The 122,546-nt window shown below is 28.8% G+C and overlaps 10 protein-coding genes across 13 annotated transcripts; 1 reads left to right on the top strand and 9 right to left on the bottom strand.

Moving 5' to 3' along the window:
* Nucleotides 1-1,807: 1,807 nt before the first annotated feature.
* Nucleotides 1,808-9,544, top strand: LOC105359261 (myb-like protein X). Its single transcript, XM_011495804.1, has 5 exons — nucleotides 1,808-2,155; nucleotides 6,833-7,103; nucleotides 7,956-8,236; nucleotides 8,651-8,906; nucleotides 8,992-9,544. The coding sequence occupies exons 1-5, from the start codon at nucleotides 1,964-1,966 to the stop codon at nucleotides 9,051-9,053; spliced, it is 1,062 nt and encodes a 353-aa protein (XP_011494106.1). The 5' UTR covers nucleotides 1,808-1,963; the 3' UTR covers nucleotides 9,054-9,544.
* A 7,309-nt stretch (nucleotides 9,545-16,853) lies between these two features.
* On the bottom strand, nucleotides 16,854-18,684 carry LOC105359260 (uncharacterized). 2 transcript variants are annotated; one of them, XM_011495803.1, is made up of 4 exons: nucleotides 18,650-18,684; nucleotides 18,329-18,512; nucleotides 17,583-17,804; nucleotides 16,854-17,300 (listed from the first exon to the last, which is right to left on the bottom strand). In XM_011495803.1, the coding sequence occupies exons 2-4, from the start codon at nucleotides 18,476-18,478 to the stop codon at nucleotides 16,929-16,931; spliced, it is 744 nt and encodes a 247-aa protein (XP_011494105.1). In that variant the 5' UTR covers nucleotides 18,479-18,512; nucleotides 18,650-18,684; the 3' UTR covers nucleotides 16,854-16,928. The 2 variants fall into 2 exon arrangements, with proteins under 2 accessions (XP_011494105.1, XP_011494104.1); XM_011495802.1 differs by lacking the exon at nucleotides 18,650-18,684 and having other exon boundaries at nucleotides 18,329-18,607.
* A 219-nt stretch (nucleotides 18,685-18,903) lies between these two features.
* LOC105359492 (uncharacterized) lies at nucleotides 18,904-34,251 on the bottom strand. Its single transcript, XM_011496105.1, has 13 exons — nucleotides 34,063-34,251; nucleotides 32,384-32,453; nucleotides 32,021-32,240; nucleotides 24,911-25,109; nucleotides 24,256-24,479; nucleotides 23,705-23,994; nucleotides 22,850-23,119; nucleotides 20,484-20,832; nucleotides 20,278-20,357; nucleotides 19,894-20,001; nucleotides 19,682-19,783; nucleotides 19,354-19,600; nucleotides 18,904-18,975 (listed from the first exon to the last, which is right to left on the bottom strand). Exons 1-13 carry the CDS (start codon nucleotides 34,121-34,123, stop codon nucleotides 18,904-18,906), a joined length of 2,292 nt encoding a protein of 763 aa, XP_011494407.1. The 5' UTR covers nucleotides 34,124-34,251.
* Nucleotides 34,252-37,154: 2,903 nt separating this feature from the next.
* LOC105359491 (probable cytochrome P450 6a14) lies at nucleotides 37,155-43,971 on the bottom strand. Its single transcript, XM_011496104.1, has 8 exons — nucleotides 43,742-43,971; nucleotides 43,053-43,304; nucleotides 42,713-42,874; nucleotides 39,295-39,664; nucleotides 38,843-39,189; nucleotides 38,422-38,655; nucleotides 37,815-38,066; nucleotides 37,155-37,415 (listed from the first exon to the last, which is right to left on the bottom strand). Exons 1-8 carry the CDS (start codon nucleotides 43,947-43,949, stop codon nucleotides 37,234-37,236), a joined length of 2,007 nt encoding a protein of 668 aa, XP_011494406.1. The 5' UTR covers nucleotides 43,950-43,971; the 3' UTR covers nucleotides 37,155-37,233.
* Nucleotides 43,972-46,508: 2,537 nt separating this feature from the next.
* On the bottom strand, nucleotides 46,509-47,237 carry LOC105359489 (cytochrome P450 6A1-like). Its single transcript, XM_011496103.1, has 2 exons — nucleotides 47,048-47,237; nucleotides 46,509-46,882 (listed from the first exon to the last, which is right to left on the bottom strand). Exons 1-2 carry the CDS (start codon nucleotides 47,235-47,237, stop codon nucleotides 46,509-46,511), a joined length of 564 nt encoding a protein of 187 aa, XP_011494405.1.
* Nucleotides 47,238-49,400: 2,163 nt separating this feature from the next.
* LOC105359488 (cytochrome P450 6A1-like) lies at nucleotides 49,401-52,033 on the bottom strand (the record flags this gene model as incomplete). The annotated part of the gene is given in 7 exon segments (XM_011496102.1): nucleotides 49,401-49,552; nucleotides 49,730-49,981; nucleotides 50,185-50,400; nucleotides 50,684-51,003; nucleotides 51,254-51,473; nucleotides 51,476-51,598; nucleotides 51,765-52,033. Coding segments are annotated over 7 exon segments (1,473 nt in total), but the record flags the coding sequence as incomplete, so codon positions are not given.
* Nucleotides 52,034-53,929: 1,896 nt separating this feature from the next.
* On the bottom strand, nucleotides 53,930-58,585 carry LOC105359487 (cytochrome P450 6a8-like). Its single transcript, XM_011496101.1, has 7 exons — nucleotides 58,396-58,585; nucleotides 57,861-58,230; nucleotides 56,621-56,967; nucleotides 56,306-56,539; nucleotides 55,848-56,102; nucleotides 55,549-55,702; nucleotides 53,930-54,317 (listed from the first exon to the last, which is right to left on the bottom strand). The coding sequence occupies exons 1-7, from the start codon at nucleotides 58,583-58,585 to the stop codon at nucleotides 53,930-53,932; spliced, it is 1,938 nt and encodes a 645-aa protein (XP_011494403.1).
* A 4,688-nt stretch (nucleotides 58,586-63,273) lies between these two features.
* On the bottom strand, nucleotides 63,274-69,834 carry LOC105359486 (cytochrome P450 6a8-like). The gene is made up of 11 exons (XM_011496100.1): nucleotides 69,772-69,834; nucleotides 69,236-69,605; nucleotides 68,639-68,985; nucleotides 68,324-68,557; nucleotides 67,866-68,120; nucleotides 67,555-67,688; nucleotides 65,414-65,571; nucleotides 64,962-65,308; nucleotides 64,541-64,774; nucleotides 63,934-64,185; nucleotides 63,274-63,534 (listed from the first exon to the last, which is right to left on the bottom strand). The coding sequence occupies exons 1-11, from the start codon at nucleotides 69,788-69,790 to the stop codon at nucleotides 63,353-63,355; spliced, it is 2,532 nt and encodes an 843-aa protein (XP_011494402.1). The 5' UTR covers nucleotides 69,791-69,834; the 3' UTR covers nucleotides 63,274-63,352.
* Nucleotides 69,835-74,788: 4,954 nt separating this feature from the next.
* On the bottom strand, nucleotides 74,789-104,473 carry mtg (mind the gap). 3 transcript variants are annotated; one of them, XM_011495800.1, is made up of 8 exons: nucleotides 104,223-104,473; nucleotides 90,758-90,892; nucleotides 81,513-81,625; nucleotides 77,696-78,208; nucleotides 76,972-77,238; nucleotides 76,402-76,715; nucleotides 75,525-75,708; nucleotides 74,789-75,232 (listed from the first exon to the last, which is right to left on the bottom strand). In XM_011495800.1, exons 1-8 carry the CDS (start codon nucleotides 104,260-104,262, stop codon nucleotides 74,975-74,977), a joined length of 1,824 nt encoding a protein of 607 aa, XP_011494102.1. In that variant the 5' UTR covers nucleotides 104,263-104,473; the 3' UTR covers nucleotides 74,789-74,974. The 3 variants fall into 3 exon arrangements, with proteins under 3 accessions (XP_011494102.1, XP_011494101.1, XP_011494103.1); XM_011495799.1 differs by having other exon boundaries at nucleotides 74,790-75,232; nucleotides 77,696-78,256; XM_011495801.1 differs by lacking the exon at nucleotides 90,758-90,892 and having other exon boundaries at nucleotides 74,799-75,232; nucleotides 77,696-78,256.
* A 3,472-nt stretch (nucleotides 104,474-107,945) lies between these two features.
* LOC105359485 (putative uncharacterized protein DDB_G0286901) lies at nucleotides 107,946-116,662 on the bottom strand. Its single transcript, XM_011496099.1, has 7 exons — nucleotides 116,618-116,662; nucleotides 116,404-116,460; nucleotides 112,684-112,757; nucleotides 111,093-111,716; nucleotides 110,857-111,015; nucleotides 108,809-110,767; nucleotides 107,946-108,326 (listed from the first exon to the last, which is right to left on the bottom strand). The coding sequence occupies exons 2-7, from the start codon at nucleotides 116,414-116,416 to the stop codon at nucleotides 108,309-108,311; spliced, it is 2,847 nt and encodes a 948-aa protein (XP_011494401.1). The 5' UTR covers nucleotides 116,417-116,460; nucleotides 116,618-116,662; the 3' UTR covers nucleotides 107,946-108,308.
* Nucleotides 116,663-122,546: the final 5,884 nt, after the last annotated feature.

Raw genomic sequence — 122,546 nt, 5'->3', positions numbered from 1 at the left:
TTCGCGCAGAAAATTAAGGCAAGGTCATTTTTTATTTTTTTTTTATTTTTTTTTTTTTTTTTTTTTTTTTGTCGAATAATGTATTTTTTATGCACTGCTCTTTTATTAGACATGGAATATTATTTTATGTCATCGCAATTAAGGGCGCTTTTATATGTTTTCGAATTTATGAGTTTTTCATGTCAATCAACTTGAGCGAATAGCATATCGCAAAGTTTATTAATAAGCATTTCCTGCTTTTCATTGTCGTATTTGGGCAAAGTAATGTTAATAAATAAACATTGACATATATATATGGTAAATCAATGTATGCGCACAATATGTTGCAAGAAATGTGTAAAATGTATTTTCCTAAGGATTCAATAGCAAATGAATTATTGGGTTAGTTGTTACATAATATAATATAGATTATAGCTTTAATAGCTTCGATGCTCATAGTAACATAATATCAATATTAATTAGTTCTTATAATGAAATATCATTCGATAGAAATTCAAATTGCTTCTCATATTTAAATAAATGTACATAATTATTTTGAATGTTTTATCAAGCAAGTAAAGCTATTAGCTAAATTTTTCATTAAATTCACATTAATGCTAGATCGTTGTGTATTCGTTTGGATAAGTGAATAGATTTCCCAACAACGAAGGTGAAAGTGCTAATGTAACATTATAGCATCGATGAAAAAGATATTTTTTGTTCTTTTTTTTCTTAGCAAAAGACACTAATCGTAGCAATGGCATTATAAAATTTCAATTTTCCGAATCTTGTTTAATTAGTTAGTCGAATTATATTATGCACTACTCGTGTATATGATTAAAAATTCTTGGGTAATAATAATAAAAGGGTGGTAGGGATGTAGCGCGCCGGAATCGCGGTAATCGAGGCTTTTTCCCCCAAATGGCAATTCCCTGTTTTATTAACGAACTATTCGATCGTCATCGCCTAAAACATCACCTCATTGCCTTGAATTATTGACGGAAGTTGGAAATTTGTTATCAAGCATGAAAATACGTTACTCGCATTTGCACTAAATCCAACGGCACAAGGCAGGAGCGTTTACCCGCGAAGAAACAGAACTTTGATGATATTTTATAAAGCAAGCGAGCGAGTGGCCCCGAACGAAGAAATTCCCTTTTTCAACTGATCGGATATCATCGGTATCAGCGGCGGTCGTAACAATAATTTAACGGTGTCTGGCTCTGTCTCGGGGACTTTGTTCGCGGAAAGTGTCCGCGCAATGCCATTCGAATGTTCAATCGCGCGAGCCGCTTGCGGTTGGATTGTTCACGCTTGCGCTCATTTGGCGCTTCATGCGGGCGTTAGAAGAGCGGCGTTGAGAAAGAGAGGGACGGAGGTTAATAATGCCGCGTGCGAGGGAGAAGGGAGTCATCGTGACTCTCCAACAACCCATTACCAGGTTGTGTACGATGCGCATGCATCGACACGTAAGCAAGCGCGCGCGCGCGCGCGCGAGAGAGAGAGAGAGAGAGATAATCCGATATTCGGATATCGGGTGAAGCGAGTATCGCGCGCAGCCAAGGACGGATAGGCCGCGCGCGACTGCCGTTGTTGTGTGTAGCTTCGGCCAGGCCGTGTATGTAATGTAAATATAGAGTCGGCGGAAGAGGTCGCGGAACAGTCCGGTCTACGACCGTCGCTGGCGCTATCTGCCTTGATAACTAGTCCGGTCCTCGTCGAGGACTCGGCAGTTCGTCTTCGTCGGTTGGCGCGTTATTGCGCGCCGCGAGCCTCCTGCTGTGTGTGCGAGTGCGTGGATTCGTACAAGGCCAATTGCCGCCGCCGCCACCGCCACCGCTGCCGTCACCGCCCTACCTCGTCTGAACGGCCCGCCCCCACCCGCCCGCACCAGTGAGAGGAACAGCACTCGCGCCCCTCCTGGAGGAGCTCGTTGGTCCGTATCGCCGTGAGGAAGAGTTGCGCAGCCAAGGGAGACGCGACGATGGACTTGAACGCGCTGCTCCAACACACCCAATACGCGGTGCCGGTGGGCATCGTCCTCGTCTGTGCCTTACTCGTCTTCGCGTTCGGATTCAAGAAGGCCGAGCAGCCGCCCTTTGCCCACCTTTCGGGGCCCCTCTCGGATGCCGAGCGCAAGACCCAGACGAAGAGGCGCTCCAAGACCAAGGAGAAGGTCAGTCGACGGCGGCCAAATGAACCATATCTCGCGATGGCATCCTCGTCACCCTTATCCTCCCGGGCCCTTTGCCGTTTCGCGCTCTATCTCTCTCTCTCTCTCTCTCTCTCTCTCTCTCTCTCTCTCCGTCCTTGTCTTTGCCGCGCGCGCGCTGCATCGATCGATAGGTAGGGTACGGCCGAGCAGGTTAGGACGTACCCCTGAGCAACGATAATCGAGAAATCAACTTGCCGTTGCCTTAGAATTTTCGCGCTCTTTTATTTCTCTTAACGTGTTTTCTTGTCTTTTATGCACGTTGTCACGAAAGTTATTGGCATTTGTCCTCTTTCAATGATGCCCCAATCTCGCTCATAGAGAGCCACCAGCTATTGGAGGTTATAATGTTATGCTCCTTCCATATGCGACAGTTAAGCGCCGTTATGTCGACGGTTTTATTTTAGGCCACTGACCATGCTTTATCGTTTTTTGGACGCCTATGATTTTAATGGCTATGTTAATTGGTAGGTGTGACTAAGTCGGGCATTTAGAGGGGCGGAGGTGGGAAGAGAAGAGGTGGATACGTTTCTGCCATATGTCCGACTTCTCGCTGGTCGAGAATTTTAACTGCCGACGAGAAATAGTGGGACATTGACTTTACCAGCATTGCCTATTCGATTTCACTTTCGTATCGTCGCCTCAACTTTTTCTTAAATAAAGCATTCATCCTTCATATTTTGATTAGCATGTTTATCTCGCGCACTCGTGCGTTTGCAAGTCACTCCATCTGCATTACTCCGTTCGACACTTGTGATTTATTGCGAAATTTCATTTAATTTTGCGATTTACAGCTATTCCCCTTACTTTCGATGAACACATCGATGTCCAGTGCATACATGCATACATACAATATATAGTCGAGCGAGTAAAAAAAAAAAATATACGAGAAATTATCCCTACAAGGCGCAAGAGAATACAGAATGGACAGAGGAGAAACCTGTTTTTCTCTTTTCACGAGTAGCTAACGCACGACTGCATTCTTTTAAGTCCCCGTTATTTCTTTCTCTTTTTCTCTTCTTTTTAACATCATTATCGTCATCGTCATCATCGTCATCATCATCATTATTATCGTTGTATGCAGTTATATTATTATGCATTTACTTAAATTTTAAATTCCAGAAGTGTAAACCAAGCGTTCTTCTTTAAGCGTTAATTCCATATTAAGTTGTTACACTTTATGAAACAATTGTCTATCAAGGAATGTCAATGTCTTCTCTATCGTAATACCCAACGACTAGAATATCATTTACCTAAGCACCAAGCACTACTCTAAGCACTCGATTATATTTGACTTATTATTCATACTTATTATTAATTTCCCGTTCACATAATTTTCCACCTAAGGTATACGATAATTCGGAAATATATCTCACGTAAAATATAATGTACGCAATCGTGCCATATGGCGTGTATCAAATCGCTGATATCGCCACGCACGCACGCCCAAATTCGTTGTGCTGTTTCTATTATTTTTCTCATTCCTTATGCTTCATTGCATTCTCTCCCCCCCCCCCCCTGTGGATATTCTCGGGCTGTTATTCAGGCTGGAACGCATGTGCATTGAGGTTCAACTTAGGTCGCGACCTTAATCCTTATGATGCAATTTATCGCCAATGCGCCAATCTTGTTTTTATGACAATTATAATTTATTTTGTGTTGTGTAGGGATATGATGCAAAATAAATGTGATTTGATAGTTTTAAGTATGCTGAAGGAATGTCAATGCCTTTACACAGGATCTCATACTATTATTAATAATATTTTGATTTACTAGTAATAAATATAATAATTTTTGATTATTTATTTGATTATTGTGATTTATTAATGAACTTTTGTCATATGTATATATATATATATATATACATATTTCAACAAAATTCACAAAAAACTGCTTCGTTAAATTCAACGCGAACGGTACGATATTGTTGATAGTAAATAAATATTCATTAATTCAATTAAGCTTTTCTAGTCAACAGTCTTTAATTCTTCAAGATGAGAGTTTCAATTAAATTTCTAATGATTTAAAAAGGCCCTAGTACTTTTCTTAACTGATCGTTTGAATTAAAAATGGAAATTAATCAAATATTTACGTAGTTAGTTGCCAAACTTTCAATTAAAAGCATACAATTTTAATAAATTTAATTTAAATAACTATTAGTTGCTTAAGATAAAGGATATATAAAGGCTTGATTTAATTACAATTAATATTTTTAAGTCAAGGTCTAAATTATGTGGGTCACTTCATTTATTAATGAAAGCGATATATATTTCATGTTGTAAATATAAACGTGAATGTACAACTAAATTGTCTAAAAATATTCTACACAATTAAAAATGCATTGTTTTTTTCTTCAATTTATTTTTAATCAATGTATTCATTCAATTAATTCAAAATCAATGTATTAATAAGAAAATTATAATAGAAATGTCTTGTATTATATTCTTAATACACAACGCAATGGAAAGTTTATTTAGTTGATAAAATGTTCTTAAGCAATAAGTCTAATATTTCATTAGTTAAGATTTAATTAATTTTCTATTGTGTGTATTCTTGATATATCCGTCATTCTCGCGGATTGTATGTTAAGCATTGCATATGTTGTATTACTTATACATATAATTTACACCGAAGTATTTTAAAATTTTGATCTAATCTTATTCGAGGTATTCATTTTTTTCTTTTCTTAAGACAATTGATTTGGAAGTAAAGGCTTTATTTTTATACACTTCCAGCAGAGGACATGTACTTACTGTTGAAAATTATTATGTACTCAGTTTAATCTTTATATATATTATTAAAAAACATGTAATAGCCATTAAAAACACATTTAGAATTTGGTCTTAATTGTGATGTAAAGTCATAAAAACTGATGCCTAGAAATGATAAAAATGACTTTCAATAGATATATATTGAAAATAATTACTAGTTGTAGAAATTTTTTGTAGAAATTTTTGTTGTTAAAGAAATTTAAAAAAAATTAAAAAAAAAAAACAAAAATACATTGAATTGTCTAGTTAATACGTTACAAATAATTTTTTCTCTATTTCACTTAAATAATTAATCAGTCGATAAATTTGTAATGTAATTGTAATAGTTTTTCACATAATGAAAACAAATATATTTAATTAACGAGTATGTATGTATAATGTATGTATAATGAAGCAAGAAATTATTAATTTGCCGGAAAAATTTACAAGCAATTTTTTTTTATTTCACTTACTACATAATTAATATTAGAATGTATTACTGCTTGTGATATCAATTAATTTGTATAATATCGATCTGTTAATTAATGCAATCTCGTGAAATGTAATTGAATCAATATTGATAATTTTTTTAATTAAAAACTATTTTCAATTAATAAGAATTTAAAAGCGTAAAGCGTATGATTCACCAATTATAAGTCAATATTAATTATTAATCATTTGCTCGAAGTATGATTACCCATACAATTATATAATATATCATTACTGACTAAATTTATAAATGTTAAATTTTTTATGATTAATAATTCAAATTAAAAATTATGAAATCATTATTTTGTATGCTATTTTTGTTTTAATTACCAAAACGAAAATTTTTTTTTGTCACGAATTTTCAAAATTATATTTTTGAAATATAATTTATAAAACAAATTTAACAACAGTATTGGTCTTTTTTTTATTGTTTAATAATGTAATATATTCAATTAAACATATTTTGTTTATAATATTGTTTAAAATTTTCTTTCATATTTAAAGTAATTATAATGAAAGCTCTTTTTGAAACTCAAATTAAATATAATTAAAACTAATTGTTTAAATATGTGTTAAAAGACAAAGTTAAGCTTATATGAGACGATTTTAGATAGACTTCTTTAAGATTTTTGGCAAACAAATATTATTTTATTCACCTGTAATACGAACGTCACCTAAGCCGCTATGCTACAGCTATCAATAAAATATTTAAATAGTATAAATATTTGTGCCAAATCTAAATAAATTGATTTACCTGTAGCCTTTAAGCAGTGAATAATTGTACAAAATTTCGACTAAATTTATGAAGGTCTTTTATTAATATCATTACAAGAAATATTGTTAGTACATCAATCATTTTTAAATTAAATTTTGTATTATTTATGTATGAAAATTTAGTTTTTCCATTATTATTCATTATAATTATAATTATTTAAAAATTAAATTTGTTATTACAATTTTATATTACATATTATAAACTATTAATTTTTTAAATTTGTTCTTTTATAAATTATATTAGATATTAATAAAAATATTAATCAAAACTGCATTAAAACATAAAATGAACAAATAGTTTTCAAAACAAATTGAAATAAATAAAATCCCTGCATTCTATTCAATATTTTTCAAATATATATTCTATTTAAAATAACAGCTACAATTCTGGCACAATTATTAATTATATTTTATAGAAACGAAATATTCAGTTAAAAACGAACTTAATGCCATATGACAAAATATTGACGATGAAATTATTTTAACGTTTGTACATAAATTATTACAGTTATCGTTAGTTTTCGCTCTTAAGAATGACGCCAATTGCTTTTGGCTTTTCAGTTTAATGAAATATGGAACGCTTCCAAAATTCGATTATATTTAATCGGACTATTTTTGATAATTTTAGCGGTCAGCTAATGGCCAAGTAACGTCTGAAAAAGCAAGTCCTTCCAAAAAATCGGCCTCGGTCAAGTCGGAATCAACTAAAAAGTTGAATAAATCCGAGGAAGTCAATGGCAAATTGAAGGAGCGTAAGCAGGATGACAATAAAACGACGACCAATAAGAAGGACAAAGCTCAGGATGTTAAATCCGGCAAAGAGAATAAAGCGGAACAAGCAAAAAATAAGAAGAATTTGAAGAATTTGTTGCAGGAGAAGCCGCTTGATTACGACGAAGGTATTATCATTTGTTTAAATATGAATTTTGAAATAATTATACTTTTCCGATGTATCCACGCTATTTATTAATATGAGCATTCCAATTACGCTTTTCCTATAAAGGAAGATTTAAAATGTAATGTTTAAAATTTGTGTATAAGAAGCACTTAACTTTATAATTGTACACGTTTTCATATTAAATATAGTATAGTGTAAATATTATAAGTAAATATTAATATATAGTAAATTTTACTGAAATTAAAATATTCGACAAAATTACATAAAAGAAAATTATTTGAATTAAAATTTTTATTTTATTATTTTGCGTAATTTATAGCAAAACAAAACGCTGACTTATTTATTAAAATTCTAAATTTTACTAAGAATTTTTAAATTGATTCAATTTTTATTTTTAAAAATAAAAAACTTATACAATGGAATTCCAATAATTTAAACTGAAAAATTTTATAACCACTTACTTACGAAACGATATGTTACTAAGATATTTAATTGTATAAAGAGATTTGCTTTACTGGTGGTGTCGTGTATGTCTTTCTGTTTATCTGTATCGCTTTACACTTTTATTTGAGATAAAAGTTTTTGTGTTTCATTATTATTGGAGGAATATGACTGCAATTCAGAGCATTCGAGTGTATTAAGATAATATTAAAATATCCCAATAATATTTCTAGCTGATAAAGCTTTAATTTTTATATTAAATTGTAAATCCATGTAAAATAAAATATAATGTATATCCGTGAATTAGGAATGAAACCGCTTAAGTTATTATTTAAATGAAAACGGAAGTTCACATACAATTTATATTATAATATAAATGGGTTTCCCTTCAACGAGATTTTGCAATATTTAGGTGACTGGGAGCAAGCATATTCACGAAAGGATAAATTAAAGAAAAAGAGAGAAGAAGAGACACCATCGAAGAAAATAAAGAAATCGAAAAAAGCTGATTTAATTAATGACGCTGTCAATGAAAAGGAGCAGGAAAAGCCTGAAATCAAAGATAAAATTACAAAAGAGACTGAAAATAAGGAATTAAAGGAGAAGGACAATAAGGATGTGATTTTAACTCCAATTTTAACTGAGAAATCGGTGAAGGAGAAAGAAATTGAAAAAATCGAAGAAAAGCCTGTTGTTACGGTAATATAATTTAATTAGAAATATTTTTAAATGTTTCTATATTCTTATTTTTATCTGTAAACGTCCAACTGTGTAATATATTTTATCAGTAAATGTTTTTCTTATATTTTTTATCTAAATTTCAAAGGCGCTCATAAGTAAATCTTTCTTAACAAATATTCCGAGGATAATTTCATTCATATATTAACTATTGAAATATATCATTTTTATTTCGGATAGATTAATTATAAATTTATTTAAACTAGAAATATATCTTTTTTCAATAAACGAAAGTTTTTTTTTTTAAACAATTAATCTAATAATTTGAGCCAAGTTTCACGTAAAGAATTGATTAAAGAAGATTTTCTAAATAAAATTGTTATACTCGTGCCTGCAAAGAAATATACAAATAGCTTTAAATGTATTTAGCAATCTCCCAAAGTCGAGAAAGTTGAAAAAGAGGAGAAAAAGTCCGGTAAAGGTAAGAAGTCTAAGAAGAATGTTGATGCTGATAATCCTAAGCCGATTGCGGAATCATTACCTAAGGAAGATAAAAACTCCACCGTCGACAATTTAGCTGACAAAAAGAGTAATGAAGTTATAGCTAAAGCTGACCCGATCGAATCCGTAGAAGTCGATCAAAGAGAAGAAAAGAGTGGCGTCGCTTCATTCGATGAACTCGGAGGTAGAATATTGTGCATATAATAGTTTGGAATAAAAATGACTTTTTATCAAATTTCGTGATATGATATAATTTGTTATTTATATAGATGTTTGGAAGGAAGCTAAACCTCCAAAGAAGAGCAAAAAAAAGTCTCGAAAGGATAACTGAGGAGAATTTTGTCGTTAAAGGGAAGAAGACAAGTTCCTTGCACTTGGGGATATTGAGCGGGAAGTCTGCCTCGTGCTCTCTTCTGTACACGAAAGAAGAAAAAGTTCTAAAATAAACGGAAATCAAGTCACAGAAGTTGAACCTCGATGGAACACTGCCTTACTGAATTTTTTGCTGATAAGAGGCATATTATTATAAGTTTAAAGAAGCAAAGTTAACGTTATCCAAACGTAGATGTAATGGTTTCATCTCAAACCTCAAAGTTTTTCGTTGACGATTTGATCGTTGCGCAAAATGCATGACGTACATTTTAAAATAAAATTTATTAACGATCAGTCTTTGGTGAAGATGTAGAGGAATGGGAATTTACGCTTATAAAAATATTAACTTAGGTGACAGTACAAAATATGCTTATTATATTTCTCGTGCATCAGGAACAAATTAAAAGGGAAAATCGATATTTTATTAGAGCATTAGAGATGTTAAACAATGAGTCTCATATATATATATATATATATATATATATATATATATATATATATATCTTAGGAGTTTTTCTCACAAAGTGTATCGAATAAATTCAAATTTTTTATTCCAATGCTTTATGTTGGTGTTCGTTGTACTGTCCAATCAAAAGTATCAAAATTGGATCAAAGCTTTAAAATTCATCATATCACTTTAGACCCGCATTTTCAAAATTTAAGAAAAGAAAACATTTTGTTTGTAAGAAAATGATTTTCTATAATTATTTCAGTCACCATTATAAAAAGATTTCTAAGTGTTAACATCTATCAGATTAACTATTGTATCATATTTGACTTCTAGTTCTCCTAAAGTGCAGTAATTAATTACAAATTGGCAAATTTTATGTTATCAATACATATTATTGTATCTTTGTTATCATTAATACTGTACCCGGGCTAACAACTTAGTATGATAATAATGTGGATGGATGTGTGTGTGTGTGTTATAAGGATGTGCTTGAATTTCATTGTGGAATTCAGCCGGAATTTCACTTTATCACTGGAGCTATGTGGTTTATGCTAACATGGAATATATCGATTTATAAAGTCTATGAAAATCGAACAGGAAAACATTTTATTTTAATTATTATTATTATTATTATTATTATTTTTTATTTTTTTTTTTAAATGGTATATATATTTCAAGAAAAAACATTAAAAGTCACAACATTATTAGTCCATTAAATCTTGTCGGTACAATTTATTTCTAGTTTTTTCATTATTTATTATTAAGGTTAGAAACTGCGATTAAAAAGTGATGCTATGATTATTATCATTGAAATTCTTTTATATAATATATTACTAAATTCAGGGATCCAAACGTACTATTTGTTTAAATCACTTGCATACTTAGAAAATATCAGTGCTTTATTTTGCTTTATTAATTAAAAAGTGTTACTGTATAGATGTAATTAAAAAACTTTAGCTGTTCAACAGAATTACTATAACTTAGCGTTAAATAAAAAAAAAAAAAAAAAAAAAAAAAAAAAAAATCTGCATGAAAATTTTTATAATATCCGGGTACAAAAATACCCATTAAACTAATTCCAACATACATTAGAAAGAACAATTATATCAAATAACGCTAAAAAAATGATCCACAATTACATTCAGTTTCATAGTTATAAAAATGCCAAGGATTAATAGAAATAAATATACTTACGTATTATAGTTACTTTTATACTTTAGCAAATACATTTATATATCATTTGATATGTGATGTATGTATGCAAATAGCCAATGTATTTTCTTTGAAATAAAATAGCACTGTTCGATTGTACTTAAAGTCGAGAAGAAAAAAATGAATAAAATACAAAAAAGGTGATAGCATTAATGAGTCACAGCAAGAAGTAGACAATTAATATTGTCACAGGGACTGTATGTAACAATTATCTTGAGTGAAGCATATTTTTGTATAAGCCATTCATATTCGTCTATGCAAATTATTTTATTGTAAAGGCAACAGTAATTGTAATTCGAGTTTTTTGCATAAAGAAAAGCAGAGAGAAAAAAAAAGATAAATTACTCAATTATAAGGGTAATACATTATATTGTACATTTTTATGGGAACTTTATATTTTGAATAGTTGCATAACAATTGTATATAACAAATGAAATGTGTATTGCACCTTGGGCAGTTCTATTTTATTGGAAATGGATATATGCATGTTTATGCATTTAATCTTCAATTGTCCAATGTGCACGTATTACGGCATGTAAAATACAAACAAAAAACATAAGAATGCAAGAAATTGTTGCTTTGCTAAACATATTACAATAAATGTAAATATGTACATTAAAGCAAAAATACATCCATTAAGGATGACAAGTATGGAAGATGTTGATTTTCACATTTTTTAAGCGCTTTACCAAGCTTTCAGGTTCTTCTATTAACTTATAACATATGAAAATCCTAGTTTAATAATTTTCTAATGTGTAAAATTAACGGAAACTATAAGATACTGCCATTTTTAGTGTTCACCGTTAAGTACTTTATGCGATAAAATATTCGCAAATGAGTGATTTTAGCTGCTTTGAATAAAGATGGCAAAACATTTTAAATGAAAAATAAAATAAAGCATAAAGTAATAATATATTGAAAATAGCCAAATGTTTTTAAAGAAATATATGTTTATCAAATGAAATGTTTAAATTGAAAATAAAAATTATCTTGATAATATTTTTTTATTTTCTATAGTATTTGATACGTTGTTCAAATTTATCACACACAGTGTTTTGTTATAAACTGTCTCGTTAAGAATGTTAAATTATTGTACATGTAGATTTCAAAATAAAAATAATTGAAATATTTATTTATTTATATAAAATTTCATCGGAAAGTCAAATACTTGCCATCCTTAACGGAAGATTTTATGAAACTATGGTAGCTGTCTAATGAGACTGACATTCCATTTCTCTTTATATATATATATATATATTTTTTATATATAGAAAAGAGAAAAATTGATATTTATAAAGATAAAAATCATTGGTCTCCCATAGTTTTCATTATACATGTATTTTTCAAATTTATTCTGATTATATTTGAAATTATTTATAAATCGTTTTAATCATTAACGTAACGTCATCATAAACTTGGAATGGCGAATAGAAGTTACGAAAATAAAACTATAAAATGTTGCTATTGTTTAAGTATGAGCAAACACCATTTGTGTACTAGTGTTGTATCTTATTAAAGCCATTATTGTACAAATATTGTTAAAATTATTGATAGGAATATTATTATTTGGTATTGAATTCATTTTATTTATTAATTTTGTTGAATTTTTCGTTTATATTATTGAAAAGATTTATCACTACAAAATACTCCCTAAAGCAGCTAATAAATAGTTAGTTTCTCTTTATTCTCTAGTTTGATAGGAACGGCATTTTAGCTTGTAATAATATCACGTTGGTTAAGTAGATTAAGCTATATTACACAATATAAATTCTTTGACTTAAGAACGTTCAATAAGTAAACGACAAATAATCCTGTCAACAGTTTTATCAATATTGCAACAATTTAATCGACAAAGTTTTCAATAGTATCGTTCAATACTTTATTTTTGTACGGAAAGTTAAAATGTGAAACTTAGAAATTTGTTAAACATTGTTAATACAGGTCGAAAGCTATTTGTACCATTAACGATATGAATAAGTCTGATTGTGGTAAAGTTATATTACTGTTGCATCATTGTCAAGGTCATGTTTGCGACATTTTTCACCAGGCCGATCGAATTTTTTCGATCGCCACGATGTTTTATCTATTATTGTGGCTCTTGGTGTTATTATACATAAATTACATAAACGAAAATAATCTTGGTATATGTTAATATTTCTATATGATGCGTGTATGTCCTATAATAGATTCACCCAGTTTTGTGATTATCCAATTGGATTTATTCGGCTTGCAGAGTTCAATAATACAAAGATAAAAATAACTCTCGTTAGGGTATTTAATTAATTATCTTACCATCAGTTAAGTATCGCCTGATTTTACACCCTAGGCTCTATTGCATTTTATTGTTGTTGTTGTTGTTGTTGTTGTTGTTGTTGTTGTAATTGTATAAAACTATTTTGCATCGTGATTTGTTGGTAATATCGACTGTCTAGAGTTCATGATACAATGCAGACAAATTGTTTTTGATTAGAGGCAAAAGTTGGCCTGATATTTGGAAATCGGAGTCGGAGCTATTAATCCATTTGTTGAAGGGACCGCTAGTTTTCGCTGTAAATCAGAAGCTCCGTATGAAACAATTGGCTAATGACACATTGGGAGCTTCCCAATTGCAATATTGGCATGTATAGATGTGGAGATAGTCGACAGTTGAACACTAATCACGTATCAATGAATCATTGTCTGGTAGAAAGTGAAGTATGTCAATACAGTCGTTTTTTAATCGAATAATGAATTTCCTTCAACCATCTCCTACGCTTCCGATATGGAATTCATTTTGCTGAAAGTACGAGCAATCGTTTGGTCATTGGACTTGGCAAAGTTATGTCTGACAAGGATCGAAACCGCTCCAGTGCTTTACATTTGACATTGAGCCTAACAAATTTGGTCTGACTTCAATACTTTTACGTTCCATATTACTACTTATTAACTTATCTTTTAAGTTTAATCGTCATATTCATGTTTGTGCGCGTGTGCATGCCTATGTGCATTCGTTTGCCGTGTACTCCACAAAGTTTTCAGACGCTACAGTTCTCTATTATAATTTTCAAGTACTTATTAATGGATGCTGGGATTATTGTCGTATCATCTAAAACCAAATTAATAAGTGATTCATCAGCGTTAAATTTTTGCATTGGTCATTCGAATTGGTCATTCGAATGATGGTCTTAATTACAAGGGAATTAGTAATCCCATTATTCAATAGGGAAGGAGCATTTTCTTTTCTAATTGTTGATTATTATCATCAAAATCGGTTTACATCCTCTCACAGAGGGGAGGAAAAGTCGAGAAGTCCAGATTATACGAACATACACATCAATTATGATTGATAGACATGTAGTATATGCACACTTGCGTTATGTCTTTAGAGACTCGCTTTATAATCTTTAATGTGTATATTTAAAAAGCTTAAATTCAATTGCTGGGAAGCTATTAAATGCATGAGGTTAGGTAGAAAAATAATAGAACTGTTGACATCGATGATGATTAGGGCAAACACGCTCTATTGTCCCGTGAGAAAAATCGTGAAAAACTTTGATTGTGATGATTTTGAATGCGAATTTCAGGGTTAGGTAATCATGAAAATAGATGTGGAGAAAGCGATTAATAAAGATTATATTTTTCCAGCATTTTAACAATGTTTTTACATTTTTTTTTTTTTACCAATTTCATTCAAATGTTTTTATTACGAATTACAAAGAAATGCTATTAACAATGTGAGCATGAATAATTTAGGCTGCAATTATAAGCTCATTAATTTACTACATTTTCAAATTGGTGTTAGAATTATTCATGTATCGTGTCATACATTACGTATATTTAATTAAGCTATGTAATAATATTGCTATTTATAGTCGTTGCTTTCATTTTTACTACAAGTCGACATCTTGATATTACAATAAACTTGCTGAAGTATCGAAGAGAATTTCGAATTTCGGGTGTCAAAGCTAAATTTTATGATCGATGCATGAATCAAATCAATTTATTATAATTCCCAATAACATTAGCGTCTATAGACTTAATTCTACAAAAATGAATGGACATTAAGGGACGTATTTGACTTTTTTTCTTCTTCAATTAAATATAATGATTTTCTAAAATATAAGACAATTCTATTTATTTAAAAATCAAAAAATTAGTAATTTAAAAATACTTTAAATTATCATCGGTGTTTTCGTTCTGAATGTATTTAGTACAAAAGCAATTGATATTAAAAGTAAAATATGAATTGTCAAATCGGTTAGAGATTTGATTATAATATTTTATAAAGTCGACAAAGCGAAACAATTTTTCTGTAAGCATATGTTTGTATCGTAAACTTTCGTAGATCGTTTTTTTTTTGTTTTTTTTTTTGTTTTGTAAAAGGAAGTAAAATTAACAATTATTGAAGAAGGATTTTCCATTTTCCATTTCCCATTAGAGTTAAATATATATTTAAAAACGAACTTATACCTGTAAAAACATAACGATTTAATATCTTTAATATTCATCGTTTTCCTAATTTCATTTGTAATCAGATTCTTCGCAATTAAATGTTTTAATGTAATATTTTTTGTATAATACTATTTGTTATTTATTTGAAATGTCTTCAAATTATTCGACATATAAAATTATCGAGCATCGCAAAACAAATAGATTTCCATTTTTTTTTATTTATTATTATTTTTCTTTTTGAAATTTACTAATGATTTGTAATTATAGTTCCAAGCGAGTCGAATTTTATTAATTTTTTTAAACTCATCAGTTTAAATGGATTTAAGTATATAATCATTTTTATTATAATTTTGTTATCTTCAAGGTAACTAGCATTTTTATATAATCAATAAACGTACGAAAATTACGAATTTTTTGATAGTTACTTTTATTTATAAGCTACGGCAGATCTTTTTGAAAATAATGTTCAACATGTAAAACATTAAAGCATTATATATGTATTGCATATCAAATAATATTTAGGTCTTTTTTGTTCTAGCATATGCATTTTATGGAAATTTTATTTGAATTCTTAACATTGCATTTTTAATCTTACTTAAAACGACAAATAAACATAAATAACATTTCATAAAATTTTAATATTCTAATCTATATTATGTTTATTATGCGTAGAAAATAAATTAATAGAGTAATTAATTCGTATGCTGTTGTATTACTCGACGGATACAGGGAGAAAGGTAATCTAGGAATTTAAATCATTCTTTGTTTCTATTTATACAGGCATTTTTTTAGATAAGAGATAACAATAGCACCAAATTACTTTCAAAACATATTCAACGCTCAATTAAAATTACACAACGCGAATTCGATGAATCGAGCTAGGTAAAAACGATCACAGCTAATCCTATATTAATATACGAGTACTTTGAGCTTGACCTTAAGTTTTGTAAGAAATAGTTGCTATAATCCAGCTCTTATTTTACTAATTCTTAGCATGCTACACTCAGCATTATTTAACCGTTTATTTCGTAACAAAACGCTCATCTTTAAATTTTCGCGATAAAATGTGGCGGCGTCCAATTGCGTCGAATATTTTGAATATTAGATGCCTTGTTCGTTTGGCCCCTATCGACCAACTGATCGCGCAAAAGTTGCTTGGAAATTGGATTTGCGTTTATGCTTGAAATAATCGGCTAAGAGCTTGAGAAAAAACAAAGGAAAGAAAGCAAAGAGCAAGAATAAAAGACCCGATATTCTAGATTTTGGAGGAAGCCGGCCGGGCGCTCCTCTTCTTCGTAGGATTCTTGGTGCATTTTCTGCGGAACTTGCGCTGATTATTCGTTTCCTCGACTTTGTCCTCGTTATCCTCTTTTCTCGCGGTGGCATTGCCGGTCTTGACCTTGCGCGTCACCACTTTCGTGCTCCTCACGCTTTTGTCCCCCGTCGTGCGCTTTTGCTTCTTCTTATCGGACGCGTGACCTGTGTGAAAAGCCAGCAAAGACAATTTCAACGAGCGGTCTCGTACGACATGGAAATTTTTTTCGAATAACGTAGTGAAATACCGAGGACTGAATAAATATTGAAATATCTACGTCTCGTCTTGTTTTTGTTTGTTTGTTTGTTTGTTTGTTTGTTTTTTAAATACAGCCTGATATTTACGTTGCTCCGACATTAATACTATTCTAATGTAAGGACACAATTTCGCGTTGAATTAGATGAATGTAAAATCTTCTCGACATTTCAAGGAGCAATCGTTGCAGCCCAAGCGAGAGCTCGAGCTGATAATAAACGACTCGGGGTACGATACGTCTTCGATCGAGGTCCATTGTCCTCACCAGGTTTCGCCTTCCCGGAGTCGATGCCCGCGATTATGGCCGCTGCGTTGGCGCTCAGTCTGACCTTGGCTTCGCTAGGCTTGACGGTGACGCGTATGTAGGAGTCATAGAGGATGTCGCCGCAGGACTCCCCGTTGCAAAATTCCTCCCCGCAGTCGCCGCATATTTGGACGCTACTCTCGATTATACCCGCGCGGTTCTTCGCCCGGCGTATCGGATTCACGAAGTTGCGTTGCTCGAACTCCCGTGTCTTCAGCTGCAGCTTGCCCATTTCCACCTGGGGGCGGGTTACAAGGCTATTTTTATTACGTGTGCGATTTTTGTAAGAGCCTGTGTATAGAGAGAAGGGAGGATTGGAGAGCTGGAGCAAGCACAGCGATTTCGCTTGGCGAATTGATGGTGGTGAGTCAGTGTGCAGGGGTTCTTTGTCGGTTGTGCAGTGCTAATGCCCCGTTAAAAACGTCTCGGGGAAGGTGGAGGACATTGAGGAGACGTGGACAGAGACCAAACGCGATGTCATAGGCGTGACCCTTCGTCATGTAGGTTTCGCGCGACTCACCAGTCGAGAAAACATTTCCTCGTCTTGTCGGAGCTTCGGTCGCAAAGAAGTCAGCATTCTCCAATCAATGGCGACCTGCTGCAGCTCTTGAATGTTCAGCATTCGCATATCCGGTGGAATTGGATTCCCGTAATTCCACTCCTTTCTAAGCGCGCGAAGCTCCTTTTTCGTTGTCTTCCATGTAAAATTTTTATCTCGCACCTTAATATCATCTCGCTTTAACTTGAATAACATAATCACTTGTAAATACATTGGACACGTAAAATATTATAATTATTATCATTATCATTTATATTATTATTATTGTTATTATTTGGAGAAAACTTTGAGAGAGAACAATTGATGCGACTTTTCTTTTACGAGATTTACTTTTAAGATTTAAGTCTCCAGATTTAAGTAATCCACTCCACAATATGATATATTAAAATAAAGCAATAAAGTAACAATGCAAATAATAATAATAAAGTTTTGATTAGACGTTATAAATTAGCGTTTACGAGCAAAGTGTTCCGAATGAAAAATTTGATATTTGGAGAGTCATCGTATCGTAGGAACATCAAATCTTGCAATCCGTAATTCGAGGAGCGCGTTTTAAGTTCGAGGCTCGATAAGCCGTTAATAGGGGCATTGCTTTTAAATTTAAAGGATCATTACTACTCGGCAACTCGGCGGTCGTTCGTACGTTCATTCGTTCATTCCTTCAGTCTAAGTAAGTTGTCGCGCGTAATACCACTATCACTACCTACTTTCTCGGGCTTGATTTTGAATTCGGGGCAGCACTCCATGAGTCGACGGAACTCTTCCTGCGAGTCGCACGTGGCCTTGCTCAAATCCGGAATGAGGTTCGAGTCCTTCTTATCGTCTTTGAGAAGATCGTCGAGCTGAAATCCTGCCATCCTTTACTCGCGTCTTCTCGGCTCCTCTGCAATGCTGAAAATAACGGCGCGAGAATACACTAACCGCTAGGCGCAGTCAAACCTTGGTCTTTGGCGTTTCATCCCGCATTCGCGACATTTGCGTATTGCACCGTTACCCCCCCCCTCTCGTCTACGTTACAATTGACTTACACAGCTATGTGCGCTTGCGTAGCGTCGTGAGTGATTATGTATATACACGTGTGTATAGGCGAGCAAAATTAAAGATTTGTAATTGTTTTTACGTGTTGGGCATAGATTATGGAATGCTTAAAGCAGCATGAGGAAATGGATTCTTTATTTTTGTAGTTCGAAAATTTTTTAGTCGTTTTTTGTTTTGTTTTTTGCCCTATTGTTTTGTTTGTTTTAGATCAACGCCGATTGCATTCGTTTATCACATGTGACTATCAGTAGAGTTCGGTTATCGGTGAAATCGGGCACTCCTGAAGATCCCATTCTCTCTTCTTTATTATTAGACCCTGAAAAGAACATTAGATAGCATTATATTATAGTAACAGTTTATGGTGCGGTGCATTTAATATTACAATGGCTATTTTTATTGCCTTTTGTTTTGTTTTGTTTTGTTTTATTTATCGTTTTGATCGTTTCATTCGACGAGGAGGAAACACAATTGTCGTGCATTAGGCTCTCCTCTAAGTCTTATTATTAATGTTATCGCATTCGATAACTCGTAGTGTGCAACGGCATAAAGTCAAAAAACAAATTGCGATAATGATAATGTGAGGAAACTTATTTCAAGACGTGTAACGACGTTCGCTACGTTTCGCCCGTCGCAGCGCTATTACAGCCCCACACGATTACATTAGAAATTTCGTATAACCACTCCCAACACTCACGTTCCTCAACGACGTAAGGTGAGATAAAATATCTCCGTTGCACCAAATATCCTCACTTTCGCCATTCTCCCCAATGTGGATTCGTCCATTTTTGTCAGTGTGCAGCGGCACCAACGAGCTCAGGCTCTCCATCGACAGATTAGCATCGTAATTGTCGATCTTGACCTTGTGCCTCACGGAATTTCGCAACTTTGCCTTCCCGATGTTATATTTGCGCCTGTTGGGAGACGGCGATCTTCGAAAATCACTGGAATGGACAAGAGGACGTTAACGAAGACAGGGAATGCGGTATTGTTGTTCAAAGGCCGCATGCATTAGGTTTGCATACCTAGAACCTTCATCGCTCGTCTCTGCCAGCCTTCTTCTCATCCTCATTCGCCTCTGGTAATGCGGATCTTTCTCGCTTTGGGTGCGATATCGGGTACCTGGACTAAACGGTTCTCTTATCACTACAAAAATATCACGTAGCCCGGCTCTTAATGGCCGCGTGTGCGCTTCAAAGTAGCCCCCGGGGCCTTTTAAAAGCATTTTTTACATTACCGATTAGCGTTCCATCGCGGCCGGGACTCGAGGCTCATGCGCACCTGGGACTTGTTGCGTAACAGCGTCTTTATCGTAGATTCGTCACTCGGCCCCGTACTCATCGATCTGCGAATCAAATAAAAAAACAATCGGAACAATATTCAATTTCAAACGGATTTGAAATTCGACTCTTCCCCCTACTCCCTGCCCCGGCTAATTTACTTTCAACTTTCGTCATGTGTACTTCCTAGACGCTATCGATCGACTGGTTAATCAATATTTAAGAACCTACAGCAGCCCTGATTGCCTTATCGATAAGATAAGGATATACAATATTATACTTATCAACAACCTAACACACTCATCCACTCACTCAGGCTATCATTAAGTATGTTCACTCACTTTTCAACCTCCTTGCGTGTGATATTGCTAGCATCTTTGCGCTCCTTTCCCTCCTTCGCTCGAACCTTCTCCGCAAAATCCTTAAAGAAGGGAGAAAAACACGAAGCACTTCATTATTTGGAATATCCTAATGTTAACATCTAGAAGCCTTATGTAATAATTCCATGGATATGCAAATAATCCTCGTCCCCGTAAGTTAGACTGACCGTGACATTCTCATCCTCGCAGTCGGTCTGTGTGCTGCAGTCGCGGCCACTCGGTATCCTGTACTTGCTCGGGGTGAGGAGTCGGTTGCCCACGAGGAGGGGCGAGGTCCTCCGGGTCGCTTGCAGGATCAAGGAACTTCCGAGACCGTCGAGGAGAGCACCGAGGTCGCCACTGCCAAGGTCCGCCTCGAGCCTCGTGCGCGGCGAGGGTCTCACCACGAGGTTGACCAGCCTCAGGGGTGACTTCCCATCCAGCAGCTCCGGGTCTTCTATGCGCCCGCTCAGGACGATGGCCACGTCTTGGCTTACTGGCAGTTGCAAAGCTTCACCCGGTTCTCGACAGCTCTCGCTGCGTTTTTTCATTAATTTTATTTTCGCGCTTGGAAACTCCCTCGCGACCCTCACTGCTTTATTACCCCAACGCAGTTGGAAATTATGAGGTTTTTAGGCGCAGGCGAAGCTCGGGCCGATGGCGAGGGTAGGTATAACAGGCTTTTCTTTATGAAAAATAGGGTCGGTGCGACATTAATGGATATTGACGTGAAGTGGTCATTTTCATGCGATGAAAATGAGTAATTTTCAATTGTGCAAAGCAGATTGTCATTTTTCAGCGCGTCTCAGAAAATTTATCATATATGCATTCTCATTCGAACGTATTGATTCATTTGCAATTAATATTCAATCCTTTACTTTTTAAAAGCAAAGACATTGAACATTGTTATGAAAATTTACAGCTTTCCCAGAATTTAGATACGACATTCAGCAAACGAAGGCCGAAAGATATCATAATTGAAAGTAATTTGATGTACATTGGTCCTGACTTGAGATCGTGAATGAAGAAAAGTGAAAATTGCTTCAGAAAATATGTAAGATGTAAAAGATAGAATTTTGATGAAGCGACGATATCCTCGAACTTTGAATCAAGGATATTTAATGTATAGGACAATTGAGCAGCCCAAACAACTAAATTACAATTAATATTTAAAAAATTGACGCATTTATAATAAATTTTCTTGTCCTGATAATACAACGATCGCTGCAAGTTTTTCAATTAATAATAAACATTACATGCACACATATGAGGTAATGATGCACATGAATTTACAAAATAATGAGTGTAAGATAGTGTAATAATGAGCTCATAAGGCAAGTGAATATCATTCGATAATTTTAAAAGAATGAAATATAAAATTCTTCTTGTTCATGCAAAAGAGATGCGGCTAGTATAGTAATTTAATCATTTAACTATAAATCGGTATTATGCTGCATTGACTTTAATTATCATTTAAAGGATGTTGCTTGAAATATTGCTAAAGATGATTCGACAATACATGAATTATGATATTTTCATATGATATTTCACTAAAAAGTGATAAACACAAATTTTATAACTATGGACGATAAAAAATGGTAAAATTTAAAAACATCATCATCATACCTTATGTCCGATAAAAAAATTTAGTCGGTGAATGGAACTTGAAAATTTCCATTGCCACGTTCGTCCATGAATCATCATCATTTTTTATCATTAGAAATGAGTTATGATTTTGGTATTTGTTATAAATAAATAATTAACACATTATATAGAGTTATTAAATTTAATTTTCACAGTCTCATTTGCTGCAAAGATTTATAGACATGAAAAGTTTTGCTTATAAAACACATATACTTTGCTGTGTATTTGAAATAATAAGTAAATTCCGTTTGTATGTTGTGATTACTTATAAACTAAAGATTCTTCACGATAATCGTGATGACGTATCTACTATTTATCACTAAGGATACAAGTAAGGGCGCATTGAGTAAAATGTATTTAACAAAATTCGATATTCGAAAGTCGTAATAAGAGTTTGTATTATTTACATATTTCAATGCCATTGCACTACAATTGGAATGTTATATATTTTTTTTTATTATTTTTACTCGCGATTACGGCAGAGTATACATTGTGCAAAATTGAAAACAACTATCAAGACTTGAAACCCCATGGAATTTTTTTTTAAATACACAATACCGCGTGGACGAGTACTACTATTGAATATAATATAGAATAGTAGTAGCTTTTGCGTACTTTTCTCGAATAAATTAAGCAGTTTTATTAAAGGAAATATACAGCGCTACATTATCGTGAATCTCGAGCGTAAAATTCTACAAAACTCACAATTCTCGAGTCCCTCTACCTGGCTACCAACGCTTCATCCACATTAATAATAAAATAAACTACGATTACGAGCAACTCGCTACTTACCAGCCGCAATAAAATCAAATGCAATGTACATGCGATTGCCATTCGCGAGATTAGTTTGGCCGAATTAGTGAGCCGAAAGCCTACAAAAGACAGAGAGCGACGTAAAAGCGGTGATTACTGTGAGTCAATCGAGGCGTTGAGCTCCCGTCGATTATGCGTTTCCTTCGCTTCCTTGTCGATCTGTTGCGGCAGTGTCGACCTCGAGGCCTCACCGCCGGCTGAATTGTTGGCCTCGGTGCCGGGAGGCGACGAGTCGCCGTGACGTCGACGTTGGTATTTCTCCTCTTTCGCCTTGCGCTCGGCCGCCTCGAGGATCTCTTGCAGCGCCCTGGTCTTCTTCAGCTTGGCGGCCTCGCGCTCGCGTTGCTTGCGCTGCTCATCCTCGAATCTACGGGATGGCCGGGGTCAGACACGTGTCTGCTCGTTTGGACTTTCGAGATGCTTCGAGCTTTTGGTGAAAAAACGCCCGACACGGCTCATGCGACGAAGTTTAAAGAGCGAGGAGCTATGAGAGGATCAAACCGATCTACTCGACAGTCCAATCGACTTGTCAGTAAATGTAAACTTGTCTGTAAAACAATGCTGAGTGAACTTAGGGAACACTATTTGCAAATGAGTTAAGATTATTTTCAAAGTTCAATGTAAGTTCATCGAAGGGGATGTACAAAGCTACGTGGGAGATAATTTCGAAGCGATGGAACGTGTCAATGCAACGCTCGAATTTCTTTTAGAGATGCTAAATTCAACATAGATTACATCCAGCGCAATCGGAATATCATTTTATATCGGTTATATGGGATCGAGTATGATTTATTCACTATCATTAATCGCAATATCGTGGGTGCTTTTTCGTATCAGTGTGCAATAGTTTTCAAATAACGAGTCATACGTATCTTGACGCATGGCTTTAAGTTTCCATTCCAATTGAAATTTTTTTATCAATTTGCGAATGTAACGTTTTTAGTAAGCGAACCTTTGCTTTTCAAGATCTCTCTCTCGTCTGATTCTCTCCTCTTCGGCCCGTTCGTCCTTGAGCTTTTTCTCTTTATCTTCCCGTCTCTGTTTTTCTCGCTCCTCGAGCTGCTGCTTTATCGCCGTTTGCAATTCCAAAGCCTTTTGACGCTTTATTTCTCGTTCTTGCAGGATGTTGGCGTCGATCGGCAGATTTTGACCCCTCAGATACGTTTTATTTATGTCGGAGCCGAGAGATCCAGTAGTCGAGCTGTCCGGGCTACTTGCACTATCATGATTTATCACTAAAACCTTAAAAAGAAAAAAGAATAAATTCTATCATTATACGGGAAGTAAGAATACCAACGCACCAGAGTCGTCCATTCCAAAGCCGACCGACTCATTCTCATGTACCTTGCTTCTGTATATTAACAATTTTAGATTTGCCGCGGTTATTGCATTGCGACGATTTTGCATAAACGAGAGCAATAATGATCGCGAAGATAGTAATAACGAATAAATTGTTCCGAATAGCGAATGTCCGAGTGTACTAAGCGCCTTAAAGCTCGGTACCTGGGAGTTATGATCGAGACGCGACAAGCCGCGCTCGAGCCAGGAAGGTGCTGGCAGATCCTTGGACGTCTCCTGGCCCCAGACGCCACCCCAGCGCTGCCGGTTAAACTCGCCGATCCGGAGGCTCGCCAGTCTTCTCGACGACGGCAGCGAGTTCTCGTCGCTCTGGTACGGATTCTGCCAGGTCTTCTCGCCCATTGCTACTTCCGGATTACCGCAATTTACTGCACATAGGAGATCAGGAGGTTTACATATCGGAGCATTATTTCGAGTGCATCGTATTTCGTTTTTCTCCCTGTCTTTTCCTCCACTTGTAATGCGCGTAACCAGTAGTCCACGTCCTCTTACATTATTAGCGATCGATTAGTCGAGCTGGTTACATAACATTAACGGCAATTTTAATATCATACATATATTATCAAGATATCAGATTATCAAAGAAATGGGAAATTTTGTTGAAAAGGCCTTAAAGCGAATTATAGCTGACAATTGTATCGCAATATAATGAGAGTAAGTGAGTCATTTATCCGACAGGGCCTCTTGACCTATTACATTGGCTGACCCAGATTAGGGAAATATCCGGTCGTCGGCGTTCGTCAATTCAAATCTTCGCAATGAGCCAGCAGGCATCTCCAGCCGGAAACGAATTTCTTACCGTGACAGGGCAGCACGAGGGTCCGCTGCTGCGATTGTTGCTGCTTCTGAATGGGACCCTCGAGGCTGTCGCTAGCATAGCCGGAAGTTTCACCCTCGCGCTCCTCCGGGGCCCTCGAGCAGCGCTGCTGCGGCAGTTTCTCCAGAGTGGTGTGTTGGGTGGACCTCGAGGGACGCTGGCAGTGCTGCTGCTCGCCGACCTGCGAGCACGCGAGACGTTGGTGAAATTGTTAGGTGATAAAATAAGTCTATGTAGTCGATGGTCGAGGCAAAGGGTACAAGTGGGCGAGGTGACCGAAAAGCTCGGGTGTGTGAAATTTCGCGATAACCTTATCCGGAGGTTTAATTGAGAATGGCTGGCTTTATATTTACTACTGCTGGAGATGGCCAACAACTCGGGGAAGTGGAAGGACGATCGTGGAGAGGTGTTATTGGGAATTCTACTGCTTTGTACGAGGCTTAGCGCAGTTTAAATTTGGCGCCAGGAACATTCACAAAAATAGCCCCGTCTTCCTGATCTTCTAATTCAGAAGTTCTCAGATGATTATCTACTTTGGTCCCATGTTCTCAAACCGATTCCAATCAATAATTCTAGACGCGATCAACGCGACCAGTCCAGTTGTTGTCTCTACAACCATCTCTCAAGGGATTGTCAATGTCAGGTTTGGCTCGCTGGCAATTTCTTCAACAACGTGTACAACAATATTGGTCACAATGGTCAACTCACTATTTACTACGGTAGCAATCAATCTCCAATCTTAAGATTGGACCGTTGGTACTCATCATAGATGAGCGCTTCTCACCTTGCAAATGGCCAGAGTAGTTACATTAAAAACAGCGTCGACAACCATATTAAGACCTATACATAAGCTAGCAGTTCTCCCCATCCCTGAGAAAGGAGAATCATCATCAGTAGAATTGCTGATGGTGGTTGGAATTTTCGAGACATCCGAAATGAGTGCACAATCACCCCCATTGCTTCTCGCACCATAGTCAAACTCATTGTTCAAGCGCTATGATCGGCCCTTTGTCTTCGGTTAACCAAACAACTGCGTAGATATTTAATACAAGCACGACATGAGATAAGCGCTGACACAGTCATGAGGTAGTCGATCGTAGTTCTACCAAGTCACATTGTCTGTACAGCTGTTACGGAAGGGCCTTCTTATACTGAGTAAAGCCATCGAATACTAAGCAGAGACGTAAGAGTATGAAACGCTCTGATTGGAGACGCCAAGGAAGAGGGAATTCGTAAATGACGACACGGTAGTCAAGAGAGCGCTCTCAAGGGAGACAACAACGAGACAACACAGACGGTTCTCTTACAAGGAACGCCAAGAAACATGGATGTACTCTCCAACAGTAGAGTATTCATGTCCTTTTCATAATAAGTGCAATATACGTACACTACACATACAGACTATCGGTAGAGCCAGGGGTTGGAAGTAAGAAACTACAAGGAGCCGTACGAGGCAAAATAATCTCAGAGGAGAGCCACACTCAAGCTACCGCCACGTCCTTCACCACCAAGGTACACTTACACCACCAAGCACACCACGTAATAAGGATTCGGAGATTTACGATCTCCTACCTCTGTATGTAGTGCATGCTAACGTCACGTGGCACTCATCACCAAACTGCAAGATCTCAACGAATCTCATAGTCACCACAGAATCATTATAGCGTAGTTGTAAATAAAACGCAATAAACAAGCACGAAAATCAAATGTGTTAAATATTGAACAAATGCGCTGTCCCTACCACTTGCCCACTTTTTTTTTCCTCCACCAGACCACCGGTGGTTTTACTCTAATTCTAGACAGAATATTTTACTTTTAAGCCGGATGGACTTATCTTTTCAAGAAATCACCGTAAAACATAAACCTAAACAAGAGGGCTTGTAAATAAATAAATATCAATTTGATTATTACGTATTGTCAGATTTTTATAAAGATTTCAATTACTTGAAAAATAATATGAACATTTATTGTTGCCTATTGTGATATATATTTGTTGATAAATTGATGAATGTAGAATATTATTGTCCCAAAGGTTTGGTATAGCATGTGAGTCTTTTGAAAATTTTGTTTTGAAATTTATAATCGCCTGACATGACCCATATTCAGCGATATGACCAATATAAAGTTTTTTAATTCAATATTCATAATTTATATCGATGTAAGAGCAATTACAAAAGCAATTACGCGAATAATTATTTAAATGATGTAAGAAACGCTCGAGAATAACATCGAGAATAACAATCATTATGATTTTACAATTAGGTCTTTAAAGTTATGATAATGTGTGCAAATTTTTTCCACAAAATAAAATATATCTCGTGTAAATACGTAAATGTCAATATTCGTAATTTATACTTCAAAGGACAATTGTTTATTTACAGCTTAGAGCTTACGTTTATATCTGTCGTTTAATCAACCAAATTGCCGACTAAAAATATTAATAGACCGGATGATGTATCTATCCTCTTTCCTAATGACGAGAGTCAGAGATTGAAAGGAGGTAATTTAACTATTGCATGGCATGCAAAATAAGTTAATTCGATACGGACTTTCAGCATAAACACGATGTTTGTCATGTCATCAATATTTCCTTTTTACTCGTTCGTTTACTTTTATTATTACTTTTCAATGTTTATTTAAATCCAATAGTAGCTCTTGATAAAATAGCAACACGTTATTTTCGTTATTTTCGATTTGATGAATACGGAGAAGCTCATTATTATAAGAGAAAATTTCATATCACGATAGTATAATCGATCGTTTAATTATATAAAATTTTAAGAGGATTAATTATGATGTTTTATTTCTCATGCAATAGGGCTTATTGTCTATTGTTATGTAAAGTATCATAGATAGGAAAATTTTTTAAACACTCATAAATCTACCGTAGACTTTTACAGTTTCTTGTATTTCACAATAATCTAATACATAGCGTAGCATTTATTAATATAATTAAGAATTATTTAATTTGTTAATCTACATTTTTCCTTTGCAAATGCACCTATAAATGTATCACTATTAACAAGTTTTATTGCAAGTTTTACGACTATACAGTTGGCAGGTTTGATAGTTCGAAGGATCGGTTAAAGTAGTATTTGTTTAGTATATCTATATCGAGATCAATACATCTAAACTTAATTTTTTTACCATATATTTATTATTCTAGATATTCAAAAACAATAGTGGCAAAAAAACAACAACAACAAATAAATAAATAAACGGACTTGTTCATATTTAAATCACATGGGCTTATGTATCGAAGCTACCTAACTCGTAGCCGTTAATTTAAATAGTTAGATATTTTGTGCGTCATTTTAAAAATAATTTTGCCAAAGCGTCAAAATAAGTAGTCTAAGTTTTTGTCGGTAAGTATAACATTATTCCGAGCCCATAAATGCACCCATATTATGTTCGTGATAAGTAAGATTAAAGGCCGATTGTACGGCATGATTTTCTAAAAACGTAATTCTCTATGAATGATTTACTCTTAAGGAGAAAAAAAAATCAGTACGTAGGTATAACGGAATAAGAAAAGTAACATTATTATCGAGCAAATCAATAATGCTCTAGTTTATGTATAATGCCAAATAGAGACTACAATCGTATACCTTTAAATACTTAAATGCAGCACTTTGCTGCCAACTTAAAATTCCCTTTTGGTAGATTAATAATCGATAAACTTCTAAATTATTGTTGTATAAATGTCTACTTTGTTAAATGTTCGATTTGCACGCATTGATTATAAATTTCTATAGAACTGGTTGTTTTAAAATTCTATATGCATTTTCAGTGATCTTATGACATTATGTCAATGTTTATAATTATAATTATTTTATTCATGAAGATGAGGTGGGGGGGGGGCGGCGGCAAAATAAAAATAATATTTTCAAAACAATTATCAAATACGAACTATAGAATTACAAATGAGCGTTTAATATTACAAGACTTTTGCAATAGAAATGTAAATTGTCCTACTATTAATGTACGAACTTGAAGACTGAAAGATTATTTCGTCAATGTCGTAATTTTTATTTTATCTTAAAGATTTATGAAAAATTTGTATATTCGTACTAATTTAATTCGATTATTAATTAATTTATTATAACAAGTGGTAATAAGGGTAAATTTTTCCACTTTTGTTAATGAATGAATTTATTTATTATTTTTTTTTTTTTTTTGTATGAATTTATAATCTTAAATAGTTACGTAGTCTTTAAAATCTTTAATCACGCTATGCTCGGATTATAAAAGATCTATAGCCACCTTTTCTTTTAAATAATTGGTAAACTTTGTTATTATAAGATTGAAATTGAACGTCTGTACGTGCAGGAGATGGTTTACAGTCGGTGCTTTACAACAACTTGACAACGAGTAGTACGAGAAGTGATCCAGTAGGTGGCCACGTGCAATATGGTAATAATCATTTTCACATACGACTAGACATGTGTGAGTGTAGGAATTACCATCCAAGTGGACTTGGAGAATGCCATGTACACTCGGGCGTCTGTCATTCCGCTATCCAGATAATATTTTACATTTTCGCATTAAAGTTATTTATTATGTTTAACATTAATCAATTTATTTATGAAAAACACTTATTGAGCCGTTTATATTAATAGAAGACAAAGATGTATTAGAAGTAGGGAGTTATTAAAGTGTAATGGATAGAGCGCGTTTCCCATGGATTATTTTTACAGATTGTATGTGGATACTATCGAAATATAAGGGAAATAGAATATCTTGAAAATTACGTTAATGGTTTAAACATTAAAGAAATAATTACGTGTCATTATGGAGATTAAAAAAAAAAATAAATAAAAATAATATAAAAAATAAAAATTTATAGATATTAATTGATTTAATGTTGGGCGTATAATTTAAGAAAATATTGATGCTTACGTGTACAGAGTTACCTTAAGGACCTCAATATTTTTGCAATAATTACGGATATTTTCATCAAATAATTTATATATATATCAATAAATTATAATAGTGGCTGGTATTTTTTATGAAACTCGTAAATTCTATAATTCCTTAGTAATTCTCGTAATTTGCAATTGATTAAAATGTCTGCAGTATAATTCAGCATAACTCATTATTCTAAATTAAGCTTGTATTTTATTTAATTATTTAAATTAGTTAGTTAATCATTTAAATATTTAATTTCACACGAAGTTGATAATAATTTCATTGTTCAGTGTTCATTGTATGATTTTATTATTTTATTACTACATTTGAGAAATGTTAAAGTCAGAAATTTATTCCTTCATTTATCTCTTATGCTATATTCTACGATTCTTATACGATTCTCTAAACGCTTATCAAGCGTAATGATTGTAAGCCGATATCGAGTTCAGATTTCCGTTATTTATTTCCTCCGGTAGAATAACTTTGTAAATGATTTGAAATATTTTGTCGAAGGAATGAAATTTGCACAACTTAATGTGTAATTTAAGTGCAGGTGTTAATAAAAGGCCAAGGAGGAGTGATATCGTCGGTTCTCGTACGTGTAATAATAAATTTTTCGTTAAAGAAAGGAAAAACCGTAAACCGCGATAGTTTGTGCACACGAGTTTTGCATTAATTTAGCACTGGAAAACAATAAAAACTTATCTTAAGACATTTATTGTTGGTACGCGGTTTGGCTCTCTAACGGGTCAACGAACGCCTCGCCAAGAATCGATTCACCCAAGCTCGAGTCTATCATCTCTCTCTCTCTCTCTCTCTCTCTCTCTCTCTCTCTCTCTGTTCTCCGACACATAAAGTCGCTGGCCTCTCCCTTTTTTACCCTCCAGTCCCGATGGGCCATGACCAAGTCACGCCAACTCCATGTTGCGGCGCAATTTCACCTCGACTCGCTCCTTGGCACGCGGAACCAGGCACAAAGGGATACGTGCAAGCAGGACAGAAGCATACTGTACGAGGGGGTCAATGGGCGCGCGATCGCTTCCCGTGATTCCGAAGAACCCAGTTTTCGTATTTACCGCACCTTCTCCCTTGAATTCATTTCTCTACTCGCACGCTAGGAAATCCGAGCTGTATAAATTCCTATTATTTTCGGGTAACGAGCGCACTGGTCGATCGACTGCTGTACGATCGTTATAGATGAATAGAGAGAGAAAGAGAGAGAGAGAGAGAGAGAGAGAGAGAGAGAGAGAGAGAGATTTTCGAGCTGGATGCGGTGAATGTTTCTCCACGATATGGATTTTGATATTTCATTCGTAAGGAACACTAGCTTGCGTAAGGTGGAATTAGCTTGCAAGAAGTATATCGCGCAGTCAGTTATTTTTCTATCAATAACGCGCTGGCAATTCGAGGACATTGAGGAAATTTTATTTTTATATTTATACACTTTACATTATCACACACGTACGTAGTTCATTCAAACGATGATTAGGTCTATGATAATGTTGACCAGTACATGATATTATTATTTTGTATTGATTTACGAAAAATTGAAATTCACCTCTCTGAGACTGTATTAGCTAATACCGAGAATAATAATTACCCTTGGTTATTAAATTATTAAAACAGTTTCTATAATATAGCACTCCCGACATTGGTTATAACAAATTATTTCGAAGAACAATACAAGCACGACAAAATTCAATGCCGACAACTACGCTTTAATTACATACGCGTGTGCTCGTGTCGTCTTATCATGCCACTTACCAATCAGTTACCGATCTTCCTACGTATTATTTTTTAAATGGTAAAGCAATAATTTTCTGCAACTATATGCCATACAATTTCTTTGTTGGTAGTCTTAATTAATTGTTATCAAATGCTTCAGGCTCTCTGCGTGCGTTTAGATTAATAATTTCTCATCTATATATATATATATATATATATATATATATATATACTGATAAGGTTCGTATTGCAATTAATGTAAGATTAATATTTTGTTTAGTAAAGCCTCAAGGGAATTGGGCAAGTCTCATCATCACACAACGGCATTGGAAATTGATTGTTGTTCCACGTGCTTTGCCTAAATCGTCCCGGTAAGCATGTAACCTAGTGCACTGAAAATCAGCTGTCGAGCAATAAGGGCGCAGAGTGCCGTAGGGCTTGAAAAACATAAGGGCTCACGCGATATCGGTGCTCGTGCTTGTAGATGGGAGGCAGACTCGGGCTACGACGTTGCAACGTCCTTTCGAGCTCTAGCTGCTCCTGGAGGTTGACGAGACTGGTGGTGGAAACGCTGCCGATGTCAGATCCGAGGCTCCTCAAGCTTATGGTACTCGCGTATCTCGGATGCTGCTTGCCATTCATCTCCGTAAGCGAGATTCGCGTGCCGTTCGAGTATGTGCTGCGACAAACGGATCTTTACTCGATTTACGAGTCACTGCAGTAATATACCCATTTGTAATATACCCACAAAATCCATAATGACTTTGGTAACTCACTGGGTAGTTTTTAAAATAAAAAAAATTATCTTTACATGTGACTTACCGAATCGACGTGTGAGTAGTACTGCAGTTTTCCAGGGGTGCATGATTTCTAGTAAGTCTCGACATTTCCTCTGCATCAGAATAAATCAATGTGAAAATTCAAATTTGATCTATTCCTATTGAAATAATCATCGTTATCTACTTTATCCGCTAATTTGATATTTGTCTATAAAATTACTTATAAGCAAATAAAAATTTGAAGATTATTATCGTAATAATAATTGCGGATATTAGTTGTGCATAGGTAATTATCGAATCCGATGGAAAAAAGCAATTAATATCTTATTTAGTGTCATTTCAAAATTTTGACGTTGTCCTGGTGGAACCCAATTTTTAAAAAGTGTTTTCACCGTTTACTTACTAATTCGTTCTTATCGATTAATCATTTTACGATTGACATATTCTATGCAGTAAACTAACAATTTATAAATAATCAGCATTTTATAAGGAAAAATTTAAATAATCACAGACAAGGTAGAAACGCAACAGCATGTAATAAATAGTTTATACTTAATTTCATGTTTTCAAGATAGATAATATAAAAGTAATATTAAAGTTTTTCGCATGTCATGTATGTGTCGTAACGCATACGTACAATTTTTCCATGAACTTTAATGTGAACTTTAAGTCGAATGTACAAAAGCATGAATAGCCGATTTGTCGGCGTATCCGGCACGAGAAAACGAAAAGCTCAGACTTTAATGATTAGACGGACTCACGTGTCTTCTCTCGTAGTCATCCAATATTATATCAAATATTTTAATATTTTACTTTTCACCAAACTTTTCACCAAAATAATAGCCCGCAATTTAACATATTATGTTAAAGATTTTTATCCCCCCTTTCCCATCGTCGTCTCTCCGCGATTTTCCATCTCTAATGCTGCATTGAAGAAATACCATTAAAGTAAAAAAACAATAATTAAGATCCATTCGAACGTAGGCCCGTGTGTCTCTTTTATAATAGGATTGTGTAATTGCGATTAAAGTTTATTTCAAATATGTTTATTTCATGATATATTGGAATTATTTTCGCTGTATGGACAGTCAGTCGTTATATAGATAAGTCAAGTTGAAGAAAATTAAATTAAATTAAATTATATTAAAAAAAGTCCATTATATCGATAAATATATGCTTAAAAAATATTGTAAAGCATGCATTACGCAATATGTCGCGATAAATATTTAATAAATAAAACGTTGCAATACCACCAGACTATTAATTAATTTACATAGCCAGCAAAAGTACCGATAGACTCGCGGACTATGGAACAACTAATTCTATAAGACATTAAATGCAAATCTCAATCGCTTTGTTTGTACGCCATCGTACGCACACATATTACAGGCTTACACATTTAATTATATACTCGTACTTAGTAGATTGAAGGAAGTTGTGCATGAATTATCGACCGTCAAAGCCTCACCACCACACTACCACACGACTGAAGAATTCGGTGCTTCACAATGCCGCGGCTACTCAAAGCCCATCGTTCGACAACCAACCGACAAATAATAAACAAAACCGTGTCAGCGAACATCTCCGGCAATCGAATAAGTTACTCGTCGACCCCCACCCCCCTCGCCACCCCTCATACCGCCCCGTCGATCAACCATCTATGGCCAATCGCTTTTCCCACAAGCAAACAATGACATAAGGTAAAAGACGGCCTTGTCCTACCTCTTTCCTTGGCCCACTGGATCTGCTTCTGTTCGATGAGCGACGTCCTCGATACCGCCATGGCAGCGGGTAGCCTCCACCACCAGGATGACACCACCGTCGGCCCATTCGAACCGATGTAAGCGAGCCGTGTATACTACTTCCTTTCGCTCATCATCCGCCTTGCATCCTCATCCCCCTCCGAGCACTGTCAATAGCCCCGCGACTGTGATTTCAGGAGCTTTTGTCACGCAACCGCAGACCGGACTTGTGGGCTTGATTTCTGTTTGAATACTCGACTTCAGCGCGAAGTCATTTCACTTTTTTATTTACCTCCTCCAATTGTACGAACTACGATCCTTGGTTACTCGACAACATATTCTCGTACGCTTCTTTCCTCGGTCTTACGATTTAGCAACTTTAATGTCGCCGGTTTCAATAGGGGCAGTTAACTTCTCAATCGCGCGCATAAGGTTTGTGATCATGCCAGTGTTAGTGTTTGTAAAATTACTTTGTTACTATTAACAAACGTTTGGTTTTATTTAACGAATGGCCGTTCGAGGAGCTTTATTACAATTGCCAAATGTATTATCATTGAAAAGTAAAATATATAGGAAGCGCATACATTTACACAATTATAGAATTATATAAGAATTTTACTTATAATGGCATTTTATGCTTCGACGTCTTTGCAAGCGGATATTATATATATATATATATATATATATATATATATATATATATATTTCTGTTATAATATTTCTGTTATAATATTTCTGTTATAATATTTCTATTCTCATGTGAATTATTCCAACAGTAAATATATACGGTGTAAGATTTTGTTAATAAAACGCCACTAAGAGCTGATATTTCGAAAGTCTAACATCATAAAATAAGTTGAATATATTAGATTGTCAATGATGGAATAAATAATTGTTTCGACGTAGGTGATCGATTTTTGGCTCGAGCCTTGTAAATTATACTACAAAGAAACTGTATAACGTCGAGCCCAAGTAATTATAGTAAATTAAATGCAAGCAGGCGCGGCTATAATATTTATATTAATAAATACATTAAAACAATAATTACTTTATGAATCACATATTATAATATTTCTATTGCAATTTTCTCATTATAGACTATTAAAAAATTATTAGAAGGATATACGTACGTTCAGCTTTACACAATATTTTCAGATCTTCAAATACCAAGTTACAGACCGTTGCATTAATTATAGATTATTAGAATACAGGAAAGTATTGCTTTGTCCTATTATAAATTCCACCCTCGGAGTAGTGGACGGTTAAATCTTATTACAAAGAGTGCGGGTAATGAGTAAAATAGGGAGGCTCCGCGCTTTTGTCACGATTGCGGGAAAAAGACGCGTATTCGTTTGTAAACAGCCAGTACCTTTGATTAAAAAATATTCGGCAGGGGAGTAGCGCAATAGCCAATATCCTGCCAGGCAATTGGTTCTCGTAACCGATAGGGCCAACGACCTCGCGAGGCAGGACAATCGTAGTCGTGAGACCTCGTCGGCTGGGAGAAAACAGCGGCGCAGGTGTCCCGACCGAGCGGAGGAGATAAGTCGCCGGTACCAACTACCGGACACTCTAGGAGCTGCTGGTCTACGAAGTCTTGAGGTCGGCCGTCGAGCGCAGGCGCGCGCGCGTGTATCCATGGTGACGCGAACCGCGCGACTCGACGCTCTAAGCTGCTGGTCTGCGGGCACAACACGGCAATCGATTGCGATAAAGGATAATGACCTCGAGACCGTAGGAGCTTTGACTTTGAGGGTCAGCCGATGATGTGGCGCGCGGGTCATCCCTTGCATTGTCGTTCGTTGCTTCCGGGGGTAAGCGATACCGGATAATCTCGATGCGGCGATAAGACGAGAGGTTGTGAAAATAATTAAAGCATTGACTTTTAAATTTTCAATATTTTCAACTCCAACTCAATGCTTTTCATAATAATTTACGCACAATCGTCGCTCTTGATTCAATTATAAAAAGATTTGGGATCGTATTAGAAAGATAATAACTCGACAAAGAAAATAGAGGCTTAGTGGATATGGATTGTGCAATTATTTATAAACAACTTAATGTTTTAAAATCGATCGTTTGATCGCCAGTCAATACTTTTATACATAGAATACATTTTATACATAGAAAGCATAGATCGTAACATCAAATATGCCTACATTGTAATCGAAACACTAAAGTTCCGACGAAACACGACAAAATTCGGCAAAAAAAAAAAAACACACACACACACACACACATACATACATACATACATACATACATACATACATACATACATACATACATACATACATACATACATACATACATACATACATACATACATACATACATACATACATACATACATACATACATACATACATACATACATACATACATACATACATACATACATACATACATACATACATACATACATACATACATACATACATACATACATACATACATACATACATACATACATACATACATACATACATACATACATACATACATACATACATACATACATACATACATACATACATACATACATACATACATACATACATACATACATACATACATACATACATACATACATACATACATACATACATACATACATACATACATACATACATACATACATACATACATACATACATACATACATACATACATACATACATACATACATACATACATACATACATACATACATACATACATACATACATACATACATACATACATACATACATACATACATACATACATACATACATACATACATACATACATACATACATACATACATACATACATACATACATACATACATACATACATACATACATACATACATACATACATACATACATACATACATACATACATACATACATACATACATACATACATACATACATACATACATACATACATACATACATACATACATACATACATACATACATACATACATACATACATACATACATACATACATACATACATACATACATACATATATATATATCTATACGTATGTAACTGTACATATTGATTTATTGTCTTTTAATAAACAACTATATTGCATATCACATTGCTGTGTAAAATTTCATTATCATATAATATTCCAAACAAATTAAATCTTAATCTACGAATGATTAATTCCGTTTCGCTTTTGTATTCGTAAATAAACCTCGCCGTTAGGCGTCTGGACGAAAGTATTTAATGAATATCTCAGAGGCGTTGACATTTTGTCAGACAATGAAAATTTATAATGAGATAAGAAAATGACTAAAATAAGTTTTGCTTGAAAGAGTCCAAGTCGTTTACCTGCAAACATAATAAATACATAATTTTAATAATATGACAATGATCTCACCATTGAAGCTTATGAAATTTTATATTTTAATAAAAAATGAAATATTTTATCGCACTTTTACAATCGATTCGTGAATTTAGGTTATTTTTAATTTTCACTATTATGAGACTTTTACGTTTACGCGAATACTTAAATCCAGCATGAGAAAGACGAGTGTCTGTACCAAGTTTAAGAACAAATTGCGATAAATATCCCAAATTTAGCGATCGTGACCCAGAAAAGATAATGGATAAGAAAGTCATGTCGGTGAATATTACCGGAAGCTTTTCGGTTTTGGGGCCACATACAACTGAGTTTATATTTATATTTGGATTTACTTTTATTTATATTTATTTGCAAAATAAACTTACCAAAGCAATATCTTGGACCAATACCAAATGATAAATAAGTCGCGGGATGCCTATCCGCACTATTTTCTTTCGAAAATCTTGTTGGATCGAATTTCTCCGGATCAGGATAATAATTTGGATCGTGATGAATCCCGGAAACTGGAATTATTATTCTCATTCCTTTGGGTATGCAGTAATTGGAATTTGGTATTTGATAGTCCTTTACGCAAATTCTATTCAAGATAGATAATAACGCGTGTTTTCGCAGAGTTTCTGTAAAAATTGTAAGCCATCATCAATGATTGTAATAAGTAATTTTACAATTAATTTATTTCATTTATTAATTAATCCTTGGGTCTAGACATCTTATAAGAGAGAAAAAATCATAAATACAAGACTCAATGTTGTTAAACCGTATTACATTATTCATATAAAATTATATTTACAACTACTCGATTATCCGCATGTTATAAATAAAAATAATTGCGTGAAAATGCTATCATGTAATTATTTAATCGAAAAAGTAAATGTAATCGAGTGAAAATGTTATAAGGAATACCAGATGTACCGGAAGGAAATAATATTCAAGCTTTAAGTGTCGGGTCGATCGAATTACAAAAATACTCACCATTCAGCACCATATCGAGGTATTTCAATTTCATTAAATTATCGAAATTAAATGTCTCGGATGATTGCAAAAATTCATCAATTTCATTGTATAAATTTTCCTGTATATCAGGATTTACAGCGAGTTCATAAAGACTGAAACTAACAGTCGACGATGTATTTTGGAATCCGGCAAGGAAAAATACAAATGCCTGAGCCGTTGCTTCCATCACTGTAAGTTTTCTCGAAGCGTTTTCTAAAACATATTATTTCATCATTTACATTGAAAGAGTTTCATTTCGCAAAATATGAGTTTAGTTGGCATTTAATACGATAACATCATAACTGATTTCTCTACACTCATTCCACGCAACATATTACACAATTTGTTAATCTTACGATTCTACTTTAATAATAAATAATTTTATAAATTTTCAACTTACTTTCACCTATATCGTTTATAAGAGATTCCTCGTCTTCATTGTCCACTACCTGGTCAGTCTCCATCAGATCAATTAATCGATTTAGAAAATCCGACCTTTTTTCTTTCTCCAGGTGTCGCTTCTCAATCAGATCTTCAATCAGTTTTTTCAGGAATTTAGAAGCTTTAGGATCGATGAAGGGAATGTGTAAAATATCCAAAATATTCGGCGTAAAACTTGCCAATGTTAAAATTAAAGGCTGAGCTTTTATTATTAATTTGCCATATTGACGAAATATATTATTTGGATCCCTCACGCTGTGGGAATTTATTCCAAAAATAATACTGGAGATCATATCGGTGAATATTCTGTAATCACAACATTAATTATGTTATATCAAGTTATCTCATTATATTTAAATCAATATTTATATATTTGTTTTTATATTTATATTTATATATACAAGCATATACCTGGCCAAAAAATCCTTCAGCTCTAATATGTCGGAATTGGCAAGATTTTCATTGGAAACATTGATTGCTTCATCAGCGATGTCCGTTAAAATAGGAAATAATTGTTTAAGTTTGCTCGATGTAAAAAGAACGCTACATTTTGCCTTTATAATCTTCCACTTTTCACCAGATATTTGAAATAAATTGCCAGTTAATGGATCGGCTTTTTCGTTACTATATATTCCGCGATCGACAAAGTGTGAAAAATTCTTAATTAGGATGTCTTTGATGAGATCAGGATCGTTTACCATCAACGTTGGCGTTAAAAACATGTACAGTCCATGAAATGGATGACTTTTGAATTTTTCATAACTTTTTTTACACGAACCACCTACAAGTAATTTTTAGGTAGGTAATCTATCAAATTTTCGATAAATATTCTTATGTACATTCACAAATCTTATTTCCATAATAAATGAATTTTAACTGTTTAATACCTATCGGATAAATAAATACATCCGGCAAAATAATATTTAGTTATTTCTGAATAATGAAATAAATAAATTGAATTGAATAGGAATAATAAAAAATTTTGAATAAAAAGCACAGTGAAAAATTAGTAATCCGCAATTAAATATTGTAGTAATGAAATACAAATTTCGGAAAATGAAAATCTTATATGTATTATGGGCATTTACCAAGTGTAATTTTTTGCATTAGCAATTGCCTGTCAACTGTTCCAATTATCACTGTGGGGTCTTCATGGGGCACTTGATGCTTACTCCAATAAGAATACACAAATTTTTTTAAATATATATAAATTAACAACAAAACAGTGGTGAACAAAAACAATTTCGAATTAAACGCGCTTCTGAGATATTCAATCATTTTTTACTGAATTCCCTTCAACCGGGGAATACGATTTTTTCTATTTGAATGTTATTTAAGAACAAATTAAATTACCATAACTGTTCTATGGTTTCTTTTATTGTTTTAAATTGGTATGTGTATCAGCTTGTTATTTGGGAATTAATTTTTATCTTTTACTCTTGTCGGTACAATAACAAAATCAAATTATGACTGGGCTCCCGCGTCTTTTATAATCTTGATGAATATAATAAAATACTTCCTATTTACTTCCTTCGCGGAGATTATATCGAGTTATTCTTATTGTATTAATTTTGTTTTTCTTCTTCATATCATATTAGATACATCGTGTATTTTTTTTTCATGGAAATCTGTTTTCGATGCGGATTGCAGCATAGCTCATCTATATAATGTATTCTTTTTTTCAATAAAGATAGAATATATCTTCTTGTTGACATATTTCAGTACATTATTGATTACGAAATAAGATAGTACAATGATTTGAAATGATTCGGGTCGTTAGATTGAGGGGTTAAAGACGAAGCTTAGAATTATTTTGGTTTATAATATTACATTCTTTATTATTTGATCATTATCTCGAGAGACTTTATTGTTAATCTCCCGTAAACTATCTAATTGAATTTGGCTTAATTAAAAACGTTGTTGACCACTATTTTCATTAGCATATATACTTGTCATTTTCTTTCATATTTCGAATTAAAATATATGTTTGTTTTTTTTAAATTTTATTTAAGGAAATATATTCAAAGTATTTGTCGATGAAAGAATCATTATCTTAATGTAGTTAAAAATATTTCTATAATTAGATTTATATTATGCTCTGGTATAAAAACATAAATGAGGATAAATAGTTTTATCTTATTTAATTATAGTTTTTCTTAATTTTATTATGAATTCTATATTTTTATGAACTTTTATAAACAGTTTTTTAATCGACATTTGGTTAAAAATTATGAGGTCAAATATAATATTTATATTAATCATTTTTCGCGTACAATGTTATTTTGTTTCAAATTTTTAGTTCTTTATCCATCTGCCAACGGAATTTATTGCGTATCCAAACCTCTTTAATAAAATAAAAGATAAAGTATGCAAATATATTATGTAGGTTCATTTGATTGATAAAAGTTTAGATTTCTTTGCAGTCGTTTTTCTTTTTCCTGTTTACTAATTCGATTTTTTAATCATCATTTTTAATCTTCGATATTCTGTTATAAACTATGTCAAAGTATGATAAACTATGTCTTTTCGTCAAAGTAATTGAAAATAAGTTAAAGATTTGTAATTTTTATTGATCGACAAATATAAATTGCTCAGGAAAGTTTTAGAAAAATTAGGAACAATTTATAGATAATCATAACATGTTGTATGAAGGCAATTAAAAAAAAGTAATTTTACTTGTTCATAAAATAAGTTATTTAATAAATTGATACTATACGCTTCATATATCGTAGTGATGATTATACGATACGTTCGGCGATTAAGTTATTCACCTGCATAAGCAACAAAATGGTAATTACTTATTATTTATATTTTATCATTAATTGAAATTGCGTAGTTTTAAATTTAGTTTACATTTTTTTTTTAAATTGAAATAGATTTAAATTTAATTTAGATGGCGCCTATTTACGATAACATGAAGGCAACTGATATTTAACATTTTACTTTATATATATATATATATATATATATATAATACAGGATTAGGACTTTTGTCTACTAATCAATAGAATCAATCTAGACAATAGAATGATCGACTTTATTATCAATCTTCTTCTATCGATTGACCAATCTCGATCTATCCAAGCAGCTTTGGATGATAAGTTTTGTCCATCATTAACATAACTTCAAAGGAATTATATATAGAATATTATTCTAGGGCATTAATTAATTATTAAGAGAAAATATGTGAATGTGTTCAAGGCGACTACTTTTTATTTAAGGTCCTTGATTTTAATATTATATTTTATATAATATTATATTGTGATTTGGCTCGCAATTTTTGTTGTTGGCATTTGCTTCCTGTTGTTTCGTTGTGTGAAATACTTTGCAAAGAATGTATTGTTCGGACTGTTTGTTAAATTTCGGGAATCTTTTTTCAAATAATTATACTTTTTAATGACAATATATTTTATTATATGATTTATTTATATAAGTCTTTATTTAAAAAAAAAGTATAGTACTCGGCAAATTATAAATATATGCATAAGTAGCATAAGTATATTAATGCCATTTTCATTTAATAAATTTTACATAAGTTTTTTTTTTTGTTCAATTTAATAAGTAATATTACAATGTTAAACTTATGTTTAAATAAAATTTTCACATACATTGATATTGTAAAAAAATTTATTCTAAGTATATAAGCACAATAAGATCAAATTAAAGATTTGACTTTATCAAAACTTAATTAAAATAAATAAGTTTTTATTAATTTATTGTCCAGAAATTTAATTACAAATGTTATTAATAAACATTATGACAACTGAATATTGTATATATATATATATATATATTATACAATATATATTAGGATAAAATATTTATTTTTTTCTCTTAGTCAATCGTAGATATATGTTGTAATTAGGCTTTTGTCCAAACGAATTTAGTGAATATTTCAAAGTTTTTGGAGTTTTTTCACATACCGAAAAATTGTAATTATTTAATAAAATAAATAATATAAGTTTACTTTGAAGAATTCCAAGACGTTTACCTGTAATTAAATATATAAATTATATAATTTTCAATGAATATTTCTTATTAAATTTATAAGTTTCAAATAAGTAATTAATATGAATAATTAATTACCGATTGAATCATATATATGAGTTTTCAGAAGAAATATATAAAAAAATATTTTAAAGGTAATAGAAGAAGTAAAATATTCTTACCGATGCAATATCTTGGACCAATACCAAAAGGTAAATAAGTTCCAGGATGTCTAGCCGCGCTATTTTCTTTATTAAATCTTGTTGGATCGAATTTCTCTGGATCAGGATAATATTTTGGATCGTGATGAATCCCGGAAACTGGAATTATTATTCTCATTCCTTTGGGTATGCAGTAATTGGAATTTGGTATTTGATAGTCCTTCACACAGATTCGATTTAAAACAGGTAATATCGAATGTTTTCTCAGAGTCTCTGGAAAATTACAATAGAATAAAATATATTCATAGACATAATTTTTAATCCATAAATTACTTAGCAAATTCATAATTAGAGATTATAAATTATACAACTTGTAATTAATTATAAAACGATTTAAAAAGTATATCAGTTTTAGTAATACATTTATGTTCTTGGATTGATTAAAAATAATAAATATTTTGTAATTAAAATTATTTTTCAATTAGAATAGTTATTCCAATAGTTTATGATGATCGCTAGTAGATTAATTAATACATAGTCCGTAAAGTAAATCGGGAACTTTTTGTTAAAGAATAAAACCATTATTACTAATCGCCATTTAAATATTGTATGCGTTAATATTAATACTTATATTGTATTTTATAAACTATTTCATCTCAATAATATATAGAAAAGTGATTTGATGCTGAGTAAATTACAAAAATACTCACCGTTGAAAACCATATCGAGATATTTCATATTCATTAAACTATCAAAATTGAAAGATTCAGGAGATTCTAATACGTCATCAATTTCTTTATGTAATTTTTCTTGTAATTCAGTATTTGCAGCAAGTTCATAAAGACCGAAACTTACAGTCGATGATGAAGTTTCAAATCCAGCAAGGAAAAATACAAATGCCTGAGCCGTTGCTTCCATCACTGTGAGTTTTCTCGAAGCGTTTTCTAAAACATATCGTTTCTTAATTTTTATTGTGTAAAGGTAATTTATATTATATTACTAAAATTAATATAAACTATTAGGTAAAGTAAAACTAATCCTAAGATTATTATTTAGATAATTATTTATAGAAATGTTTAATGAAATGATTATTAGAATATTCACATATTAAAATTGAGTTTTTAGATAAATTTCATTCGAAATCGAAGCTGTTTAATGAAAATTTGAACGAATAACTAGTGCTTGTTAACTAATTTTCATTATTTATACTAATTTATCATTTTCATAGAGATCTATATATTTCGATATTATTTTTTAATTAAAATTTTAATATTATATTATTGATATTATTGATATTATTGATATAGTATAATTGATATTATCCTTAATATATTCCATATACATCCCATATAAATAATAGTAAAAAATAAAATTAAACTAAAAGTTTAGTATGAATTTTTAAAGAATATACAAGAAAGTTTAAGATATTTATCGTCCTATGTAAAAATAAAATTTTATTTTAATTAACAAATATAACAAAAATTTATTTTTGAATATAAATTAATTCTGAAGTTATTTGTTACATAAGATTCAGTTTTTAATTTTAACATTCTAGTATTTCGAATATTCTATGTATATTTACAAATTGCTAATAATATTTGATCGTAAGATAAAAATATTAAATGAAAATTATAAACATCGATTTAAGATTGCAGATTTGTTTACATAATCCCTTCTTCACTTAATATTAACATATAATGATTATGTTACTGAAATATTTTTTTATAAACCAAGCCTTGACTTTCATGTTTTCTAATAAACTATATAATTTTTTACCTGAGCTTATGCCACTGGACAATGCGTCTTCGTTATCTTTATCAATTATTTGCTCATTTTCCATTAGTTCTAGTAATAAACTCAAAAAATCCTTCCTCTTTTCTTTTTCATTTTTTCTCTTTTCAATCATTTCTTCAAATAATTTTATAAAGAATTGTGTTGCTTTAACATTGAAAAATGATACGCGGAAGATTTCTAATAAAAATGGAAAAAAAAATGATAAAGCAGTATGCACAGGTCGCATTTCAATTGCTAAATTTCCGTAGTAACGAAATATATTTTGCGGATCTCTAATGGTGCCCGCTTTGGCTCCAAAAGCAATACTAAAAATTGTATCGACAAAGTATCTGAAATAAAGGATTTTTATTGGTTTAAATGTTTACTTGTATACATTTCTATATGTAAAATTATTCGTTTTGTACGATCACCCACGAGTATAAGAATATTCATATTTTTTCATAATTTTATTGACGCATTTACGAATTGCAAATATTGTAAACGAAAGAATGTCAGAATGTTCGTGCACAGGATATTATTTGGCTCAAATGATTAAGAAACTATACACTGTTGGTTAATGCACTGTTAGTTAATAGAAATGTAGTTGGAGCGTGTAGTAGCGTTTTCGAACAAAAATTCCGATTAAAATTTTGCTTTCGATAATAATATACTAAAAAGAGAATTTAAATAATTGGATTTTTCGACTTTTTAATCGCGTATTAATACCTGCATATACCGAGAAATAGTCTTAATATTATATAATAATGAAGGCGAAATGAGTGACTTTTTTTTATTATATATTTTACTTTGATTTCGACTAAAATTTGCGATGTAATATAACATTGTAAGATGAAGAAATGAAATATGCTTAATATGGTATTATATAACCAGACATTTAAATAAATTGCATGTTGCGAACTGAAATACCTAGTATACTATTAAATACTAAAAACTAGAATTGAATAAATTTCCTAGAATATAGAAGCGAGATATTTTTAAAGTAATAAATAAAAAAAGCGAGAGAGAGAGAGAGAGAGAGAGAGAGAGAAGGAGCGATTATCTAATGAAAACAAGTGTTTAAACTCAAGAATAGGATTAATAATATTAATGATGCAATCAGGATTAAATTGGGAAAATTCATTGATCAATCAAATATTGCATCTATTCGTTGTGGGGTTATTAGTTCGTGTAATAAGGTAATTAAAAATGTAATAAATTAATTAGAACAAGCATAGACTATCCATAAGTGACACATTAAGGAAGATTTGCTTTTTTGTTCATTTTTATTATAGATTCCGTTTCCTATTATTCTCTATTCCTATTTCATTATGTAACTATATGACAGCATTTATAAATAATAATTTATTTTTTCATATACACATAGGCTAGAGAAACGCATAGACATGAAATTCAATTTGGTTAAATGATTTTCTTGATGAAAATTTTGGTTCCATTAGAACATAAGTTTTAATAAATTATTAATGATTTGTAATTATTTTTTTTTTATTGTTCAATTAAATTTTATTGCAAATAATTAGATAAAATATTGAAAAATAAAATAAATAATATAAAATTTATAATCAACATCATAGCTAAACAGCATCATTGAGGCAATAAATTACATTATACATAAACAGAATGTTGTAGCATCATTAAATATTAAAATTAATTCCAGTCCTTAATATAAGTTATAATTATAAAAACTTACCTCTCTAGGAATTCTTTCATTTCGAAAATATCGGATTCTAATAAATTATCTTTCGAAACAGCGATTGCTTCATCAGCAATATCCGATAAGATAGGAAGAACATTTTTAAGTCTGCTAGATGTAAAAAAAACACTACATTTTGTTCTTATTGTTTTCCATTTTTCACCACTTGTTTGAAACATGTTAGCACATAATGGATCAATGTCTTCATTAACACACAATCCACGATCGACAAAGTGTGAAAAATCCTTAATTAGGATGTCTTTGATGAGATCGGGATCGTTCACCATCAATGTTGGTGAAAAAAACATGTACATTCCATGAAATGGATGATTTTTGAATTTTTCATAACTATTTTTGCAAAGAGTACCTAGAATAAAAATGGACTTTGTATAAATGTGAACAGTATTATTAAATAATCATTATAAATTTCACAATTATAGTTTACTCTCAAGTCCATTAGAAGAATATTAATCAGAATGTTATGTCATTGAGTAAATGTAATTGATTTAGCGAAAAGTATATCTGCATTTACCTATGGTGATTTTCTGCATTAACAATTGTTTGTCAACTGTTCCAATTATCACTGTGGGGTCTTCATGGGGCACTTGATGCTTACTCCAATAAGAATACACAAATTTTTTTAAATATATATAAATTAACAACAAAACAGTGGTGACCAAAAACAATTTCGAATTAAACGCGCTTCTGAGATATTCAATCATTTTTTATGAAATAGCAGTACACAATGAATAAAATTCTTCATACAAATATGTTATAACAATTAAACACAACTATTGATCGATAATATACATTACTATACAAAAATTTATACTGTGTTTTAATCAGTAAATTAAAGGATCTAATTCCTCAGACAAAATTTTCTTGTGTTTTATTATGGATGTTAATCATCCATAGAACTGATTCGTATTGAAGCTAAGAATCTCATTTATTCTTTTATAATCTCAGAGACTACGCTGAAATTATTCAATCAAATTTCCTCAATGTAGCTTTTGACGAGTCATTTTCATAATAGCAAACTCATTCTGTATAAGTTAAAGCATTCTTGAGTTACAATTATTTATGACATACATATATATTTGCTGCATAGCCCATTAAAATATTCAAGAATTCGGGTATTCTTAAGATATAATTGTATTTATATTAAATTGTTAATAATTATACGATTTATTAGTCGAATATAGCGAATCATTCAACGAGCGGTTATCGCTATCATTCGAAGGTGTTGGTTGTGTTGCTTCACTTTCTTTGGAAAGCCACTAACTCGTTTACTTTCTTCTATATGTTAATTGGCATTTGATAATTGAGTTTATCAGTTGGGCAGTCCGTATGTAAATTCGATAGACTCGATATATTGATACTGGAATCAGGTGTCATGATCGGACAAGTAAATTAATTGTTCAAGATTGTATAAAAATTTTTATTCACCTTTGTTTCTTAGAAATTCGTTGTATGTGTTTGCTCATCATTTCATTTAAATTATTTATTTATTCTTTGAAATTAGCAGTGAACTATGACTTTGCTATTTATGATAGAACATACCGATTTCGATTGATCTCGGATGTTTCTGATTGAATTTGAAATCGTTTTGCCTAGAAATTCGACAACCGGTTAATTTTTTTTTTAAACGTAATTGCGGATGGGTGTAAGTCAAATTACGAATAATTAATAAAAAATTTGCATTGAATTTGCACTATAATAAAAAAATGACAATAATGTATGTTCTCGGTATCGACGCTTAGATGATTAAGTGGTATCCATCTTTCCAAATAGACGAATTATTCTTCTGTTATGTATGTATGCGTTGACTACATATTGAAAAAATAAAAATGTTCATGAATGTGTGTTTTTTTTTCGTTCATTCAGTTTAATTATTTTGCTACTTAATGAGTGCACATAATGAATTTAGTGTATTATATTCAACATTTAGCAGCAAATGATATAATAATGACTATATTATTATATATTTCTGTTCGAGCATTAAATTCGTTATTATTAGTTACATCAATAATAATGAAATTATTATTAACGTAAAATACATTGTCAGAAAATGATAACTGCATTAGTAAATTATGAATATGGGTTTTTGTATTATTTATTGCAGTTATGGTTTCTTTAGCACTGCTATTATGTATGAATAATAGTTATTATTAGCTATCCTTTAGTGGTATTGGATACATAAATACAAGAAGCTTGAATTTTACAAATAATATGGTATTTTGCAATTAAAATTCATGTTTTTAAGATGCATTTTTTTAAATAACATTTCAAGAAAACATTTTTTTTAATACATTATATCATTTTATTTTTATTCTTCGAAAATACAAAATAAAGTAGATTGGGTGGTATACAAATAATATTAATTATATATTACACTTTTATATTCTTACTATTGCAATTCTCTTTCTCTATTCTATTAATAAAAAAATATAATAATGAATGTAACAAAGATTATTTTGAGAAAAGAAAGTGTGCAGTATTTTATTAGAATATTATTGTTCCGAAAATTATTGGTTTTGTATCGCAGTCGAAGTTGCCACAATAATTTTGTTATGTACATATAAGTTAAAAAAAAGGATTTAAGCAGATAAATGCTTGGTTTTTGTTATGTAATTAAATAATTAAATGTAAATGGATTGATTTAATTTTCATACAGCTGCCTTATTGCTATCATTCCCATTGTGAATGAAGATTGAAAAGAAAATATTCAAACGATAAGGTAATTGATGTTAAATTAATATCTTCGAGATCCATTTTCTTTATGTATATATTCTTTATATTCTTATTCTTAAATTTAACAAAATTTAATGTGGAATAGAGATCCAATGAATATAAATTGTAGATTACGTTTTTATCGAATTTCTTTTTTCGATTCTTAAATATACCTCAGATTTGGGTGTTTGTAAAAAATGATTTATTTTATAACTTAACGGTTGAGTTTTTTCACACGTGAAAAATTTGTAGTTTGTCAATAAAACAAATAAAATCAGTTTACTTTGAAAAACTCCGAGACGTTTACCTGCAACGCAAAATATATTGTATAAATATTTATATTTTTCTAGTCGAGAAATATTATCGGAATCAATTAAAATTATTGGATAATGAAAATTTTTAATAAATTTTTGGAGTATATATATATTACATTTATATATTGAGTATTTTAAAGATAAAAACAAATGTAAAATAATATTCTTACCAATACAATATCTTGGACCAATACCAAAAGGTAAATAAGTTCCAGGATGTCTGGGCGCGCTATTTTCTTTATTAAATCTTGTTGGATCAAATTTCTCTGGATCAGGATAATATTTTGAATCGCGATGAATCCCGGAAACTGGAATTATTATTCTCATTCCTTTTGGTATGCAGTAATTGCAATTTGGTATTTGATAGTCCTTTACGCAAATTCGATTTAAAACAGGTATTACTGGATGTTTGCGAAGCGTTTCTAGAAAAACACAAATTTTCAATTCGAGTCAATTTACATTAGCGACTGTGATTCATTCAAATTCTATATTCCATCTTCTATATTATAATTTCCATATTCTATATTATAAATAAAATGATAAATTTTATCTATTCATTCATTTATTAAATATGTATCTAAGTAGGAATTTCATTAACCGATTAAAAAATTATTGTCGTACGTACCATTAAACACCATATCGAGATACTTCAAATTCATCAGATTTTCAAAATTAAGAGATTCGGATGATTGTAAAAATTCATCGATTTCTTTGTGCAAATTATCTTGAATTTCGGGATTTGCAGCAAGTTCGTGTAGAGCAAAACTTACAGTCGAAGTTGAAGTTTCAAATCCAGCAATAAAAAATACAAATGCTTGTGCCGTTGCTTCCAGCACTGTAAGTTTTCTGGAAACGTTATCTAAACGATTTCTTTTCTTATTTTATTATATATAATGTTTCCATGAAAATTTGATTTGAATGTATTTTTTTATAATTTTATTATATAATTTTTGTGTATTAACAATTGGTTTCTACGGTATATTTTATTCTTTCGTCTAGTTTAGTATTAATATGTTTTCAGTTTTATCATTAGTCTTATCATTTAAAAGAGAAATTATTCGGATAATTAAAAAGGTTTAATGATTTAATTTTCTTACCCGCTCCTAAATCGTTAATAAATGTATCTTCATTGTCATTTCCTATGGTTTGTTCATTATCTATCAAATCGATTAAAACGTCCAGAAAATCATTTCTTTTTTTCTCTTCTCGTCTTCGTTTTTCAATCATATCTTCAAATAGTCTTATCAAGAATTTTGAAGCTTTAGGATGAATGAAAGGAATTCGAAAGAAGTCTATTAGATGTGGAGCGTAAAATGATAACGCCAGATGCACAGGTCGCATCATTTGTGATAAATTTCCGTAGTAACGAAATATATTCTGCGGATCTCTAATGGTGCCCGCTTTGGCTCCAAAAGCAATACTGAAAATTGTATCGACAAAGTATCTGAAATGAATGATTTATATTAAAATTATATAAAATTAATAATTTTCTATTTCTCATAACGTTCCATATACCAAATATTGTTATATATATATATAAATTTTTTTATTTATTTTTTCCCTTTTGTTTGCTTCTGGAAATACATATTTTCATGCTTTATTATTAGAAAATATTGTGATTTTTTTATATAAATTATATTAAATGTATTATTGGTAATTCTATTTTAATTTTTTAATACTTTCATTGTATTTACCTTTCCATCAAATCCTTTATTTCCATTACGTCTGTATTCTCTAGAGTTTCATTAGAAACTTTTATTGCTTCATCGGCAATTTCCGATAAAATGGGAAATATATTTTTAAGTTTGCTCGATGTAAAAAATACGCTACATTTTGTTCTTATTCTTTTCCATTTTTCACCACGCATATTAAATAAATTACCACTTAATGGAGAATTTTTATCATTACTATATATTCCACGATCAGAATGAGTTTAATGAGCTCCGGGTCATTCACCATTAATGTTGGCGTTAAAAACATGTACATTCCATGAAATGGATGATTTTTGAATTTTTCATAACTATTTTTGCAAAGAGTACCTAGAATAAAAGTGGACTTTGAATAAATGTGAACATTATTATTGACATAATTATTCTAAATTTGACAATTAGAGGTTACTCTTAACTCCAGTAGAAGACTATTAATCAGAATATTATGTTATTGAATAAATGTAATTTATTTACTAAAAAGTATATCCGTATATACCTAGTGTAATTTTTTGCATTAGCAATTGCCTGTCAACTGTTCCAATTATCACTGTGGGGTCTTCATGGGGTACTTGATGCTTACTCCAATAAGAATACACAAATTTTTTTAAATATATATAAATTAACAACAAAACAGTGGTGACCAAAAACAATTTCGAATTAAACGCGCTTCTGAGATATTCAATCATTTTTTACTGAATTCGTTTACAAAAGCCAATTTGATTGCTCTTATTTAGAAATAAGAGTAATTAATTAAAATTACAAAAGATAACGAACATTAATTGAAGTATTGAAAATTTATAGGATAATTAGTTAAAATATTTCAACATTCACGAGAATAATAAATTGTGGACCGATGCTGTTGTGAGTATGTGAACTAATGTACGTCTGATTGCAATTACGAGTATAACAATTACTTTTGTAATCTGAGATAGGGTACTGAACTTTTCTTGCTTATATCTTTTCTTATACTTATATAGATTAATGTAATATTCATCACTACTACGAATTATATACTTTTTAATAACCAAAACATTATTAACGATTATTTTTTTTATAAATTCATTATTTAACCTTCATTAAATTTTTAAATTATATGTTTATTCGAATGATAAAATGATTTTAACAGTAAACAACTTAAATAATTATGTAAGTAAAAAATTAGGCTCATTAATATAGAATTCTCTAATAATTTTTTACTTTACGTTGATTGCAAGTTTACGAAAAACTTTTTAAAAATTATAATAATAATGATCCATATAATATCACTTTCATTTTTTTCTATTATTTTGTTATTCTTAATGAAATTCGTGTTTATTTATTGTTGCAATTATAAAAATTCAACTGAACCGTCTTTACAATTTTTCTGTAAAAATTTTAGAATCCTAATTTTTCTAATAATTTTTTGTCTTTGATATATTAAAAATAGTCATGTAATTTATTTTTATCTTAAAAAGAAATTAATAAAAAAATTGGTTAATTTGTTATTATCGAAATCAAGAACGACTATTTATGAAATAATTAGATTAATTTCTTTCAGGTTTTATTCTCTGAGTCTTTATTTAATTGTGACTAGAAAACTATTTGGGCCGAAGAAGATAAAGTCTGTAGTATCCAATAGAATATTATTGCTACGAAAATTATTGGTTTTGTATCGCAGTCGAAGTTGCCACAATAATTTTGTTATGTACATATAAGTTAAAAAAAAGGATTTAAGCAGATAAATGCTTGGTTTTTGTTATGTAATTAAATAATTAAATGTAAATGGATTGATTTAATTTTCATACAGCTGCCTTATTGCTATCATTCCCATTGTGAATGAAGATTGAAAAGAAAATATTCAAACGATAAGGTAATTGATGTTAAATTAATATCTTCGAGATCCATTTTCTTTATGTATATATTCTTTATATTCTTATTCTTAAATTTAACAAAATTTAATGTGGAATAGAGATCCAATGAATATAAATTGTAGATTACGTTTTTATCGAATTTCTTTTTTCGATTCTTAAATATACCTTAGATTTGGGTGTTTGTAAAAAATTATTTATTTTATAACTTAACGGTTGAGTTTTTTCACACGTGAAAAATTTGTACTTTGTCAATAAAACAAATAAAATCAGTTACCTATAACATAGAATATATAGTATAAATATTTTTATTTTTCCGAATAAATTAAAAGTAAAATAAATTTTTTGGATATGGATATTAAATTTATTTGTTAAGTATTCTAGAAGATAAAATTCGTTAAAAAAAATCGTTAATGTCAGCAAAAAGTAAAAATTTATATTGGATCAAAAAAATAAATATAATTCATATATCGGATTAAATAATTAATTTTCTAATATGACTAGACATTTTAATGATTGCTGTTTATTTTCATTGACATATCTTGACTAATTTTTTTCCTAATTAAAATAAATTGATAAGATGTATGTATAATGATAATTGATAAGATTATTATGACCCCAATATTAAATAATCATCATTCATTTACATACTTTATCATTTATATAAATAGAACGCTTTTATAGATATATATGTTATGTAATAATTTTTTTGGATAATTCGAAAATTCAATATTTGTATAACTAGTATGATTAAGGTATTTGAGGTGTATATTTGAATTTAGTAAAGTATTGTTTTGTGTTGGTGACTAGAAATTTACTTGCCAATATTATGAATTTTTATAAATACATTCTTACCTGCTCCTAAATCCTTAAGAAATGTGTCTTCGTTGTCTTGTCCTATGGTTTGTTCATTATCTATCAAATCGATTAAAACGTCCAGAAAATCTTTTCTTTTTTCCTCTTCTCGTTTTCGTTTTTCAATCATATCTTCAAATAGTCTTATCAAGAATTTTGAAGCTTTAGGATTAATGAAGGGAATTCTGAAGAAATTTAAGATATTTGGAGCGAATAACGAAAGTGCTGCATGCACAGGTAGCATTTCAATTGCTAAATTTCCGTAGTAACGAACAATATTTTCCGGATCTCTAATGGTGCCCGCTTTGTCTTCAAAAGAAATACTGAAAATTGTATCGACAAAATATCTGAAATGAATCATTTATATTAAAATTAATAGTTTCCTATTTATTTTTACATTTGCATGCATTTAAATATTTAATATCTCCATTGCTGTAAAAGGTTTTGAAAATTGTATTCTACGCAGAGCAGATTAATTCATGTGAGTATGTATTAATAACTCTTTAGATAATGGAATAATCCATAATGCATCATTTTAAAGTATGTACAAATTGATCTAGAAAATTTAGTTATCACCTATTATTCTATCAATCGGTAAATGTGAGAATTTATACTTGATTATTTAATTTGTACTCTCTCTCTCTCTCTCTCTCTCTCTCTTTCTTTATGCTTATTATTTCCTATCCATCTGCTAAATATACCTTAATTGTTAATTCTAATAATATGGTTGATTACTTACTAAATGTATTAAAATTAAAATAAATTTATTTAATATATTTTGTACTTTAGAAATATTACTTTTTTCGGAAAAACTCATGACTTCTAGTCCTTCAGAATTAGCAAGATTTTCATTGGAAACATTGATTGCTTCATCAGCGATGTCCGTTAAAATAGGAAATAATTGTTTAAGTTTGCTCGATGTAAAAAGAACGCTACATTTTGCCTTTATAATCTTCCACTTTTCACCAGATATTTGAAATAAATTGCCAGTTAATGGATCGGCTTTTTCGTTACTATATATTCCGCGATCGACAAAGTATGAAAAATCCTTAACTAGAAAACTTAACTTAAATAATTACATTTTTTTCAGGTTTTATTCTCTTGTCTTATTTAATTGTGACCAGAAAACTATTTGGGCTGAAGAAGATAAAGTCTGTAGTATCCAATTGAATATTATTGTTATTCAATTTATTGTTTTTTTTTTATTGCAGTCGAAGTTGCCACAATAATTTTGTTATGTACATATAAGTTAAAAAAAAGGATTTAAGCAGATAAATGCTTGGTTTTTGTTATGTAATTAAATAATTAAATGTAAATGGATTGATTTAATTTTCATACAGCTGCCTTATTGCTATCATTCCCATTGTGAATGAAGATTGAAAAGAAAATATTCAAACGATTATATAATTTACATTAATGAAATTTTTTCGAGTTCCAGTTACTTTTATTAATATTTGAAAAAAACCGGTTTACTTTGAATATCCTTTTTTCATTCTTATACTTTAGATATAATAAAATTGAATAAATAAAATAAGGTATGAAATAAAAGAATTTACAGATTATATTTTTATTGTTTTTTTTTCGATTCTTAAATTTACATCATTTTCGGGTTTTTGTAAAAAACTATTTATTATATAACTTAACGGTTGAGTTTTTTCACACGTGAAAAATTTGTAGTTTGTCAATAAAACAAATAAAATCAGTTTACTTTGAAAAACTCCGAGACGTTTACCTGCAACGCAAAATATATTGTATAAATATTTATATTTTTCTAGTCGAGAAATGTTATCGGAATCAATTAAAAGTACGTATATATATATTACATTTATATATTGAGTATTTTAAAGATAAAAACAAATGTAAAATAATATTCTTACCAATACAATATCTTGGACCAATACCAAAAGGTAAATAATAGGTTCCAGGATGTCTGGGCGCGCTATTTTCTTTATTAAATCTTGTTGGATCAAATTTCTCTGGATCAGGATAATATTTTGAATCGCGATGAATCCCGGAAACTGGAATTATTATTCTCATTCCTTTTGGTATGCAGTAATTGGAATTTGGTATTTGATAGTCCTTCACACAGATTCGATTTAAAACAGGTAATACTGGATGTTTGCGAAGCGTTTCTAGAAAAACACAAATTTTCAATTCGAGTCAATTTACATTAGCGACTGTGATTCATTCAAATTCTATATTCCATCTTCTATATTATAATTTCCATATTCTATATTATAAATAAAATGATAAATTTTATCTATTCATTCATTTATTAAATATGTATCTAAGTAGGAATTTCATTAACCGATTAAAAAATTATTGTCGTACGTACCATTAAACACCATATCGAGATACTTCAAATTCATCAGATTTTCAAAATTAAGAGATTCGGATGATTGTAAAAATTCATCGATTTCTTTGTGCAAATTATCTTGAATTTCGGGATTTGCAGCAAGTTCGTGTAGAGCAAAACTTACAGTCGAAGTTGAAGTTTCAAATCCAGCAATAAAAAATACAAATGCTTGTGCCGTTGCTTCCAGCACTGTAAGTTTTCTGGAAACTTTATCTAAACAATTGCTTTTCTTATTTTATTATATATAATATTTCCTATAATTTACAAATTTTAATTTAATAATACATTTCTTACCTTCTCCTAAATCCTTAAGAAATGTATCTTCGTTGTCTTTTCCTATGGTTTGTTCATTATCTATCAAATCAATCAAAACGTCCAGAAAATCTTTTTTTTTTTCCTCTTCTCGTTTTCGTTTTTCAATCATATCTTCAAATAGTCTTATCAAGAATTTTGAAGCTTTAGGATGAATGAAAGGAATTCTAAATAAATTCAAGATATTTGGAGCGAATAACGAAAGTGCTACATGCACAGGTCGCATTTCAATTGCTAAATTTCCGTAGTAACGAAATATATTCTGCGGATCTCTAATGGTGCCCGCTTTGGCTCCAAAAGCAATACTGAAAATTGCATCGACAAAGTACCTGAAAGAAAATACTCTTAATATTTATTTAAACATACTCCTGTATATTGTACATATATATTTTCTTTATATGCGTACATAAATCTTTCGAAAAGCTGTATTATTAAGTTTGAGACACTGAATGATTTTATAATTTTATGTATTCTACAGAATAATGTATTATTTTCCAGAATATTATAATTACTTTATAAGATTCATATCACATAAGAATATTTTCTTGAATCTGTCTCATCATTTGTATTATTTGAATCGAAATAGCATCTGTCGAGCTTTTCGCGTGAAATATGAATAATATAACTTTTACTTTCACCTACATATTTCTATAAATTATGTATCACGAACAAATAATGGATTTGAATAAATACAATTATTGTCCGATGTTATTGTATTAATTTCTTTATATAGTTTAGTTGACGGAATTAAATTCTTCAGTAGCTAATGAATGTTCATTGATATATCAACAGCCATACAGTGAAATGGTTAAGCTTTGTTTGTTATGTATATAAAGATTAGTTTCTACAAATGTAATCATAGAATTAAATATTATACATATATTTTGTGTTCAGAAATACAATAAAATATATTTCAATTTAGAAAAAGAATAATAATATTTTTGAAAAGAATAATAATAATAAAATAATTTTGTTCATTATGATTCAGAAGTTATATGCTAATTTTTATTTTACAATTATAAAACAAATTATTACGATTAATATGAAAATTAAATAAAAGAAATTATGACCACCAATTATTCAAATAGACTATAATAATGGTTATACTTATTATCATATGTCAAATAATAATGAAACTATAAAATAATCAAATACTATTTACATTTTTCGTACCCTATTATATTCTTCAAGCTTAGTATAATTGTCAATTTTAGAATATTACCTTTCCAAAAAATCCTTCAGTTCCAATATGTCGTTATTTTTTAGATTCTCGTTAGAAACATTGATTGCTTCATCAGCAATTTCCGATAAAATGGGAAATATATTTTTAAGTCTGCTAGATGTAAAAAAAACACTACATTTTGTTCTAATTGTTTTCCATTTATCACCATTTGTTTGAAACATGTTACCACTTAAAGGATCAATTTTTTCATTAACATATAATCCGCGATCGATAAAGTGTGAAAAATCCTTAACTAGAATGAGTTTAATGAGCTCCGGGTCGTTCACCATCAATGTTGGTGAAAAAAACATGTACATTCCATGAAATGGATGATTTTTGAATTTTTCATAACTATTTTTGCAAAGAGTACCTAGAATAAAAATGGACTTTGTATAAATGTGAACAGTATTATTAAATAATCATTATAAATTTCACAATTATAGTTTACTCTCAAGTCCATTAGAAGAATATTAATCAGAATGTTATGTCATTGAGTAAATGTAATTGATTTAGCGAAAAGTATATCTGCATTTACCTATGGTGATTTTCTGCATTAACAATTGTTTGTCAACTGTTCCAATTATCACTGTGGGGTCTTCATGGGGCACTTGATGCTTACTCCAATAAGAATACACAAATTTTTTTAAATATATATAAATTAACAACAAAACAGTGGTGACCAAAAACAATTTCGAATTAAACGCGCTTCTGAGATATTCAATCATTTTTTATGAAATAGCAGTACACAATGAATAAAATTCTTCATACAAATATGTTATAACAATTAAACACAACTATTGATCGATAATATACATTACTATACAAAAATTTATACTGTGTTTTAATCAGTAAATTAAAGGATCTAATTCCTCAGACAAAATTTTCTTGTGTTTTATTATGGATGTTAATCATCCATAGAACTGATTCGTATTGAAGCTAAGAATCTCATTTATTCTTTTATAATCTCAGAGACTACGCTGAAATTATTCAATCAAATTTCCTCAATGTAGCTTTTGACGAGTCATTTTCATAATAGCAAACTCATTCTGTATAAGTTAAAGCATTCTTGAGTTACAATTATTTATGACATACATATATATTTGCTGCATAGCCCATTAAAATATTCAAGAATTCGGGTATTCTTAAGATATAATTGTATTTATATTAAATTGTTAATAATTATACGATTTATTAGTCGAATATAGCGAATCATTCAACGAGCGGTTATCGCTATCATTCGAAGGTGTTGGTTGTGTTGCTTCACTTTCTTTGGAAAGCCACTAACTCGTTTACTTTCTTCTATATGTTAATTGGCATTTGATAATTGAGTTTATCAGTTGGGCAGTCCGTATGTAAATTCGATAGACTCGATATATTGATACTGGAATCAGGTGTCATGATCGGACAAGTAAATTAATTGTTCAAGATTGTATAAAAATTTTTATTCACCTTTGTTTCTTAGAAATTCGTTGTATGTGTTTGCTCATCATTTCATTTAAATTATTTATTTATTCTTTGAAATTAGCAGTGAACTATGACTTTGCTATTTATGATAGAACATACCGATTTCGATTGATCTCGGATGTTTCTGATTGAATTTGAAATCGTTTTGCCTAGAAATTCGACAACCGGTTAATTTTTTTTTTAAACGTAATTGCGGATGGGTGTAAGTCAAATTACGAATAATTAATAAAAAATTTGCATTGAATTTGCACTATAATAAAAAAATGACAATAATGTATGTTCTCGGTATCGACGCTTAGATGATTAAGTGGTATCCATCTTTCCAAATAGACGAATTATTCTTCTGTTATGTATGTATGCGTTGACTACATATTGAAAAAATAAAAATGTTCATGAATGTGTGTTTTTTTTTCGTTCATTCAGTTTAATTATTTTGCTACTTAATGAGTGCACATAATGAATTTAGTGTATTATATTCAACATTTAGCAGCAAATGATATAATAATGACTATATTATTATATATTTCTGTTCGAGCATTAAATTCGTTATTATTAGTTACATCAATAATAATGAAATTATTATTAACGTAAAATACATTGTCAGAAAATGATAACTGCATTAGTAAATTATGAATATGGGTTTTTGTATTATTTATTGCAGTTATGGTTTCTTTAGCACTGCTATTATGTATGAATAATAGTTATTATTAGCTATCCTTTAGTGGTATTGGATACATAAATACAAGAAGCTTGAATTTTACAAATAATATGGTATTTTGCAATTAAAATTCATGTTTTTAAGATGCATTTTTTTAAATAACATTTCAAGAAAACATTTTTTTTAATACATTATATCATTTTATTTTTATTCTTCGAAAATACAAAATAAAGTAGATTGGGTGGTATACAAATAATATTAATTATATATTACACTTTTATATTCTTACTATTGCAATTCTCTTTCTCTATTCTATTAATAAAAAAATATAATAATGAATGTAACAAAGATTATTTTGAGAAAAGAAAGTGTGCAGTATTTTATTAGAATATTATTGTTCCGAAAATTATTGGTTTTTTATCGCAGTTTATGTTCCCCGTAGCTATTTACAGTCGAGATATTATAAGTAAATCAGAGGTAAATGTAAGTGCGATATTTTTAATAAGTAAAAGCAGTGTTACAAATATATGTATTTAAAAGATAGTTATATATTAGAAAAAAATATTTATTTATTGTTTTTTTTTTTGCTTTAATAATAATTATTAAATATTGCGTATAACATGAGATTATCCTATTATGCTTAAGATTCAATCATATTTGGTGATATTAAAAGCCAAAAAAATTATATGTACGTCAATTAAAGTTATAGCGAATTATAGCTGAAAAGTGCGGTAACATGGAAGAGTCGATCTTTGATTTAACACAATATACACTTCTACACTTTTCAATACATGTTTTAACATTTCTTTGCTGATATTAATTTATATACTCAAATATATATTCATACCCGAAGGGCATACGATATTTTTCTTATTTATTATCTATTAACGAATACTTTTCGTATTGTTTTATTATTGAAAGAAGCATCTGAAAGATAATTTCTCAGTATATTTAATTTCTTCTTCAACAATATGAAGACAATTGTAAAACATGATGTTTGTTGTAATTATACAAGAGTTAGCATCTTAATCGTATTAGAATGGATATGTTAAGTGCAATAATTATCATTTAAATGAAAAATAAAACACTAATAATTATAACAATAGAAAAGCAATACATTTGCGTATAAAAATATATTAAATTTGCATTGCGAATATTCATAAGATATTATGATTTAAATTATTTTCTACTAAATGTAATTGTTTTATTAACTTCAAAAAACATGTTTAATACAACATGTATGTAATTATGTTCGTATTGTCATTATCTATCAGAAATAATATAAAACATTCAATTACATGGCATGAAAGTAAATTAATTACAGATTACATTTTTATCGTGTTTCGATTTTCGATTTTTCAATATACATAAGTTTTCAGTCTTTATATACAATGATTCATTCCGTAACTCAACGGCAATGTTTTTTTCCTCAGGCTATCGACTGCGATTTCATGAGCTTTTATCACGCATCCGCAGACTGGTATTGTGTCCTTGGATTGTGCGATCTTGAAATACCAATTTACAGACCATTGCATTAATTATAGATTACTAGAATACAGGAAAGCATTCGTTTGTAAACAGCCAGTACCTTTGATTAAAAAATATTCGGCAGGGGAGTAGCGCAATAGCCAATATCCTGCCAGGCAATTGGTTCTCGTAACCGATAGGGCCAACGACCTCGCGAGGCAGGACAATCGTAGTCGTGAGACCTCGTCGGCTGGGAGAAAACAGCGGCGCAGGTGTCCCGACCGAGCGGAGGAGATAAGTCGCCGGTACCAACTACCGGACACTCTAGGAGCTGCTGGTCTACGAAGTCTTGAGGTCGGCCGTCGAGCGCAGGCGCGCGCGCGTGTATCCATGGTGACGCGAACCGCGCGACTCGACGCTCTAAGCTGCTGGTCTGCGGGCACAACACGGCAATCGATTGCGATAAAGGATAATGACCTCGAGACCGTAGGAGCTTTGACTTTGAGGGTCAGCCGATGATGTGGCGCGCGGGTCATCCCTTGCATTGTCGTTCGTTGCTTCCGGGGGTAAGCGATACCGGATAATCTCGATGCGGCGATAAGACGAGAGGTTGTGAAAATAATTAAAGCATTGACTTTTAAATTTTCAATATTTTCAACTCCAACTCAATGCTTTTCATAATAATTTACGCACAATCGTCGCTCTTGATTCAATTATAAAAAGATTTGGGATCGTATTAGAAAGATAATAACTCGACAAAGAAAATAGAGGCTTAGTGGATATGGATTGTGCAATTATTTATAAACAACTTAATGTTTTAAAATCGATCGTTTGATCGCCAGTCAATACTTTTATACATAGAATACATTTTATACATAGAAAGCATAGATCGTAACATCAAATATGCCTACATTGTAATCGAAACACTAAAGTTCCGACGAAACACGACAAAATTCGGCAAAAAAAAAAAAACACACACACACACACACACATACATACATACATACATACATACATACATACATACATACATACATACATACATACATACATACATACATACATACATACATACATACATACATACATACATACATACATACATACATACATACATACATACATACATACATACATACATACATACATACATACATACATACATACATACATACATACATACATACATACATACATACATACATACATACATACATACATACATACATACATACATACATACATACATACATACATACATACATACATACATACATACATACATACATACATACATACATACATACATACATACATACATACATACATACATACATACATACATACATACATACATACATACATACATACATACATACATACATACATACATACATACATACATACATACATACATACATACATACATACATACATACATACATACATACATACATACATACATACATACATACATACATACATACATACATACATACATACATACATACATACATACATACATACATACATACATACATACATACATACATACATACATACATACATACATACATACATACATACATACATACATACATACATACATACATACATACATACATACATACATACATACATACATACATACATACATACATACATACATACATACATACATACATACATACATACATACATACATACATACATACATACATACATACATACATACATACATACATACATACATACATACATACATACATACATATATATATATCTATACGTATGTAACTGTACATATTGATTTATTGTCTTTTAATAAACAACTATATTGCATATCACATTGCTGTGTAAAATTTCATTATCATATAATATTCCAAACAAATTAAATCTTAATCTACGAATGATTAATTCCGTTTCGCTTTTGTATTCGTAAATAAACCTCGCCGTTAGGCGTCTGGACGAAAGTATTTAATGAATATCTCAGAGGCGTTGACATTTTGTCAGACAATGAAAATTTATAATGAGATAAGAAAATGACTAAAATAAGTTTTGCTTGAAAGAGTCCAAGTCGTTTACCTGCAAACATAATAAATACATAATTTTAATAATATGACAATGATCTCACCATTGAAGCTTATGAAATTTTATATTTTAATAAAAAATGAAATATTTTATCGCACTTTTACAATCGATTCGTGAATTTAGGTTATTTTTAATTTTCACTATTATGAGACTTTTACGTTTACGCGAATACTTAAATCCAGCATGAGAAAGACGAGTGTCTGTACCAAGTTTAAGAACAAATTGCGATAAATATCCCAAATTTAGCGATCGTGACCCAGAAAAGATAATGGATAAGAAAGTCATGTCGGTGAATATTACCGGAAGCTTTTCGGTTTTGGGGCCACATACAACTGAGTTTATATTTATATTTGGATTTACTTTTATTTATATTTATTTGCAAAATAAACTTACCAAAGCAATATCTTGGACCAATACCAAATGATAAATAAGTCGCGGGATGCCTATCCGCACTATTTTCTTTCGAAAATCTTGTTGGATCGAATTTCTCCGGATCAGGATAATAATTTGGATCGTGATGAATCCCGGAAACTGGAATTATTATTCTCATTCCTTTGGGTATGCAGTAATTGGAATTTGGTATTTGATAGTCCTTTACGCAAATTCTATTCAAGATAGATAATAACGCGTGTTTTCGCAGAGTTTCTGTAAAAATTGTAAGCCATCATCAATGATTGTAATAAGTAATTTTACAATTAATTTATTTCATTTATTAATTAATCCTTGGGTCTAGACATCTTATAAGAGAGAAAAAATCATAAATACAAGACTCAATGTTGTTAAACCGTATTACATTATTCATATAAAATTATATTTACAACTACTCGATTATCCGCATGTTATAAATAAAAATAATTGCGTGAAAATGCTATCATGTAATTATTTAATCGAAAAAGTAAATGTAATCGAGTGAAAATGTTATAAGGAATACCAGATGTACCGGAAGGAAATAATATTCAAGCTTTAAGTGTCGGGTCGATCGAATTACAAAAATACTCACCATTCAGCACCATATCGAGGTATTTCAATTTCATTAAATTATCGAAATTAAATGTCTCGGATGATTGCAAAAATTCATCAATTTCATTGTATAAATTTTCCTGTATATCAGGATTTACAGCGAGTTCATAAAGACTGAAACTAACAGTCGACGATGTATTTTGGAATCCGGCAAGGAAAAATACAAATGCCTGAGCCGTTGCTTCCATCACTGTAAGTTTTCTCGAAGCGTTTTCTAAAACATATTATTTCATCATTTACATTGAAAGAGTTTCATTTCGCAAAATATGAGTTTAGTTGGCATTTAATACGATAACATCATAACTGATTTCTCTACACTCATTCCACGCAACATATTACACAATTTGTTAATCTTACGATTCTACTTTAATAATAAATAATTTTATAAATTTTCAACTTACTTTCACCTATATCGTTTATAAGAGATTCCTCGTCTTCATTGTCCACTACCTGGTCAGTCTCCATCAGATCAATTAATCGATTTAGAAAATCCGACCTTTTTTCTTTCTCCAGGTGTCGCTTCTCAATCAGATCTTCAATCAGTTTTTTCAGGAATTTAGAAGCTTTAGGATCGATGAAGGGAATGTGTAAAATATCCAAAATATTCGGCGTAAAACTTGCCAATGTTAAAATTAAAGGCTGAGCTTTTATTATTAATTTGCCATATTGACGAAATATATTATTTGGATCCCTCACGCTGTGGGAATTTATTCCAAAAATAATACTGGAGATCATATCGGTGAATATTCTGTAATCACAACATTAATTATGTTATATCAAGTTATCTCATTATATTTAAATCAATATTTATATATTTGTTTTTATATTTATATTTATATATACAAGCATATACCTGGCCAAAAAATCCTTCAGCTCTAATATGTCGGAATTGGCAAGATTTTCATTGGAAACATTGATTGCTTCATCAGCGATGTCCGTTAAAATAGGAAATAATTGTTTAAGTTTGCTCGATGTAAAAAGAACGCTACATTTTGCCTTTATAATCTTCCACTTTTCACCAGATATTTGAAATAAATTGCCAGTTAATGGATCGGCTTTTTCGTTACTATATATTCCGCGATCGACAAAGTGTGAAAAATTCTTAATTAGGATGTCTTTGATGAGATCAGGATCGTTTACCATCAACGTTGGCGTTAAAAACATGTACAGTCCATGAAATGGATGACTTTTGAATTTTTCATAACTTTTTTTACACGAACCACCTACAAGTAATTTTTAGGTAGGTAATCTATCAAATTTTCGATAAATATTCTTATGTACATTCACAAATCTTATTTCCATAATAAATGAATTTTAACTGTTTAATACCTATCGGATAAATAAATACATCCGGCAAAATAATATTTAGTTATTTCTGAATAATGAAATAAATAAATTGAATTGAATAGGAATAATAAAAAATTTTGAATAAAAAGCACAGTGAAAAATTAGTAATCCGCAATTAAATATTGTAGTAATGAAATACAAATTTCGGAAAATGAAAATCTTATATGTATTATGGGCATTTACCAAGTGTAATTTTTTGCATTAGCAATTGCCTGTCAACTGTTCCAATTATCACTGTGGGGTCTTCATGGGGCACTTGATGCTTACTCCAATAAGAATACACAAATTTTTTTAAATATATATAAATTAACAACAAAACAGTGGTGAACAAAAACAATTTCGAATTAAACGCGCTTCTGAGATATTCAATCATTTTTTACTGAATTCGTTTACAAAAGCCAATTTGATTGCTCTTATTTAGAAATTAGAGTAATGAATTAAATTTCCAAAATATAACGAACATTAATTGAAGTATTGAAAATTTATAGGATAATTAGTTAAAATATTTCAATATTCACGAGAATAATAAATTGTGGACCGTTGCTGTTGTGAGTATGTGAACTAATGTACGTCTGACTTAAATTTCGAGTCCAATAAATACTTTTATAATCTCAGATACTACACGGAAATTTTTCAACTTCTATCTTTCATGATACTCATATACGTTCACGTAATATCATTTATCACAACACGAAATTTTTCGTTTCCATTGTGCTAAAACAATATTAAAGTTTTATTTTTTTATAAATTGTAATTTGGTTATTTACGAAATTTTGAAATTATACATTTTTTTCACTGATAAAATGTTTGTTGATCTAAGCAAAATAAAAGTTTATAAGTAGTAAGTTAACATTATTATTATAGATTTCTCTAAGCGTTTGTTACTCCACTATTCAATGACAATTTATAATCATTTTATTAAAAAAGTATAATAATTCTCGAATAATATAATAATATTTTGATTACTGTACTATTTTATTGCTTCTATTGTAATTCTCATTTATTTATTGTTTCCTTAATAAAAATACATCTAAACCTTTTTTTAATTATTAAGTAATAATTTCAAAAATCTCTATTATTCTGATTTTTTGTCATTTACATATTAAATATAGCCATATAATATAATTATATATTACACTTTTATATTCTTACTATTGCAATTCTCTTTCTCTATTCTATTAATAAAAAAATATAATAATGAATGTAACAAAGATTATTTTGAGAAAAGAAAGTGTGCAGTATTTTATTAGAATATTATTGTTCCGAAAATTATTGGTTTTGTATCGCAGTCGAAGTTGCCACAATAATTTTGTTATGTACATATAAGTTAAAAAAAAGGATTTAAGCAGATAAATGCTTGGTTTTTGTTATGTAATTAAATAATTAAATGTAAATGGATTGATTTAATTTTCATACAGCTGCCTTATTGCTATCATTCCCATTGTGAATGAAGATTGAAAAGAAAATATTCAAACGATAAGGTAATTGATGTTAAATTAATATCTTCGAGATCCATTTTCTTTATGTATATATTCTTTATATTCTTATTCTTAAATTTAACAAAATTTAATGTGGAATAGAGATCCAATGAATATAAATTGTAGATTACGTTTTTATCGAATTTCTTTTTTCGATTCTTAAATATACCTCAGATTTGGGTGTTTGTAAAAAATGATTTATTTTATAACTTAACGGTTGAGTTTTTTCACACGTGAAAAATTTGTAGTTTGTCAATAAAACAAATAAAATCAGTTTACTTTGAAAAACTCCGAGACGTTTACCTGCAACGCAAAATATATTGTATAAATATTTATATTTTTCTAGTCGAGAAATATTATCGGAATCAATTAAAATTATTGGATAATGAAAATTTTTAATAAATTTTTGGAGTATATATATATTACATTTATATATTGAGTATTTTAAAGATAAAAACAAATGTAAAATAATATTCTTACCAATACAATATCTTGGACCAATACCAAAAGGTAAATAATAGGTTCCAGGATGTCTGGGCGCGCTATTTTCTTTATTAAATCTTGTTGGATCAAATTTCTCTGGATCAGGATAATATTTTGAATCGCGATGAATCCCGGAAACTGGAATTATTATTCTCATTCCTTTTGGTATGCAGTAATTGCAATTTGGTATTTGATAGTCCTTTACGCAAATTCGATTTAAAACAGGTATTACTGGATGTTTGCGAAGCGTTTCTAGAAAAACACAAATTTTCAATTCGAGTCAATTTACATTAGCGACTGTGATTCATTCAAATTCTATATTCCATCTTCTATATTATAATTTCCATATTCTATATTATAAATAAAATGATAAATTTTATCTATTCATTCATTTATTAAATATGTATCTAAGTAGGAATTTCATTAACCGATTAAAAAATTATTGTCGTACGTACCATTAAACACCATATCGAGATACTTCAAATTCATCAGATTTTCAAAATTAAGAGATTCGGATGATTGTAAAAATTCATCGATTTCTTTGTGCAAATTATCTTGAATTTCGGGATTTGCAGCAAGTTCGTGTAGAGCAAAACTTACAGTCGAAGTTGAAGTTTCAAATCCAGCAATAAAAAATACAAATGCTTGTGCCGTTGCTTCCAGCACTGTAAGTTTTCTGGAAACTTTATCTAAACAATTGCTTTTCTTATTTTATTATATATAATATTTCCTATAATTTACAAATTTTAATTTAATAATACATTTCTTACCTTCTCCTAAATCCTTAAGAAATGTATCTTCGTTGTCTTTTCCTATGGTTTGTTCATTATGTATCAAATCGATCAAAACGTCCAGAAAATCTTTTCTTTTTTCTTCTTCTCGTTTTCGTTTTTCAATCATATCTTTAAATAGTCTTATCAAGAATTTTGAAGCTTTAGGATGAATGAAAGGAATTCGAAAGAAGTCTATTAGATGTGGAGCGTAAAATGATAACGCCAGATGCACAGGTCGCATCATTTGTGATAAATTTCCGTAGTAACGAAATATATTCTGCGGATCTCTAATGGTGCCCGCTTTGGCTCCAAAAGCAATACTGAAAATTGTATCGACAAAGTATCTGAAATGAATGATTTATATTAAAATTATATAAAATTAATAATTTTCTATTTCTCATAACGTTCCATATACCAAATATTGTTATATATATATATAAATTTTTTTATTTATTTTTTCCCTTTTGTTTGCTTCTGGAAATACATATTTTCATGCTTTATTATTAGAAAATATTGTGATTTTTTTATATAAATTATATTAAATGTATTATTGGTAATTCTATTTTAATTTTTTAATACTTTCATTGTATTTACCTTTCCATCAAATCCTTTATTTCCATTACGTCTGTATTCTCTAGAGTTTCATTAGAAACTTTTATTGCTTCATCGGCAATTTCCGATAAAATGGGAAATATATTTTTAAGTTTGCTCGATGTAAAAAAAACACTACATTTTGTTCTTATTGTTTTCCATTTTTCACCATATATTTGAAATAAATTGCAAGTTAATGGATCGGCTTTTTCGTTACTGTATATTCCGCGATCGACAAAATGTGGAAAATCCTTAACTAGAATGAGTTTAATGAGCTCCGGGTCATTCACCATTAATGTTGGCGTTAAAAACATGTACATTCCATGAAATGGATGATTTTTGAATTTTTCATAACTATTTTTGCAAAGAGTACCTAGAATAAAAGTGGACTTTGAATAAATGTGAACATTATTATTGACATAATTATTCTAAATTTGACAATTAGAGGTTACTCTTAACTCCAGTAGAAGACTATTAATCAGAATATTATGTTATTGAATAAATGTAATTTATTTACTAAAAAGTATATCCGTATATACCTAGTGTAATTTTTTGCATTAGCAATTGCCTGTCAACTGTTCCAATTATCACTGTGGGGTCTTCATGGGGCACTTGATGCTTACTCCAATAAGAATACACAAATTTTTTTAAATATATATAAATTAACAACAAAACAGTGGTGACCAAAAACAATTTCGAATTAAACGCGCTTTTGAGATATTCAATCATTTTTTACTGAATTCGTTTACAAAAGCCAATTTGATTGCTCTTATTTAGAAATAAGAGTAATTAATTAAAATTACAAAAGATAACGAACATTAATTGAAGTATTGAAAATTTATAGGATAATTAGTTAAAATATTTCAATATTCACGAGAATAATAAATTGTGGACCGATGCTGTTGTGAGTATGTGAACTAATGTACGTCTGATTGCAATTACGAGTATAACATTTACTTTTGTAATCTGAGATAGTGTACCGAACTTTTTTTACTTATATCTTTTCTAATACTTATTTAGAGTAATGTAATATTTATCGCTGCTAAGAATTATTTCTTTCTTATTAACTAAATAATAAGTAATTATTATAGTAAAAAAATAGAATTTGCTAAAATTGAAATTATGTTATGTAATATGTACATTTACCAACTGTAATTGTTTGCATAAGCAATTGTCTGTAAACTGTTCCAATTATCATTGTGGGATCTTCATGGGGTACTTGATGCTTACTCCAATAAAAATACACAAATTTTTTGTAAATATATATAAATAAACAACTAAACAATAGTGAGCAAAACAATATCGAATGTAATGCGCTTTGGTTTATTCAATAATTTTTCATTAAAATTCCTCCATCCATGGAATATCTTTTTTCCTATTTTTATGTGTAATTAATGATATATAATTATTAATGTTCAAGATTCTATAAATCACCATATTATTTTGTTTCGCTTCCTATTTTCATTTAGTTGCGCTTTAGAAAAATTCTTCTAGTTGATTTGTTTCTGCTTTTTTCCATAAACGAATGGGCATAGAGTAATTTTGTTAAATTATAGGACTTTTTCATTATAAAAATTTTTCATTATAAAGTTTTCTTATTATTTTTTTATTTATAAATTAACTTTTTATTAAATACATATGTGCTTATTTTCGTTAGTGAACAGTGAATTTATTAATGTGAGTATTGTCGATATATTTTTAGAATTATTTCTTAATATGATATATTTAAACAATGAAAGTGTGCAGAATAATGAATTGATATGAATAATTTAATGAAAAATCGAGCAAAAGTATCAATTCATCGTTTAATATTTTGCCTTTGCATGCGAATCCAAAGCTACGTCATTCTAGTGTTCATCATTGTACATAAAATCACTCAACTTGAATATTTAATAAATGTTTGCGAAATAGCGATCATAAAAATTTAATAGCTTCTTGCTGTATTTATTATATTTCATTTTTTATTTTATTTATTTTATATGTTATGAAATTATTGTTTGATATTAGGAAGGGAGAATTTAGTCGTATAATACATTTAGTTATTTATTGGAGGAAGTACGGTGCAGTAGAAACATACCAATTGTTAAATTTTCTAATTTTGTTGAATCGATATTTTATAATTATTTTGTTCTCATTTAGTTTGTTTCTAATTTTGTAGGTGGTAATGAACAATAATATTTTTTACCAAATATACCGGCGAATTGTATATTAATATGAGCCTGTAATATCAAATTAATAATAAATTTAATATTAGTTTTAACTTAATATTATCAATAATTTTAGGAAATGTAGAGATTTTTTCAACTCACGTATTAATTTATCTTTCTTTTCTTAACTTTCATTTTTATTATATCAAATTAACAAATTGAATGTCACTATAAATTTATAGCTTAATAATTCTTGTTAATTCGATTTATCGCTTAAGCACTGATTTATACAATTAATAGGCTATTACTTTTCAAAAAGTCTAATAATTATATACTAAAATAGTATTTTTCTAGAGTTAGTTGTAAATACAATTTCACGATTTACTTTTTTTCTTTATATAAAAAACAAATATTTTTAAACTTTCCGGGGTTGTATAATATGATCGAAGAAGTTTAATATTTTATTATTAATTTGATCTTTCGTTAAAAAAAAAAAATAAATTGGAGATGACAAAATTATGAGATAGCAGGAAATAACTTGGAAAAAGAGATTTGAATTTTTTAATTAAAAGCAAAGAGTTAAAACAGTAGTTAATTTATTCGGTTATGTGTCATTGTCAAGCTTCTAGAGAAAAGAGTTTTTTATTTGTAGTTTTAAAGTTGCTCACTGATAGCTTATTTCCCTTTAATGATTTTTACGAGTTTTTGTTCAAGTAAAAAAAATAAAATTGGAATATTCAATATATATATATATATATATATATATAAAATATATATATGCAGACACACCCGAGCTTATCATTATTAAATTTTCCATAATTTATATGTCTTGTAGTAGCTAATTACAAATTTATATAATTTAAATAGAAATTCTAACTAAAATATACTCAATTCAATAAATGATAAGTTCTTACTAATATAAATAATTTAATTTAAATAGATTCAGTTATATTTGTCACCGACGTTTTTTTAAAAATTATTTCGTTTTATAATTGTTACATTTTACATATAATACATTAATTTGGTTGGAACGTATATTCATTTTCAAAAAAATATATAAATGCAGTTTTCGTTTAAATACACACAACATTTATATAATTTATTCCCGCGATAATTGATAATATAAAATACTTTTGTATGAGATGGTTGTATGTAGTTATTTTTTATTTATTTTAAAACCTGCTTAATCATCACTTTGTACACTACATGCACTAAGTACTATTATATTCATGTCATATTATTGTATTTGTTTTCAATTTAATATTTATATTTATTGAAAAGCATTGCCAAGGTTACTTTATTATTAACAATATTTTCTTACCAACAAATATTTATTGTTTCTTATCGAATGAATAAGATTTTTCTTTTTTTAACAACTTTTTCTCGAACGATACGATATTTCTAGTTTAAATTTAAATTGGATAATATTAAAAAAATCTCATTTTAATAATTGTTGAAGTATTATAAATTATATAAGAAAAATTAAATCTCACTATATATATATATAGTGAGCAATTTATATATGTATAAACATATTTAAATTGCGTTTAATATTTAACGCGAACAAGTTAAACATAAAATTATGCTTTAAAAATACGAGAAAAATTACTTATATACAGTATTATTTGTTAGATGTTATTTTTACATTCAAAATTTTTGTTTAAATTAATCTAAATCATAAAAATGTTTTTCAGATAAAATCAGGTAAAATCACATGAAATTGGGTAATATAAAACACTCTTTTCTCTTAAATCTAAGTTCTGCTTCCAAGGAAATATTTTGCTGCTGGCGTATTACTGTGTGCACTCAGTCGAATTTCTTGTTAATCGTAAGCACTATTGTTACAATATTTGAAAACTTGCGAATACACCACTTCAGTTAAAAGCATTTTACATTCATTTATAGATTCCGTAACATATAAAAATATATTGTAAAGATGTAATGTTCCTTAATTTAAAAATGATTTTAAGGAAAGTTTATAATTTAAAATGATTCACTGTACGTTATAATTTTACGTCGTTATAATTACATTGTTTCAACAATTATTTGTACTGTTTCTCTAATCATAAAACTATAACGCAAGAGTAAATAATGTGCTTACATTTTATCTATAAATAGATATAATAAACTTATATATAACAAAATGAGATAGATGCACGTATCGAATTGCTCTGATAAAATAATCAATTTTGTTTTACTTTCACGTTCATTGTAATTCCAAATATTTATGTTGAAATTATAAGGAAACGTTTAAACTATTTTTATACTATGAAATACAATTTATAAATTTATTACAATGTAGTTTAAGTAATTAAGTACGATGTGCGTAGAAAACAACATTGTTATTCAATCAGAAGTTTTTATCAATAGCTTCATTTATTATTATTGTTAATTACGTGCTATTGCAATATCAATGAAAAACATTTTATATTTTAGATTATTGATATGTATTTGCAATGGAAAAATATTTAATAAATAATTTGCAAATCATTATGTATAATTAGTATTATATAATTATATAATTATATCGATGAGTATAATTTACTAACAATAAATATTTTATATTATAAAAAATAGTGTCCTTTAAATGACGTTCGATGAATTTATTTCAATAATAATAATTTTTAATGATTGATATATTTTTTTATATAATATGAATTAAAAATTTGACAATATAGAACGATAATCATCAATGTTTACGTGCACGTTCTATCACATTTATTGTAATTAATTTTTCTTCATAAAAACATTCCTGTCTATTTCATTAGCATCAATATTCGTTCATACGAATGCAATAAAAAGGGCCAAGGATGAGTAGGAAAATAATATGTATTATTAAATCAAGTGTTTATATTAAAAAGAAAATAAATTATGTACACAATTATTATAGGAAAAGGCAAGAGCCTAAGCGTGTCGTACAAGATATTTACGCTGCATTAACGTGACGTATCACATTTCAACAATTTTTTTTTTTTTTATTTATTCGTGTTAAGTACATAGAATAAATCTAAACAATATACTAATATGTAAGCTATAAGCAAATATTGAAAAAGTGATTCTCTGTATTATTTGGTGCTATTATTTGTATCGACAAAAATTAGATGAGATAAACATACGCCAACACATGGAAATAATTAACGACATATACAAAAATTGTTTCTTATAAATTTCTTTCATCAGAAAATTGGAGTAAATTTTAAATAATATGATTAATACTCTAGTTCAACAAAAAAAAAAAAAAAAAAAAAAAAAAAAAAAAAAAAAAAAAAAAAAAAAAAAAAAAAAAAAAAAAAAAAAAAAAAAAAAAAAAAAAAACAATAATAATAATAATAACGGCGCACGTTCTCACTGGAAGAGGATTATTGAAATTTCAGGCGTTCCTTAAATAATTTATTCATTATATTATTAAAATAACAACAACATATGTATTATCGTAATTTAACTATTATTGTATACTTTTGTGTATCGTTTTAAGCATTTGTTCTCTAGACGCAGAAGCATAAGCTGCCAAAAGTCACTGCATTTTTCCATTCAGCTTATAGTCCTTCGGCTTTCATTCCACGATAAAATCAGCACAAACGTCACACAATGTCACTCAAGACTCATTATTGTTGGTCGCATTTTGTGTCGAATTGTCATGGCTTTTGTATGCCGAGAAGAAGGCAAGAGCTTTCATAAGCTGATAACTTTTGCTAATTGGAATATTGCTGTCGTAGAGGCTTTTTGACGTTTTGCAATCGACGTAAAACCACCAATTACACTTCAGGATGGTTTGATCGAAGAGAGTCGATTCGGGGCATAGAAAACTTTTCATTATTAATCCGTCATCCGTCAGCGCACATACATGAAATACCTAAAACGAAAAATGTATTACACTTAGGGTTATGTATTAATTTAAATCTCTTATTACTATATGCAAAATTACGAAATTATGTGAGAGACTTAATGCTATTCTCATTACGATGATCGACGCATATGTTTTGCATTACTTATTACAGATATTCTGTGCGTGCAATGCGCAATAATTAGCATTCGTTAAGAATTTTACCAATGTTAATGAAAATTAAATTATGATAATTATGATGAAAATTGTATTTACATCTACAGATTTATTGTTTTTTGTTCTGTTCTGTTTATATTATTACCATGCATCCGAGGTCTTCATCGGCGTAAAGTCCTGGAAAATGTTTTTGATCGCCACAGTAAAATGTAGTGTCGGGAAGATCGACTCGACTGGCGAAATTATCATCAAAATTCTTATCATAATTCACTGGATAATATTCGCGGGGTGCATTCATCACTTTCGTAGCCCCAGAATTATTGCTTTTGCTGAAAAATAATTATTATATTATGCACTAATTATAGTGGACGCGTAGTTAATCGTCCCGTCCCTATCGATAAATTCTATATTTGACTTTTTCATATTTCATCTAATATCCTTAATAAGCAATTAAAAACCATTGTTTAACAAACTTAAGACATCGCCTCTACATTTTCGATAATATTTTTCTACGTCATAATTGTCAGGAATCATGGAAAATTCTCTGAAAATTCTTCTCAAATTCCGATATAATTGAAAATTTTCGCTCGTAAAAGACTCCTCTAAAATCCTCTAAAAGGATGGAAATCTTCTTCAAAAGTTAACACGCCTTTTTATGACACAGACGATTAAAGTAATAAATACATAGCAATGATAATAGCAATAGTAGTAGTAGTAGTAGTAGTAGTAGTAGTAGTAGTAGTAGTATGCATTTGACGCATGACTAACGTAGACGAGATTCGGTTAGTTGGAAAATTGATTCTACTCGACCTTTCCTCGTTCTCCAATCACCGATTAAACGAATAATTAAATTAATCATTATCCTCGTAGGATTTAGTGAATAGGGGTAAGACTAAAGCATCTTAACGGTCAATAAGACCAGTAGTCACTCTACTCCGCCAGACGTTGAATGGCTCAAGCGGCAATTTTAAAGGCAAAACGACAAAAATGTACCCGTGGTACGAGATTCTGTTCATTCATACTTCTTAGTCGATTGGGTGGGCCGCGGAGTGCTGGTGCTGGTAGTCGTGACGACGCCCTGCTGTTTCCGTAGGAGCTGCTGCTGCCTGAGAAGAATGGCAGCCTCGAGGGCCTCGAGCGTGATGTTGCTCGCCTCGGCGAGGGTCTTGAGCGACGTCTCCATGGCCTGGATCGGGGCCAACGAGGGCAACGATTCCACCGACTCTTGTTTCGTCTGCGACTGGACTCGGCTGCTTTCGGCGACGTTCATCGGCTGCAGCGACATGAGCGTCATCTGATTTACCGACGACGCCATGTCGTCGCTCGGCAGCGGCAACTGTATTCACATAGACATTTATTTATTTTGTTAAGAATTAGCCGGATTATGGACGATTATTCACTACAGTGGCCGGCCCATATCGCTAAATTAGTTCAACATCGGCTTTTCCACCATTCATTTTCATCGTATCATGATTCACCAGTAAGCAGTAAGTAGGGAAAACTCTGCAATCTTAGCTTTCATTCGTAAATTAGCATTGCTGGTCGTGCAATTTATCCAATCACCGTATTCAACTCGACATTATTCAACTCACCTGATTATTTTCATCTTTATATACTTCATTGGCAGAGTTCTCGATCGGTGCCGGACTGTGGCTGATCCTGTCGGTCAGCTGTGCTGTGGAAGCTGGCATACTAACGAACGGGGGCAATCCAACACCAGTAATCGCGAGGGTGGCCATAGGTTTGCTAATGGGCTGGGCGATTTTGTCGGCACTGATGACACTTACGGCTGGCGGGACGGCGGCGACGAAATTTGGAAGTCGAATGGGCATCGCGACGACTCCCGGAGCCATCACTTGCTGAAACCCATAGTGCATATATTATTTATATCAACAATGGTGATGTTTTCAGAGATAGAGAGAGAGAGAGAGAGAGAGAGAGAGAGAGAGAGAGAGAAATATGTCTGCAAATAAATGTCCAGGGACGACAGGTAAGGCACACGAATATTAAAATAGCAGAGTAAATGCACGATATTTATAAATAAATGATTAGCATCTCCAATTAATCTCTAATTAAAGCAACTGTTTATTTACCATTGCTGCTTGTATTATAAGTCAGTTCTCCTTCTTTACGTGCGTGTTAAAGACAAAAGTAGGTTGTCTTGGCATAAATGTTCTATAATAATATTCGATGCGACGTTCTCAATGTCCTGCTCAAGTAACCATTCGCAATTTAAAATTTTCGAGGGAGGCGCGTTCTTAAGCATCCAGGATCGAGGAATAATGACATCGATAACGACACCCGCTCCTGCTTTACCTGTATCCGTTTGATTTGATTGGCAGGCTGGAGAGCCTGCTGTGGGAACTGCACCTTCTGCAAATGAATCTTTTGTTGTTGTTGTTGTTGTTGTTGCTGCTGCTGCTGCTGTTGCTGTTGCTGTTGTTGTCTCATAGCCGTCTCCTTCTGGAGGTGGTGATGGTGTTGCTGTCTCATAGCCTCGTGCTGCTGCTGGCGCTGTTGCTTAAGCATTTGCATGGCGACGAGCTCCTGCTGAGCACGCTGTTGTTGTTGTTGTTGTTGTTGTTGTTGTTGTTGCTGCTGCTGCTGCTTGAGCTTCGCCTCGAGCTGCAGGCGCTGCTGGTGTTTCGCGACGTCCTCTTGAAGGGCGGCGAACGTCGGTCCGGGCATCTGTTTCAGGACAGTTGGGAAAGAAGTCGTGTTCTGCTGAACAACGAGACGTTGTCGTTCGGGTTGCTGAGCCATCGGTCTTGAACCACCCGGGGGTAGAGGCTTGAAGGGGGGCACGGACATACGGCCGCGCTGTTGCACCTGTTGTTGGGACGACGATTGAGTCATCGCGTCATCACGACCCGCCACCTGCTCGACAGCACTTCTCTTTAATTCACGCGTTACCGACCTTCTCTTGGCATTATTGCGCTATTTTCAATTTCACGCATTATGCGCGTCACCGTTGGGTGAGAGGCGACATTTGTCGTTTAATAAAATGATGATTATGGGCGGGAGAATGTCATGGATACATGGATTATCGAAATACGCGTTTAGCATTGCGCATGGAGGAGGTGTTTTTGAGCAACGATGACTTCTTACGATTTAGAAGTAATGTACTCCAATCTTGCTTAAAATAGTAATTGAATCTATTTATTTATTTTTTTTTTCATAGTAATGGCATGAAACCTGTTTTTACTATAAGCGCTGGTAAAAAGTGTGAAATAATGTTATTCTGTTTGATTACATAACGATCGCGATAGCATGAAAATACTGCCTATAAAACTCACAGACTTCTATAATAATAATAATAATAATTATTATTATTATTGTTATTATAGGTCAACTTAATAAAATTATATTGAATAGTCGTAGTAAAGCAATGTTCGAAAATGTTCGAAAAGTATAGCTAAAGAATTGAACTACATAAACGACTAATTTCTTGCTCAATAAACATTGACATTTCGGCTCGAAATCTAACTCTAAATATTATTTACATTACATAATATAATAATACTTTCGTATAGCTCGATCAATCGAGCATTCCTGTACGCAATGACAAGTTAAAAACGAATACGAGAGGCTTTAGTAAACAACAGTTAACTAAAATTTAATATCAAATTATACAGAGTTCAATGAATCGAAATTTGTTTCTTGCAATAATTGTTAATTAATTTTTATGAAACGTGTAATTACACTTTACATAAGTCATGTCATATCATACTTTGTATGTAAATATTGAAAAGATTCGACGACTATCTATTCTTAGGGTCAACATATTTCTATCGAGTAAAATGAATTTTTTTAGCTTCCATAATAGTGAAAATCCTTCAATGAAAGATAAAAATACTGCAAAAAGTATTTATTCATAGAGTTTCTTACACAATGTTATGGAAAAACTTTTTTACCTCATTCAAAGGCATATCGGTCTCGTTTATTATTATAAATGACATTTATTAAAATAAATATAGCTCGTTTTATACACTATACGTCTCTTATTAAAGTTTCTTAAATAATTATAAATACAATGTACAGTGTACAGTGGCATTCATGCACCAGTTACGTCAAGGCTATTACTTTACTTTTATACGACGCGCTCGATAATCTCAATGCAACTCAAGTTTTAAAATATCTTACGATTACAATTATATAAATTATATAATTAGGAAAAGAAAAGAAGAAAAAAAGAATATATATATATATATATATATATATATATATATATATATCATTATAGAGCGCGTAATATATATTTGCGTTGAGCATATTGCAAATCACTAGTAATTGCTTTCGAAATCACGCCTAATCTTGTTGAAGTTAAAGTTCGAACAGCTGACCGTGCGAACGAAGTCGTGCAATTAATTCTCTTACGTCTTAAATGATATGTGCATAAATTTAGAAAATGTATTCATAAGAATTTTAAACTTTGCTGTTTTATGTATGTTAGTAACGAACTCAAGACTCATTATATTTTCATTAAGGAGAGGGAGTGCATAACGATTTTCTGAAATTTCTGTTGGGACAAATAAATGGTTGAAAAGTTGTTGTAAAATTTTATTAATGATTTATTTGAGTCATTCGATGCAAATAAAAAAAAACATCGAAAATTTAGTAACTAGTTATATTATTTAAATTGAAAATTATATAGACTGAATTAATAATTAGATTTAAAGATGAATCGTTAAATTTTTATCAAATTTAAATTAAAATTTAATAATGTGCAAATATTATTTCTTTCCCATTATCGTTTCGAATAAAATAGATAGTAATGATTTTTCTAATTCGGTAATTGCCTTTCTCTTCATAGTCTATAATTATCATTTGCATTATTTATTTCATACATACGGACTTTCTTAATTCCTTAACAAGAATAATATTCAACGCAGCTGCTTCAAATCTTTTTTTTTTAATTTACATTATACGGATATTTTCTTATTAATGAGAACTGGCTGAGTTTGAAAACTAGTTTTATTCGAAAATTATGGAATGCTTAAAAAAAAAAAAAAAAAAAAATTATAATAATAAAAAAAAAAAATAAAAAAAAAGGTTAATTATTTCCAAATTTTATAATAAATGATAGTTGAAAATTTTACTAAACTTTTTACTTAAAACAATTTCAATATTGATGAATTAAATAATTTGTATATTATTGAAGTTATTATAGTTATGGAAAAAATTTATTTCTAATTAATTTAATATATTAATTTTCCTTCTTTATTGCGTAACAAATATTCAATTTTCGTTTATTAATCAAGTTGCGATTTTAATGTTGTAATATCAAATTATTTGCGTCACTTCATTAAGGTACATTTTTCCTTATTCTTATTAATATTATCTAACAGGATACATTTTTCGTATAAATATCTTAAAAATGATTCACTTTGTAAGCGATAAAATACTAAGAATCTCACATATTACGATATATTATAATTTTATTAATTCCATGCTGGTAAGTTTCCATGTTTTTATTACTTAGGATTTAAATAAAATTTGTAGAAAAATAATTGCATTTGTGTAATAGAATTGAACAATTAATTGCAACAACGATTACTATTGATATAAACAATGATATTAGTGATTATTATTATTATTATTATTATTATTATTATTATTATTATTATTATTAGCTTCTAAGCAGCTAATGAAGCTTGAAAATTATGACTAATTTAGTGAAAAATAAGAAATTTCAAGAGCTTTAATTGGCACGGATGAAAAATCTATACTATTATCTTTAATATTAAATAGAATTGTTAAAATAATATTGATAATAGTCTTCATGAGTTTCTGCTATAGTTACAATGATTCAAGATACTTTTCCTATCAAATAGCCGTTAAGTAAGATTAAAGGTTATCGTTATATCGTCTATTACCTATTTATAAATCTAAATAAAAATAAAATATAATATAACTTAGAAAACATTTATTAACAAGTATTGTTCATTGTTTCTATGAAAATATTGTTTATTAATAAATACGTTATCATAATATTTTATTTTTAAATCACGTTGTTTCTATTTATAAATTATATATTTACTACGTAACTGTACGAATAGCTCAGACAATTGCGAAAAAGTCAAATCAAAATTTATATTATTATGAAATTATAAATTTATCTTTATATTCTCACCCCATTAGGATGTAGACCAGGAATACCATTTTTCTTAGATACACTGCGTCTTTTGCTTACTTCCAGATTGGTTAAAGAATCTCGAAAGCCCAGCTCGTCTCCAATTGAGAAACCTCAAAAGACAAATTTTAACATATATTGAAAATTATTTTTTACAAATTTATATTCTCCAATATAGGATATTTGTTTTAAAAGCTACAATACACTTATTGTATAAATAGCAATTGATAATAAATATCGATAATCATACTATAATATAATTGTAATCCTATCAGACGCGTCGAGATATAATCATTTATCATGCGTAATTAAACAACTAATTTTTTGTGCACGTGAATGTAAATAATTTAAGTCCCTTTTTTTTCTTTAGACATAATAGGAATAAAGAGAGATTTACATACGTATGGATTGATTTTCTATATTATTGTAGTCATTTAATTATTTCTTGAATAATTCATTGAAAAATCAATTATTAATGCTGTTATTATTTTTTTAAAAAGAAATATATTCATTTTTTTTATAAAAATGAAAATTTGTTAATATACATACAAAAACATTTTTATTGGTATTCAATAACTTTCATTTAATTAAGTTTTTTTTTTTACCTATTTTATAAAGAAAATGCGTATTAATAAATATATCATAGAAGATTTTTTTAATCGAATAAAAATTGTTTAGCATTATACCAATAATGATTATTTTCAATGTCAAGCGTTCATTATTAATTTTTATTACAATCCAAATTTTATTAATATTTTCTAATACCTTAAAATTATCGATATTTACTAATGCATTAATAATTACTAATACGTATTATGTATTATTTAAAGTTGGACTCGCCAATTTAATAACATTGTTAACGAATTTCGACAAAGAGAATATTCATTACCTTCTTCAGTTGTAATGTATGATCATAGAAAAATAAAATTTATGAAAATCCAAAAAAAAAAACGTTTTTTTTTAATGATTGACTTGCAAAAGTTTAATTTAACGAATCAAAATATTTACATATTCCATATACTCATTAGCACTGGAACGATGTAAATGAATTATATTAGATGCATACACCTGTGAAATCTGAAAATTTATCGAGCAAATTGTTTAGACGACTAGCGATGGCAAAGCAATAATCAACAAATCGACGCTGCGATATCTATAAATAGACTAATGTCACGCCATGGACAATGACTTGCGACTTTAATAGAATATAATTATAAAACCATTCTTGCAACAAGCGGGTCATTGAAAATATTCTGATTTACATTAATCTTCTTTAATAATGATCATATAATAGAGAAACATAAAATAACAATGAATTAATCCGAATTTGATAGCTAAGAAATTTGATACTTCCAAGTAGTAAATTCTAAATGTTATATAAATACCCTTCAATCTCGTTAGAAATATTGCAAAAAGCATAATTGACATTTGTTAGAACACGTTTGTGGCATATTTAAACGAATTTATGGAGATTATGGTATTTCTAATATAATATCTTATTATTGGAACTCGTGCGACCGATAAGAGCTTAATATGTAATAGTCGAAGCGAAATTAATGCACAATTCAAAATATTATTAAACTCTTCATTTTTCATTCGTATCAATGCAAAATTGTAGAAATATTAGATAAATTATATAATATTTTAAATTAATAATTATACTCAACTATCATGTATCTTATATTTCATGAATCAAGAATCTTAAATCATATATATATTTAAATATTTTCCTAAAGCATAATAACTGCATAGTATGTTTCAAATATTTATTTTGACGAAAAAAAAACATCGTCTGTATTATAAAATTTGTATGTATCACAAAGCATTTAAGAGTGCACTAGCATTACGTCATATTTGATGCATATATATACTGTTTTTTTTTTAATTTTTTTACGAGAGTCACTTCAATAAATTTCAAAATTTGATGCAATAACATTCTGTGGATCATTAGTGAGTTCAGATAACCTGGCCATTACATTAGTTGTTCATTACAACATAATTTCGGAATATTAGACTGCATTTATAGACTATTTTAAATTGCAAGTTTACGATAATTTAATTGCGTAATGGATGAGTACTCATTTTCAAAGTCTTAAAACATTGAAATCAAATGTTATCATGTATTCGATTATAAATTATATATCGATAAATAAAATAATAAAAATAACAATAATATTATACGGTAGAGCAACAAATAGGCGTGTTTTATATATTATATTTTATATTTGAAATTAAACATATTTTTACGTTTTTATTATATCATGTAATTTTTTGTAATCAAACCTGCTAAAATCTACGTAAGCTTATTTCATTCCTTTTCTAGTCAATATCTTATCAGTTTTGTAAAATTTTTAAAGAATAAAGCACATAACAGTTGAACAAAATTATGATACTTTAATGAGCTATATAGGTTTTCACAATGAAAATCTTGCGTTTGTTATTTTCTTTTGTAGAAATTTATATTCATTATATTTTAAATTTACAAATTTGATAAAAATTCTTTAAAATTATAAGTAATTTAAAAAAATATTATTTACCAATTGGAATACTTAATAATAAACTTAAAACGTAAATAATTAGCCGATAGCTAATTTGTGAAGTTGGTTAAAAGTTAATTTTTACAAATATTAATTCATTTATCACGCTTACTTTTATAGATTGCTGTTCGTCATTTGTATATTGACAATATTTATAAGAAAAAGTCAGAGATAATAAGCAAGTTCATCGTATAAAAGGTATTAACGCTCAATAAAGAAAATTTGTCTTTTTTCTCATGTGATACTACGACGAATCATAAAAATAAAAAACTTCATTGTCGTTAAGCGAACCCAGCACATGTAGAATAAATCATTTATTGCGAATATTATGTACGTCTTTATTAGAATAGTGCAGAAAGCATAATTTATTCATAAGGATATGACGTATTGAAAATTTTTCTACGATTTAGTATAGCAGTTGGAGTATTTAACGAGCGGTACATCGGAATTACAATGAATCTGCGACATTGGCGTCTTGAAATTCTCTTGAATTTTTTAAAATTAATTTCAATATGTTGAATGTGTTTTGACATACGAGGCGCTTTATTCGTATATTAACATGAAGTGTCAGTGTATGCTTGAACGCCTGTGTGTGTGCGCGCACTCGTGTAAAGTTTATACATTGCAATATGTTGTATTAAAATTATATAAAAAATGTTTTCATATCAATATCTTGAATCATAGTAATTTGCTTAGTTTTTATCAGAAAATGAATTGAAAATTTTTATAGATTTAATAATTGATAATTCAATAAAATAATTGCTCTTTATTATCATAAATTTATATATTATCAATTGCGATAAATTATTCGTATGAATTATTTAAATATTCTAAATACTTCAAGTGTCTGTTACAATTTAATTGGTAAAATAAAGCAATTGATTTTCTTTTCTTATGTAATTTGAAACGAATTTATTAAATGAAAATGAAGTTGTTTAATAATTTCTCTAATAATAATTAAGAGTACAACTTATTACCAACGGATTACCTTCATTTTTACAAAATGATGAAGATTTATAAGGAATAATAATTATATTACTACTGCTTTTGACTTTCGTTTAATTCTCTTAGCAGATATTTTTGTTTTTTATACATTATTTATTACGAGAAATATATATATATATATATATATATATATATATATATTTTTTGTTTAAAGTACATCATTTGTTAATCCTGTCAATATTTGATTTTTACAGATGAGATAGTATTAATTCAATATGATGATGTAAGAAATACGAATGCGCTGAAGTTTTTAAAAATCAAATAATTCTAAACATACGTTAAATATCAAACATTTATATTGCCTTTTTTCTATTATATTTTATTACATTTGATAGAAACTATAGTTTTTTATGGAATTATGAATTTCATTATTTTGTGTATACGTCGTATACACAACATTGTATTTGATAATAATAAGAAATATTTATGTACATCGTTCTCACCTATTACAACTATGAGATATAATAAATTACTTAATAGGATTTTCGTACGAGTAGATTTTTGTAGTTACTTGCCGATATTGTCAAATACTTTACTTGCCTTTCACATAAAATCAAGAAAACAACGTATTTTTGTTTCATTAAATCATTGGAATTTCCAATTCATTATAAGACTCAAGTTAAACAACTTAAGTCAATTCCGATTGCGATAAGCGATCAGCTGTCTACCAATGATTAACTTATGTAATTAAACATCGAACTGAAAATTCCATGTACGAGAGAGGAGGCGACGTTCCCCGAAAATCATTCCACTTCATCAAGCAGTACTCTCGCTACCAAAAAAGATACAAGAATGCCTCGGGCAAATGCAACATTATTCATAAGAGAGATAATAAGTTCCGCGTGGTGAGGTCAAACATAGTGTCGTGGCGGCTTTTTTTTGCACTCAGGTGATATGTCGAATCGAAGCGCACGTTGATGTTAAATTAATGGAGATCGAGAGAACTTTCTACGATAGCCAATCGTCGCCGTGAGAAAGCGGATAAACCGTATTGTGCAATCGCGGTGTTGTGAAAACGAATAGAGGAGAAGGGCCGATATTTTCCGATTTGCCTTGCCGATGTTTTGAATTGCCGTTTGTGCGTGAAGGGACGTTTAGGAACGGCGGTGCAACGGATTTGACGACGTTGCAATTGTTATGTCGTACAGTCCATTAAGATCGTCTCGTTTATGAAATACGTATTAAGTGTGAAGGGGGGTGGGGGTGGGGGTGTTGAACTTTTAAGATTACATTAATATTTGTTTTCGTTGAATATTCGTCAAAATATCAATAAGTGACTGAAATTTTTAAGGATTATATTTTATACTTTTTTTAGATTTTGTACATTCATTATTGATTTATTTCGTTCCCCGGACGTATTATTTACTTTATTTTTTAATCCATTGAAATTTCAATGAAACGATCTTCTCCTTAATTATTTGAATGTTTAAATATCCAAAATTATTATCAAAGCATTTGTATTGTTTTCATTGTATAGGCTATTGTGGATTAAAAGAAATATAGTGTGTTAATGTAAGAAATATTTAATCTAAAATCTTTGCACATTTAATGATATATTTGATTTAATAATAGATGACGGCATTTTATCCAAGTGCGGTGAAAATGATTTAATTATCATGTAATATAGATTATTGATATTGAAAAAGTGATTAGTTTCGGATGTTGTTTTAGTAAAACATATATGTAATCATATTAAAATTTGCTAATTTAAAGAGTAGAAAATATTTTATTCTAAAGATATAAGATTACACGTCGTAAAACTGCATGATATTATTGAAAATTATTAATAAAAACTTATAAAAAAAAATGAAAAAAATATTGTTATAAAGTTAAATTTTATAATATAAAATAACCATTCCAGAATAATAATTAAAGTTTATTCGCAATATAAATGATGAATATTACATTAAATGTATTAAATAATACTTGGTAAGTTGTTCGGTATATTTAATTATCAATTATGTAAAATAGGATAAATTAAATTATGCGTTGCTTTTTGTATACTCGAATATTTGTATGTGAATGTGAGTGATTTTTAATCATCGTATTACTACGTACAATAGATTTTGTAATATGGTCCTTTAAAAAAATGTATTTAGTAATTATTGTAAAATTTTCATACTTAAGTCTTATATAATTTATATTTTCTATAATTCATATGGATATTACATTAATTTACAATTTTATTCAAAATTATCGGAAACGCATCTCTTATAATTGCGATGCAAATTTTAATCATCGTTCTTTAATTATAGTTAATAATTCCTTGCATTTTTTGCATTATTTAGTTATTCAATTTCAATTTCTGACTACATACGATAGTTTATTATTCTAAGGTGATAATTGAATTTAATACTACTTTGGATAAATTTTGTACTTCTTGTTCTACAATAGAAATAAGAAGAAAATTATTAATCTTTGAAAATCATTGATATTAATAAAAATTTGTATTGATCAAAATGTTATTATAACATTACCTTCAGAGAGAAAAGTTTTTTATACAATAATTGACGTGTTTTATACATCGATCATACGTATATATTAATATTGCTTTTACATGAATATAGATATGAGTCGTATATAAAATATGTAAATAAAAAAACTGTTACATGCATGTTTGTTGTAATGTCGAATTTACGATGTACGGCAACCAGATCTAAAATACTTTGAAGAAGTTGATGATACTCATTATTATTCAACTAGTGATCATTGAATAGAAATAACGGTAAAATAACACATTATATTAAGCTACGCGCGAGCGACTATTTCTTTATTATACAAAAATAATGTGAAGCGTATGTTTGTGTAATTTGGTAGTTATGAAGAAGCATGGCATAAATTAAATTGAAAATTCCATTTTATTTCTTAGTCTATTAAAGATGAGAAGATATCGATCGCGCATATAACAAAATTGTGTATAAAGATTTATTGTTGCTTTTAGTGTAATTTTTCTTGTATATTAAAGAAAAAGTTTTTCTGTTCTCTTATTATTTCCTAGTATCGGTATATATATATATATATATATATATATATAAATTTCTTTTAATTACAGAGTACCTTTACTTATGAATGAAATAATAAAAAAACAAAATAATATGAATACATTGTAGAATTTGAATTAGTTCTGGAATAAAATTACTTGAGCCTACAATTCGTGAAAGCGGATTGTGTGAAAAATTAAATTTCGTAAATTATAATTAATTTGTTTATAGAATCTTTACCTCTACAATTACGTGCAAAATATTTCGTAAAACATCTTGTTATTTACATTATAGGGCTTGCACAATTTTTCCGAGGTTTTTGATAAAATGTCATTAATTGGAAATTTTGCACATATATTGCTTATTAACATGGCTATTATTTATGAGCTATCACAAATATTTTTTACGATTTAGTATCGAACCAGCAGTTGCTCCATGTTTATTCCATAGCATTGTAATTATGTCAGAGATAAATGTAAGAGTAAATATTATTTCATACAAACACATACGACAAAAACGGACTACTACTATATTTTTTATTAAATATCTTCTTACCCACATCCATAAATAATGTATATTCATCAAGATATGAATTGATAATAATAGTTGAAACGCCTATTACTATAAAGTCTAATTTATTATGTTACTGTAGATGTAAATAGATTCATTTTTTACTAGGATAACATAAGCAGTGCAGAAAACAATTTTATCATTCGTCGTACTAAATTATCAGAAACTTAAATACTATTTGAATGACGTCTAGAAATTAAATGAGATACTAAATGTGAAAAATTAGTACGTTAACGTTTTCTAACTTGAACCGAGCATTAATTATTCGTTTTTTCTTTAACAACTCATCAAGAGAAAGTTTCTACTTTCAAGGTACTTTGCGACATTCCAAAGATCTGTTTTGATGTAAACATTTATTCGTTATCTTGGTATGGGAAGACACTTCTTGCATTAAAAAGAAAAAAAGAAAGAGAAAAAAAAGAAGAAAAAAGAAAAGAAAAAGGAATAATACCAACCGTCACAAATTAAAAAATTCAATCTTGCATTTTACACATATTGAAATGACTGGTGAGTAGCAAATATTTCAAAAAATTTGTGTAACACCCTGGACCATATTATCGAAGTAGTCGCCTTCGATGCGTGTACTTTCACATTGATCTATATTATGAACGATTTCTCAACCATGAAACAGCGAAGGTTTGTGCGAATGCTTGTTATGCAAGTTTTTATTTACTTCGAATCACTTGAATCATTAAAAAAAAAAAAAAAAAAAAACCAGTAAACATATATATATATATATATATATATATATATATATATATATATATATATTATAGTTTGATAAAATAATACATTAGAGTAATATATTAAAGTAATTTAAATCGTTAGAAAAAAATAAAAAATTATGTTAATCATGAAATAGTTTCTATATTCAATTTAATGAATTAATACTCGTTTCATTTCAGAAATCTACTTTCTCTGAATTTTTTCATTTATCAAATTTCATACGTGTATGACAAACTTAATATTTTACGTATATAAATATTTATATCTCTGACATACATACTTAATTATGGAAAACTTGAAGGAATAAATCAAAAAATGAAGAAAAAAAAGAAGAAAAAATTGTTACAAAACTTTTATTAAATATAGAAAATGTCAATAATCGAAAAATAGAATTGTATTTAGAAATATAATTTTACCTATAATACATAATACATTGCATTTCTTAAATTTGAACTCTAAAATAAATGTTTGTGTTAAATTACGTTTATACATTAAAAGAAAAATTATTATATATTTTTTATAACATTTAATAAGGACATTTACTGATTTTTATCATTCGATTAAATCATATAATTAATTAAACCATAACGTATATGTGTTTTTATCGATATTCTTGATATCTAAATTAGGAAATATAATTCTAATTAAGCTTTATCGATTTAAAATTAATTTGAAATGAATACCAGACAAATTTTTTTATAGAGCTATCTTTTATGTATGATCATGTGTTAATCGTAGAGCGATAATAATTTTTCGGCTATTCAATAGTGGTAAAAAAATTATTAGTTACGATTGTAAATTTAAATGAAACGATCAAATTAATTATATGATATGAGGAATATATTTAAAATTATAACAGTCATGTAAAATTCTTCATTATTATCTTAATTTATAATATTCTGAAAACGTATTGATTTATATAATTAAAATTTTTGCGTATACTTACACACATACGTGTCTGCTAAATGAATTATTTTTAAAGTAATTTACAAATCGTCCTTATAGATAAACTTATTTAATAATTTGATAATTACATCTAAGTTTGAAATAATAAAAGCAAGTACGTGCATAAAGAAAATAAAGCGTTTCATAGGGCAAGTAATTTGTAATTATTAAAAGAGGAAATACAGTCTTTATTATATTATATACAGACATTTTCACTTTGTTATATATAAATGTTTTAAAAATCACATTATTATGTACAAAATATGTCTACATTATTATCTAGATATACATTTTGAAGGGACAGATATATATATATATATATATATATATATATGAAAGAGAGAGAGAGAGAGAGAGAGAGAGAGAGAGAGAGAGAAGGCTAGGAGTATTATTCACAATTTACATTGTAGAAATCTTAGTTTGGGTTATGTACATAGAGCCGCCACACAGAGGCAACTCAAGGGAACGTAGCAACACTCACCAAGACCAACGTAGCCCTTGACGCCTCCTAGATTACGGACCCGAAAGAGCCCCGACTTTTTGAAGGCACAGTTTAACGTGAAACCAAAGTCCGATTCCAAAACGCATGTTCCCAATGCCTCTCGCCACGTGCACCCTAAAACCAAATTTCAAACACCAAGCATTTAGAGGGTTACGAGCACTCATTCCACCCCCAAATTTTCGGATGTTGCTCTTTTATCGGCTTATTTTAAAGCTCGCCTCTAAAATCTCTATTGCTTGCGTATGTATGTGCTCCGAAACAATTATGTACAATATTGTGTAATGCTCGATGTTTTTTGGAATACAGACGGTAAAGCGGCAATCGAATCGTGTAACAAGAATGATATTTTTTTTTTCCTCGAGCACAAGTACTTTTCTCTTTGCTGGAGCAATTAAAAAATAATCGACCATCCATAGTTTGTTCAGCTCTGAATAGAAAACATATGCGATCTTTAGTGAGACGGATAAAGACAAAAGTTGGAACTTTTATCATCCTATACGTAAAAAGATAATAAAAATATTATATATACGCATATATGTATATGTATGTAACCTATTATTTGGCAATTTAAAAACTTGGAGAAATTTAATTAAAGTATGAGAAATAATATATAATATAGACTGCATGTACGTAAATAAGTGCTAAGTGTGCTCAGATTTAATGTGTATACACATATGAAGAAGGCGTTTTTAGTCAACCCAGACTTTCATGATCTTAGAAATCGGTTCATTACCGAAACAATTTCTTTTTGAACGATCAGTATAATCGTAATACTGTTGGCTGAAATTCCAATACGATAAACGAAATTTTCAACATTTTAATTTTCAACATCCAATAGTTGCTTTTTCAATAGAATGGAATAAATTTTTTTATCATACCAACAGAATTTATCGAGAAGTAACTTAAATAGACACGAGAAACATATGTCACTACTGGCCACATGCACTTGAGAAATATATATATATATATATATATATATACGCTATTTACAAATCACTATCCTTCTCATCGTGTCTTTCTAAACTTTCTCTATATGTATAATAAGCCATACTCTATTTCTCTTTGATATTACAAGATATTAAATTTTATATTATAAAAGATATTTAAATTTATCAATATTTAAAAGACATTTTCTGAAAGTTGAATACGTAGTTTTTCATTCTTTATTTTATTTATCGGTAAACTATAATTTTTCTTTATTTAGCAATAGCTTTGTTATTATTATTATTATTATTTATCTCGAGTTAACTAAATAGAATTTTGCAGTTGTAAAAAGATAAAGTTAATTTTTTCTCGGTTAATGATAATGTAAAATAACTAAAAATTTTGTCTAATAATGATATTGGAAAATAATTTAAAAAAATATAAATTACAAAATTATTGAAATGAAAATGAATATAAGTAATATAAGTAGTAAACTTTCTTATCTTTCAAATTACTATAAAATTTTCTTTTTTATCATTAAACAATTATAGAGTCTGAGAATTTAAATGACTGAATTTATATAGTGAAAGTAAATTTTATTTTGAATCTAGAGTTTATGATTATATCGACTATGAATTATATATATCAAAAATTAATTCGAGCACTTGCATTCAGTAGTACATGCATTCTATTATAAAACTTTATTTAAATATACATTAACTACATTTAATATTGCTTCATTATGTAATAAAATTCAGAATTTTACTTTTCTGTTTGGTTACGTATTATAATATTATTAAAATTAATTTTTTTTTAATTCTTTTTTTTTATATTTAAGTATGTGCAATTTTTCGTCACATATTTGTTTGAAAAGTTTTAGAAAAAAAAACATGTATTTGTAAACAAAAAATTTTCTATTTTAATTTCCAGTGAGATATATTGAAGAATGTAATGAATTTTTTCTTTACATATATATGTAAATATGTATGTAAAATAGTATATTAGTAATTACTGTTTCAAACTTGTTTTTTTAATCAGATTGATTTTTTTATATCGTATATTCTGTGCTATTAAGTTTTTCTTCTCATCATCAGTAAATTTTATTGCTAGAAAAAAAAAGTCTTTGAAAAAGTTTTGGCCTATTAATTCCTGCCTCCCCGCCCCTGATTATAATTTAATTGTCTCAATAAAATTAGAATGATATATAATATTTATCAATGAAGTTTACAGTCATATGTAATTAGTGTTAAGAGGTCATAATTTTCAATATCTTGTTTCGAATTTCTAAAAGTACAGTATTTTAAGCTTTATGTTATGCTGCATAATATTGTATTATTTTACAATATTTAAATTAAAAGAATAATGAATTATTCTAGTCAACTGGAATAAAAGTAATGAAGCTTTAAGGACACAATGTCAGTTTTTTGAGGTGACAATTATCAGTAGGAATCAAACAGGTATTGTTTTACTAATAAATTCGTTGTAGGTTTTAGATAAAAAAAATTAATGAAATAACTATTAAATTAATATCTAATATTCTTAAAAGAGTTTGATATATTTGAAGAAAAATATCGCCTAAACTGTCTAACATCAACTATGCATTATGTTGAGTTCTATTGATGTATTAATAATGTGTATTTACTCCTAAAAAAATCAACATTAAAAATAAAAAGAATATTACAATGTACAAGAAGTATTAAACTCTTACACAGTATGGTAATATAAAAGATAAAATTAATTATAAATTATTAATATATAAGTATTTATTACTGTTTTTCAATACAACTTTCAATCTTATATCTACAATTTAAGTATTCTTCACACAAAAATTGAATTTTTACTTTCGGCTATTATCATTTTATCACAAGCTTACCGAAAATGAACTAACAAATTTTAGAAAATTTTATATTTAATTGAATATTTAATTTCAACTTTAGTTAAATACATTGAAATATATGTTAAACTTGCTTGCAGTTACTATGAATATTAATATTTTCCTCGTTGGGGTCTAAAAGTATTATTATGTTTTGTAAAAAGTATATACTATTACTTCATATGTTAATTGTATTATCTATTTTATCATTTTGAATAGAAATTTAATAGTTTAATAACAAAAAAAAAGGTATATAAACACTGTATCCACTCTAGCTTGCCTTAAATATCAAAACTGAATTACATGAAAGTATTATCTCATAATGCAATGGGCGTATTAAAATCTAATATTAGCTAATTTCTATTCATATTGAGGAATTTATATATATATATATATATATATATATATATATATATATATATATATAAAACATTAAGTTATGGATATTATGGAATATATAGTTACGTAAAATTAAATTTTAATTTTAAATTCGTATGAATATTTAATATTAAATTATAATCTGTAATTTGTGATAAAAAAAAAAAAACTTTCAATTCATTTTCATTTATATCGAATTAAACAGTTACTTATGTTCTTCTTATAAATGATTCAATTATTTGCCTGAAGAATGCAATTAATTATTAATATAAACATTGATTGTACTTATTGTACATATGAAAAAAGATTTGAATTACATTTACTTTACTTAAATTTTTTACTGAATGGAATATTTTTCCATTCATGTTGTTCATATAAGACATACAAAGCGAAAGAGATAATAAAGAGGGAGAAATCGCTATGACGCTAACAATGCTTGACCTCGGTTATTTTCCCTTGTTAACTGTAAATTATCATTCGTGCCTAAAAAGAAGAAAAAATAAAAAATAAAAAAAAAATTGAAAAAAAAAATTGAAAAAAAAAATGAAACCAAAAAAATTGATAATTTTTAATGGTTATAAATATCTTTGCAGATACATAAGAATGTAATTGAAATAAAATCAATTTAAAGCTTTTTAATTACTATGAAATTGCAATGCACAACGTTGCAGTGTGAATTAATTTATAATTAGCGTTTAGTAATTTAATTTAACGTATTTAACGGATGTTTAACGAATAAATTATTTTCCATTTAATTTCCATGATTAATTTTTATCAATAAATATATCAGCAAACAATTCAAACGTGCGATAAGCCTACGATTATACATAGTAAAAGTTATTTTTAAGTCCAAGAGTGACTTTTATTGCTATTCGTCTTAGAATAAAATTTTAATTCACTTATTAAATTATTAAATAAAAATCATAGAATATGGCTGGTAACGACTTAATACGTTGGCTCGTAACAACTTTATAACAAATTTAGGAAATTATAGCTTACAAAACGGCACTTCCTCTACCGAGAATGACTGTTTTGTTTATGCGCTTGGATAAAAGTATGCGTTATCGTCTCGGCTCAACGCTTGAATAAATTATGGAAAGATGTATACGGCGTTATCGAAGGTAAAAGTTGTCGGACTCGTCGAACGTGATGATGCTCTTCATTTTACATCTTATTTCGCATGTTCACATGTTCGGTACATGTGCAAACAAACGACGATTTATACGTCTCGCTTCGTGCCATTACTACTTCACAAATTTTGTACAGTTGATCTGTGGCGTTTTAAGGTCAGCGGAGAGCATTTTTTCTACTGCATTATTTCTGAATAATGATCTTTTTACGCTAAGGAATGTTTAAACAGACAATCTCTCAATAATAGAGCGTTTCCAAGACGAAATAACGTAATTCTTTGACGATTTGCCAAATTATACAAGTAATGTATTTTCAGTTTAATGCTCCTAGTGCAGTGCTTCTTTAGACTTGTAAATATTTGTTAAGTACAAGAAAGAATAAGTCGTTTCAAATCTTTCAATTTGATATTTATTTTATTATTATTTTGTTTTTATTTATTTATTTGTTTGATTAATAAAGTTTTGTAACTTTAATACAAATATCAATGTAGTGTCATTAATTTGAAACATGTATAATATAATTAAATATATAATATAATTAAAATTCATTAATACGTGTATTTTTCGCTCATTTGTGAAAATTGTGAAAATACAAATAACAAATATTGTTATAGCATACGTCAAAAAAAAAAAAAAAAAAAAAAAAAAAAAAAAAAAAAAAAAAAAAAAAAAAAAAAAAACGCTATATACGATTTATTATATTTTTTTACAAAGATGAATTACTTTAAATAAATGACAAATCACCTTGTATTTCATAATATAAAGTGATATAAAGTGATAATCCGCACGTATTCGTTATATTATCTCGTGTGCATCAATAAATTAGTAAGTATACGTGACACATATTTATAATATAACGTATGCTATATCGACGAGATGAGAGGTCTTAATTACGAGCGATGATAATATCGCTGTACGGTAATTTTCAGAATGCTTTAAGCGCGTTGATCTTTTGGAAATTCCTTTTACGAAGGACCGAGGAGGATGACCAGGTGAATATTGGCGTCAAGTGAAGGCGGTGACGGTGATCGTAACCCAGTGCCCCACTTGCTGATGGGACGTAACTATTGCCGACTCTTAAAAGGTCCCACTGAATTACCATCGCTTGCGTATGCGCGTGTACGTGTCATATTCGCACGAAAAACGCGTCTTCGAAATGCGGGCTTAATGACGTTGTATTACGGAGATTTAAGGGCGGATCATCGAGATTCGCTTGAGATGCTTACTTTACTTCTTTCTTTATAAGTCCATAACGCTAAACTTCGACAAGTATAGGATTTTTATTAGTAAAATTTTCCATTTATTACCATCGTCCGTTATGCTACAAATAGTAATAATGCAATTGAAATGATTAGTTATAATTTTTAGATGCTTTAAGTTGTAGAAAAAAAATGTTATGTTATCGTATACATTTTTGCTGTGCTAAGGTGTTATGTTCGGATTCCTTGTTTAAAGATGCAATAAATTCTAGATAAGTTTTTATAGTAAATGGCTGATAAATTTTTTTGGCAATTCCTATTTTTAATTCTGTTATTTTAGAACCAATATATATATATATAATTTTGTTTATTAATAACTTATATATATATATATATGAATGATAAAAATAGTGTTTATATTTACATTGGCATTAAATGACATTTAGATGAAGAAAATTATTCATGCAAAATTATTATTAATTTTTCTTTTTATAAAATTTTGTAATATTTAATTTACAATTTGCTTATTTATGACTTGTATTAATTTCATTGCAATCCTACCAAGATTAATTTATAATAATATTATGATATTAAAATATTTAATGAATTTTAAATAGAATCAGTAGATTTTTATATTTTGTCTGCTAGATTGTAAGTGCCGTTACACATAATAGATTATTTTTCTCATTTTTTAATTTAAGAAATTTCTCGTTCGTTTATTACTTTCAGAAATAATACTAAATGTACAATCGATTCAGTCTCCTTGATTCAAATATTCAATATCGAAATGACAATTTCTTGCCAATGTTGTTAACCAATGTTATTTTATATCATTTTATTTGTATCGAAAGAAATTGTATAATGTATTAATGAGAAAATAATGAGAAAATTGACATCAATTTTGCATCATATTATTTCTATAGAAAGAAACTATATAATATATTTAGATATTAATAAACTCATTTCACTTACTTAATAATAAAATATAATTTAAATTTCAACTGTATAAAAATGCTAAATTGATAAAGTAATCGAAATATATTGGCGAAATCGCCAAATTAGATTGCTACAAAATCTTTCAACTAACTTTAAATTTATCTAAGAGGAAAATAATAATCTTATAAGGAAAACGAGATATTAAAAATATTAAACAAGAATTAATAATAAGCTGTAGAGAGATACGAGATATCTTTAATTCAATGTTGTTGTTTATTTGATGTACATCAATTAGTGGATACTATCATTAGCCAGATAAAAAAGTTTAATAATTCAATTTATATTATAATTATTTCAGAGATTATAAATAAATCATTTTGTAAAAATAAAAAAATGCTTCCGTTATTGCACCCACATAAGCATTAAAATTTATTTAAAATTTTAAAGAATAATAAAAGTACCTTTGCCTTAATAGCATAAGTAGACAAAATTCCTGATGAAATAAGACATTCGATTGTTAATAATATTGATCATTCAAAGAATATAAAAATAATTTCATTGTTAATGATATCGATTAAATTCATTTTATTCATTTATTTTGTAATATTTCTAAGCACATTGTGTTTGAACTTGAAATTTTTATAGAATATATTAATGTTATAATACATTTGAAATGTTATAAGTAATTCTATATTATGCAATCTCTTATGAAAAATCTTATTTAATGCCAATAATATTCTATGTAGTATCATATTTTTAACGAGAAGTAATATATCCCAATACATACGAAAAATATTATCGCACGTAAGTAAAATCGGTCACTCTTATTCCTCAAATTATTAACTAAGACATAAAAAATTTTCTACGAGAAAGGTATGAATAAGCATTAGAAACTTCTCGTAAAATTATAAATTGTCTCTCCGTCTGTCATCTATAACAATTGACGTCGCGGTCGCATTACAACGTTTTATCAATTTCGAGAAATATTTTTCATTTCGGTAACCACATTCGATTATGCTTAATTATATCTCGCAATGGATAATAGCCTACCACCGTCTTTATAAAGTTAGTTAAAAATTTCTTTTGTCGACGAAAAGTCGAATCAAATATTTAAAATTCAGTGTATTGTTTCTTAGAAAATAAATGTTATAAAGCGTTTTGTAATAACACGAAATAAATAGATTTTTAAGAGTCAAATTTACGATTATTAACTAACGAGAAAGTCGGAAAAATTTAGTGGAAACGTGCCATGTGTACCGTAACTACATAATTTACATTTCAAATTTTTATTTGATTAAGTTCCTATTGATCAGCGTAGCCATATGAGTAATTAGCTCGTGTACTATTAAAAATTTGTATTGAATTTATCTAAAGTCCAAGTTCTCGAATTTATTCCTAATTTTTCGTATTTAAAAAAAAAAACAAAAAAAAAAAAAAACTTAAAAGCCAAATTTTACGTCATTCATCATTATGTACGTTAAAGCGTATATTTGAAGTCAAAAAAACCTGTTCACTGGTCATTCTCCTTTAACGGAATAATAAAATGGAACAAAAAATCTAGGCAGCTTACGGTATACTAAAATTTTTGCTGAACGTCACTATTCTTAAAATAACTAAATAGAGTTTATGAATGTAAAAAAAAAAAAATAAATGTTAATTATTATTTATGGCATTAAAGTTATCTTTTCATACTCGTGTGAAAATCTCATAAGTTAACTCTTAAGTTAACAGTTTATTAATAATCCAATTCATAAACAAAAAGAAATCACTATTCGTGTAGGAATTATATAATTAACAAAAATTTATAATTTAAATTTAAATGTAAAGATGTATTATTACGATAATTATTAAATAAATTAAATTCTTTTAAATGAATTTTATTAAAAATTAAAGAAAAAAAAATGTTATATATATATATATATATATATTTTTTTTTTTTTTTGAAAAGAAAATTTACAGATAATTTTTTCATAAGATCAGAACGACGTATTAAACATAATTCCTTTTCAAAAGAATGTTTTAAAACTTATGTAATTACCACTTCTTTTATTAAATTTTCTATTGAAATTAACGTTTTTCTATTCTCAATATCTATTTCGATTATATTTCTATCGTTTTTAGAACTAATTTTGTAATGATTGTGTGATATCGCCTAATATCATTAATAAGTCGACTGTTATTAATAAGTTTCAAAATAATAAATGTATATATTTTTGCAGACCAATAATTTCTTGGAATTATTTGAATAAACCCAAAAAACCTCTGCTTTCATAACAATTTGTCTATTTTTAATCTTCATGAAAATACGAATTTTATTATATTAAGTAATGTTTAAAATACAATATAAGAACAGTGCAGCAACGTATAAATATTTAAATGTATCGAATTTTTAATCCGAATATAGGGAATCAAAATAATATCCGAAAAAATATTATTTTTTCACTTTCAGGTATTTATATAAAATAATCATTAAATTTTTGCCTAATTGTTATAATATATCGATCCATACATTAAATCCATATGGAAAGTGAAAGCAATATTTTCGAGAATATTATTGTTATATATGATTCTCTGAATGTACGTAGTTTATCCGTACCTATTAATTTTCAGACTAGGCGAATGCCATAACTGTGTATTCACTTTTCTTTATAAAAACGCATATTTATAAGATATTATTAAAACGAAGTATGATATTTTCTTTTCTTTCTCTCTCTCTCTCTCTCTCTCTCTCTCTCTCTCTCTCTTAGGACTATGTGATTTATGCATTATGTAAAAAAAAATAGTTGTCGGTATCTGTTGTAATTATAGATACATTTATAGATTTCTTTAGTTTTCTATAAGAAGAGTCATTATTACCGGAGCTGTGATATTCATCGCAGAGTGGCACTTATTAACTTTCAATATCGTTCTATTTTGACATTTAATCGTCCAATCCTTGTTATTCTTTATTATTATAGTAATCAAAGTATTAAATTTAGATTTTAATTTCGAAATCAGTGAATAAAAACGACAATGCCTCTATCTGATTATAATCGTATATTTATTATCACTCGTACTTAATGTAATTCGTTTGTACATAGAACATTTATCGATAAGAGCTAATAATTTGTAATGATTGGAAGATTAAGCGGACAACATTTCATAAAAATTGAATGTGATAGAAAATTTGTTGTACTGAAATAATTAATATCGATTTCATGATAATGCATGTTATTTAAATAAAATATGTGGAATGTAAAATTTAATGGCTATTTTCAAAATATATTTCAATGGAAATGCAGACATTATCGTTAATTATATTAAATCGTAATATACATTATTTAAAGTTTAAGCTTGCGTAAATACCTAAATATATTTAATCAGATATATTTATCTGATTTGACTAATTCAATGTGTAAAATTCCTCATATGTAAATATCATGGATTACAAAAATAGAGGAAAAGATAATTATATATCGTATCCTTTGATGAAATATCCTTTTGGATCTTTTAATTTATTTGATTAATCAAATAATAATCTTATATTTCTATTAACGTCTCGATATAAATATTGAACAAAGTAATTGAAGTTTAGTCGATTAAAGCGTATTGTAATAAATATTTATTCATGCGATGCGAAATTTATATGTACATAATCCTATATAATATATTTATATAACATTTGCATTATTTATATGTATATAAAATCTAAAAATGAAGAATGTTATTAAATAAAAATAGATATAAATAATGTATTATTGAAGATGGAGTTCGAAATAAAATAATCATTTAAAAAGTTTTTATGATGGTGAAATTAAATGCTTCATAATTTTGTATATTAATTTTATGTAGAATAAATTTAAGCAATGCAAAAATTCTATTTCGATTGAAGTTTTTTTCAGGATGATTTATCATTAATATTCCAATTAACTAAAACCTTATTTTTTATACAACATATCTTATGCAAACATTTTTATTAAAAAAAAATATATATATATATATATATAAATATATATTTCATAACTAGTATATTTTACAATATATTATGAAAAATAAACAATTGTGTAAATAAATATTAAAATTTGATAATGTAATATTAATTTTATTAAAGCATAAAATACGTAATTCTATTTTAGAATTGTATTTAAAATTATTTGAATATTTGATTTTATAAACTGTATATGTATTGGATGTCCTAGCAAACAGAAAAAAATTCAACCTAACTTATTAATACCATAATATTCATTGCTATTTTTTTCAATTATCAATGATATTTTAAATAATTGCTTCTTCACTCTTGACGTTAAGTGTTTTTTTTTATTTATTTTTTTTTTTATAAAAGTGCTCTAACATTAATATCAATTAAAATGCATTGAATGAAATGTTTATACGCCTTGAACTATATTTTAATCATTTATTATCAACAGAAGATATATATTTATACAATTAGAATTTAATATTATATATTTATTATATGCTTATATGTATCATCGTAATTATAATTAGTACCAATTTTTTATTATTATTAAATACTATTTTTTTTTAATGCAATCTTATGCATACAATATGTCATCGGTTTATTGTATCTTATATACAAATTTCAATGTTTCAATGAGAAATGAGTTTAATTTAATTACTTAATTGAATATATTATTATTAAATTAAGTCAGCGTTAATGCGTTGTCTTAAAAAGTCTCACTGACTTTTCAAATTTAATAATAATGTATTTGATTATATATATTTAGAAATCATTATATTCAATTGGAAAAAATTGAATGAAAACGGAGTTAAAATTGTTGTCTGTCAATTACATTATCCTAAGCATGAAATATTATGTATTTTCAACAATTTGAAATATAGAATACAATTTCGATATATATTGTATTGATATCACCTAAGACTATGTTTTAAAATAATTGATTATTAATTTATTATAATTAGTTGAACGAGGATTTACATAATATACTCTTTTGAATTGTATTTACACATCTCTTAATAATATATTTTATTACCATAATATTTACATAATTTTATGTTTAACTATGTACAGCATCTTATAAAAAAGTTTAATATAACTACTAAGATTCTAATTATAGTAAGTTAGTCTAATTATAGTAAGAAAAATTAAATATTTGGTTATTTAATGAAATTCTTTAGAAGATTAGTGTCAGTCAAGAAATTAGAAATTAAAAAGTTGATAGCACAGAATATATATATATATATATATACATAAAAGTAAATTTGTCAAGAGTTTTTAGAAATTTTATTATAATACATTCGTATGAGATTAAATTCATTATATCTTCAGATGTAGAGTATAGAGTACGTATTACATTTCTTTTAAAAATTATTTATAAATTAGTTTTATTTATTTTTCTAAATGGAGTTGATAAATTTATCGCTGTAAAATACAGAAGCTAAAAATTGTTTTTCTATTGAAAATTACAAGCCCAATTATCGCAAGTTTCTTAATGTACTAATGTTGTGTATAACTTTTTTTTTATCACTTAAATATTATTATCTTATGTAAACTCAGTTTTTTAATATATTTTTTCTTAAATTAGTAATGCTTTGCATGATAGAATTTTAAGTAAATTTTAATTAAATATTTGCTCAATAAGAGACCAAGTAATAATTTCTTAGCGAACTTTAACCCAATGATAATAGTGATAAAAATACATTGTTATTTATTAAATAGTGTAAACAATAATTCAATAATGAATTTAAATAATTTGTACGAATTCTTAATTTTTGGATAAATAAATTTCATCATGTATATTAACGAATGCACATCTTATCGATATGTATTTACATCTTATATTGAAATTTTAATACTACATATATCGCATTTATTAAAACAGAAATACATCAACACAGTCGTTTTAATAAAATCTTTCGGACCTTAATTTTCAACGAATTCGTAGTCGTACTTTAAATCCTATTAAATATCGGAATTTAGTAAAAAATAATTTTGAAACAAAACTATCGATTAATTTAGTTATTCATTAATACATAGTTTAAAATGTCAAGAAACTATTTTATTTATTGTTTACACTTTAGCATATGAGATAAAGCAAACTCACTCTAAGAAAAAATTTCGTTGGAAAGTGACAAAAGTATAGTCTTTATAATGATACACAATGGTTTCATATTCAATAAATAATCCGAATATGCAATTCAGTTTCTATTAATATTACTGAATTATATGAATAAAGGACTGGAGAATTTATTTGAAAAATTATTATAATTAGAGTAAAGCACATGTTCAAAGAAAATTCAAGTTTCTGTTAATAGCAATAGTTTTTTGTTTTTATGAAAGTTCATTTACAAAGCAACGGTATCGAAAGCCCATCCAATGAAGTTACTTGTTGTTACACAATAACTCTAAAATAAGATTAAACAGATATATCCGATTATGAAAACAATGATTATTATTAAATTTATATAGCTAAACGTAAAAGCGCAATTAGTTAATACAGACCGTTCAAATTATTAAAAATTAATTTTATTTAGTTTTATTATTTCATCGTTAGGTATCATTAAATAGTACAAAAAATAGATGAATAAAATTGCACTCTACATCACATCGATTAATTTAACGCTGTCAATTTAAAAACATCACAGGACTTAATTGTTATATACGTGTAATAACACGTAAATGTGTGCACACAACAAAATTTGAACTCATTTTTCGTTTCCTCGATCAATTACTATTCATTGGCACGCTTGGTTTCACACGAATTAAATATACACGATTTGCAAATTTTACAGTTGCACGTCGTTCCTAGTAAAGAAATAACAACATTACTGCGTTTAGGTTGGGGGGGGGGGGGGGGGAGAAAAAAAAAGAAAATGACCCTATGCTGTCTGAGTGCACGCGCCAATTTTTTGTCATGTCGACATAACGCGCGGCTCGAAGTAGGTTGAACTCCCATAAAACTCGATACTGTCATGTGCTGGCGAGTTTGCTTTAATCTCCCACTCGTGTCCACTGTCAAAGGACTCTCCCGTAAACAATTACGTACCGACGACAACGAAGAGAAACAGCGTCGTTGCTATCTTCATGTCTGCCGCTCCAGTTTAATGTCAATGTGCACGGGCCAGATTCCCGTCCTCCCGTACGCTATCGTAATGGAAATTTTGAGAGTTCCTCACGGGAATCCAGGTAAGGGCGGGTGGCGGGCTGTCGTCCGATAAGCGATAATAGAGAAACTATCGATCGTTTGAAGGATATCCGCGATCGGAGTCGAGGAGTGTGCACACGAGTTGGCCAAGCACTGATGCGCGCGCGCTTTCGAGAAAGAGTGAAAGAGAGGCAAGGCCCCACCATGGGGACCCACGATGTCAATGGCGTGTTTGCACGGGCCCCGTACGGTCGCGAGTGAGATGGAGAGAGCGGAGGTTGGGACAGGTGGAGATGGAAGAGGAGCATGGGAGAAAAAATATATTTGCAAAGCCGTAATGGTATAGTTGCGCACCTTATGCTGGACACTCGACGCAGGTAATTGGATTTCTCGCAACTTGTCAACCTGAGGTCCTCTAACCCTTTTCCCCTTCTTCCTCATCATTTCGCACCGCACATGTTTATACGACACATTCAATTCATGAAATTAGTCCAGCGCCCTTTTAAAAGTAACGATTCGCGTTAAGCAGCAGTCGAGTCGACCGTCTGCGGTTACATTATAATCAAATGTAAATGTTACTCCATTGGAATGATCATGACACTCGGATCTTTAAATTATTTGCACTTTAATATTAGGAATGAGTAAGTAGAGCATTACTAAATTGTACTTTGAAATATCCGACCACGAAGACATGCGTTTATATATTTATGACAATTTTTTTTTTTTTTTTTTTTTTTTTAAATATAATAAGATTGTGCCTGTATCTATGATAGGCTAGAGATAGAGAGAGAGAGAGAGAGAGAGAGAGAGAGTCCTATGGGAATCGAAAGGAGATACATACAGCTGACCCACTCCCAACAACCGGCATAGGCCGCTAACGGGATCGACATGCATGTGTATGCATTCGTGTATACAGTCGCAAAGCTTTGATTGAAATCTCGAAAAACAAAAGAAGATAAAGAAAAAGAAAAAGAATACTGGAGATGAATGTATTGGCACTAAGAAGATTATCTAAATTTGTCTACAGAGACTGGCTACAAAAAAGTCGATTTCATAGGTCAAGCAATTGGTAGAAGAGTTTTATAACCATAATATCGTGATTTGAAAGTGAAATTAAAAATTAATCGGTGCTGCAGTTTTCAATTTGCATACACAGTTCCATACATAAAATATAGCATTACATAAAGGTAAATTATAAGATCAATGGCTAAAAACAAGCAATTTTCATATATAAATAAGAGGGTAATAATAGGATATTTATTCTTCGTGATTCTTACAAATCAATTTTATTCTTTGATTTCCATTGGAAAAATTAACATTTTAAGTCAAATGTAAACAAAAAGAAAAAAAAAACAAACTATTTGAATTATGATTAATTGTTAAGTAATATATCAATAGTCTGAGAATACGCAATTAATATACAATAATCTTACAAAATAATGAAAATGAAAACTATTTACTCAGTTTTCTCAATAATAATTATTAATACAGCTATTTTGCGATATACAGATTAATTATAGATTTCATATATCTTTAATTCTTGACAAATTTGTAACTCTATCTCATATTCAAGTTCCTAACATAACAGGATATATAATTTCACAAATATTTATATTATCATTTATTTATGTAAAACAACTTGAATCAAATGTACAACTTTTCGTCATAATCACAATGAATTTATATAAAGCATAAAATACAAATGCATACATTAACTTTATGAAGTTCCGTTAAAGAATTTTTCTCATCGTTTTTCATATGGAAATTAAAGAAAATATTGAAAATAATAGAAATTAATTTTATATAAATTGAATTCACATATTATGATAAAAAAAAAAAAATTATAAAACAATAAACTAAATTTTTGTAAAATTTTTAACATAGTTTTAGTTTTCAAAAAGTTTGTTTCACCAAATAACTTGTCAATTGCGTTTCAATAAGATAAAAAAACTTAATATACATGTACCGTCAATTCGGCCATTGTTAATGTATAAAAGTTTTCTGTAAAATATCAAATCTATGCTTTCACAACAGAACTTTCCTCTTTAGCGTAACAATAAAGTTAATTTAATTATTCTCTTAACACTTTTTGTAATTAAAGATGAACGGTATATGTCTATAATCAATGAGATCCGTCCGAACTTTTGGTCTTGTGGTCAGTGTTTATTTATATTTGATAGTTAATTTAGCGTAGAATTTCCATTCTATTGAAACAAACTGTTCAAGCATTATAAAAAAAATTTCCTTTACAAAATCAGACAACCGCAACATTCTGTCACAAAGCCAAGAAGCGTGCCAAAACTGACAGATGCTTCTTTATTATACTCGGCTCGTCCTACTTAAAATGTTGCATTCGCTAAAATTTTATCTGGCATTCTATCACAATAATTACATTCGATCATAATCTTGTTTATTATAAAGTTGGTAAAAAAATTTTACGTGGATTGGAAATTTAAAAAATTTTCGCTCTTAATAAGGATCGACTGCGTTCTTTTTGTCATTATTTGACTTATTTTCATTTTAATGATTATGATGGGTATGTGTAGCCGTTTAAGATTATTAATAAGTCTATAAGTTTTAATTGGTGTCTATAATAATACTACTGTGAATTATATTATTTAATTAATGATTTTCATTAGAATCATGTGATTTTTGTAAATGTAACGGTTTTACGATTATTTTATACGTCTTACTTAATATATTTTTATTTGTCAACTCAAAGAACATTTAAATATTTTTTTTTAATAAATTATTTAATAAAGTTTATTGTCAAATTTAAATTTGCTCTGTCGTATAACTACGTTGTCTAACAATTTGTTCTATTGCATCATCAATTAAAAGCTTTTTTTCTTTTTGTTGAATATGTTAAATGTATTGAAATTATATTGGTCGTTGCTTGGTTTTATACTTTTTATTTATTTCTTTATTTTATTTTCTAGGCTATGAGGAATATAATTATGCCATAATAATGCTATTGTATTAAGTTATGTTAATATGTATAATAAACGTTATATTAGTTTATGTTAATATTTCATTTATTAAGTAGATAATGAAAAATTGTTAAGAAAATTATAAAAATTTTCACCTGTTTTAAATTGTACTAATATTTTTTGTACATTAATTGAAACTTACTTTTTTAGACATATATTATTTATAAATAAATATGTAGTTTTTTTCTGATATATAGTCATAAAGGCCAATGGTTTTTGATGTTTTTGGTCGACTTTGATCGAAATTATTTTGAACGTACTTATATTTATAGAATGTATATTAAGTCAAATTTCACATAAATTTGTCACCAAACCATTATTTTGAAATAAAAAAAAAAAAAAAAAAAAAAATACAGATTTAAATATAATATATTTATACTTTTTAATGTAATATTTGCAAATACTTTTACAAATATATATATAGCTCCTTCTTAGTCTTATTAAATGAGTATTATGTTTTATTTTTTTGCATTGGATTGTTATAGAGACTACAACACAATTAATACTTTTTTGTCATAAAGAAAAGTGTATTTTAAGAAGTCGATTATTAATTTGTTTTATCTAACTGTAATGTGTAATTGTGAATTAATTTGTTTTAATTTTAATAACAATTAAGTTCACATACTACGGAAAATTAAATATATTAGCAGTAAAAGTATCCAATAGCCTAGATATAATGTACATGCTTCTTTAGTCAACTACTAAATTACGACAATTACATTTAATGACAAACATTCGAATTTTCCAAAGAAAATATAAAAATATTTTTAGAAAATGTACTTCTTAATAAGGTATGTACTACAAATATATAAAAAAAACTATAATTTGTTATTAATAGTTATTCTTGTTTATAAATAGTATTATTATACTTGTATATATATTTGGTACAAAGTATCGAAAGCTAAGAATTTAACGTCACTGGGATCTACTAATAGATTAATTTTGTAATTACTTTACTACTTCATTTGTGATTCATTGATGAAGAATTGATCACTATTTACTTCTTGTTTCGATTCTGAAAAATAAATGTTTTTCATTAAAATACTTAATTTTATAACTTTATTATATATATAAGGTTATTAAAAATAAGAGTTGTAATTTAAAATATTTGTTTTTCTGTGTGAAATTTCGTAATCTTTTTTCATTTATTATGTATGAAATAAAAAACCTTTGATGCTTTTAATACCATTTACTTGAATTACCTTTTTCGTCGATACACCTACTTTCATGTAAAAAATTAATATAATTTATACATCTTATTCTTAATTTAAACCCTTAAAATTTTTTAATAAATACAAAAGTTGATGCATCGTAAAAATATAAACTTTAGTATTTCACATAGGCAAATATTTATTAAATTAATATATTTAAAAATAAACTGCTAACCGATGAGTATTCTTTACACAAACTTTAATATTTGTTAGGAAGGGATACATAAAAATAGAATTTCGAAGCTTATTTAGTTTGTATATTCTTAAAAAAGTTCTATAAACTTACCTTATATTTTTTCACTTTTTTCTTTTGTTTACTGTTTACTGTATGAGATACTGTATTATTTGTAGCTTTTATATCATCCATTTTTGGTTTATCTTGTTTCACCAAATTTTGATGATCAGTGTCAATTTCCAATGTTGATTCACTAGTACATTCAGCAACTTTTCGAATATTAGAACTTGTTTGATCAGAATCATTATCTTTTATTTGTGCATAAGTGTATGCTGATGTATCAATATTTAATGATTGAGCCTCACTTTTACTTGAAATTGTTTCTTTAGGAGGCACTTGTAAGACTGTTTGATGTTTATCAGATTCCAAGGAAATACTTTGACTACTTGTAATAATATTTGGTTCAATACTCATATCCGGTAGCATATTACTTTGATCTATTATTCCCCCATCATTATTATTTTGTTTGTTACTTAGGGTTGGAATTTCCGTTGCTTTTATTAAATCATTCGTTCTAGGTATTTCCTCGTTTGTTTGAATATTTGGTTCGATACTTATTTTCGGAAGTATATCACTTTGATCTATTATACCATCTTTATTATTATTTTGTTTGTTACTTGTCATTGGAATTTCAGTTTCTTTTGTTAAACCATTCGTTCCAGGTATTTCCTCCTGTGTTTGACTATTTTGTTCAATACGTATTTCTGAAAGCATATCACTTTGACATATAATACCATCACCATTATTATTTTGTTTGTTACTCGTAGTTGGAATTTCCATTGATTTTATTAAATCATTCGTTCCAGGTATTTCATCGTTTCTTTGACTATTTTGTTCAATACTTATTGTTGAAAGCATAACACTTTGAGATATTATACCATCACCATTATTATTTTGTTTGTTACTTGTAGTTGGAATTTCAGTTTCTTTTGTTAAACCATTCGTTCCAGGTATTTCCTCATGTGTTTGACTATTTTGTTCAGTACTTATTGTTGAAAGCATAACACTTTGAGATATTATACCATCACCATTATTATTTTGTTTGTTACTTGTAGTTGGAATTTCAGTTTCTTTTGTTAAACCATTCGTTCCAGGTATTTCCTCATGTGTTTGACTATTTTGTTCAGTACTTATTGTTGAAAGCATAACACTTTGAGATATTATACCATCACCATTATTATTTTGTTTGTTACTTGTAGTTGGAATTTCAGTTTCTTTTGTTAAACCATTCGTTCCAGGTATTTCCTCATGTGTTTGACTATTTTGTTCAGTACTTATTGTTGAAAGCATAACACTTTGAGATATTATACCATCACCATTATTATTTTGTTTGTTACTTGTAGTTGGAATTTCAGTTTCTTTTGTTAAACCATTCGTTCCAAGTATTTCTTTGTTTGTTAGAATATTTGATTCGATATTTATTTCTGAAAGTATAACACTTTGATCAATTATACCATCATCATTATTAATTTGTTTATTATTTGTAATTGAATTTTCAGTTTCTTTTATTAAACCATTCGTTCCAGGTATATCCTCCTGTGTTTGACTATTTGTTTCAATACTCATTTCTGAAAGCATATCACTCTGATATATTATACCATCATCGTTGTTATTTTGCTCATTATTTGTATTCAGATTATCAGGTTCGATTATTAAATCATCTATTTGAACATTAGGTTCATCATTTTTGTTATTTACAAGATTTGTCGTAAGTGAGCTAGATTTAGTCGGATCTTTTACATTTTGTTCAACAGTTTTAATAAGTTTTTGGTTTTTTTCAGTTTTAACATTATTTGACAAGCTTCTCAATTGGGCTATTCTTTTTACTCTCTCTTGCTGTAAAACTTTACATAAAGATTCAAACTGGTTACACTTTTTTTTTAAATTTTTAATTTCTGTTTCATTATTAATTATTTCCTTTGTCATTTGAAGTATTTTATTATTATTTGCTTTATAACGTAATTTCCATGTATTTGTTTCCTTTTCCAGTACGGAAATTTTACTTGTCATCTGTGAAAAAAATCATAATTACAATTAATTATTCAATAATAATTATTATAATATAGCTTTACAAAATTTATGAAATGTTCTATTTATACCCGTGTCATGCCTTCATTATATTCACTTATGAATTTACTGCTCGTTACCATCGTGTTCTCAAAACATTTGTACTTTTTTGAATACATATCAATTTGTTTGTGTAATTCTAATTCATTTTTATTTTTTTCTAATAGTTTATTTTCATAGACAGTTATTTTCTGAAAATAACAATAAAATGCACAAATAATGAATGTTATAAAACAAAAATTAATCATCTATATAAATTTAAGCTTACTGTGAGAAGATCAGTTTTCTCTTTTAAGAACATCTCCTCGCTTTTAGCTCTTTCTTGTAGCAATTCCTTGAGTTGCATTTGCATATTGTTAATTTGTTGCTTCATAATTTGCTGCATTTGTTCAACTCTTTGTTCGTCAGCTTTCATGTGTTCTAACATTTCTTTATACTTATTCTTCATTTGATCATTATCTTTATTTAACTGTAAGTTTTTCTCATTCAATTGAGATATTAATTCGTTAAATTCATTGAATTGCTTTTGAAAGTTAGTAGATACTTCCTTTCTCTTTTCTTCTTCATCTTTCAGTTTTGAAATATTATCCATCTTCAAAGTTCTGAATTTCATATTCAAATCACGAAACATAGTTGCTAATTTATCTTTTAATAGTAAAGCCTTATTTTTTTCAGACTCCAATCGTTCATTTTCTCGTTGAACACTCAATAGCCTTTTATTCATCTCCTTGGAGAGGTTTAGTGATTTACGATCTATACATAAATATGAACTGCACAAAGCAAGTAACTTTTCTTCCGATGTTTTATGGTTGGACAAAGTATTCAATATATCTTCTATACTTTTCTTATTTTTTTTTGAGTTTTTATTAACCTTCTTGATTTCAAGTTTGTCCTTCATTTTTTTAATAAATAAAAATATAATTTGTTAATTTTAGAAATAATATTTTAATTATGAAATTACTTTAAATTTTCAAGAAAAATGAAATATGAGAATACGATACTATATTAATGATAAACTGGACATAAATGTCAAATAATGGTTAAAAATTTTAAAATTTAATTTTTATTCGTTCTAAAAAATGAAAATATCAATACAATTTAAAGTAATATGATTTGTAAATTGAAAAATCTAATTTTCAATAATTTATTAATATATGGGTAGCTTTACTATGTTTTTTTTTCTTCATTTTTTTATTTTTAATTTTTTTTTTTTTTATATAAAATCTAATTCAAATATCATATTCGTAAAGTTGTTATTTCATTTGACACGATTCAAATCATTTGTACAATCCTTCAAATAACATATATCATATTTACAAAAAAAAAAAAATTAGTTTCATTACATTTGATAATTTATTGCTTTTTACAATATTAGAATATATTGATTATATTTCATATAATTCTACTATAAATGATTATATAGAGATGTAATTTTGGTATGTTGAAAATATGTTTTGCTCATTATACACACATTATATTAATTCTCACAACTTTAAATATCTGTTCTTCATTTAAGTATATATAAAAAAGTGAAATTTTTTTAATTTAAATTTGATAGAATTTTTCGTATTAAAATGAAAAGATAAGGTCATGAAGATTAAAGAAACGAAGCTTTCGTTGTCAATTATATGAAAAATTATATTAAGGTAATTGTCAAGATGTAAGGAACTTTTTAAAAGAAAAAAAAAAATTGGAAAGTGTTAAAAATTGACCGATCAATCATATGAAGGGCTTTTGTCGAAAATTTTTAGAATAATAATTTTACGATTAATCTAGGTATCTAGGTAAAAGATGAGAAAATAGTAAGGTTATGTAAAGAAAAATTAGCTTTAAAAATTAATAATATTTTTAAGACTTACTTTAATATCGAGAATTTCCCCTGTACTAGGCACAATTGAGTTACCTGATACATTGTCCTCCATGATTACTGCATCTAAAGTAAAATCGTTAAATTGATATTGGTAAAGAAAACTTTGCTTTCTGCGAATGAGTATTTAGTTTCAGTTATAGCCATGTACACAAATTACGAATTTCCATTCTCGAACAATAATGACCAATTAAAAATGTAGCGTTTCGTTTAAACTAGGGAATGAAGTGATTAAACGAATTGTCAAAAAATAATATTTATCCGTAAATGTTTGTTCTTAACGATTATGTATTAATTGGTGTTTGAATTACTTTTGGGAACGATTTTTTTTCGAGCTTACAATAACAATAAACCTGTTTTTATAAAAATATTACAAATAAATATTAATAATGATGATGATGATGATGATGATGATGATGATAATAATAATTTCTTAACCGAAATACATTACTTTATGATTATTTTACTAAAATAGCTATCGATAAAGCATATTATTACTTTGTGACAAATAAAACAAGTGAAAATCATAAAACAATGTATTTGCATGTTAAATATGGTAACCTATATGGTAAATTATACTCACAAACAGATCGCTAACAACGAAATATGAAAAAAATATTGAAGCGAATATTTTTGTACTGGCGGGATAATATGGGTCGGTACGTCTTTTCGGCGCAAGCGCAGTAACGATTGTAATTGAATGTACTTTACAATGGTGTACTTGGCATGGCATGCAAATGCTTTCTTATAACTAGTATTATCACAATATTTATAAGTTTGGCTTTCATGCGTTACGATCTAATCGCACAAAAATCTTTTTCTTCCGCAGGCGTTCCCTTATCACTTCAGTTATTTTCACTGCTAATGAGCAATATTAATTCGATAATGGCTTGACAATCCGTTTACCTAATTTTAGACTTCTATCATTGCCTGTTTACAATCAAATATTTGTAGTTATTAAATTTTCATCAATATTACAAATATTACTTTAAAATTCTTAATTTCTCATGCTATCCAAAAAATCCAGCGTTTATTTTAAATTTCAGTCTTACTGTAATAAACAATCAAATTCACATCGTCTTATATTAATTCTTTTGTTTTCTTTATCCCTTAAAAAAAAAAAAAAAAAAAAAAAAAAGTTATAAATAATGTATTTCACATGTATTAAAAGTTGAAAATCTGTGTTTATTCATTTCATTTCTTTGTATAGTAATCCTGAATTCTATTTTCCGATAAAAAAAAAAAATATGTATCTGAAACGTGGTAAATAAAAAATTAAAGAGAACTTCAATAAAAATTGTATTATTGAAACGCAGTATTCGTTATTTAAATAGTGAAAGTGTCTTTAATCGCCATGTTTATTAGTAAGCCGAAGATATTAGTTTGAAAATTAAAATAGTTAATTAGAAGAACAAATTATATTTCATACGACATTAATTTAAAAGAAAAGGTTTTATTTCAATAAGAAGTTACTTCAATAATGTTTTTATAAGTTATAAATGATAAAAATTATTTTATTTTTTTTGAAGTTCGAGTCATTTGTTTGCTCTCAACGATCGTTAAAAACACCGAAAATATATTATATACAATTTTACATCAATTTTGATAATATTTGTATTAAGAATTTTATTCGATTCTTTAAAAATGTATTTTTATGGAAATGGTCACTTGCAAATCGACATAATCGTTACTGTTTATTATTAATATTATTTGCGATATCGTCGGCAAAATATTGTCAATTTGAATCGTGAAAAGGATCGATATTTGTATTCTTTTATGAATTATATTCTATATTCTATTGTAATTGAAATAAATAGAAAAAAATATTATGGACAACAGTAATGTCGGATTATTTTTTCCAATATTGTTAAGAATGCTTATGTTAAACATTTTAACCTGTTAATTAAATTAATTAAGTATAATTACACTAACACTGTAATATATCGATAAAATAAGAGTTTATTTATATTTATTGTATTAAATGTTTGATTCTTTTATCATATACAACTTCAGTTGCTTAAAGTAATTAAAAAATAATATTGTAAATAAAAATACAGCAATGATGAAGGTAATTTGAGTTAGTAGATTTTGGAAAAGTACGTATTACATCGAGACGATAGAATATTGCAAAATAACAATTTACAATTGTTAACGAGTATAAATAATCTATGATTGAAGATATTTATGATATATTCTAAAATACCAAAGTATCGTATCAATATTAATCTCGTATGGGAGATAAATTGATGTTCTGAAAGGAAACATCATCTACTCAAAGTGTTGAGTTTCGATTGAATCGAAAGTTCGAGGCGTGACGAGAATCATTTTTTATAATGCACGAATCATAATTAGTAATCGAAATTTCAAGTACGATTAAAGTTATAGTAGACAACTGTAATAATGGTGCAATAAAACGATTAAGGTACATATGTATCACGCGATCGTTGGCCTACCTGCATCCAGAAAATAAATTCTTTGAGCTTTTTCGCAATGAAACGAGGGGATAATAGATGTGAGGAAAAGTGATGAACTTGGGATGCGGTTTGTTACACTTAACGCACGACTGCCTCGTAGTATTTTGCAGAGAAATACATAAATCTGAATGTATATAAAGAACAATAAGCGGACATTTATTTATTTATTTATTTATTTTTTTGCCCTCCATTGTCCATCATAGCACTGATACTACGATACGAGGACAACGAATAATGTATGTAAATAGGTTATTTATGATGTGCGTTGTTAAATGTTTAAAGGTTGTGCATGGAAAAGATTATTAGAACATTATTTTTAATGAATCCTATTTTCTTCTACAAATGAAAGTAAGAAATATGAATATCAATAATTAATAGTAAAATACGTTAGTATTAAGATGTACGATGCAGGATATTATGGAAATGTAATTATCATAATGTAAAACAATGTGCAACTTACTTAAAAATCAATTATTTTGATAAACATCTTAACATTTAAGGCCAATGATATGTTCAATTACGCAATTTATTAGTTAATCGAAATTGTGTTTGTTGTTAATTTTGAATTTTTGGTTATTATCTTTTGTTTTTGTTTTGTTTTGTCAATACAATTATTTATTCATTATATATCACTTCCGTTAAATCTCTTATTAAGCGTTGCTCACTTCCTGATTGCTCGTGGTGCATATTGTAATGCAGTTTTGACGATTATACGCATCCAGAATCGAATAATAAGTTGCTTAAAGATAAAGTAACTTAAGACAACGATAGAAATGTAACTGTCATTTGTAGTTGTTAAACCACTGTTTTTATAATGAATATTTTATCCTTTAGCCGGTATTTATAATATTTTATTTTTATTCCCGTCATAAAAATTTTAAACTTTGTGACAGTTGCTGCTATTTGAAATGCCTTTTAAAATCTTGAACGGTTTATTTATTTATTTATTTATTTATTTATAGAGATACGTAGGCTCGTTTTAACGCATTACTTATTGCACAATGCTTCATTAAACCATCACTGGCAAATTTTGTCTAAATTCTACTTCAACAAAATGAATATCGTAATTAAGAAGACTCGCGGTATCACAATATATCACTGATATTTGTTCATTAATTTATCTGCCTGAGCAAGCTATTATCCACGAGAAATACACTTTTTTTTATTCTTAAAGAATTATAAATGAACAATAATAATCACCGACATGTAATGTTTGCTCATCGATGCGCAGTAATTACCCGCTTTATCCATGCTGCTAGATGAAGTAAAGTTGATTCGGTATTGTGAACTTACAGCTGTCGCAAAATGACAAATAGATACATTAGATTTAATGTGAAATGGAGATATAGAAACAGACAGATATATAAATATATATATATATATATATATATATATAGAGAGAGAGAGAGAGAGAGAGAGAGAGAGAGATATCAAAAAGTGATGAGAGGGTACAGCGGAAAATGCAGCCTCCTGAAGGTTTATCTATGACTGTGGGCACCGTGCTACTGACGATTATGACCAATGATGAGAAGGATAGCGGCATCGGCAGCCTACCTACTTGGGTTATTTTGGGATCGGATGCTAAAGTTAGAGAACTTGTAGGCATACGCGTGTGCGTCGAGTTGAGACAGCAATCCGACGTCGTTCGTTGCTGTCCAGCATTTCGCGTGGTCCATGCCGATGAAACTGTTGTCAAATAGAAAACATTTAGGAAGCTTCTCTCTTTTTCTTCAACTTTAAATTCGAATCTCCATTATAATGTATGTCTCGTGAAAATATAGCACGGCATTGTATCTCGTCTAATCCAGTATGGAAGACAAATTTTTGTAAAAAATATTTCATCGCAATAATAATTTTTGTGTTTTTCATAACTGAGAACTTTTTACCGTAATACTTGATGGTATTTAGAGTACAAAGAATTTAGAATATTTTATTATGAGATGTATGCATATATTGAGGGTATTGTCGAGAAAGTGAGTATTTGCTATTGTTGAAAGCAAATGGATGGGCGAATTTTTTATATTAAAGAAATTCTTGTGCATGTAATTAATCAAATACTGTACGATTATCCGTTATCCGTTGGTTAAATATGTATTTTTTTTTTAAATTTTTATTATAATGATCAACGCATGTTAATGTAGCACTCATCAATAAATGATGTGTTGTGATTTAAATTATAATTGAATTTATTAGTTTCTGAAAACTTTTAATAATACATATTTTATTACAGAAACATCATTATGTCTTTAATTGAATTTACCTCTGATACCTTTCAGAACGCATTACGATAAGATATTAAAATATGAATTTTGTATAAAATATTCAAGTAATTATACATATTAATAGAAAAATAATTCTTATAATATATATATATATATGGAAAAATTGATAATATAATTTGCTAAAATAGTCAATGCCAATCTTTGTACTGCAAAACATCACGCTAAAGTTAAAATAAAATGAAAAAAATTCGTTTTCATGTATATATAGTAGTTAAAAAAAATATTCATATTGAAATATTTGTTTTTATGAAATATAATAATAATAATAATCATTAGCGCCGACTTGCTTTTATATTATTAATATTATCGACAAATTAATTATCCTTGTGATTCTGATGTTATGGACTAGATGGCGACACTATTTGAAAAATACAACACGGGCCTTTCAGGAATTCATTTAAAAGTTTCAATGACTTTACTTATAGTTGATATACATGTATTTGTCCATATTTATAAATACAATACAATATAATCGTTATAGAATTTATCTCTTAAGTATCATATTTAACAACAAAAAAATTTTTTTTTTAACACTTATCAATAAAAACAATGATATAGATATTATAGACAGTGATTCCGTAAATTAGAAAAAGCTTACCTATTTCATATCTATAATATACCTATAGGTATATAAACAATATTTTATTTCAAAAAATATAATTTATAATTACTACGTTTTATTATGGGGAATATGTTTTGTATATTTTTCGTGAAACAATGGAAAAATAATCGTTCACGCGTTAATATGCAAATTAAGATATAAAATATGTAAAATATAGATGACTGATGAAAGTAGTTTTGACTAATTGCAGCACAAATACATAAATTGATAAACTGACAATTTATCATACAAATCTTATTATATACAATTGAAAATATAAATCGAGATAAATAATTGTAAATACTGGAGTTATCCATTTATGCAATTACTACGGCTGCCTCGTCGTCAATAATTAATAAATAAATCAATAAATTTTTCGTAATTTAAGAATGCATAAACATTTATACACCTTATATATTGTAAAGCTAATATATATAGAAACAACGAATATCATGTCTTTAATTTTCATATCAAATTTTAAAATAATTTAAAAACATGTTGGGTACAGCAAATGCATTTTTTTATTTGTAACTTTTTGTATAGAGGGATATGTGGGTAAAATTTTATTCATGTTTCACTTGCTTATTTTAATCACGCGCTTGATTGAAATTTCCGGCGTTGAAAATTTTAATCGTATAGATTACCAAATTTGATTGTTTTTAATGTACGTATTTATTGTAGAAAATTTTGTATCCTTACAAGAGCAGAATGGTCATGATTTCATTCGTCAATTAATTAAAAGTAATCTAACACGAAGGAAACGTAATCGATTATATTATTAAATTCTACTCCAATAAGACAATTGTGACTGTAGCAATGATGCATACACAAACATTTTAGATTTCTAAATGTATCGATTAATATTAGCGGTACCGGTAAGTTTGCCAATATTTTTTCCAAAAATTTTTAGTACGCACAGCATATAAATTTAAAGACAAAAATTTCTAATTGTATATTAAAAAATTGACATAGTATTTGTAAGGCAAATTAAATAATAATTTAATATCATTAATTAGTAATAATTTAATTAATAAGTCATTAACTTAGTAATGCACGTCAAAATTGTTTTTCAACGATAAACATAATATAATATTAAATATATTAATGGTTTAGTTGACAATTGTTAATTGAAAAATTGAAATTTTAATAATTCATAACATTTTTAATTGGTTGTAACATTAAATTTACAAACGGCAATGACTTTATGTAGGAGAGTTTTGTTTTTAAGCAAATAAAAATTATTATTTATTTTTTTTGTGATTGGACTCAATTTCTGTTTGGAATTAATTTTATGAATTGCATATCCAAAATAACGGGGTACTTTTTCAGCTTTACTTATTCACTTTATTTGATTTAGCACTCATATATAAAGAAAACTTAAAATTCATTGAAAAAGAAACACGATATTTTTATCGCTGAAATTTCATAATGATCTTTTGTCAAGAAAGCCAAGGAATCTTTATGTTATTTTTCAATTTTTTGAATTGATCAGTTCATCATACTTTCGGTAAGTTTTTTTTTTTTTTTTTTTTTATTATTATTATTCATTACTATGTATTCTTGTAATCTAATAAGAGTTTAACGTTGTTTACAAAAACCACTCTATACTCTATAACTTGAGAAACTCAAGTCTTGAGACTTGAAATTCTATTGGTTAATAGCAATAAAACTAGTAAAAGCTCAAATTTTAATTCTTGTCGATAATGATATTATACTTTAAGTATTTATAAGTTATAATTGGTTTAATTATCGGATCGTAAAATCATTTGGATACTTTGAAAAGGAATTTGAACAATTATACAAATTCATGCAATAAGTGTATATTATATATTCCGTTAACATACTAATTAACTTAAAAATATTCTAGCAATGATTTTTAAACATTGTATTATTTGTTAATGCTTAATTTGTTATTGTAATTAAGGAGACGAAATTTTAATATTATAGCTGTTTGCCCAAATGTAAACTGCATTTTTACTACTCGACAGATTATCTTTTATTTCCATTAATCATAATTTCAACTTTAATATTGAGCAACCAACTTTCGGGCTTAACCATTACCATCATAATCGTCATCATTCCGGTAATTCTCATGATAATCAGTTTTCGTGCGCGTAGGTTGCATGATTGATCTTGTGATCGAAAAGTTACATTCGCTCCTACGCTATTTACACATTAACAGACGATATCTACGGGGTCACCGGAAAAAAGCACATTGTCTCAAAGCACATCACATGCGTGCGTCCGTCGATTAAGAGTAATATAACACGAAGTGAACGTAACCGATTATACTGTAAGGGATGGCATTGCATGACAATGAAACGATAGCGGTTTTGGTGATATAGAGCCATTGGTGATAAAAATCTACTTTGTATAAAGATTTCTCGTTTACAACGATAATGTTCTATTATAAATTGTTATTAATTCATTTTGTATGTATATTTTACAATGTAAGTAATAGATAATTTCGAATGTTTTAAATTTTTTCGAATAGTCGCTTAAAAAAAAAAACAAAAAAAAAACTTAACATTCAATTTCGATTGGTGAAGGAATATGAAATGATCGTATATAATCATACCAGCAGATAAATCTTTACTTTCGGTATTTTTTATGCACTAGTGTTTAATGCATTTAAAGTATTTTTATCAATAAATTCATCGTGCTTTAATATTTCAATTAATTTTATATAAGTGTATTGGACAACTTTAATACAAAATTATTGTAGAACGTTTGCATAGTTTGCGAATTATTATTGCTGGATCATTGTAATAAAATATTACTATGTTTAAAAATTTAATAATAATGTATATCCAAACGCCTATATATATATATATATTAAAATATTTTTAATTATTTAAATTTTTTATTAGAATTTCTTCAATTTTTTGTATAGCTATTTCATGCGTGATAAATGCATCAAAGCAAATCGTGAAAAGAATAAAAAAATCATTGATTTTGCAATTCTGTCAGAATGCAATGAATTAATATTTTGTACAAAGCAAAATATAATGTGATTAGATAATATAATCAAATTAAAGCAAATTAAAGCTTAAAAAAGAAAAACTTTACGAAGTACGTAAAATACAAATTTTCAATAAAGGACCTTTCTTTTCTTCTAATTTTCGAATTCCTTCGCTATACAAATATTCGAATTAACTGTCGTTATTATTTTTCCGACATTATTGAAGATTGATATATTTATCAATTGAATATAAATACATCACAAGATATTTGATTTATTTTGTCCTTCGATGTATATCGATGACGACCTGTGGCTCATTAGCTGTGTAAATTGACATATTTTTCACGGACATCTAAGAAAGTCTATACAATCATATTACGGCTATACAAGTCATAAAAAACGATAGAAAAACTACACGTAAAATCTTATTCCACGTGCCTTTCTTCAATAATACTCCCCATTCTTCCGATTAATAAAAGCTCGTTTACCACCATATTCACCGGACTACCAAGAGAGAATGAATTCTTTCTATTTTTATCAAAAGAATACAACTCGCCGCCTATAAGCGCGTCTCGATCGAAGAACTTTCATCACAATTTGGCACCGCATGCTGTTCTCCGCTATTCTCGAAACGCCTCTAACGCTTCGTTAACGGATTATGCATAGGGGCGCGAGTGGCCGTTTGTCGGATTTAAATCGCATGCAGCATTGCACACGCAATCAGATGGATGGAGTGTGAGCGAGTGCGGCATTAGCATGTGAATTATAATTGAAATTGATTCCTATGCGGGATCTGTTTGTCAGCCGTGACTGAGTTATTTAAGTGAATTTCTTCGTTACTTTCGGCATTGTCCATTGTATGTTTATAGGATCGATGTCCAAAGATGTATAAGATTGGAATTCCTCATACGAAAAGCTCGACTCTCCCGCCTCGACCACCACCACCAGCTCCTGCCGCCCATCTCTCCCCCTCTCACTCTATTTCACTCCTATATCTATCTCTCTCTCTCTCTCTCTCTCTCTCTCTCTCTCCCTTTCGTTTTTTCTGTTGCTTATTCTTGATGCAACTGTTTCGCATACAGAGGAGATTCTCTTGTCCGAATTAAAAGTCTATTTACACACAGGCTTCGAAGATTTCAAGATGCATTCATTTGTTTATGAGTGTTGCCGATGAGAGTCACTATGTTTATACCTAATCGTTGATAAATAAGCATTATGTAAGAGTATCGAAAGCTCCCGCTTAAATTAAGTCTAATCTAAATATTTACATAGAAAATAATGTAATCCTTGACTTTTAATGATATTGTCTGTATTCGTATGGAGCTTACTTACATATTAAATGATTTGTAATGGAATTGATTATAGATTTAAAAAATCAATTAGACCGAATTGATGTATTAATAAAATTTTACTCCACATGCATCTCTTAAAATTAATTATTACTACTTTTAAGATAAAGTTTATTTTCATTTTTACATTATTAAATCGAATCAATTTATAATTTATGAAATTTCAAGGACTATCGTTTAATTTCAT

The sequence above is a fragment of the Ceratosolen solmsi genome, unplaced genomic scaffold (genome assembly GCF_000503995.2).
Source record: "Ceratosolen solmsi marchali unplaced genomic scaffold, CerSol_1.0 scaffold11, whole genome shotgun sequence".
In the NCBI taxonomy this organism is placed as follows: Eukaryota; Metazoa; Arthropoda; class Insecta; order Hymenoptera; family Agaonidae; genus Ceratosolen; species Ceratosolen solmsi.
Note: the sequence above shows the minus strand (reverse complement) of the source record. Positions and strands in the feature narration are given on the sequence as shown.

Bases quoted from the DNA above. Each gene is read 5' to 3' on its own strand.
- LOC105359261 (XM_011495804.1), top strand. From the start codon at position 1,964: ATGGACTTGAACGCGCTGCTCCAACACACCCAATACGCGGTGCCGGTG. The intron at 2,156-6,832 runs GTCAGTCGACGG...TGATAATTTTAG, and splicing joins GCTCCAAGACCAAGGAGAAG to CGGTCAGCTAATGGCCAAGT. The intron at 8,907-8,991 runs GTAGAATATTGT...TTATTTATATAG, and splicing joins TTCATTCGATGAACTCGGAG to ATGTTTGGAAGGAAGCTAAA.
- LOC105359260 (XM_011495803.1), bottom strand. From the start codon at position 18,478: ATGGCAGGATTTCAGCTCGACGATCTTCTCAAAGACGATAAGAAGGAC. The intron at 17,805-18,328 runs GTAGGTAGTGAT...ATGTTATTCAAG, and splicing joins TCAAAATCAAGCCCGAGAAA to TTAAAGCGAGATGATATTAA. The intron at 17,301-17,582 runs GTGAGTCGCGCG...ACCCGCCCCCAG, and splicing joins AGGAAATGTTTTCTCGACTG to GTGGAAATGGGCAAGCTGCA.
- LOC105359492 (XM_011496105.1), bottom strand. From the start codon at position 34,123: ATGGCGGTATCGAGGACGTCGCTCATCGAACAGAAGCAGATCCAGTGG. The intron at 20,833-22,849 runs GTAATCACCGCT...GAAAAAACGCAG, and splicing joins AACGCCTCGATTGACTCACA to CGAGAGCTGTCGAGAACCGG. The intron at 20,358-20,483 runs GTCAGTCTAACT...CCCTTCTTTAAG, and splicing joins GCGAGGATGAGAATGTCACG to GATTTTGCGGAGAAGGTTCG.
- LOC105359491 (XM_011496104.1), bottom strand. From the start codon at position 43,949: ATGGAAGCAACGGCTCAGGCATTTGTATTTTTCCTTGCTGGATTTGAA. The intron at 38,656-38,842 runs GTAAGTTGAAAA...AATATGTTTTAG, and splicing joins TATAAACGATATAGGTGAAA to AAAACGCTTCGAGAAAACTT. The intron at 37,416-37,814 runs GTAAGTTTATTT...TTATGTTTGCAG, and splicing joins TGGTCCAAGATATTGCTTTG to GTAAACGACTTGGACTCTTT.
- LOC105359489 (XM_011496103.1), bottom strand. From the start codon at position 47,237: ATGATTGAATATCTCAGAAGCGCGTTTAATTCGAAATTGTTTTTGGTC. The intron at 46,883-47,047 runs GTAAATGCAGAT...TTTTTATTCTAG, and splicing joins AATGCAGAAAATCACCATAG to GTACTCTTTGCAAAAATAGT.
- LOC105359487 (XM_011496101.1), bottom strand. From the start codon at position 58,585: ATGATTGAATATCTCAGAAGCGCGTTTAATTCGAAATTGTTTTTGGTC. The intron at 56,103-56,305 runs GTACGTACGACA...GTGTTTTTCTAG, and splicing joins TCTCGATATGGTGTTTAATG to AAACGCTTCGCAAACATCCA. The intron at 55,703-55,847 runs GTAAGAATATTA...TTTGCGTTGCAG, and splicing joins TGGTCCAAGATATTGTATTG to GTAAACGTCTCGGAGTTTTT.
- LOC105359486 (XM_011496100.1), bottom strand. The intron at 65,309-65,413 runs GTATATGCTTGT...TTGTGATTACAG, and splicing joins CTGAAGGATTTTTTGGCCAG to AATATTCACCGATATGATCT. The intron at 64,775-64,961 runs GTAAGTTGAAAA...AATATGTTTTAG, and splicing joins TATAAACGATATAGGTGAAA to AAAACGCTTCGAGAAAACTT.
- mtg (XM_011495799.1), bottom strand. From the start codon at position 104,262: ATGAAGATAGCAACGACGCTGTTTCTCTTCGTTGTCGTCG. The intron at 81,626-90,757 runs GTGAGTGTTGCT...TTGTCTTTTGAG, and splicing joins CAAGGGCTACGTTGGTCTTG to GTTTCTCAATTGGAGACGAG. The intron at 78,257-81,512 runs GTGAGAATATAA...GCTGTCGAGCAG, and splicing joins CTGGTCTACATCCTAATGGG to GTGGCGGGTCGTGATGACGC.
- LOC105359485 (XM_011496099.1), bottom strand. The intron at 111,717-112,683 runs GTAAGTCTTAAA...AAAAAAATGAAG, and splicing joins GGGAAATTCTCGATATTAAA to GACAAACTTGAAATCAAGAA. The intron at 110,768-110,856 runs GTATAAATAGAA...TTTTTTTCACAG, and splicing joins ATAATGAAGGCATGACACGG to ATGACAAGTAAAATTTCCGT.